This window comes from Morchella sextelata (assembly GCF_020137385.1).
Source record: "Morchella sextelata strain SCLS chromosome Unknown scls_24, whole genome shotgun sequence".
NCBI lineage: Eukaryota > Fungi > Ascomycota > Pezizomycetes > Pezizales > Morchellaceae > Morchella > Morchella sextelata.
This window is the reverse complement of record NW_025408639.1, coordinates 285,764-422,587: the sequence shown is the minus strand read 5'-3', so window position 1 is coordinate 422,587 and position 136,824 is coordinate 285,764. Positions and strand designations below refer to the sequence as shown.

The following is a 136,824-nucleotide window of genomic DNA, read 5'->3' as shown; positions in this document are numbered from 1 at the left end:
TTTGCTAGAGCCGGTGCAGTTACACGCATTTGCTGTCCTGGCTGCAGGGTGCGCAAGAGCTATTCGACTGAAATCTCCTTTTTCAATGGGGCCCTTAGAGCCAGGATCAGATTCTAGATCGAGCCTCCGTATGACACCTGTTAGCAATTAATATCCTTTCGAGCTGAAAGACGAGCTGGTAACATCCAGGCCGTGAGTAGGTAAAGCTGGTCCGTGAATTTTTCTGGGGATTGTAAGCGGCAAAGAGGTCGACTTGAGTTCAGGTGGTTGGTGAGCAGAGTAGGTTGCGACCTTTTACGCTAGTGGAGACATGAGCCAGTGTGGGCATGTATCTTGGCCTGTCTTATTGGGGTAAGGACGGGATGGAGACAATTGTTCTACATTTCACACTGTGCGCACCCGACTACAAGAGATGTGAGTACATGTACGTACTGGTATGTACGAGAAGGTATAAGTACGACAGATGCTATGTAGATTGGTCACCTGCAATCAACCCTGGCACAGATAGTCGATAACACACATGGGGGATCCGGAGCGATCTAGCGGTTACCACTCGCCTCCCGGACACCGTGAGGTTGCGCCTAGGCTCGTACCCATCCCCTACTAGCAGCAAGCTACTCACGAGGTTGCATCAGGTCCTCCTATAGAAGGTCCATATGTAGTTCGATCCAGTGGTGGGGATAATATACATGGTGGCGTCCATCAATGCAACCTTTTGTTCCTTTTATACATGGAAGAAATAAACGTGAGGAGTAATAATAATACCTCGATGGTATCAAATTAATACGGACTCCTAATGCGCCAGATAATCGGAAACACTACATGTACGTACTCCCTGTCCCCAACTTAAGATATAACGAATATCGATCCCCATTCAATTCATGGCCCTTTGGGTTTCATTCCCCTAACCTGTTACTTCAATTTGTGACATTTTAAATAACACTCCATTTCATCGCTGAACCACTACAGTCTTTCGGGCTATTCTACACCGTATGTAGGATATATTTACATTCTAAACCATAGATAACATTAAAGACATTTACTCATGTACGAATGGTAACCGGCCCATTTCAATGTACAAGACTCAAGGCCAAAGTCAAATCCACTGATGACTTCAAGAAAGGGTTTAAACTTTCGTTTTGTGAGGTGGTCCCTAGGTTCAACGCAAAAAAACGAAGACAAGCCGACATTGTACATGACAAGGATCAAGCAAACGGCAAGAACACTGTAAAAGAACAAACCAGAACTTCTATTTTCCCCACTATCTATCAAGTATTATGCACTCACCTTAAAACCAACCGTACATAAAGTCTCCTTGAGCCCACCCATTATACGCTTGATCATCAAACCATGGACGCGTTGCTGGTTCGTTCCTGTCGACAGGGCCGGGTAGAAAGACATTTGTGGGCACTAATGTTTCATCCCTTGAACTTGAGCCCTCCAACATCGCCACAATGGTAGCAACGAAGTTATTCCGCTGGTCTAAAAGAGGTGACCTATTACGACGAATTCGCCTGTTCTTTAGGTCCTCCCGGAGCGAGGTATTCCCCACAAGGGAGTGTACCAAGGCTGTATGGTTAAACCTACACGCGAGGTGTAGGATATTCTTATCCTTGCGCATTTCTTCGTGGCCAATGATCCAAAGAAGGATCTTATACCGCTGGTCTAGGGTAATTTTCGAGCCAGAGCCCCCACGTGCGATTTTCTCACGCACGTAGCGGAGTACAGCCTCATCACAGGCGTTTCGGCCCCAGACATCGCGCGGGATGAAGGGGGAATGGGATGGATAGTTGGTCAATATTTTAACCATATCCAGGCGTCCTTCACGGATTGCTATGTGGAGCGGGGTACGCCCCCGACTGTCTCGATCTCTTGTCCGGGCTCCTACTGCTAAAGCACGCTCTAAAAGCCACATATCACCTCCCATGATGGCATGGTGGAGGATCCCACCCCATTCCTGGGCACGCCCTCCGGCGAAAAGCTTGAGTTCAACAGGGTTCCAGAGAACTTCATTCATATTATTCTCGGGAGAACTGCCCGGGTTTAGAAAAACGCAAAAGTCGTGGGCCGCGTAACTCTCCGCAAGAGGGTTTGTGACCACACAGACGGTTTCAGGTCCCTCCAAGATGACCCTATGCACAAGCTCTCTGTCCTTAGCAAGGGCAGCACGGTATACGTCATTAATCATTTTTACGTTATTCATATCCGGCTCGAACTGTTGGGTTATATGTTAGCTTCCGATCCATAATGCGACAAACTTAAAAGAAGATTTCGAAAAAATTACTCACCTCTACAACACTCGGTCGCCTTTTGTCGGAGCGTTCTACGGTATCGAAGTACCGGCCAGAGCTGTTTACGAGCAACCTTCCATTCCAGCATTCATGGCAGTTACAAGGTGCATTGACAACTTCTTCAGGACCAATTAGGTGGTCTGGTGGCCGCAATGTTCCAGACCCACGAAGGCTACCAATACCATACGTATTTCCATTTCCAATGGGGTTCTTCCCAGCGCTTGGGCTGGTTTCTTCGTGACTTGTCGTTGCGGGAGTGCTATTTCTCAATCTACCGTGTGAACCGCTGATTATTTGCGCGATTGGTAACAATTTAAAGCTACAAGACTTTATTGGATCCAATTTACTTCGCATCATAATAAGCATTGAGCCAGGAAGATAAAGTCATTGTGAGATCAAATACATACAGTTTTAACGCGAAATGCTAATAGAATCAAGTAATAGTGTGATGAGAAGACCTTCCCGTGAGGAAAAAAAAGGCTTCTGCGGACGAAGAAAAAAGAAAAAAAGAACAGAGATTAGTCAAACGGAAAGGCAAAAGAGAGAAACAACAGAACGTATCTCGAGGCTGGTAACCTTCAGGATGATTAGGATTCTTTATAAAGTATGGGCATCTTACGAGGCTTGAAGACCTTACAAACACAGTGCTTCCTGGACAGAAATAGGAAAAACAGATGCCTATTTATATGAAGAAGCTAAAAGATTCAAGCACGCTTTGAGATACTTTTTCTTGGCGGAAAGTATCTCTACAGCTCATGTAGAAGCAGATCTGAAAGAAAGAAACATTCATGGTCAACCATCGATCAAGAGAAAAGTGTGGGCCAGAGAGCTCAGAGATATTGTACGTTTTGAAAATTTTGACAATGCAGTTGGTAAGACAGAAAATCCCCCTGATGAAACCCCTTCACACAGAGACCGGTCTTGACAGAGGCTTCTTGTGTATAGACTGAAGATACTTTCTTCACTCGAGATGATCGGAAAGACTTCGGGAAGGGGTCTTAGAGAAATATGAAAGGTCAATAAACCTGCAGAGAGAAATATCTTTCCTGGAGAGAAATGCTTACGCTGAAAGTTTGACTAGTAACAGGAGATTTTTAACACGAAAGTTGGCTTTGAGACGTTCCTTGTACCAAGAGACGGCTTCTCACGCAAACTAACAAGATCCTGCTTCGCTCGAGGATATGTGTACAGAGGATTTGTTTACAAAGGCACCCTTTCTGTGTCCGAGAACACTCAAAATCAGTAAACCCGCAGAGAGAAAATCTGGTGCCCGAGATAAACTTACGTTCTAAGACTTTTTGATAACTATTCCTCACAAAAATGCCTTGGTGTGCGAGGTCTGTCGTGAAACTTTATTCAAGATCATGGAGCACAGGAGGAAGGTTGATACCAACAGATGGCTTACCTTTGATTGGGCTTTCAATTTCCCAACTCACTTGAGGGAAATGGAAACACGGAATTTAAAGGGGAAATCACGGCGGGTAGAGAAGTAGGTCGGGCGTGGGTTCGAACGTTTCTGTGAGAGGGAGAGTGTTTTGTTAATCGCGGTGCATCGAGACTTTTCAAACGAAATTTCATGAAACGTTTTGTGTGGATCATGGGTTTGTGGGATTGGGCAAGTACGACTAATCAATATTTGTGACGCTGAAACGGAATAGGGCTTGAACTACGATGTGTTCTGCAACTAGTGACACTTTTGTCGTTAAGAGCCTCGACGACATAAGCAACTCTGAGTCTCCCGCCCTTCTACTTCCTATCAGAGAAATATCTGGACATTGAGAAGTACGCTTTTGGCAAATTTTTGATATAGGTCATTTTTTTCAGGAAGATTGTTTTTAAAGCTTCTTTTGGTAGAGAATCCTAGCCTGGAATTACAAATTTAGGAATCGAATTCAGATCTAATATACTGTGTGGTTACGATAAAATATGCGCAGTGTTCTTTCCTCACAAGAAAAAATTCACTCTTGGCCGGTTATTCTCCTCTCTTGGCATACACTCAAATGCTGGAAAACCTAAGGTCTATTCCACCTTCAGAAGACGGAGGGACATTAGATCACAACAAAGTCGAAGAAGAATCACCCAAACGTCCACAAGACGAGAGAAGCTACCAAGACCGCCCACTCTACCCCTCCACCAGTGCCTCTCATCAGCAGTCAACGATCGACAGGCTAATATGCGTCGTGGGTAATGTGCGCTAAGCCGGTGCCATCGAGGAGTGGTGCTGTTTATCTATATTTTAGTGGGAAGCTTAAAACACCGGTGTTATGGTTCCTGTGCACCCATACATATGGACAGGGATAAAGGTCGCGAGTGCGACATGGTGGATCACTCGGGTTATGAGTGTTGCAACCGTGGGGCTGCGCAGCGGATGGGTGCACCATGATACCTCTGGCGCGAGATTGGGAAATGGAGTGTTAGGCTAGAAGGTCCGATTAATGAGAATAGGGGTGTTTTTGGTGGACTAAACGCGGGGTCGGCTGCGCCGCCGGGTTGGGGAAAAAAATTGAGACGTTGATTTTGCGAAGAGTCGGGAGTGAATTGAATGATTGGTGGTTCTCCTTTTTGTCAAAAATGGGCCTAGGACTAGTGGGCGGACTTTTTACACGTGCCGTGAAGGATTTGTCATGAGGGAGGCCGGGTTGGGTTGGGTGAGTGCTTCTTTGCTTGGGAAAGTAATTCTGTGCTCCCTCGCTGGTTTGAAGCGAAAAAAGGTTTTTTATTTCTTCTACTTTTTTTTCTCTTCTTCTACTATCTCTTCTCCCTTTTTTACCTATTTTTATTGCGGTGATCGAAAAGGAATCAAGAAAATTAAAAAGAAATAACTGCGCATGCCCTCCCATCTTCCTGATGATCTTCTTCCAATATCGATCAGGTACCCTTACAAAGTTAGTGCTTCTCACCAGTAAATAAATTGTACCCTCCAGCTGCAGATAAGGGCCAAAAGCCACATCCCTATACTTTCCAAATACTCGAGCAACTACATCATTTTCTCTGGTGATACAAAAAACCACCGGGATCGAGTGATATCTCATGATTTCTCTAAGTCCAGATCTACAACCACAACTACCACCAGCACGCGAGTCTCACCCACTTTCTCATAATACCGACACTCCCCGAAGTAGCAGCAGACCACAGCCATGACCACTAACCACCCCCGACCATGAAGAACACATATATAACACTACCTGCACAGCTCATCTAGGCCGTGCGAGCTGCGCACTCTATGTTACTTCAAAGCTCTAGCTGGACCGGGCGGACTACATTCTGTTGAGCTCCTGGAGGCCCGGGCTGTGCCGTTGCTTCTCATGGGTTACTGATATATTAACTTAAGAATGTCTAGCTGGATAGCTATGACTCTCACAGTTTGGTATTTGGCTAATAAACAGCACTTCACTTCTCACCTCGGGGCGAGGGAATTAGGCTTAATGACAGATTGGCTGACCACATCAATCGAGACCAGCAGAATCCCTCCAGCCCCCGGCCCCTCGCTGGAATAACAGCGGAATACAAGATACGTTAAACTGGGAACGACCTGGCGGATTCAGTTCACTGCCTCTCCCGCCTAGGCCTGTTATCTTATCTAGCAGATGCGGGAGCGCTAGCACTGACAAGTACCCCACTCACACCCGTGGCCAGCGCAGCGCGATAGTGAACTCAGACGTGCCTACTCTAGAGGGGTAAACAGAAAGGGAAGGGGTCATGATATCCATAGCCCTGGAGTGAGGAGGTGATGTTAGCGACGACGGGAGTCATGCTAATTCCAGGTGTGAAGATATTTCTCTTCCTCTTCCATTTGATGAGCGGTGGTGTATCTAGACATGTCCACTCTAAGAGAGATATCCTAAAGAGATTTTGAGGCAGATGGAACGAGCGTCATTCAACCCCCTCCATCAAGGCGCAGGGGTGGTTGTAATAAAAACGGTGCCTTTCTAATTTTGCGCTTGACGATCGCGATCGGCACACGCACAGTTATCAACTGTCTGCCTCTGCAAGATGCAATACTCTCCCAAATTATTATACAGACCCCTCGGGTTCCTGCAGCATGCAATAAGTGGTCAAAGGGTGATAAAGGGGTTTGGAAACTTGAAGCGAGGGGAAAGATGAGCTAATGTTGTTTCTATCTACTGAAAGCATCTTCACGTCGAATTCTCAACGACACTCATCTACCCGGAGATCATGGCCAAGTGATATATTATATCAGATGGGATGAACAGCCGGCCGTGCACAATGCATGTACCTATGGGATCTCCGATAATGATTCAGATTTTTTGTTTCGAGAACCCAAGGAAATGTCTGTGCAGCCGTTGTCTTGGAATTATGATGAGGAGGCCTGGGATAATTAGAGGGGTGAGGTTGAAATTGAGGCTTTGTTTGGCGCTACGTTAGTGGCCGTAGGGCTAGGGATAAGACATCTCTTCTATCGAACGTTCTACTCTACACGACCCCTGTATGGCCAGGCTAGGGTACGGGAATCCGGGGAACTATTCGGCAGCTAGACCAACTAGACGGGTACAGGTATTTATTTTAGACATGTGTCTGCTAGTAATCTCAGATCGTCTAGAGTAGAGTACTCTACCTCCAAAGGACCGAATGTTGTTTGCAGACGTATGTATGTATGTAACTGCAAACAAACTGGATTTACCCAGGTCCTGGGTGTAGCAGGAAGAAGACGAATGGAACGGACACAAGGGGCCAACGTGGTACATGGCAAGGGAATGATGAGAGTATTGGGTTAGTATTCATTTATTCAGTCGGGGATCCACGCGTATAACCGAGCCAGGATCGCCGTCATCTCGGAGCGATGAGAATCCTTCTCTCTCTCGACATTTCCATATCCCCTCTGCCCTATCATCACGGTCGTCGACAAACATCCAATTAACGCCCCCATCCATCTGTTCATCGTTGTCACTATCTTCACCTTTTGAAAACCGTTGTTCAGGGTTAGGGTCGCCGCAGTGATTGATACGTCACGTTCTGTTGAGCCGCAACACCACCACCACTACAAGTCGAAGACCCGATCACGAGTTCGCCGGGTCCACGGGTTCGCGTCTCTCAAACTGCGACCTTCTACTAAGCTCATCCACCAACTATCTACCCCTCTATAATGAGCACAGTACGTCTCTCCGAATCCCTCTCCACCGGAGCAACCCCCAACTGATCACTTCCTGCTAGACAAAAGGGACACTATACCTCCAGCGCCTTGAGCAGGCGCGGTGCAACGGGAACTGGGATGAAATCCCCGAGCTTGCCAGGAAGGTTCAAAAACATGCACCCGGCCGAAAATGTACCTCCACACGCCCCTCCCTCCCTCCTCCGTCCTCTGGGAAATAGAAACTAATTCAGAACGCCAGGTCTTGCCTTGACAGCAGCCACAGAAGCAAAGATCCATCAGCTACTTCCCCCACCATTACCTCATGAGTCGCCGTCAACAATCGTCTCTTATATCGTTTCTTTGGACGCGCTGCAGGATACGCTGCAGCAGGAGCTGGACCGAACTCCGGAGGCGGCGATAAGGTTGCCATCGCCTGCAGGAGGTGGGCCCAGCTCGACAGCCACGGCGGATGACATAGTGGAAGCGAGGGTGACGATTGCCTGGGCCTGTATGTTGAAGGGGGAATGGGAGGATGTGGTTAGGGTTATCCCGGGGGTCCGGGAGGTGTCGGAGGAGTTTGTGGGCGTGGGGAAGGCGAAGGATGGGTACATTGAGATTGCGAGGATAAAGTCGCTGGTTTTACAAGGTGCGTAGAAGAAGTAGTGATTAAATCGATAAGACCAAGATTTTTTTTTACTCTCTGGGCCGTTCATCCTGTGTGCTGGAATGTAATATCTGTCCTGGCTGGACGATCTCGGTGGTTTGTTTTGTGGCTTTGTCGACACCTGGAGATGGTTCAGACAGCAGGTACGGACAGTGATGGCTGGTGGGGGGCTATTTTGGATGTCTTTGTGGTATTGACTTGCTCCCGTAGGAATCGCTCTATCACATACAAACCCCAAAGATCTCTCGATTCCACTACAGCTCTATAAAACCGCAATTCGCCAGGCAGCTACCCTTCCCACAGCGTTACGTGCTTCGCCGTCAACTACAGAGTGGACTGAGCGAGCACTCTCTCATGCTGCACTCACGACATATCGATGCTGGTTGGAAAATAACTCTCCAGACATTCCTTCACCTCCAGCAACTGTTTGTCATATTACCCCACGGAAGCATGAGAAGCCCCGGGGCGAGTGGAAAACGGACTCAGAACAAGCGACACCATCATTGCCACCCACTATGGAGGATGCGGAATCAATACATGCGGCGATCGGGAAGTCACAGGTTGATGAAGCAACTATTTCGGGTGCATTCAAAGCGTTTCACAGATTTGTTTCCGAGCTCCCGCGACAGAAACAACCAACTCTCACATCCCCTAGCCAGGGAAGCGACCCGCTCAAAGATGCAGAAAGACGAGAAGTGTATCGCCATTACTTTCGGTTTCTTTCAGTGTTATTATTACCACCCACCCATCCAGATGCGCCTTATCCCCGAATACCCCCCAACGGCTCCGAAAACGCCTCTACGCTATCCCTAGTTTCTCCTGCTCAACCCGCCGGCACCCCTTCTCAAGTCCGCAATGAGTTGAATTTAGTACAAAATATCTATGAGGCCTACTTATTGAACACACATTCTTTCCCGGCTGCCGACACCTTTCATCAACTCATTGGCGAATTCGTCGATATCGTCTGTGAAAACTGGCGGGTCGCTGGGGGATCGGGTCTGGATGCGGAGGTTGTCAGTGAGTGTCTATACCGTGCCGCCACAAAGACGTTCCATTCACCGCGAATTCTGAGGCACTTGTTCTATGTTCTCACGTCAATGGGAAACTTGGCCGATGCTGTTCTTTCACTCGAAACGTATCTGGATTTGAGCGAAAATGCGGCTGAGAGAATTGCAAAGGGGAAAATTGAGAAGGATATTGATTCTTCTGCTATGGTTCTTACTACTGCGGCCGATGGCATAAGGATGCTCACAAAATACCTTGGTGAAGGTGCAAAGGCGTTGAAAATTGCCGGAAGATGTGAGAAGTGGACGCGCGATTGGAAGGTCAAAGATCCTTTGGTCCTTGGAATTGTGTATCGGGGTATCGGAACTGCGAATGCGGCGTGGGCGCGGCAGACGGTTATGGGTGAGGAGAGGAGCGAGATTCTTTTGTTCGCAAAGAAAGCTTTTGAGAAGAGCTTGAAAAGCGATCCTGAAGATATGGATGCTTATTATGGTATCGCAACGGTTCATGCCGACCTTGGCGATACCACCGCTGCAATAAAAAATTTGCGGAAGGCTTTGAAACGAATCGGAAATACCAGAAGGGAGCGAGGGAGAAAAGCTGCTGTGGGCCATGCCCTTTCAGTTCTGCTCTCTGCGCAGGAAGAGTTCGACGAGGCAGAAAAGATATGTACGAAGGCTTTGGTTCTTCTGTCCCCGTCTGACCCTACCACATTAAGCGTGGACGAGAAAACGCTTGCGCTGGAGCTGCAGATGACAAGAATGGCACTTCTAGAAGCTACTTCAGGACCCTTATCTGCTGTTGGGGGTGCTGAAACTCTATTGACACTTTATAACCGTCTTTTCCCACCACCTCTTGTTCCGCCGTCATCCCAATTCTCCCCGGAGCCTCCATCGACTGCCAAATCAAGCCGTAGACCCTCCACTGCTTCCCGCATCAGCAGAATATTCACCATGAAGCCCGCATATGAGAAGCAGTATTCCATCTCTGCGAATGACCTTTCCACTACACCAGCACCACTTGGATGCATCCCTCCAACACGCCCTGGGACTGGCAGACCAGATTCCAGCACATCGCAGTCCGTTCGGGTCCGCCAGAGATCTACATATCGCGGTGCGCCGCGAATTCGGGTTACGGCAACCGAGCCGATAGAAAGCATACCACCATCGTTGGCGGAGATCCAAGCTGCGGAAAGAAGCCGCAAGGGTAGGAGGTACTCGGTGAGCGGTGGAACCATAAGAAGGTCAAAAAGTGTCAAAAGCACATACTCGGTAGTTGGGACAAGCGTAGAAGATGAGATTCCCCCGTTGCCTAGCAGCACTGATATCTCATCGCCGGCAACACCGACGAGTAGCGGTGGGGACGAAAAGAAGGAGGGTGCGATGTTCAGCGTGCTGAAGAGTAAGCTGCAGAGAGTTCATAGTAATGGCACCTTCTCTCCCAGCGGCAGCTTCACACCCAGCCGTAATGGCACCAGTGGAACTTTCACCGGAAACGGCAGCGGGACGTTCACGCCTAAGACCACAGGAACTGCCACGCCAGTCTCTGTCTATGACGAAAAGCCGCAAAAGAACCTCCCAAACAATCTCCCCCGCTCCGCACTTCCAAACCCCATTGCACCAGTCCCAGTCACAGAAACTCCTACTCCTACTCGTAACATCTCCCGCCCCGTATACCTACCCGAGCCCGTCCTCCAAGAAGCAGCAGAGCGCCGCCGCTCAGAAGACACACTCCGAACTGTCTGGCTCTTCATGGCCGCCCTGTACCGCCGCTGCGGCTGGGTCAGCGACGCCCGGGACGCCGTCGAAGAGGCAGCCCTCATCGATACCCCCGCCTCCAGCGATGCCCCCAAAGAAGGCGGCTTCGGCGCCCGCATCGGCACATGGGGCGGCTGGGGCGAGCTGCAAGGCGAAGGCGCTGTCAACGTGGAGCGGGCTCTACAAGCGCTCGAGAATAAAGACTTATTCAATGCACAGCGCTACTTCGAGGCCGCGTTGGCGGCCGACATAAACTGTCCTGGCGCGATTGTTGGGCTCTCGCAGCTCCTGCTTGGACTCATTCCGAGTGAAGAGGCGCCAGTGGGGAGGAAAGAGACGGTACCGCTGAAGTCGCTGAGGGAGCTGGAGGAGGAGGCGGTCATGAGGGCGGCGAAACAGTCGCGGGCGGTGACGCTGCTGAGGGCGTGTACGGAGAGTCCGAGGGGGTGGGGGTGTTCTGAGGCGTGGTATTGTTTGGCGGAGGCGCTGGAGAGGGAGGGGGATGTGGAGGGGGCGAAGAGGGCGCTGTGGAGGGTGGTGGCGATTGAGGATGGGAGGGGCGTGAGGGATGGGAGGGTGGAGGTGCTGTAAAATAGTGGATTGGGTTTTGGGTTTCGGGTTGGGAGTTTTTAGATGGGTAGTGTTTTTTTTATTTTATTTTTTCTTTACTTCTTTTTTTCTCTACCTCTTTTTTTTCTTCACCTTTTAGTAGTTTCCCTAGTTTTTTTTCTAGTTTTTTTCTTTTTCTTTTGTACTGTAGGTAATTAGTTAGGTAATTTGTAAGGGAATAAATGGGTTAAAAAGGGAGCTGCGCGTGGTGTCTGTACATGTATTTATGTTGCTTTTTTGCTCTTTGTTCGTAAAGGTGTAGATATCGTTTGCATGTTGTGATACAAGTAGAATTTGGAGCCAGCTCTGTCTGCGCGAAGGGCCTATTGCAAAAGTTTTGAGTGTTTGACAACACTTTCTGTGCAGTAGATTGATAATAGGTCGACTGAACTCTATCAATGTTCAGGGTGTTCACGGTATGTGTGAAGAACCCTCTTTTAGGAAATTTTATTTTGACCGGTCTGCGAGAGCCTACCATTGGTCGAATTTTTTTAGAAAGGGACAACTTGGCGACCAAGCAACGCAACCGCCACCACCGCAATTTGACTCTTTTTCACTCCTGATCATTTTGAACCCCCCCAAAAATCCCTTTGAAGACTTCACAGCACTACTCAGATCAAGCAGGGAGCCAGCTCTATCCTGTGGTTATTTCTTTGTATTTTTAGTTAAATATTTAAATTTTTTAAGTGAAGATATGTGAAAGTTCTTCAGACTTCTTTCCAATATACAAATTGTGTGGCTAAGCCCATTGTAACTCTGAAAATCATTGGTCACCTTTGGTTGCCATGCGTGGCGCCCATATAATTTCGATCCAATCAATCGATGTTCTCGGTATTTAAGGTGCACACCTGTTCATTGGAGTCTTGAGTTTTATCTCGCCCGCTAGAGAGCTTACTCCGTTCGGCAAAACTGCGATATGAATATGGCGATGTTGCAACCTGGCAAGGTTACAACTAAATATGTGATTTTTGGGACCTGAATATCGTGGTTACAATTGGCATGTTCGGCTGCAACCACAATCTGGGACGTTGCGGGTGTAATTAGTAGTGGTAGTTCAAATATTTAGGTTGGAGCAAGATATTTTTTATCGTAATATTGGGCAGATAGTAGATTGAGAATGTTGACATTTTGTGGTCGCTAGAACACTACCACTAGGAAAAATATTGCATATTTTCTCAATATCACGATATTCGGCTGAATATCGTGTTGCCGAACGGAGTGTAACAATTACTGACACCCCCAAAAAATTTACCAATAGCCGGGATTGTACTAGCGTCAAAGTATATCCACGGTGGTTCACGGCTCATCACTTGTGTTTAAGCGTGATCGACGTAGATTTCAGCACGTTAACGATGTTAACTACTCACTCTTGAGCCTTTGAATCTCGAGATTTATAGCTCCAAAGGGAAGACGTGGTGGTTTCTTGTTGTTAATGCTTATGTGTTATCATTCCAACAGTGGGTTGAAATATTTGTATATGCCCTGAATAATAATAATCGATTTGGTCCCGGCTGAGTTGATGGTCTAAGGGATAAACATATGTAAAGCACGTAGCTACATAGAGTGAATAGATGTACTCCAGTGTATACCTATCTGAATTACATGTACTTCAAGTAGTTGTCGACGTGTCCTTATCCAAATTGAAGCTTCGTTGTAGGATGCAAACAGACATTTAACTTCCATAAAACACCGGTACAAACTTTATAATTTACATCGTCAGTATCTCACCACCACTGATATTACATCATGTAATCGATCCTTGCAGCAGTTATCTCAGACAAAACAGATGCTTGTGTGTTTTCGCCTTAAGCGCTGTCCAAGCATTGCAATGGCTGGAGAATATTGGGCCTCCAAAGATTGGCGTAAAACAGGCACAAGCCACAATATCAGCCGCAAATGTTTGGCAGCCTCGTATAAAAGCTCAAAGACATAAATGCGGGGAACTTATCTCGCGCACAATAGATGCCTTCCACCTCCACGGAACACCTCTCGGCGGAACATCTAAACATAAGAAGGGAAATATCGTCGTTATTAACTGGTCTCTTTACCTCTTGAATCGTTTTCACTCGCCAACCAACATCTGTTCCGGTGGAGGGAGAAGACCTACCTAGAACAGAACTCTATCCAACCTTCATACCATTTGAGAAATTTTCTTTAACTTGTCGGGGTTATCTCAATTCCTATGTCGTTATGGGTCGCAGACCGGAGGGGCCGTATTAGCAGAAAAGAACTAACCGTATGAGTTTTAATGACATGAAAAGACCCCCCAGCCTTATCAAGCTCACCTAAAGTCTACCAGCTGTCTATGCCTATACCTATGCCTCCGCGCAGCTCCCCAGAGCATCCAAAAGAATTACCATCGCACGAGGTACGTAAGCTTCGTAATGAAAATCTCCGAAATCTAAGCTTACTTAAAGCCTATCAGTCTATATCTCTACCTTTTTTCAGCTTCCCAGAAGAATTAACATCGCACGAGGTAAGCTTCGTAATGGAAATTCCCCAAGCCCAAGCTTACCTAAAGTCTGTCAGTCTTCTCTGCCTTTTTTCAGCTTCCCAGAGAATCTAGAAGAATCATCATCATCGTACGACGTACGTAAGCGCCGCAATGTCAGAAACCCCCGATTCCCACGAAAATCGTCACTTGGTGTCTCCTATCAGGGCGGTCCTCCTGAAGAATTCCATAACTACAAGCTAGAAACATGTTTCCATGAGGACTATGTGGTACACAACACGATTGGTGGAAAATCGACCTGGAAGCGTCTCGGGATTATTGGGGCTGGGGCAAGTGGGGAGATCTGGCTTGAGGAGGAACAGAAATCGGGGGAACTCAGGGCGGTCAAACAACTGCGCCGACGATTAAAATCGGATCATTTCACTCGAGAGCTGCTGGCTTTCGTTGATTTAAGAGAGGTAAGCGTTCTAAAAGAATCGATTTATAGGTATCAGGGTCAACGGGAGGTAATTTCATTATTTAGTATTCCCACTTAGTCGTAAAATTTCTTGGCTGGTACGAAAATAGAGATGATATATTTCTCGCAATGGAATACATTGGGCACGGAAACTTAGCGGAATATATCAGGAGCCAAAGTAAGTCGGTAGAGTTCGAAGTGAAAGAAATCACGAAACAAATCTTGGAAGGGCTGGATGTTCTTCATACGAAAGAAATTTGTCATCGTGATTTGAAGCCTGAGGTGTGTGATCATCTTCCTGCCCTTAATAACCGTATACCTTCTCGGGCTGGTAACACAGACACTGATATAAGGTTTTGACAGAATGTTCTGATGGCTTCTATTCATCCTATTTGGGTCAAGATCGCCGACTTTGGGATATCGAAGCAGACAAAGAACACCTTCCTACGGACTAGGTGCGGAACTGATGGATATCTTGCACCTGAACTCATGGGAATATTTCATGGGCAAAAAACATTCACCCACGCACTTGACATATGGTCATTAGGTTGCATGGTCTACGAAATGTGTACTTCACTCAAGCCGTTTCACCACTTGGAAAGCAGCACTGGGACCGATACATCCCCACACACTGGCTTAGAGAAATCCGGAAAGCAGTCCTTTCTTGACATTACGTCACTTATCGAATATTGTAAAGGAGCTATGGACTTCCCAAGTCAAGCCCTAGAAGAATCCAGAGTAAGTAGAGAAGGTATAACTTTTATCAAAAGTCTTTTAATTGCGGCACCAGAGGACCGGGAAACTGCAGACAGCGCTCTTCAAAGCCCATGGCTGAAGGGGTACGCCGATTATTGGCTTCAGTGCCTGGAAGCCGAATTCTCGAGTCTCGGTGCGAACTTAGACCCAAAGAGGAGGGAAGACCTATTTCTACGGAAAGCCGGTAAAGTTGACATCATGAAACATCTATCAATGTGGGAGTGGGTGTTTCCAGACTTGTTACGGAAAGCCGTAGAGAAGGGACGTAACCTAGCTACCACCATGCTCCTACAATATCCAAGGTGCCGCGAGTTGGTGGGCCCATCAGCCCGTGGAAAGATGTTCCAATCAGCAGCAGAGGCCGGATATCTGGATACAATGAATATACTCGTGCATTACAGGATGAACATTAATGCTCTTATTGACGGCGAAACCGTTTTGGGGTGGTTGTTTAAGTTTAGACACCACGATATGGTTGAGATCCTTTTGAGAAACCAACGCGTAGGAACTCGAGATATATTGCAAGCCGCAGCCGAGGGTGGATATACCGACTCTGTTCTATTCCTATTAGAAAACAATTTCGATGTGAATACACCAGCTGCAGAAAATGGAGGCCGAACAGCACTCCAAGCAGCTGCTGGAGCAGGGAAAATGCATATTGTGAGGATACTAGCGGATAGAGGCGCCGATATAAATGCTGCAGCAGCAGAAGAATATGGTCGGACAGCGCTACAAGCGGCTGCGGAAGGTGGACATGCCGATATCGTCACGCTACTATTGAAAAATGGGGCCGATGCGAATGCGGCACCCGGATCATATAAAGGCCTGACAGCCCTCGAAGCGGCAAACAATAGTAGGAATCGTAAGATTATCAGATTAATTAAAGGTAACTGATTTTTGGTCCCTGAACTCTACGGTATTTCGGTTGTTTCTAACAATGGCGATCAAGAATCTTTGGGTAATGATCATATCACGAGTGAATTCGTCGAATATTCGGCATATTAGGAGATATAAGGCATAATTACAACGGAAAGGCTCCACTCCGTGCGAACGATAGATAGGAACATACCACCTCCTCCTGCTCCCACGTCTCTACACACTTATGCAGTGGCGTCAACACCAAGGGAATCGTATTATGAACTCGTTGAATGGCTTGATGGAAATAATGATAACTGAGGAAGACCGTTTTTCCTTTTCCTTTTTTCCTCCCCCGCCCTCCACCTTTTTTTATATATATTTTTTTCTCCGGATTCTTTACATACTACATCGTACCTATATTTCTGTCCTACTGCTGTCTCCCCAACGTATCTCTCAAGCTGCACGTTGGATACATCTATGTACCTATATGTACATACACTTACTGAGTACATGTAGTAGTAAGTACCTCGGGCTATACATGTAGCTAGTTACAAACACTGAATATCACTCGCAAAGTACTAACTACATACATGTAGTACCACATAATATATGTACATGTAGCTTAGGGTACATTCCGCCAGAGCACAAGTATACAGGGTACATGTATCAAGAACACTCGAACATGCAACAGTATCAATGATCGATTCCTTCCAAACAAAAACAACATACCGTCCCCAATTATGCACTAGAAAAAGATTCTGTAAAGGTACATAAATTAGGAACGGGGGCGGACGCTAGTATCCAAGGCTGTAGTAGTGCATGTGATTTGAAGGACTACAGACACTCAATCGGAATATTACCGTTTTTATATACGAGCATAACTACAAACGTGTGGTAGTTCGAATACCGCCGGCATGAACACCGAAGGAAGGAAGTGAATACACTGACACGATGTTTTCCTCCCCGCTGCCCTATCCCCGAATGGGTTGTAAGGAACGGTTTTCGCTATTATTTTGGCGTTGTTGATGGTGGTACGGGTGGATGGATGGATAGATGGGTTATACTGAATAAATTATACCGAGCTTGGTACTATAGGGCGATGGATTGTCTATCGAACGTACAAACCAAGTGAAGGGGAGTAGTCTTACTTGGATCAATCAATAATACGCATGCAGCTTGGACAGCTACCTGAGCAAACCTCCATTCCAGTGAAAAACCTTTATATCGAAAGTAGCTTCCCTCACGAACCAGACGCAATTGCCGTTTCTTTGTCTTCGCCGATTATATATGCAACCCAAGGGCAGGCTTGAATAAAGAGAGTTACTTTAATTTTTATCATTATGTACCGAGTTATTTTCTTCCCCACAGCTTCGTAAGACTCATCCCATCAGTCCCGCTCCACATAAAACCTCATTCACATCCCAACCAACCCTTAGTAAAGATGAACAAAATTAAGCAAAGAAGATGTCACAAGCAAGCCCACAAACTACAAGACAAACAAGGACGTTGACATCATCTCAATAAACAAAAGTATGACGCCCGAAAAGAAGCTGGGTATGGTATTTTAAGCCTTCTTCATCTGTCTCTTGGCGGCTTTTCTTCCCTCCTTCTCCCGTTCCTTCTCGAGGAACTTCTTCTGGTCCTCAGCACTCATGTTCCTCAGCTTCTCCTCGCGCTCCTTTTTCTTCTCCTCGTCACGCTTCATCATGCGCTCCTCGGCCTTTTCTTCATCAGCGATCTTTTGGAGCTTACGGATCTCCTCGTCACGAACGGACTTGACCTTTCGGAGAACTTCAGGACGGAAGTGGGCGGTGAGAACAAGGTGATCAACGAGACGGATAAAGGCGGATACAAGTGCAGGGATCGCGGCAGCAGACTTTTCAGATGAGGGAAGAGTAAGCTTGAGGGAGATGCGCTTCTTGGGGACGGTTTCTTTGAGTCTATCGATATTGTTAGAATGATAATCTCGAAGTGCAAATTTTAGGAAAACTTACTCCATGGGCTTGTCAACAGGCTGGTCGGTGACGATCAAGTACTCCAAAACATCCTGGCAGTCGATGACGGCATCCTTAAGCTCCTTGAACAAAACAGTGTCGCCAATCTCCTTGCTCTCGCTCATGACCGCAAGCCAGCTCGGAAGGCCTTCCCAATCCTTGGTAGTGGTCAAAGAGAGATCATAACGTTCGTCGCGCCATCTCTTCATGTCACGCTTGTTTACGAGGGCCCAGACGAAGTTGTCAAATTTGCTGTTGTGTCCACCACCCTGCTTGCCAGCATCCTGTCCGTCGAAGGGAGAGATCGTGATGGTAGCACTGTCAGTCGGGTCGGGAACGCTATCGAGGAAGAAGGAAAACAACTGTTCGCCGATCCAGGCAACGGGGTTGTTACGGCGCTGAAGCTTGATGGTGGTGTGCATAAAGGCAATGTTCTGACGTCCGGAAGCGTATGAGATGAACTCGAGCGCATGGTTTTCCTTGATGGCCAACTCGGGGTTGAAATCCTTTGCGACACCCAATTCACCGGTAGGACTGGTGTTGAGCGTGTTCGCCCTTCCGATCTGATTGAATCCAACGTATGCGAACTCTTGTGTCAGGACCGGCGTGATGGAGGAAATAAATTTCTTTGCAATTGCTCGGTTGCGACGGATACCCCAGACATGAGTGCCGATGACGAAGAGCAACAGAATCCCGACGTAGCCTTCAAACTTGAAGTCGCTAAGCTCAGCACGCTCCCACACTGCGTACCAAGGGCCCGTGGACACCGGAAGACCAGTTGGTGAAGATGCAATTGATGATACAGGAGATATCGATGCGGCAGCAACTGGAGAGGGTGTTGCCACAGATGGGGTTGCGAAGTCTGCGAAATCTAATGTGGGGTTAGCTTAAGGCCAGATTGCGATACACGAAACAAAACCCACAGCGAATTGAAGAGTAGAACGACACCTCCCCTCAGATGGAATTGCTGGAGTAAGAAATTTAAACATACCGTCATCAGACGCAACCACAGGAGCCTGATCCTTTTCACCTCCGAAGAGTGAACCAATGAATTCCGCCATGATTAAAAGGTACCAATTGCAATTAAAGCCGATGAAGAACAGAAAAGAGCCTCTATCGAGGAAGAAGAAAGAAGGAGATGAAGGACAGAGGAGAGGGAGAAAAGGAGTTGTCGAATAGAGGTGGAAGATAGAAGAAGGCAGTAGTGGCAGGGATTCTGCCCAGGTAGGTAAACGTCGTTCTAACCAGGAGGTGAGGTCTGTCCTTTCCCCGGGTTCACAGTTTTAACCGGGCGAAATGTTGAGCCGCCAACGCCCCACGTGCAGGGACTGGACAACCGAGTGAGAGTGTGTGTGGCGCAACCCACCCACCTCAACGCTGTGGCCACCACCTCAAATTGCGTGCACCAGAGACATGGTCCATGCATGGATCCAGTTTCAACGACCGCAGATTTCAAAGGTTTTAAACAAAGTGTCTGGGGGCGCACAATGTAGAAACAGTTTGGTCAGAAAATCTACCTACTAACTACACGGGTACCCTGTGACATGCGCAGTGTGACTTGTTGGATTTCTCTCCATCTTTGACTGAACATACAGCTTAAAAAGAAAGAAAAGGACATGGATACTCGAGTTGTTTGAGACCTTATTACGGTTTATATACTCATATGGCTTCTAGATAATACTCAATTTCAATCAATGCTATCATTTCACCAAACACACATCCCAAACCTCGAGTTTCTCAACCCGCTGTCCAGGCCAGACAGCTCAAATAAAGAACCTCAAACTCTCCACTCTCTCAACACCTTATTGCAGTCAATACTCAGACCACATTCATGGACATCTAACCTCAGCAACTAAAGAAACGCACCCATTGAGATCTCATACGAAATATATATCCCATTATCAAGCCATTGCACCTACAACTCACTCACCAAACACAAAAATCAAATATCAAATATCAACCATCTAAACACAAATATCGGATTTAAAACCGCTTCTATTCACCTAAGTACTCACTGCTATACAAAGCGCCCCTCTCTAACAGCCCCCTCCCCCATATTCTTTCCGCCATCTCTCTAGAAAAAGGTCTTCTTTCCCTATACCCGCAATCCCCATCAGCGCCCATTCCCCCCGCAAACAACCCCCAAACCACCACCCCACGAGTAAGGGACAACTTACAGCAACCATCCTCGACATGCCCCACACACTGCCGGTGACGCCGAGGCCCATGATGATGAAGTACGGGGTGAGCAAGTACGGGCTCCTCGGGGTCTACACCACCACCCATCACCACACACCCATTAGCCCACATCCACATCCATCCACACCTCACATCCCACACCTCACACACCCAGACAGACAAAAGGCGAAGATACGAACCTTAACCCACTGGCGCAACCCGTCTTTGCGCTGGAACAGGCGCTGGTAGTACGGCACGCGGTTTTCGCGGTAGAGGAAACTTTTTTTTACCCGCCCGAAAGGTTAGCCGAGTGCTCTGCCCTCCTCTGCACCACAGCAACAAGGGAGGGGGGGGGAGGATACGCACGCCATTGCGAATTATAAGTGTGTATTTGGTGAGCGGAGAGTTGTATGTTGTTGCGATGATGGAAGCGAAGGCGAGTGAGTGGTTTGGTGGGGTGCGGGAATGGTTCGATCAGGAATCGGATGGTTCGGTCGGGTTCTCCTCCCACTCCACATGCCCGGGGGGCGGTGGGCTCGTTGCTGAGTCAGCAGCAGCAGCTAGCTCCATACTAGTAAGTAGCCGTGCGCTTATCAGATCCCACCACTACCACAGAAGACAGACACAGACAGAGAGAGAGAGCTTCCGGCCCGCAGCACCACAGCAAAGATGAGTTTCTACTTCGCCATCGTCGGCACAAAGGACAACCCGCTGTACGAAGCCGAGTTCGGCACGTCCAAGCAAGGCGGTGATGGGGTCGCACGCGTACGTTTCTCCGGTCCCCCCCCCCCTCCCCCCGCGGGCACATTCACCCCCCACGTCCCGAGAGAACAGGAGCGAATGGGATGGTGGAGTGGAAGATGCTAACGGCGGAGTTCACAGTTCCGTGAGGAGCAGCGCCCAATGAACCAGTTCATCGTGCACTCCTCCCTCGACATCATCGAGGAGGTGCAGTGGGCCAGCAGCACAATGTACATGAAGTGCGTCGACCGCTTCAACAACCTGTTTGTGTCGTGCTTCTTGACCGCTGGCAGTACGTCCCCCCCCCCCCCCCCCCCCCCCAGAAAGAGGAGAGGGAAGATAGGGGGCTAATTGGGGATGTGTGCACACACAGATATCAAGTTCCTCCTGCTGCACGACACAAAGGCCGACGACGCCATCCGCCAGTTCTTCACGGACGCGTACGAGCTGTACGCAAAGACGCTCATGAACCCGTTCTACGAGGTGGACATGCGCATCGTGAGCTTGGTCTTTGATGCGCGCATCCGGAATGCGGCGAGGAAGTATCTGTAGGCTGTAGCTAGATGGAGGGCAATTGCTGTGTGTAGGCGTTATGGGAGCTACTACTAGTCCTTTTTTTTTTTTTTATTGGCTTTTGCTTTTGGCTTTGAGCTTGCGCTTTTGGGAATTTAATACAGTGCAATTATATCATATGGCTTTTTTTTCTTGTGCGTGTGCGCGTGTGTAATGATTGCTTTACCGGTTTTTTGGAGGGAGGGGGAGGGGTTGAGGGGGCTTGTAGGTACATAGGTAACTCTAGGTTTGATATCGTGGGCAGCGAGCGGCCCTTGCATGGCATCTTCTGCCTAGAGTGACAGCCATACCTACATGTGTGAAGTGCACCGTACCTGGATACCTACCTGGATACTCTCCAACGTGGGCTCACCAGGTCACAACGTGAAATCCAAAGGGCCCTCCCCTACATCGGTACAGTATCGGAAACCGGTAATGCAGGCTATCGTGGGTGGGGGCATCTCCGCGAATCAAGCCACGGCCGTCACGGCGCCCGTCACGCTACAGTGCCTTGGAATTCGCATACAGGCGGCCGTTCTCGGGGTCCGGAGCCTCAGTTTGTAGGTTTCAGATACTCTGGCGTCCCCCTCCCTCCCTTCCTTCTCGTGGGCGCTACATTGACGTAGGTGGGCAGAACCGAGCAGAGGAGGCGGTGAGCGAGCGTGCCCTCGGTACCGTGGGCGTGGTTGTTTCAAAAATCCCCCCCTCGCTGGGTATGCCGTCATTTCGTTAGAGAGGGGATCCTATCATATCAATTGCGTAGTGCTCGTCAGGTACCCTTCATGCGAGGGGGTCCGAGGGGGTTCGAGGAGGGTCACGATCGAGGACGAACGTGCAGCCAGGGTTGAGAGGCACATGCTGTGTGGTGAATGCCTTTTTTTTTTTTTTTTTTTTTCCATCGTGCGCAGTGGATCAATCATAGCAAGGGAGGGAGAGGGGAGGGGGTTTTCACGAATCACATCCAGCTGTGTATTTTACGAGGAATCGTCTAGAGCAGAGAGTAGAGAAGCTATGTTGTTATGGGCTACAGACAACACCCCCAAGAGCTGGACTGAGCTCTCTCTCCTTCCGGCCACTGTTTGGCCGATACGCCACACCCCCCTGCCAAGTGCCGTGTGCCACCCGTCACCGCAGCAACCATCGACAAACAACGAGGAGCAACAACCACACGTTAACCGCCGCCCGACTGCCAACCTCCTGCATTTGGATCGACTACACCACACTTCACTACGACAACACGGGTGTCTGTCTGCATTCCTCTACCTTACTCACTCACTCACTCACTCACTCACTCACTCACCTACTCGCCCACCCCTCCCTCACCCCCCTAGGCCTCATTCTTCACGATATCACGATAACGAATTCTTTTCACGTACCTAAGACAACTCTCCCTCCCCCTCCCAGCTGCATTCCGCCAATCATGGCACCCGCAGTCTCCACCCTATCCGGTCGTGCCGACGGCTCCCTCGTCCAGCTCCTGGCCCGTATCGACGCCGATATCTCCACTCTCACGGCCCGTGCCCTCTCGGCCTTCAACGAGCTCCTCTCGCACGACAGTCCTCTCTCCGCTCGCTCCGACCTTGCCCCCCGCTCCGAGCTCGAGCCTCGCAACAACAACGGCCCCTATGTCCACCCCAAATCCATGAGCGCCGGCGTCCTCGTCATTTTCTCGCTCCTCGGCGCCTCGATCGGCCTCCTCGTCCTCTGGCTCTTCGTCATGAAAGGCGGCTTCATCTGGAAGCCCACCGACTGGGAGGACTACAAGTCGTCCGTGCTCCGCCGCCCCGGCGAACGTCCCGACGACGCAATCACCGTCTTCTCTGACGGCTCGACGCGCCGCGCCGGCGGCAGCACAGCTGGCGCGCGAACGGTCGTCCTCGGCGAGCTCGACACAACATATACAAAGTCGCACGTCCACAAGACCTTCGGCCCGCGCCCAATGGGCAAGAAGAAGACGTCGGTGTGGGGCACGGGCGAAGGAAGTATCTGGGGGCGCCTGCGCGGTGGTGGCCTGAACGACAACGATACGGTGGTTATGCGCGAGAAGGAGATGCGACAGGTCAGTGGTGGTGGGCGCAGCTTCGTTGATAAGCAGGAGCCTGCGAGGCCGAGGGGCTGGAAGCCGGAGGACTCGGATCTCTCGGGATATCCAGATCTGGGACGCGGTGAGACGACGGTGCGCCATCCGGCAAAGGTGCGGCACTCGAAATCAAGGGCGGCGGCGTCGGCGGCGCCTGCGAGCAGGCCTGGTCGGGTAAAGTCAACAAGGACACAGAAGCCTCCGCCTCAGCCGAGGAGGATCCCATCACCAGAGGAGGAATATACAAGCTCGGATACCGATACGGAGAGTGACACCGAGAGCGAGTCCGACAGCGACGATGACAGCATTGACCAGAGTCAGCTCGGGATGGCGAAGGGAAACAAGACCTATGCTCACCCGCTGCCGATGGAGAACATTCTTGCTGGGAGGTCGCAGGCGCCGATTGAGCGCAATGGAGGTGGCGCAGGCGGGACCTATGGTAGTGGTGTACCGGTTGGCCACTTGGTGCCTGTTGGTCCTAGGGCGCTTGTCCATGGTGGTAGTAGGGAGATGGTAAGAGCTGGTAGGGGATACAGGAAGGGGAGCGAGGGGAGCTTGTCGAGCATGGATAGCATTGGCAGCAGCAGGGTTTAGGCAGCTAGCTGAACGCCTTATGATTAATGAGGGAATGGGTTTCTTTTGTAGGGCGAGATTGATATCCTCTTGTGCTTTTGTTTCTTTCTTTCTTGGGTTTTGTTCTCTATGTGAACATGTCGGCTTGGCATTTATACCTTTTTTTTTTTATATTTTTTCTTTGTGTCTTTCCTTCGGGATCATGGGCAGGCGGGTTTATTTTCTTAGCTGGCAGCGGGGGTCGACACCAAAAAATAAAAATTTAGCATACATGAATGTATGATTCCAAGTGTATTATGTTTTGCGGAAGTGTTGGCACAGTTGGGTTCCAGGATCCTTGCAGGGGTTGCCCGGTTAGCGCGGGACGAGTGAGAAACTGTGAAGAAGGAGCTCTCCAATGACTAAACGCTTACCGGAAAATAAAGAATGGTCTCAAAATAAACCAAAAATCGGATCACCTCAAACAAAATGAGATTACCATGGAGGCCAATGCTTATATGAATCGACTCATGTAATTTGAACCCCTCTTGTAGAACCGAGTTATGTGGCGGCGAGTAATCATAAGCTGTGGGCAAACCCGTTGACGGATCTGGAATACCCTAAGACCACTAGATTGACAACACACAAAACAACCAATAGCGTGCAAACAAACATGGCGCCTAGAGAGAAATCACAGAGTGAAAACCACAGAGTAATAAACCGGCTCAATGAAGTTGTTTTTCCTCGTAGCACTGTGGGTGTGGTCGTACGGCCGTGCACGAGTACTGTACTAGATCAATTGGAGGCATCTAGTACTACGCAGTTGATAATTTAAATGCTGGGTCTGTATCAGATCAGATACAAAACAAAACGGTAGAGGTACAGGAGAGAATTTGGCTGTAAATAGTAGGTCTATCACGCTAGTGATGGATGACAACTGGTCCCTATATATCCCCACGAACACCGTGGTGTCAGATCTCTCGGAGTGGATGCGTCAAGTTGGAAAGCCTGCGCTGATCATGACGTTGGTTTTTTTTAAATAGAAGACATATATATGGAGGCCCAGGACTACCTGGATAGTGACAGTACCTATCTTTATTCATCGAAATACCCTGAAGAAACTAGTCTCTTGTTTTGTTTGATACAGAAAAAAAGAATAACTCTCCTAGGAGTACTAGTTGATTTCACTGACAAGGACATCCTGGTTGTGATTATTGCTGATGCAATCTGCCCGGAGGTAGTGGCCCCGAGCCAATTATCACCCGTCCCGAGCAAAATAAGGCACATACTGCATTACTTTAATTCCATACCATCTTTCTCGCCTTGATTGCCTTGTATGGTGTGTACGGCTCTTCCTGGACGGTTGACTCATGTGAATATGTACCTGCCGGGGCCCTATTAATCGAATTACATCCTGGACAGAATGTGCGGGGTGTATTTTAAAGGTCGCATAAGGCCTTCTAGTGGCATCTGATACGTACATGACCTCTAGTTCTCCATCTGTGTTTGGTAGGCCCAATTCGCCGATCTTTTGGAGTTTAATTGAAAAGATGCATGTATCTCTTTCCTTATCTTAAGGAGATGTATCTAGATCTAGCCTGAGTGCATAAATCATATCATGTGATTGTTAGACTCAGGTAACTGAACTGTACGGTACATGTATGCAGCCCATTTGGCCTGTGCCGATGAACAGCCACCTTATGAACCAGGCGGACCAGTGGGGCCAGATGGGCGGACTCTCCTACCGAATTGTGGGGTAATGCAGGGGCGCGGTTCGCTGCATTTACCGATCATGCAGTTGATGGAACCGATGGAGTGTGGAAAGACATTGTGATGAGCAAAGCTTACTTTTTTAGCCTTGTACGCTCTCAGCGGTAGGTACGGCGTTCGTGTTAGAAACGGAAACAAGGCTGAACATCGGGAAGGCATGTCTTACGTTCCTAACATGCTGTCCTACCCCTCCTCAAAGGTGCAATTCAGCTCACACTGACCTTGATCCTCCAGACAACATCCAATTGGTTTTGAACACAAAGGGACGCGAGATCTTTCATGGTGGATATTTTCACAACTCCGCGGACGACATCCAAGCCCCAGCAATCAAGCCTCCCCTCCTTCTTTCTGATGGAAAGTCTTCCATTTCACCGGGCGGGTGCCAGCAGCGAGTATTCTCATCATACGGATCCCACGTACACGAAATCCGTCCTAGAGTATATGATTGAACACACACCCACATAACAAACGCAATAATCCATCAACATTCTTCGAGCATAGACCCCAGGCCTGTGCTGGAGCTGGATGACCGATGCGCCTGGCAACGGCTAGCACGGCCATTGAACCCGCATCGCATGTGAAATTGGAAGATCTGCTATACGCACATGTGAGTTAACTCTGGGATGACACAGTGAGTACGCTTGGGGGAGGTATTTGCTGGCCTGATGCCCTATGCACTGAATCGCCAACGCTGCAACGGTCTATTCCCCGACAAACAATCATGTTTAAATGGCTTGCGCTATCACAGCTAAAGAATGAGGCTTTGACTTAGGTAATTGGTTCTATCGATACTCCAGGCGAATATATGGTGTTGCACTTCACATGGTATCACTCGCTATCAAAATGTTCGTTATCCTTTCTTCCGCGGCGGGGTACCTGGATCACATAGCTAGGTGATACTTACTACACACCTGTATAACCAATTCTCCACTAACCCACGACTGATTACGTGTAGCTCTACAAACTTGCAATCCAGGTGTCAATGTTACCCCAACGGAAGTTCTTCGCTGGCTCTGCTCGTACCAGGGGAGCGTGCATGCACAAAAACAGGATTCAACTCATATTTTTCTATGATACACTAACTTTTGCTCGATACAGGGGTTAACTACGTACTCGATAGGCACCGTTATAACTGAATAAAAAGCAATTAACGTATTTCAAAACTGAAGGAGTAGCAGAATTAACACCTATAGTTTCAGCACTGCGCATGCATATATCAGCTTGACAACTCATGACTATGTATTCAAAAATTTCTACGCGTCTTATTATTTGGTCCTATGGGTAGTTGTTTATGGTGCATATATTCTGCCGTGTGCAACCCCCCATATCCGTCTCTCCCGAGCGCAGGAACACGAAATTTATACCAGCGCTGACATTTAGTGGGCGCGAACCGTTAAAATTATTTGATAAAACCTATAATATGGAAACACACTGTCCAGAATCCTTCTCCTAGGAGGAATATAGCTACCTATCTCTCTAACAGCATTTCCTTTATCCGGAAATGCACAAAAAATTATTTCGGGCGAAACCGAAACAAATATCTTACCGACAAGTCCTCCTATCAAATGATCTTCTAGCGGATTCACAGGACACAGGTATCTACATGAATTTATTCTACATGGCTATACTCGGCGCTTCCCTCGAAGATTGATACACACTTATAATCTCTTCACTTAAGTCCGATGGCAGTAAACTGAGCGTGTTCTTGGCAACCCGGCACGAGAAGAGAAGCTGGGGCTGACGACTGCGCGTATGAAACATCTGAAGTATCAGCATCTTGACTGCATACTACTTACTTAAGGCCAGTAGAGTACCGGCTCTATGGGCGATAAGCTAATACAGATACGCTCGTATTCTGGGGTGGGTTATGCATGCAAGTCAAGGGGGAGCGATTTTTGAACAGATGCTCTAGATTTACTCAGGCATCAACATCATCATCATCATCATCATCATAGTTCGAGTTATCTGATGGAGACAAGCACGGTGGCAAACAAAATGGGGTTAAATCAAGGTACCTACTCATCCTGCAGGGGTTCACCAAGTGCGGCAGTCAATCTGGCATCATCTACATAGATTATGTAGATGATAGAGTACTAGAGTAGAAGTATTAGTCGTTGCTTTTCATTTTTCGTTGCGAAAAGAAAAAGAAGCAATGTCTGCGCTTAACTATATTCTACATTTGAGTACTCTATGTGTTGGGAATAAGCAAGCTTTCAACCTTTTCAACCTCGGCTCAGCCAGCTCCACTACTTCAGCTCCCAGCTTCGGTACCAGGTGCAAAGAGCTTACTAGGTGCTACCTCCGAACCAGCGGCCTCAAGTATGGTAGCGTAAAAAAGAAAAAAAGAAAGAAAAGAGATCCATACAACGAAGAGATCCATACAACGGGGAGATCAGGTGCTCATTTTCCTGCAAGGGTACCTCTATCCAACGGTAGAGGTTAAAACGTCAAAATGTCGCCGTTGGTGAATTATCGAAATGCTGGACCTCTAGAGGGTGTGTGTGTATGAGCCAACCTATCATGGAAAACACGGGTGCTTGTCGAATCTCTGCACGATTATCGTGCCGGATCCAAGGCAAGAGCCGGTGAAGTGAGTAGTGATGGGGTCGAATTTAGAACAACGCGGCACAGGGATCAGAGGAGCCTCAAAATCGTTGTTCCGTTCTTACTCGCTGTGTTCAAACGTATCAAAAGAGTACCACAGCTGGACGCAGAGGTGGGAGATGCGGCAGAAGAGAGAGGGAGATGGAAAAAAAGATATTGGCCCGAATTGAAAGGATCGCGGAGATTCTTTAATTTACACAAGTTATCGAGTTACCAGCAGCATGTATGTATGATGTGCAACGTGGAAGTGTTTCGTTTAGGCATGTCCGTCCGGGGACCTCTCTGGCTAGGTATCTACGTTGGAGCCTCAATTCTCATGGATATCAATTGAATCGAGATTTTGACCCGCGGCAACTCATTGCCGGCGTCCTGCTTAGACCTCATACGATCAATTCTAGGCAGGTACTCTGGAGCACAGGAGTATATTCACATTTACGGAATTCAGAGAGGCTCATGAAACGTGCATCTTTGGCGAGGAAATTGTCCAAAGCAATGAAAAACCTTTCAGGGTTCACAACATATGCAGTGAAATCAGATTCACAGAAAGGTCACTGGTGCGGCTGGAGCGCATGAAATTTTCCATGACTTGCGGCTCTATAAGAGGAGGTACAATACCAGACTAGGTACTCTAAATATCAGTTCCCTTTTCAATAATATATTTTGGCGCTAGGAGTGGAGTACTGTCGTTCACGGGGTATTGGCGGATACTGGGTGATGGCGGACAGGGCAAAAAAGAGACAGCCAAGCCAACTTTTACCTGCAATTCGCCAATACCCAGTATCCGCCAATACCCCGTGAACGACAGTACCTAGGTAACCCAATCTATCCTCTTAGCGCATCTGGCATTGAGTCAGAAATCCTTGAATGGAGTTTGTCACGCTGCAGGTTGCTGTATTGTCACGCCGGATAGTACCATATCCATCCATGTATGTGCGAATAGACACACACTCTCTCTACGTAAAGTAAATACCTAAACGATGATGAAATTCTATTTTGAAATTAACGGCCTCTCCTCGAACCAGATCCCCAATTCCAAACAAATGGTTCAATTGAATCCGTTTCATTTGTCCACGCCGCACACGAGCAATTAGTTACATAACGTGGATTCTAGCCGATGAAGCAGTGATAAGCAATTCACACCGATCATCCACTCTATCTGGCGTTGAACCCCAGATAGGTACTGATGTCACACACGCTACACTGATGTTTCTTTTTCAGAGTTCAGCCTTGCGCTATCCAATGGTCAAATGGGGACTAGCCTGGACAAGGATATACAACATTGCGTGAGTCACTCTGTCTTTCCTACATGAGCACTTATTTGACCAGAGATCAGATGCATGTGGTACTTTATGTACTGACCTTAATACAGACCAAGTGTCCAAACAAAGGTCCTTGGGACTTCTTGGCTCAGATATGGGGCAAGTATCCTCTCCCTGTGTCTTTATTTTAGCAGCAGAAGAAGGTAGTAATATTATATTACGTTGAGGGGAGTCTGGTGATCGACCCGGTCTATCCAGTAACCCTGCCAAACTCAATCTATTCGCTTTCTTCCAGAAGGATTCCATCATAGGCGATAAGTAAAGCGAGAGGCCTTAAAAATAGGTAGGTGGAGTATGTAATATTATGCTTTTCTGTGGGTTATGTGACTAGCTGTGCATAAGTCGCACTTATCTAAGGTCACAGCAATGTGTGTGGTAGCTAACTATCACAAGGCACCGGAGAATATTTGGCACCCCCCCCCTCCATACTGAGAGGACAGAGCTAGCAATCAGTAGGTATAATAACTTCCGCCTTCCCCCTCCTCCAGACCGTTTTTATTCTCACATCACTATCAACTCAATCAACTTACCAGCTCCTCAGTTCCGAACTATCAATTCGAAAAGAAACACTCAAACGTTCTCATCCTCTCCAAACCAAATCAATAACCAGTAATGCCTGCCACTACTACCTCCTCTCAGCCAATGCCAATTGCCCCAATCAACACCGCCCTCAGAAACCGTTCAGATTCAAACGGAATGGGATCTCCCACATCCCTCATGTCTAGCTTCCCCGGCTCTCCTCTCACAGCGGTCTTCACGGAAAGCTCCCAGATCTCCGGCGAAGAGCCCTCCTCAATGGCCGCCTCAATCGCTCCCCTCCTCACGAGCGAACCGCCAAAGACTACCCGCGCTCATACTCTCCACCACAGTGACCATATCCAGACAATCGAGCCCCGCAGAAGCGCGGAATCCCTAAGGTTCAACGACTTCAGCCGTGGACGTCACAGCAACTTATGGCTCTTCCGCGGTTTGTCGGTGAGAGGAGCATTAAGAAAGATCGTTTCGGTTTCGAAGAATTAAAAAAAAAAGCACCTTTTTTGGTTGCTTTGCGCGAGACGATACGATACGATACGATATGATCACTTGTAACGATAAGACGACGATGCCAACGACCGTTTGACCACGGTTCTACTACATTGCGTGGAGTTTTTTTTTTGCGATTTTTTGGGTTTAATTCCTTTTTACGATTTATTTTTACGATCGCTTTTGGTTTCGAGCTTTCCTTTTAGTTTATTCTCGCGCTAGGGTTTTCCGCTTGAGTTTGAAGATATCTTGTATATAGTATTATTATCACGATATGGGTTATTTAGGGTGTGGAGTTTTTCGTTTTTTACCTCCGTTTTTTCTTTTCTTTTCATCATGTGGCCCCCTGGGAAGGGAAGAGATCACGATGCCTACGCAATTTCTTTTGTCCGTTTATCATCAGGAGATGAGTTTGGGGAAGACCTGGGAGGGTGGGTGGGTGAAGGGTGGAGGGAACGGACTGATAAAGCTTAATTGGCTAGAATCGGGTTAAAGCACAGGGTTAAACTGTAGCTTCTCGCTGGGAATTCAATTAAAACAATTTTTCTTACTGCAAACCACCACTCATCATCAGTTCGTCTGTATGCGTGTCCAAATCCAAGAAGACCTCCCAAAACCCAAGATCCAGCACACAGCACACACACACATACATCCACATCACCCCTCCTCATAATACTCACCCACCATATGGCCATACTTACCCTACATGATGTATTATGCAGCTCCCCTGCGGGCTCTGCATAAATTTACTTAACCTGTGCGCACTTTGTTAACATGTCGATAAAGTACATGTACTTAATGCAATTCGCACCAACAACCACCACGCCGCCTGCATGCCTGCTCCACGATCCATATGGGAGGCCAGACTTCAGTGAGCGAGAAGCGAACGGCTGGTGCGACTCATCCCCACACCCATACTCCAGACCTCTCTGAGAGAGCTATCGTTGCCGGTGCTGAATAGGGTATGCACTGTCTTACAGCTTATCACGAATCGAAGTGCCCACCTGTCCATCCAATCTCTCTCGGAGCTGTTGCGCCGGCCCCTCCGGCTACCAGGTCTTTCTTTTAGTTTATTTTTCCTTTCTTTTATTTTATTTTTCCTTTCTTTCTCCGCTCTCGTCTGGCTGGCTGGCGCAGACGGCTTGATGTGATGCCTGCATGGTCTTGATGCATAGAGTAACGAGCAACTTAATTAAGCTTACGTTGACGCGTTCCTGGGGTGCTTGCTTCCCTTGCAACATGTGCGGTCTTTTAGTCGCGGCGCGGGACTGAGGGGGAACGCCGAGCGCTCGAGCCCGTGTGCAGCGGTGGTGGTGGTTCCTGTTTTTCTTCCGAACTTGGTTCTCGAGCGTTTGACACCGGGTGAAGTTTGCGCGACACGTTGTTTCCAATGTGTGATATCCACTCCATTGAGTGGAGCTATGATTCTCAAGAAAACATTGTTACATATGTTATTCAAGTAGATTCAGAGATCACGCTGCCGTCAATACATTACACGGCGGTTGAAAGCGAAATTTCCCGAAGCTTTTCGCAGAGCTAAATCCACGGAGCTCCTAAACAGAGACCGTAGTAGATAGAGCAGGTGGTGATAGGATCCGGATGTTGACAGAGGTTGCAAGATGCAGGCACATATCATCGACTCAGGAACCACAGCACACTTCTTTCCGCTACCATGAACATACGCGAAGCTATGGGGCACCATACAAAGAAAAAACGGTGTCCTCAAAAGTCGATACACCGACTACCTATGGTGCGAGAAGACTTAGATGAATTGTTTCTCCAAAAGGTGTGGCATCCTCGTGCAAAACAGGGCGCTTGCCCAACGGAATAAAGTTTACGAGTAAAAATCAAAACGTACGAGAATGATGCACATATATATCTGCACCTATTATTTGAGCTTAGAAAGTGGGGTGCAAGGATAATTAGAGTAAGAGTGATGTCCACATACGTAAAGAATATATGTACCTTGGTAATAGGTGCCACGCAACATGCCTACAGGACTCAGTCCGTAGAGTCAAGTGCATAGAGTATTTCAAGTGAGTATTGAAGTATCTTAAAGATATTATTAGTACAATCAGATCAGCAGGTCATCAGTCATCACCACTGTTATCTACCCAAGAGTAAAGATAGAGGGCATGGCAACACCAATCCGCCTAGCAGGAAGACGTTCAAAGAGTGACCGGCCCCGGGTAGGCTTTGCAGGGTTATTTGGTTGGGATACCGAGCTGCGGGGAAAATAAACACGATAGGATGTGCACCTATCAAATTAAAGTAACTTTCATAGGTGTTGTCACGACTGATTACCTAGGTAGCAGTTGCTTCATGCCAACCATTCCTGGAACTGAGTCTTGGAAATATTGCTCAGCTTCGGGATGTTCCTATCCCATTTATTATTTATTAGCTGCCTGCATTAGTTGGTCTAGAGTTTAATAGACGGAAAATCTACATGAACGCGTGGAGATACCTTAAAAGCGACGACTTCAATGTGACGTATCAACTGATCAGCTGAATCTGCAAAGGATTCGAACGTCGGATTTTACCGAGATTCACCATATCTGTAAATTAGTAGGTATCGTACGAAGAAAGATCGAGCTGGTTACCAGTGAGACTGATAGTACCAAGAGGTTAACTGAACTGATCATCTAACTATTTAGTTCACATGGTGTGTTTCACAGGCTGAAGAACATCGCCTATTGATTGTAGCTACCAGAGTGCAACTCGAGCCTGAATTATATTAATAATCAAATTTCAGTTACGATCGATGGCCACGGTCAAGTTGCAGGAAACGTGACTGCACATAATGGCACGGAATAGCACAGTCGTGGGTGAAACTTTACGTCCCTCCCGCATGCATGCGTCAAATCCGATATCTCATGCCGCCGGTCGAAATTGTAAAAGTCTAATGTCGAAATTATGAGTAGCTTCAGATTGATCCGATCTGGCGGAATTATTTTATTGTAGTTATAATTATGAGCCGTTGTTCGTGTCAAAGAGATCACAGTAGCATACTAAAGGTGAGTAATTATGCAAGCCACAATAATTATTTCTACACTTCTACTGACATTAGCCATAGAAAAGAGTCCCATGGTCCAGAGGGTAGAGTACAGGGACATTAGCATCGGCCCAACCAGGTGGGCCGGGACCAATGTCTCTGATTTCGACAAACCTCCGGTTAGTCTTCTTACATAGCGGACACATATGAGGAGAGTAGAGTGCTTGGACCGTAGAGTAAGGAACCAAGTAGGTATATTATCTTTGCATTAGCATGCATATACATATGCCATACCTACTTACATCAAGCCAGAAGATTCGATCTCGCATCTGCTTTCCACCAACCCTTAAGCTTTGAAAGTTGAGTAGGTATGCTCTGAAGTGAGGCGGTCGTTAAAGATTCTTGTCCCAGGTTTTCTGGCTGAGCGGCAGCAGTTGTCAATCAATGGCACTTTTTGACTGGAAATCATATGCGCCTTTAGTTAGTGTCATAACGAGATACAACAATAGTAAAAATGCCTCTATTGGATGTGTTGCACCTTATGTGCATGTGCTACTAAATCTCCCGAACCTAAGAGTGGCCCATCGCCGACAGCCGATGCTTTGCCAATCGGACTTTCCTTTGCACAAAAAGACAGCGTCAGTTATTATTCTACTATAAGGGAAGTTTTAGAAAAAAGAGATGCAGAAGGGGCGTCTCAACATATCAGATACCTCGGATATTGATGTATCGCGCGGCGTCCCGCATCACACACGATCTCTACATGTAGTCATGTGATATCACTCGGTTCAGTTTCTTACAGTTGCAAGACATTTTTCCGATTTTCTCATAGGATAATAGGGAAAACCACCGATCGGTTTAATCAAATAGAATTATCGCATTTATGACCGAGAGATAGAGGAGGTGCCTCGCGTGATAGGTGTGTTGGTTCTCCGACCCCTGTCGAAAGGACTAAGTTCAAACCAGCCAGCAGATCTTGTTTAAACATTTGCTTAAAAAGATTGTGTTGTTCTTAATTAGACTACTACACTGAGTATTGTTTAGCGTAGGTAACAAGCACTGTGTCTGATTCGCCAGCTGCGAGTGGAGGATACTTGTACCATCCTAAAAGTACAACCCCAGCTGGCCAGAATAACTACCGTACCAAATTTTCTAGCTGTCAGTACCAATAAAAATAGAAAATTTGAACAAAGTGGGATTATTAATCTGTATGTAGCCTATCACAAAATTTCTCCCCAACACCAAATAGGCATCTTACAGTACCAAAAAATATGTCAACTTAGCAGGGCTTTAGACAAGATAGATGTCGTTTGCATAAACAGAGGAAATCGAGGTTAAGAATAATGAAAGAATGGCTCCAGTAGTTAAGAGAGATGAAAAAAAAACATGTACTGTCTTTCCGAGGTAACATGTGTCCTGATGGAAATGATAAGTGCAAGTTAATACTATGTATATAGCAGGTCACGTTCATAGCTCTAGATCCAGGCTAGCTAGTTCGACCAGAACACGTAGACCTGGTTCTTCCGAGTAAATTGGGGACACATTGGCGCCAAGGCGAGGCGGTAAAAACATAAGAGCTAGATCGCTGGACTATACCGTATATTAGGCACTACTCGAGTCATGTACGTGGGTGGGGGGGTCACAATCAAACAAAAGTTCCTGGATCGAAAGCTAACAACTGAATATCATCAACTGCAGTACGTATGGTGTAGTCCGCCCCATTTCGGAAGCTATCCAAAACCGTGTCCTTGTAGGAGGGCACGAGTGGCGAAACTCATACCTCTGCTTTATTTTTTTCTGCATGCGGCATGCCTGAGTTATTACTCCTTGTATGTAATTAAATACACGAGTGATTTACTGTGATGTATTTATAATTCTATCATTAACATTACACAATGATTAATATAAATAGAAATCTAGAATCTGGTATTTCAGAAAGCACCTACCAATTGATGAGTATGGCTGAATTACACTGAAGGTGTGACTCGTTGACGTGCTCTTTGACATGCACTAGTGGACATGCATGAGACCGGAGATTCAAGATACAGTACTAAATATGGGATGTAATAGGTACTATATCAAAATGGAATTATATTATGCCGTAGCAGTACCGTAACAATAACGCAGCCTCGCGGTATTCTACCAGATAAGGTATTGGATTCACCCGCATTTTGGCACTGTAGTACTCGAAAGAAAACCTAGCTCAACATCAGCCAGCGGCAGAGAGAACTTCTATTAGATGAAGACTTTTTGCCCAATTAAATGGATCAATGAATCAATCAATACATGAAGTTTTGCGATGGGTCTTGAAACCCTCGAGTGATACTTAATGATGCCGATCATTGTTGTTTCTAACTCATCGATTGTGTGGATGTCGGTCATTCCTATAGGACAGCGAGTAGCGTCTTAGCTCGATCCAGAATTTCAACGCTGACTGCCTTTCTGATTTTGAAACAATGAAAGTACCCTTCAGAAAGTCTATAGATCTAATACCCATGATAAAGCTGAGTCCGTTGATGTGAATTATCGCCACTAAGCTAGATCCGCTTTATCTCAGACATATAGCTCGAGACCTAGAAGCCTGGAATAAGCTAGAGATACTTATTAGTCGGTCGAAACAAACTCAAATTAAGGTAATGTTCCCTCATACTCAGTTTTATAACATCGCTGGAAAGGATCTACCTACGAAACAATGGAATTGTTCAACCTCAGTGCGAGATATATATCATTGACTGAAATAATTTAAATTTCCCTCACTTGATTCATTAAATAAGCCGCCAATGAGCCGATAGCGAGCAATTTCTGCTCATCTAAGGGAATACCTTCAGCGGGACTTCTGGTTTGACGAGTGATATTCTATGAGAATTAGTAATTAGATGTACACTAAACCTTGGCTATCGCTGGAGACAGCCAATAAAACGAAATTTAACTAAGCACGATGCAATACGAGGTCCCATATGGTTTCTCATAACATATAAGTAGCTACTAAGATACTCTCCGGGGACTACTACTCGGGGCTCTTTTCAAAATTCATTCCTATCTTCTAGATCAACCTGTGTCTTCTCGAGCCTATCGATCGGGCGGCTCTATAATTACAGGTTAGGTATAGAACCGACCTCCTGGCCCCATAATCGTAACTTAGACAATCCTAGATTCTCTCTTGGTTCTCACTGTCGTATTTTGTCCCTTTGTCGTGTTAAACCCCATTCATTCATTGGTGAAGGCGCGAGTGTAGGGTTAGGGTTTCGCGAAGTTCTTTACCGAACATATTCTTTTCTATACACCACTAGAAATGTTAGAAAGATACGAACCACATCTTCATCTAAGAATAACTGTACAGGGTCGGTACTTCAAGGCTGGCGGGGAGAAATCTCTCGCCAGTTGAATGTTTTCAGCTGCGAGGTCTTTAGACAAGCCTATGAGTAGGCCTAGGTAAAGTATTGGTACTTTTACTCACCCCCAAAGTACTACAGTCCTGGGGGTAAACGAGCAAAATGTGGTGAATTGACGGGTTGTGCTGCCCTTTTACCGAGATATCGATATCTACACCCTCTACTAGGTCATCTCTATTCCCAGTACTACGGAAAAAAATAAAATCCGCATATTGTATCGTCACTGACGAATAAATCGAGTTTTTGTAGACGCATAGTCACAGATTATCACTCGTACACGTGTACCACTAAGTACCATCTATTGGATATCTGGCTTATCAAGTGATGATGAGATCGTGTTTGAACACATCATGCCGACGCTCTGTCCTGTCTAATACGTGACTATACAAACAGCTGAATACTTGACTTTTTCTCGTCTATCAAACAATAAAGTCACTTCACACGCTCACTCTATTTCAACACTATCCCATGCAAAGGCGTCTAGATCTACTTCTACATACAAGGCATTTCCACAGACATAGAGTTTCTGACGTCACTGTCATTCTCCAATAAGATAAACTCCGTTCCGTTGGTAAGTCTGGAGACTTCTGTCTAAATACAAACGGTAGCGTCTCATGCCCACAGGGGCCTCGAAGATCACCTGATAAGATGTGGGTACGGATGACTTATATGGCTTGGCTAGCTAGCTAACTTTCCAGAGAGAAACAATCAATCACTCGCAGTGTGACTAAACCTGGAGAATGGAGTCTTCGACCAATTTCACTTTGTTTCTGGGTTGGAGAGCTAATGGGAGTAATTATCGTTATATTGGGATCCTGGTAGCTCTGATGTCATCCCGTATTCCCCGTGGGCTGTGGGATGCGTATCAACTTCGCGGCGGTCTCAATGGAATATTTGATCAAGGTATCCTGTACTGATCCGAGGAAATCAAAGGTGGAGTATGGGTTATAATAGTGGTCTGTGCTGATTTGTACTTATGCGTCAAAATCAATAATCACTACACAGGCAGGGCCTTGTCGGCGAATAGATAGAGGAGTCTATGCTGACAGAAACCAAGATATCGCGGTGCAGTTTGCCCTACGTACGTAGCCCCCCTGTTTATCAATAGGATGTTTCCGTGAATGACTGTACCCGTTTTTGTTGCTGCGCGTTTTGTTTATGGCAACCCTGGAGGCTTTTACCTAACATGACACCAAAACAATTATATCGACACTGAATTGTTACCCCCCGGTAATTAATTAAACTACACTTTCATGGCCAAATTAAACCATGAGTCAAAAGACGACCAGATAGTGGCTTTCATGTCGCGTCAGAAATCTTCATGATCACTCGAGTTGAATTCAACTAATAGATCCAGCCTTTAGTAACCTACAAGGCTGAAACCCGAGTGATCCCCCATGTGTGCTCCCACTCCCCCTCTCTCGACGGTCGCAGTTCAAATACTTACCTACCCACTGAAACAGTGTCTGTGTCCGTGTCTTAGACAAGTGCGGGGGGTGCGGTATTAATGGTGCCGGTGGTGATGGACACACACATGCAAATGGGTTTAGGATTAGGATTAGGAAATCATGCACATTCGATCCCTTCCTCTCCTGAGGAATGGTTGTAGTTGATTCTGATAGGATTCCACTCCCACGGCCATTGGAGGGAGGGAAGTTGAGACATTTGATATCACTCGCTTTTTTCTGGACGCAGCTAACAGCTGTGAATACCACCATAGGAGTACAAGGCATTCAGAAACACAATTACCGTGATCGCTGATATTTTGTCGATGGTCTAATCCTCATCAAGAAGGTGTCAATGACTCTCACGATCCATCGCCTCATCGGGTTTACAGATAATCCAACCATGTGTCTCAGCGCGCTCCATTCAGCCCAGACAGACATGTCGACAGACTTATCTCTCCACAGCGAGCAGCTACATACATGCTGTTCCACCACATACACTATCGTCGCACGGTCCAGTCCAGCCCCAGTCCAGTCCAGTTGCCCTGGTTGCATGGCGAATCGAAACAGAAAAAGAAAGAAAAACATGCGCGCGATAGAGACGTATGTACTCGTAACTTCCTAACGTTTTTGAACGCGACTGATATTGCATACCATACAAAAATACGCCAAGACCCTGATTTTGGGTGTGTGCAATAGTGGCCCAGTCCAAAAACGCCAGGAAACTACGAATAGATAAATAGCCATGCAGTGGGTGATTGAGTGTCGTAGGTATGCTTACTTTCAAAACCCCTCTATCTGCTTTTTCACCACACACTTCCTAATCTACTTCCAGCACAGCAGACGCCACCAACACCACTGGTTCTGTGTGTGTCTTCCAGACGTACTAGTACTTCAGCTCGATGAGAACTGTGGCGCGGCGGACGGCGGATGGCGGCGGCGGATTAAGACGCGCGCGCACGACTTCTAAGCCCCCTCCCTCCCTCCATGCTATGTGTAGCCCTGGCCGGTGTGACGATGAAAGTGGGTACACAGAGTAGTCTACATGCTACGCAAATGCCACAGATAAAAACAAAAACTATGAGAAAGAAAAAAGAACTCAAGAGTACAAGTAATATCACAAGGCATACTTTTTGCCTTAAATAAAGATAAAGAAAAAAAATAAAGAAAAGAAAAAAAGGGGGTGATCTTTAAATTCTTTTTCTGGAGCCTGGTCGGTCGGGGATCTGCAGCAAGCAGGGAGGGTCACGCATCGAAACCGCCAGGTTTCATTATGTCGGGTGGTGATGGTGGTTGTGGGGGGATTGATTGTGGTGGTGGTTGTGGTGTTATGGTGGCTGTACACCAACAAGCAGAGGTACAGGATCATCTATAGTATGTAGATTCGAGTCCCAACCAGCTAGCAGAAGATATCCCAGTAGACTCGTAGACTCGTAGACTCTTAACGTAAAGTAATCCATATCCCCAAACCCAACCCTCCCCTCCGCCCATAAAAAAACAAAAAAACAAAAACAAAAACAAACCTGTGATCTCGTCTTTCGGAATATAAATCCGTACCTTGCAGTGACTTCATTAACAGCCCGTCTAGGAATGGTCCTCCCTCTGTCGCATGTGCAAGAAAGAACGCACGCAAGCAAGGCCACTCCTGTGTCCGTGCCCGGCCGGTTATGTGGGGTTCCGGTCGTCGACATGCGCAGGTCTAGGAGTACGACTGATGTAGACGTCATTCTATTGCCCACGCCGGCGGTTTATATTTGGGAGGTGTTGATTTGTGTTTACTCTTTGTCTGGGAACTAGGGGGTTGGTTGAAAGAGTTGATATCTAGTATGGTGGATTTATGTAGGATGTAGGATGTGGGTTAGATACATGTAGATACAGGTAGATGGATGGCGTGCGTGGGTCGGCCCGATCGATGGGGGCGGAGAATGAAGCTTTGTCAAATCGTGGAGAAGATGTTACTTTTTATGTAGGGAGTTTCTGCAGCAGCAGCAGCAGCAGCGGCGGCGGCGGCGGCAGACAAAGATGCACTAGCTACATCTATATCTGCCTATTCTGGAGTATTCAACTTACTTCTCTGGAATGGTAGATACATGTATGTGATACGTGCTTGGCACTGCAGTCAGAAGTAGCCATCTATCTTCCCAGGCCCAGTTCAACTGTCAATCATGTACCACTCGCCGTACCACTGACTGTGCCTCTCTATCTACATACATGTAGAGTATCTATCTACTTCTATCTATCTGCTGCCCACATGTATCTATCTATCTATCTATCTACTCCGCAACCTTGGTTAGACAGTACACAGCGGTCCGGTACATGTAGCCATAGATTGCTGTCACCAGCATATGTAGGGTGAGCTCTAGCTCACACATACAGGTTTACTTCCCCGGTTCTCGTTTCAGTGCTAGCTACATGTAACTACATGTAGGCTAAGATGGAGAGTCTCAAGCACGCATCTAGCCTCTTGATCTCGCTTGAGGGGTAAAAAAAAAAACTTTAAAATCCTGATCGAAACTCAAAATTCAGGATGATCGTGTCGGTAAGTTAGTTGGTGATTGCCCCACTCGCGCGTTTCAAAAAAGTCTAAACTATGATTTCCGGGTTTCGGACTGGAGTGCGTGCGGCGCTGATTGGCTCCCTCCGACGGCCCCTATAGTAGTAGCCTGTATAGTACATACAGTACCGATATCTATCAGGCCTGTCAATCCTGTCTTGTCAGTCTATCAATCAATCAATCGATCAATCAATCAATCATGATCAGTCAGCTAGTCAGCGGCCAGTTAGGCAGTCGCGCAGTCAGTCAGTCAGTCATAAGAAATCAACTCGGCGTAGAGAAGGATTCGCAATCATCGCAACACAAGCAACACAATCCAGGGTAGACCATAAACTTAGTAGCTAGCCTAACCAGAGCAGTAGGTGCTCTAGAAAATCCAAGACCTCCGGCACAGCGACCCCGACCAATCGCACAGCTACCCATAAACCACCATGGCGGGGGCTCACGATAGCAAGCAAGATGAGGGCCAGGGAGCCAATGATCTCGAGCTAAACAAACGAGCGAATCGATTAGTACTCTAAGGGAAGGGCCCAGCCACGATGATGATCACACGTGTCTGAGCCGTATCTAGCAACTGCTAGAGTAAGGGAAGGGCTCTTCCCCACCATTCCAGCGCACCCCGAAGTTCCTTTTTTTTTTTCCTTTTCCCTGCTTGTCATGATTGGGCTTCTTGCACTTGCGGCTCCGCACTAAGGAAAAGTAAGTATAGTAAGTCGAGTCAAGTAAGCGAAGCGAGCCTCGCGAGTGATCCCTTATGAATGCGATAGCTATATCACCATAGCGGTCGTCATATCAGTCAGTTCATGAGAAAGGAGATCGGGTGGTATGTATTCTTGCCCCTCCTAGATCTTCTTTCCTCCGCCCCTTCCAACATAGCTCAGTACTATCGCAGCTAACCTCCTTACCTACTACCCCGCTTCGCCGGTGAAATCGATTTTGCCCTGTCGCACGATATCGACCTGAGAAGGACGGACCAGAACCTGACCACCCTTGTAAAGAAGATAGGCTGCACACAAATAAAGGGTAGAAATAAAAGAAAAGAAAATAAAAAAAATAAAAAAGGGAATAAAATAAACAAAAGGGAAGATCATCCATATGTGGAGAGCGAATCAGAAGCTTTCCCTTTTCCGATGCACCTTTCGGGCTTTGCTTCGGTTTTTATCCACCATGCTTCCCGGTGGCTAAAACGAGAGCTGGCTGTTTGGCTGGCTGCTGGTTGGAGCTTCAGCAACAGCAGCAGCATGAGCAGCAGCACTTCTCTGCCCCAACCCAAACATCGGATTCTCAGCTCCTGCATAACTAACTTATTTCCCACCACCACCCATGACGAGTTGGTTTGTGGGGTAATTATTTATTAGTTCACTCAACCTATATCTCATCGCGGCTGTCGAGAAAACAAAAACAAAAAGAAATGGTGCAACTCAAGACACGGCGCAACCTGTTCGGATCCGAGTAGCCGAATTGGGAGCTATTGCACTTCACTTGACTGGACCCCACATGAACTTCGTCATGTCAGAATGTAGAAGCCTTCTCGAAGCTGTGAGAAAAATCCCATCCTATCTATCATCATCTATCTGGCCTCTAATCTAGGTGAGATCAAGAGGTAAGATGGTTTGTCACAAAACCACCATAAGCCAGGGTGGTGTACAATAGGCGATTGCTACGATTTTCACGATCGTGAACAAGTCCATCGCATAAAGAGACCTGATGTAGGGCATACAGAATACGAGCAATCAACAACAAGTGAAAAGTGAGAAGAAGCAATTCAGGCTTTGTTACCAGTCTCACGATAGTACGGTCTTGAGTCGTTCCGTAAACTTCCTTTATCGTGGGTGTTGAATCATGATATCAAATATAATATTCACAGCAGCTGATAGTAGCAACGTGATTATTGCAGTCGGCCAAATTGACCAACAATGGGCAGGCTGAGGAATTCTGCTATTACGCGTGCCCTGGGCCTGAAGATCAGGGCATGGCCATCAGGGCGCTTGCTGGAAGGATTTGAAATCCGAGATAGTTACGCGTGATCGGCTGGACTATAAGTTAGCTTTTTTTCAAAATCTTGATTTACAATTTTCCTTGAAGCTCAGAGAGATTGTAAGTAGCCATGTAGATGCAAACATATGGACGAGACATACGGAGAACGGGTACTGAATAGTTCCAGGGTCCATTTCCACAGGGAGCTCGAGGGGAGAGAGCTTAGGGGAACATTCCGGGGACTCCGGTGAATAGTAACTTTGCATACCTACATGTGTCCGACGGACTAATCTAAGCCGTCAGACCTGTCGGAGCTTTTTTACATCATGGCGAAGCAGCTAGCTGAGTTTCGGGCTACTGATTTGTTTCGATGCAGTTCATGGTATCCAATCGCTGCTAACCCGCCATGATACGACCCTCGGTAGCCTGCCGAAAGCAGAGGCGGTGGGGCTGACATGCAGCACGTAAAAACTTTGGATGAAAAAAAACTAAAACTCGTATGTAAATCTTGGGTCACCCTAGAGTAGTGAAGCCAGACCAGGGAGGGGTATTATTAGTAGATATCTATGATGTCGATCGAGCTGGGGAAGAGGGAAGTGCTTCCCTAATTCAAGGAGGTGCCGTATGACTTCTTTGGGCTTTTCACATTAGCTTGCGTTTTATCGCCCACAAGTGCCTTGTGAGAGAACGACACCTTCTTGGGCAGGAAAAATCCGGTGGTTTAGAGGAGACAGAAGTTGATCCTTGATTTCGGTTATGTGTGGCGGAGGTTGCTGTGGTGGGCGAACTTTTTCTCTTTATTTTATTTATTGTGATATATCGGATTGCGGAGTACATGAACCCTGACATGAGCCGGAGGAAACGAATAATTGCTACGGAGCATTTTAATTGTTGCGTGGGCGGGAAAACGGTTTCCGCGTGCCCCTTGACGAAATCTAGATCTGCGGAGACAGTTTAAAGAAACTCAATGATTATGACCACGGCCTCGTTTGCTAGGTTTGAAGAGAGGCACATCAATACTATTATTTTGGCGAGGACAGATGAGAGTGAAAAAGACAGATGGTTTACTGGGATCTTGCGGATACGGTGACCCTGTATGCATGGTGGTGTAACAGCTGACTGGTCTTCGGATATGCTAAGTGAAGATCATGCATGAAGAGCCGCCATTACTGACGGACTTCAAACTAACTCGGACAGACTGATTCCATCAAGAATCAGAATCAGTTCGTGCTTTCGATTCTCAGTTCAACCTCAAGATCAAATTTCAAGGCTCGGTATCCCTTGCTGCAGCTGTTATTTGCTAATGGGAAAAGGTAATTGTGATAGTGAACAATAAAGGACAAGGAAGGGTGGATGGATGTGGGATGGATGTACAGAGAGAGGCTGTCAATAACGTAGGCTGGCCTTTACATGCAGTCTGTTTTGATGAGCTACTCTGGGATACGTATATTCATAGGCGATTTTCCGATCCGACTCTGTCCACCACTTTTCACGTCCCCAAAAGGCAAGCCCCTCTCTCTCTCTAGCTATTCTGTATATACATGTACTGCTACATCTAGTCAGCCCAACATCCGTTTCAATTAAGGTGGATTTGTTATCCGTAAGAGGTTATGACGTCGTAGGTTCTCTTTTGTCCACTCACAACCCTCACAAGCACCACCACCACCACCACCACCACCACCACTTCTACCACCACCTCCACCACCAATAATCACATACACGGTGCTCCAATAATGGAGCAAGGTCAGATTCTCCGCCTTCCAGTCTGACGCCTCAATACAAGATGGGACGAAAGGGCTCAAAAAAGAAAGTATAAATAATAAAAGGAGTAAAAAGAGGAAAAAGCGACTTGTGGGAACATGACCATTTTGGCTCTTTTGTACTAACATATCTTGCATGATGTCAAGTATCATCTACATGTGTCAGTCGTGATCTTTATTTTTGCAAATGATGCGGTTCAAGAAGTACTCATTTCACCTGTCTTGGTGAGTGAGGCTGACGCACTTTGTAGGGAGACTGAGCTAACTCTCTATTCAGTATTGAGTTGATGAATTCCCAGATTCATTCCTCTACTCCGGCACGGCGCAAGGCGCGCGTTTGCTGATTTCTAGTGGAGAGCGTACGCACACTCATCATTATTTACGGCAGTGCGGCCACCCGCTGCAATTGCTTGGTAAAGGATCAAATGAAAAATAAATAAAAATAAACATAGACAAGCATGGACCACTAGCTGATTTACAGCTTGAAATATTTGTCAATTATTGCTCGAAAGCTCGACCGGCCAAGCCATTCAATATCCTTGGGAGGGGGTTGTTAGAAAATTCACATCGAAACTGCGCAGGGAACAGATGAACGACTCGATGTTGAAGGGCTGATTGAAGAAATTATATTGGATCATCTTCCCGACCGTCGTGCATTATGCAGATCGGCCCTGATATCCAACAGGCGAGCGAATGGTGCTTCAGCGGGAGTGTTGAGGAGTAACGCGCATAGCGTATCCTAGAGACCCACTACAACGGTTATAGGCTGGGGGTACTCATCCAAAACAGCAGGCCCTCCACATCTAGCCCCAACAGAGTAAAGAGAGACATATTTCGAATGGCATAGAGGTATTTTTTCTCTCACTAATAGTCTGATTCAGTCATAGCGGAGTACGAGTGCGTGCGAAGGCGAGAGAATAGGTATGTAATGAAACAGAAAGAAGAGACGAAGCCATAATACGGCGGCGAACATTTCGATCCCATACACCGCCTTGATTCTATGTGTGTCAACCAGTACCTTTCTTGGGCGGAGGTGCGCGTATTAGGATCATGTTTATTTCTTTTTTGCTGCCTTCCAGTCACAACGAGTCAACCAGTCAGGCAGGTCAGGCGGCGCAGAAGCAAAGAGAAGGCAACCCCCCCATATCCATGTTCACTACATATCCTCGAACATCAACCAGCTCGGACAGGGGAGATAATATAAAGGAGTGATCATCCCTCCCCCCCTACATACCCACGCGATATATTCTGTGAGATCGCCCGGTCGTTTTTTATTTATCTTGTCATTTTCATTCCCCTCTGACCTCTCATTATCTATCCTAGAGTTAGTTCTTGCACTGCAAACGTTGCCTGAACTCCACTGTACTGCTGCATTCATCCCACATTTTTCGGGAATTATTCTCTTATCTCGGCAAATCTACAAGTCAATTTTTAATTTTTTTTATCTTTACCATTGCTCAACGAGAAGTCTGTTTTCCTTCTCAGATCGAACATAAACTTCATAAAATCCCCTTCACCCCGTAATTTTTGTTTCAATATTTTCATATCCCCGTCTCGATCCTCTGCCCCCGTGAGAACCGGGTCATCGAACGCATTGCCAAAAAGCCGATCATTTGACCTAGGCTATACATACATACATACATACTACTGCCATCATCGATCAAGAAGGTCGAAAGACCAGGACATCAACGGGAGGAAGCATATATACCCCGCATCATCACAAGCCTTCTGCAAGGCTTAAAGAATACCGTAATGGGCGGTTTATCATATCGGTCCTCATCTCCTCCGACGCCCTCTATCGCCCCTCAGGTCTTCGAAGAGGAGGATCCTGTACCCCTCCTGTTCCTCGACGACGACCTTAGTGATTTGTCGGCAGGTATAGATTCGTCCTCTCCTCCAGGAAGCCCCGCTTTCAACTCGGATGATAATATGGGCCAATACATGTCGATCACTTCATTCCCGCCCTTAAATATAGGCATGTCCGCCTTTTCGACACGCAAGAAGGCATCACCAAAGACAGCTATGAAATCCTCATCCGCCCTAGCGAAGTCCTCAGGATCTACCAACAGCACTGGTGGCAAGCTCAAGAAGATTGTACGCTTCTTAGAACAAGTCGAGTTTGTGCCCTCTTCGGGCCCGTCTTTCACGCCTCATTATACATATGATGATGAAGAGGACGATGCCGGTTTTCGCCAGTCCAACAAGAAGCAGCGTACACGATCACCTACCAACGACTATGACAACATCCGAGACGATCCAGCCATAAACTCAGGTTTAGGCCGAGCCGGATCTCCAAACAGGTCGCCAAACCGCTCTCCTAATGGCTCATCAAAGCATCTCCCGATGCCCGTGATTGAGGTAGACAACGACTACCTCTCGCCACCACAAGAGTACTATTTTTCGTACTCTCCTCCCTCACCACCACCCTCGTGGCGCATCCCACCCTCAAGCCTTATCGGGAGACAACCACATGTACAGGAGCCACCACGAGTGCGCTCACCACGTCAAGAGGGCGAAGAGATTGATCTGATGGCTCATGGCGACAAGCCGGCGCGAGACAGTGGGATCTACATGGACTACTCGGATGATTCAGACTCGGAACATCACAATGGACAGCTTCTGTCGCCGCCGTCATCGCCGCATCCACCAACTATTCATCCTGTTATTGCGAGGAAGATGTGGCCACATGGAGAGATCAGGTTTGAGGACCAGTGGGGGAGACGATTGGTTCCTGCAGGTCATAAGGATAGCTTCAGGTTTGACCTGTGGCCAGTGGAGGAGGATGTTAATGGAGAAGGTGTCGGTGCGAACGCAAAAGGTGCTTGGGTAGGAAGGTTTAGGGGTATGAGTAGAGATTAGAAGATACGATAAAGAGATGGGTATCATGGTGCTTGTGGTTGTGGTGAAATATTTGGTTCGTTACAAGAGGAGATACCCGGCTGTTGCTTGCTAGCTAGAGCTACTGCTTCTTTTCGACTAGACCATCGATTGGTTGGTTGGTTATTTATCAACTACTTACTATCTCATAAACACAGAAGACGATCTCGGACTAAAGTTGTTCTTTCTTTCTTTCTCTTTTCTATTTTATCTGCGTTTGTCTTTCTGTTGTTGCTGCGTTTGCTTCTATTCTTGTCTATTGTTTTTGATCGCTATCTCTTTTTTTTATTCGCCCGGATTTTTTTACTTTATTTATTTCGATTTTTTGTCTTTGCATGTTTGGTGTTATTTTTCTCTTCCGGTTTTCAAGGTTCGGAGGTACTATTGGGCACGGCTTTAACGACCTGTTATTTTTTTGCGTCGTTTGAACTGTATTATCCGGGTGGTCGGTCAGTTCTGGTGTTATAGGGATTTGGGTATATTTTTCCATCGTTTTCTTGATAAACCAGGTTTTTTTCTCTTTTCTTTTTTTTCTTTCTCTCTCTCTCTCTTTGGCGTCTCACATATCTCTTATCGAACTTTTTTGCCAGATTTCACCTTTCTAGCAAGTTGGCCAAGCTTTTTTCTTCTTCACTTTTCTATGCAGTCGTTTTTCTACGTCTCTCTGGAAATACTTGTTTTTTTGTTACCCACTTGGGAATCCGGATCGAAGTCACAATACTAGCTAGCTATTCACTGGTATTTCGGTGTATATGTGAGGATTGATAATTCTATTGAGTTGCTGAATTGAAAGAAAAGAAAAAATACCTTCCTGCGCACAAAGATAGAGAGAAAGTTCACAAGGCGGAGATGATTTCCGTGTCATCGTGAGTATTTAGAATAACTAATCACATGTGCACGTAAACAAATACCCTTGTAACGTTCTCACACAGTCGCTTACTCGTGATAGGTCGGTCATGACCAGGACAGGACAGCATACCGTCCCGGAGTGCCCTCCTCGATCACTAATGGAAATCGCACATTGCAAGGGCAAAAAGGGTGGGTGAAACATCCAAGAGCCTCAGTAGTCTCCTCGTAGCAGTAGTTACCCGCAAGAAAATTTCTTCTTTCGCCCTTCCCCGCCGCTGATCTGCGCCGCATGATAAAATCACTTCTGAGTTCAAGCCCCGTCTGTGCTAAGCGCACAGTTGGATATTTGAATCTTAACCTTCATCTCTTGGACACCTGGATGTAAATCATGGCGTTGCGAGTGATGTGGCGTGATGGTTGCGCTTGCGGGATCACTATTGGCCTGTGCGTGTGCACTTAGCGGGCTGTAACGGTTTTTCCAAAGGGAAGGAAATAAATAACAAGTATTGCAATATAAACCGGTCGAAGCGAGCCAACAATTGCAAAGGACTTCAGAGATCACAGGAGCACAAAGCTCTACAACCATGTGGGTGGTGTTATAGAAAACAAGATAACGACCACTGCCGCGGAGCGTGCCGTAGTTTAGGGTCTTGCAATATCAGAGGAACCGTTAGAGATAGGGCGAGCAGAGAAAAAAACTGGGAACTTACACTTACCCAACGAGTCATGTCAGCGGATACTTCCGGTCTGCTCATGAGTTCTCGTTCATCTCACGTCGCTAATTGGCTAGTGATACCCAAGGAATGAGTCTCAAGAGTCGCACTCATTTCGCGGCCCCCGGGATCTATAGACTTGTGAAACTACAGGTATGTATCTCGATTGTTTATTGCTAGGTTGTTCCTTTGGTGTGGACTTGCTGATATGTATGTACCCGTAGTTGTGGGCGCTGGGGTGTCGATGTCTTCCCCACAATTTCTGTTTCTTTTTGATTGATAATTAGTAAGGTTTTGGTCAAGGCAACTGCGTTGGTTTTTGTCGTTCCCTGGTCTCGGGCCCACTTACTCACTCAGCCCACCCCTATATTTTGCTAGGCGCCGCGTTCAATTGAGTCTTACAAGTACCAAGAAGCCAGACCTCGATTTATTATCCAGACAACCACCCATCCCCTTCGCTTGGGTTTCCCACGTTTCCCTTTCCGTTTCCTTTTTCTCTCTTCCTATTGCTAATAACCTTGGAACCCCATGGGGAATTGGCGCTAGACGCGGGTAGGGAAAATTAAATAGAAGGACGCTAGTTGATTATCCCATGTAATGCCATGATACGAGCAGCAGCCAGTTAGAATTCAGAACTCCCGACCTGCGGGGGACATGAGTATGACAGTTGCTAAGGCAAGGAAGTAGAACCCGCTAGTAGCCGTCTGTGTTTCTGTCAAACTCTTAATTACAGTGCGTCATGTTATTGAGGGCTTTCTGGTTAATTCCAGCTCTCACTGAAACATCTCTGCGTTGTGCCGAATCTGAGTCTAACTGCGTAGTGCAAGCAAGAGAAGGATCCTGAGCGAAAGAATGGTGAGGTATATATACTACGGCATTTGATAACGGTAAGAAACGACGTTGGGAACGACCAATCATGCACTCGACCAGATTCGGGCTAGCCGGGGGGTTGGATGCGGTATTGATCTTGTTTATCTACGGCGTCTTGGCACGGTTGTCAGCCTATCTTATCCATCTTATCCATAGGGGCATTTGCAGGTGCCAGATCTGCAGAAACCCCTTAGCAACCAATCTTCAGAGACCCTGGAAATTTGCCGTGAAGGCGCTGCATAAATTCGAGTATATGAAGGTCCTCCGAGGTATATCGAGGCTTTATGGCCGCTCTGGGGAATCTCGAGACCCCTCTCTAATTGTCGACAATCATAGGTAGCTAGGTAGATATCGATGCGTAGGTAGAGATACAAAGGTGGCCCTCGTGTAGAGTGCGCCGAATTCGAAATAAGTGGTGTTAACAGCTACCTGTATTTTCAAGTAGGTACATCTGTAACTTTGGCTCGCCTTGAGGCTCATATTCTTTGGGGTGTCAGTTGCTGACCCTTTTCGCCGGGGTCAGAAGCCACGATAAATCGAGATTGGTAATTGGTGAGATTATGATTCAGGTCCATGCTTTGTGGCTGCTAGCCACCTTCTTCAACACACAAAAAATGTCAGCAGCTTAGAGATAGGTGAGGGAGTTGTGACACACCTCTAAGAGGGAGCGAGCAATATGCATAGTAACCTCGTGAAAGTTCGGGTATCATATGCAACTCTATATGGATGGAATACTTGAATACGCTGATGACTTACTTTCCGAACGGTAATTAAGCTACGCCGCGAGAAGCCATAAGGCGCTGGGAGTGTCAACTTTGGAGGACATGATTTTTGCATGGGAGCCACAGTAAATGCTGGCTAGTTGGGTGCTAGCGCCGTTCTGGGTAACAGATATTTCTATACGTTACAGTATGTACATTTGGCTACGTAGAAGCTGATTGGTTAACCGGCCTTTCAAGCACGTTGACATTAATTTGCACACCTACTCTACCCCTCCATCACTTCTCGCTTCCAGAGACGTATTCTTCAAAATTACACTTCCTTCTATTGATCCTTTATTTATTCTCTTATTATCCTAAAGGCAGCAAGATTCATGTATATAATCGATCGATCCCCAATAACTCCAGGGATGCCAGTAAGTACGGTCCGCTGCGGGCAACAAAAAAAACAACCGAAAACAACATCAAGCTCAGTTTGCATGTGCCTTCAATTGATGTTCATCTTAGCTTCGCACTCTACCTTTGGTTGAGGACGCTCAGATGAGTACCTATACGACTACGAAGTTGTTTATCTAATCTTAGGCGGGTGGGTACATATTAGATCTACGCCACTAATCTCAGCAGAATTGTAGTGTATTGTACAATGTTAAATCACCACATAGTCACTTGACTCACGAGATTATTGTCGGATCGGTCGATCTTGAAACGCCTCTTGCCAAACGACCCTCGAAAATTGAATTGGCTATGCAAGTGGAGTACATAATCTCACCTAATGGGAATGACTTGAAAGTGGAAGCTGTAAGAGGACCACGGAGGATCTGCTTTTCCAGTACCGGTTATGGCGAGCCCCGGATCCGCAGTCGATCACTGGTGGAGCAACGGCTTCGGGATGTGAAATTTCGGCGAGCTCGGAGAAAATAGTTGGACTGTTAGAGAGGCTTAACCGCACGGCATCCATTATCGGTACAAAACTACGGCTTCTTCTCTTGTGTGACTTACCTAACTAATCTGATTTGTGCCGTGCGCTGTAGAAGTCGGAGAGTAATTCCGCTGTAAATCATTGGATACAAATATTCAGACGTGTCTAAGGTCCATAAAGAACCCTTCCCTTTGAGTGGTCTATGGTCACGAGATTGATTACTGCAGAGACACGAATGACGGAATACGAAAAATGTGAAAACATGGATTATCCCTCATATTTCGGGCCCATTAAAGTGAAAAACGCAGAGTAATACCTCAGCACCAACCTTAGCAGATACATACATAACCCGAGTTAACCAATAAGACTCTCCTAGGGGAAGTGTGTTCCAACTCCTCAACCGTGTTCAAGGCTGTGGGTTTGCTTTTCCTGCGGAAGAAGGCTGTTTGACTCCTGGGTAATTTTCAAAATCGACCCCAAAGCGCGTAACCAAATACGAACTTAGTTTTGGTAGCTACTTACTTAGTAAAAGACTAGTTGGTCAATCAATACTGCCATCGAATATGAAGCTACCAAAAGTACATATCTATTACAACATACATTGACCCAAACAGTTTTCGTTCAGGCCCAAGACATATAAGAATGCAGATTCATGTAGGTTGATCAAGTGCATTGGACTTTACGCCTATACTGGGGATACTCATCAGCATACTACACAGATCTTGAACTGGAATGGCGCTCTCAAAGAATATTTCCTGTACTATAGATCTATAGAGGGCTTTAATCCCTAGTCTCGGGTTATACAACAGATTCCGTCTGATTTCCCATATATGGCCATGGCATGATGATATCAGCGGGTATTGTGATAGCACAAGTATCAGGTCTGATTTTGACTTTCATGCGTCTCGTTTCCGAACATTTCAAGACAGATATCCGACCAATTATTTTCAGGCTCGAAATAGCGGGGGTGAACCCTAGAAAAAGAAAACGTTCACGATGGATCGGACTGGTTGTGGTTAATATTGCTTATCTGGCGTACCACCTCTAATTTCAGCAATATTATATAGGCCGCAGAGTTCTTGATGTTTGAGGGAGCCCTAAGTGCAAATGATGATTCGTTTCAGGTCAAATCCCCAAGCGCAGTGATGGAACATTCCGCCTGTCAGAGCCCATTTTTCTGTTCTACAGCACATACACGTGGAAACATGCAAATTTTCGGCTGACCTACATACCCATTCAGATTTAAGTCTCTGTCGAAATAAAAAGCTTTATGTGCTGCATTGGTGGAAATCCGTTAAGATTGACCTGCATTGCACTTTTGCGGGGTTTCCCGTAGATTACACGCGTGCAAGCCGCAAAGCGAATTTTTAATAAACTTCACGGGGATCTTGTTTGCGGGTCGCAACAATGGCTTCTGTTAAAGCTCGCGCACCTCTAAACATGGCTAAGAGAGAATCTTCCCGGGCTCTATGGCGTTTTCTCGATAGTCAAGCTAGAGTAGTAGGAGTACGATCTGGTATCGCAGGATCGAATAGGGGTCTGTACATACATGTACTTTTACTTACTACTTATTAACATATTTTTAGCACCACACGGTATGCTGGAGCAACCGTGCGTAGATGTGTTTTTGGGCTTGATTCGAATGCATAACGGCTTGACTCACAGACCCTTTTCGCAGGGCTTTCTTGGTATGACAAATCCCAGTACACTGCCCCTTGTCTGTTTCGAAAATGACGATCCTCACCTGGATTGATGTCACCGGTCCTAAAGTCGGAGTATGTGGTGGTTTGCCCAGAAAGATTTAAGCTTCATATCAATGATCATATGGGTATAAACACCATTATCCATAGTACTGCAAAATCTGCGATGTGAGAAATCTGGCCTCTACTGTTCAAAAGAAGAAAAAAACGTTATCGCATATAATTCAGAGTTCACGATAACACATCATCTTGCGGCCCGCATGGTAAATCGTATGATCATTGATAAGTCTTTTGGGGGATAGGTATCCTACCTATTCTCATCATACAGCAAAATCTATCATAATTCCACCCTCTCGAAATTCAATCCCTACCAAACTTCTAGCATACGCGTTCTGAGGGAATAAAACTTGTGGCTTGCTAACAAATACCTCTCTCTAAATTCCATCCCTCCGATAATTCAAGCAAAATTCGGCCACCGCGGGGGTGGAATTATGATAGGTTTTGCTGTATACCTGTATAGGAAACTGCGTAGCTTTGCGATAATAATGACAATAATGATTCCGATATCGTAAGTAACCTGTTACTTTTGTTCGTGAGTGAGTAGATATTTTTAGTGTTCCCGAGGGAGATCTTCTTGACACGTGATATAAGCATAATCATGGTAAATCACTCGATGTAACTACGGCGAAGTAGCTTTCTAGGTGGCTGATTGATGTGTTTTGTGGCTAACGGTAGGGATAATACGGTTGAGTCGACCTGTTATAGAAACTGCCAGGTCTTGAGCCTAGACAAGGGGTTCTTTCACAATCTCCTATTGAAAGGTTTGGAATATCTTTAGATACATAAATAGTGAAAAATACCTGTATGTTAGGGCGTTGTACAGCCACTCTGCAAAAGTGTTCGTATTCTGATTTCGGAGTGAGGCACTTCTCTATATGTAACCGTGGTGGACCATCAAAAAAACCCCAAGAGAAAGCTTTCCCAGTGACCAATGGAGCCCGGAATCAATGAAGAATAAGATCAATGACCTATCTTCTTTTATATATAGCCACCAACTATATTATATATTTTTCGTTGTTTTGAATCTCTACATCAATAACATCAACATCACGGGTGCGCCACACTGCGCACTAACATTAAAACTAAATCACGAACACTTTTGCTAAGTAGCTGTATATCAATATATATAGAGCGTTAGAGCTCCATCACAAATCAAGCAATGGAATAAACTGTCCTAGGAGTCACAAAAGAACCTAGAAGGTGTGCAGTTGTATACAACTATCACTTCTTGGATCGTAGTAACAAATGTCTGCTTGAGCTGTGGGAAGTCGGCCACGAACACCGGTTTATATTCAGAGCCAGGGTGACTTCATAAGGTCAAGGTAATTGCTGTCCTCAACGAGTTATGGCATAAGTGTCTATAAGATCATGAAGATAGGTGTTCTTAGCACATAGATGTATATATAGGAGCCGAAAGATCCACCCTCTCTTCCCCTACCGCCAATATAATTGCATTCTATCACGCTTACAAGTAGCCTGTTACATGGCCGCTGTTTGGTGATTCGTCTTTAATTCCAAACCCCACTCGACGACACAAGTAATTTAATTGACTGAGAAAATATCCTTCCAATCATCTTCCCCCCCTTTATCCAACTGACAACCAGACTACCGTATGCTCAAGTGTTTGAATTCCGAGACTAGACGCCTTCACGGGGGTAATATAATATGGGACCGGTATGGTGCTTTCCTTGATTGCTACTAGATCAAGGAATCTACGAAATTAGGAAAGTCAAGACAGTCGAAATCTTTATTAGATACAGAGAATCGTATCTATATGCTTTCTTGGGTGATATTCTTCCTATATTTTATCCTCATTTTTGACGTTCTTAGTTGCTCCACCATACCCGGCCAGCGAAGATGTCTATCTAGCACATACATAAGCCATATTAGCAGGGTCACATGCTCACCAGGGTTAGGGTTTCTTACTCAATATCAATATTAACGACCACGATAATATCGGCCTATGCTAGTGAAGCTCCGGACAGGTTTAGAGGGCTAGCTTTTCGGTCGTTAATAGAGCTGAAATCGAGCACTGAAGTGACTTGGGTAAAAAGTGGTTTGTTACGGCCCTTTGATCATGGGACATCACTCACTGGATCAGCTCCATCCAATCCTTGGCGATACCTCTCGATGGGGGGTTGGAAACAAGACTACGCTGTAGAGTTGGAGAACAACCGAGTCGTGTGTTGAGAAGAGAAGCGTTAATTGGGAGTGGGAGAGGTTGGTCGGGTACAGCAGGTGGAAATAAAAGCCGATAGTGACAGACCTAATGGGTGTTGGGTGAGCCAAGGTGCCAGACGTCTGCTGGCCGTCGTCAGTGGTTGTTCGCCCATGAACGTCTTCTCCAACAACTTGCCCTCCATCTCTCTCCGCCACAACATTCAAACATGAACGAACGAACGGCCGCCCAGCTCGCGAGAGAGGTAGCAGAAATTACAAAGGAGATATCACCAATGACGAAGCCAAAAGGCACTAGAAAGTATTTGCTCGCTGCGAAGATCAAGACGCTTATCTGCCACTTCAAGCGGACGTGTTCCACCGTCAATGCCACGGGTTTTCACCACCTCCCAGCGGATATCATCATCAATATCCTCTTCGAGATCGACGACGTCGAAGACCTTCACAGCTTCGTCCTCACCTCCCCCTTCATCAACGGTCTCTTCCTCCGCCACAAGCCCACTCTCCTCACCCGCCATGCCCGCGCCATCCTCACCGACGCCTGGGACGAAGGCACCGAAGTCCTCACCTGGCAGCGACACACCACTGCGAACTTCACAGCCACCCATGACGTCCTCCGTGATCTCCGCTCACCCTTCGTCCTGCAGGATCACGATCTCCGCCAACTCATCATCAACCGCGCATGGTTCGAAAACTGCCGCGCCATCTACCTCATAACACTGGAGCGGTCGGGAGACGAAACGCTACCAACGTTCCGCGAATCCCGCGTCGTGCAGTACTTCTTTGGCAGGACGAGAACAGAGCTATTCCCGCACAGGTTGTTCTACATCACTTGGCTTCTGCAGCTGCGGTTCCAGAATGAGCGGTTGGAGGCCTTTGCGAGCCGCCCTCAGCCAGATGCGAGGGAGGTGGCCGACTGCTTCCTGATGGGAAGGATCATGTTCTGCGCGAGCCCGGGGCTGGCCGGCTTTGTGAATATGCCGACGGCGAGAGAATCGTGGGGACAGATGCTGCGGCGGAACTTGATCACGACGTGGGTTGTGCCGCCGCCGACGCCGACGCCGGGTGTGGCCGGAGGGTTCACGATGCATGTGGACTCGCAGCTGTTTGTGAAGCAGAAGGTGATGTGGCATTTAGTTGCGAGGGTGGCGAGGGAGGTGGGGACTTTTGGCGAGGCTCAGAGGGATGGGTTGTCGGAGATTTTGGAGGATTTTACTAACGATTTTGGTGTCTTGGGGTTGGAGGCGTTGATGCTGAAGTATAGGATTCCGAGCAGCGTGTGGATGGTGAGTGTTAACTCTCGTGGCTTTGGTTCATGTCTGAGATGTCTGAGCCTATGACTAATGGGTCTGTAGCTCTAGTTGGGGTGAATCAAAGCTGGAAATAACGCATCATGGGGCAATCACGTACTGTAACTGGCTAGCTGGGCTTACTTTGTATATTTAACCATAGCTCTGGCTTTAGCTGCACATCAGAATAGAAATTTTGATTGCCATGGCGATACTTTCCCTTTTCAATTAAATATAACGCATTTTCTATTGGGGTTTTTTTGTGTTTTTCTTTCTTTCTTTCTTTTGGTTTGGTTATATCTTGTGTTTGGTTTTTTTGTTTTTATTTTATTGTTTTCTTGTTTTCATACTGAGCTACTGTACTTGGAATATTTTTATAGCCCCCGCGGCCAGGCTGCAAATAAATCGATGGTCAATATGGCCCGTGGAATCATGACGTATCACTCGCTGTTGTTGATTTGTAATAGCGATTGTTTGTAGCTATCCCCCGGAGACTATGACTATAGACTAACAATAATACCAACAGTAATATCAACCAAATAAGAAAATAAAACAAAAACAAAACAGAATAAAGATAAAAACAAAGCAACATAAATTAAAACTAAAACAAGCCAACCGCCTTCGCCCTAATTTCTCAGTACACGCACAATTGATGTGTTTCTTAAATTTCCATCTTCTTTTCTTTTCTTTCTTAATACTCGAGTCCCAACTATATGTTGTTCCTTTCTTTATAATGCAATTTGCTCTTACGTTACCCCCATTGAACCTATTTCTGATGATCTCGCCGGCTCGCTTTAACTTGTTCTTCAGTCTACCCGATGCCGCCATTGGAGAAGTTATCTCCAGATATTCCTGCGTAGTCCTAGTCCGTAATTGTAACAAATGCTTAATTGCAAGAACTTCTTGAATCTCACGCGAGGCTTCTCTGCATATGGAGAGAACAAGGATGATGCTTTCGTCGGTCTATGTTGGGATGTTATTTGTGTATGGTTTATTCTGTATGTTTACTTGTGGGCTGCATATATAGCTAGAATATAGGTAGGGTAGGTATATGGAGTTAGTATATATAGTCAGTAATAAGTAGTAGTTTATATACTTCTTATAGACAGACCTCCTAATATTAGACTTAGTTTAAAGCAAGCTGAGGATTCGTCTTCCGAGACTTCTTTTCTATTCTAATCATAAGCACAATAACCTATTATTGCGGGAGATCTGTCTATCTATCTAGCTCCAATTAACAACATCCAGTCTTTGAAGAAAGCGGTGCTCGGCCATCATCTTCAAAGTACTATCCTTCGTTTTGGCATGTACATTTCCACCAGCCCGCGTCTCCCGGCTCCTCCGGTTTTTGGTTTTGCTACTACTATCGCCCGACCTATCTCACCGCCCGGTCTACCCGCACTATCGCCATACCGCACTTCCAGTAGCAGTAAATATCCCACCACGGGTAGCACTATGAGCTGCTACCGGTACCACTAACTCCCACGGGCCAACTACACGCACTCCATCATGATCGAGGAGTAAACACGCAGTACGTCCATGGCCACCCATTGACGCCGGGGGTCGGCTCATAGCGCTGGAGCAAAGAAGAACCGTAGATAATATGTTCCGCGAGGAACGTTCTGCCCTAGTCAACATCCTCTAAAAATTCTTGCTGGCCAGTCGGCGCGGGTAGTTGTATAAGTACTCTGTCCGTCCCCCCTATCGCCATGACGCTCTGATTAGTTTGGCTCTGGGACGCATACGAAGATTAACTTTCAGAAGCCCGAATACTCCTAGATCTTGTTTAGGGTCCCATCTCCGATAGTCGATACTCAGGTCAGGTGCGGTGAAGTCGGGAGTCCTGCGCGCCAAGAAACATGGGGCAACTTGAAGCGAGTCATGTTCTATCACTCGGTCACTCGGCCGTATATGTTGCGAGAAGACGCAGCGCTGGCTAAGGGACATGTATGTACAATACCGCCAGCTTCTGCTGATAGATGGGGGCTCGGCAAATGATCTGCGCTCGATGGGTTAAGCATCCGCTTAAACAGGCGCACGTTGAGGCTTGTCTGGCATCTGAGGCTTGTTCGGTATCTGGATAGGCGCATGATCGACACTACATGTTTATTAATTCCGGTGTTAGGCATTAGCTAGATCGAGTAGACTGTCAACGGGGCCGGATCGACGGTTTCTTATTTCGGATCAAAGTGCCATTCAATTAATCTATCTTCCCACATTCCTGGGACGCAACTTAGATATCGTTAACGTTTGGAAGAGATCCGCGACTCACATCATGTATTGATTTGATGACTATGACAATAACCCAGCCCATATATACGCGTCAGCGCAGGAAAGAAAAATCTCGGTTGTGCTCGTAACCATAGTGCTTATTTTTCTTTTTCTTTTGCACATTAATAGAGTACTCAGGTAAAGTGCAATCTGCAATTGCTCATGATTACCCCCTTTATCTTAATCAAGCTATTTGGTAGGCTATGGTGCTGCTACGCCAGGGATTAGTTGAATCATGGCCATGGACAATTCTAAAGTCAGGGGATGATGCATGGAAGTTCGTATTCTTCCGCATCTGAGGATCAAGATGGAAGGGGTGGAAGGGTGGAAGGGTTGATGCTCTCTGCCGTTTAAGCTCTGCCAAGCCCCACTAGCACTAAGCGAGTCACGAGCGCTCACTCGCCCCCAATCCAACCAACCAACCAGCCCAATTAACCGTTCTCTCCCTCTAGCGGAGGATCATTAATCCTACAATGAGCACCACAAGCACTCTGCATAGCCGCATTACACCATGATCCAGGGATCCCAGTGGTGCAAACATACGTAGACCCTTTTTTTTTACCCAGCGGGCTCGGCGTCCGAACCGCCGAGCACCGAGCCCTAGCTGACATTCGGGGCCGAGCTTCGGTGCATGGCCCGAATATTACTCGCGTGGCAGATTTTTTTAGGGGTTGGTTTGGTTTGAGAGTACTACGTGGAGCTGGGCTGTGTCGTGCATTTTGCAGGCTAGGTGTGCGGTTTATGCTTAGTTTGGAATATACGAGTGGTACGGATCCCAGGGTGAGTAATTGTCATGGGGGTTGCAGAGAGTGTATAAAGATCTTGGGGTGAGTCCTGTCTCGTGGAATCTAGATATCGAACATTACTGATATATTATTACGCCTTTTCTGGCCTGCCCTGAGTTAGACTATTCGATTCTTTTTCAAGTCCCTGCCTGTCGAGGAGTTTGGGTCCTAACCTTTTTTCGCCTTTTTTATTTTTTTCCTTTAGCATTTTTATACTTATACTTATATTCCCGGCTCTCCACACAATAATGTATTCAGATACGGGCTCCATTATGGAACGAGCCACGGCCACAGCGACCGCTGCAGCTGCCGGAGCCACGGGCGAGGTGGATATCGACTACTGGCGTGATAAGACCCCCAGCACCACTGCCGCGATAGCTTTCGCCGCCCTCTTTGGTATTGGTGCAATTGCCCATACCTACCAATTGTTCCGCTACCGCGCCTGGTACTTTGGCGTCTTCCTCACGGGAGCCTACAGTATGTCCCCGATAACTAGATCCCCCTATCAAAAAGAGTACTATTCTAATATACCCATTTAGTGATGTGTGTCGGCTACATCTTCCGCCTCATCTCCATCAACAACTCTACAAACCTCGGCCCCTACGTTGTCCAACTCCTCTTCATCCTGCTCCCGCCCTCCCTCTACGCCGCCACCATCTACATGATCTACGGGCGCATCGTTCTCCTCGTCAACGCCGCCCACCTCTCCCTCATCCGCCCCACCTGGGTCACCAAAGTCTTCGTCTTGAGCGACTTTTTCGCCTTCGTGATCCAAGCCGGCGGTGGCGCCCTCCTCACGGTCGACGGCAAGGAGGAGGTGGGCAAGAACATCCTCCTCGTCGGCCTCTACGTGCAGCTCGCATCCTTCGCATTCTTCCTCGTCATCTCGTCGATCTTCTATTTCCGTGTCACAAAGGCAGGCGTGGATGCGCAGAAGTATGGCAGGTATCACTGGACGACGATGTTGAAGGTGTTGTACTTTGCGGCGGCGTTCATCATCATGAGATGCGTGTTTAGGCTCATTGAGTATTCGGCGGATAGAACTTCATCCATCCAGAAGAATGAGGTGTGGGCGTATTGTTTGGATGCGGTGCCGATGTTGATGGTGCAGTGTGTGTTTAATGTTGTGCATGGCGGAATGGTGCTCCCGAAGGCGGGCGTCAGGAATAAGGAGAGAGCTTCGGTTGCGGGGGAGAGTCAGTATGAGCTGTCGAACCCCGAGTCGCCGGTGTAGGTTTTGGCTTGATTGTTTTTGAATTGGGGGACTAGTTGGTTTTCATTTGGTTTTGGAGTTTAGTTTTTTTTTTTTAGTTTTTTTTTTTAGTTTTTTCTTTCTTTGTCTTCTGCTTCTCGTCGATCCTTTTGTTTCCTTGCGTAATTTTCGATATTTGGTCAGCTAGTTTCAGTTTCAGATTCGAAGAGGAGTTGTTGATTTTTTGGGGGAGCGTTAATTATTTCAAAAAACCATTTTATGTGAATTGGGAAAATTAGGGTTTGATTGGGTTGGGTTAGATACTACATGGGATCTTAGAAGTATGAACTTTACTTAGACGGCCAAAAAATTATTAATCCGATTATACCATGTTCCCAATGCAATGCGCAGTAATGCAGGCCCCCGTATGTCCAGTCTCCCAATCCAGAACTTTAGAATCTTTTATCATGATCAAGCTTAGCACTTCTCTTTCGAAATTTAAAAGATAACTCGATGCTTCCCAGCAATATGATATCAGGGATAAAACCCTATCGACATTACCAGCACTGATAGATAGCACCCGATACGTACCAACGCACAGATAACAGTCCTTCCATTACTGTTTCCTATATAGTGTCAGCGATTAGTAATTTGTTCCGTGTGGTACCGGCTAGCACAGCCTACCTGATATATCGGACTCCGGACGCCGATGTTTCGACCTTTCGGGATCGCGGGATCCCGGGAGTTGTATCCTATCTCGTGTGTGAGAGTCGGCGTAATTTATGTATATGTAGGGAGGGTGCTGTTTATTGGATAGAGGAGAGGGGGGGCTATAGCTATGGAGTCAAACGCGCCTGCTGCATGCATAGAGGGGCCCGGCGGGTGCGTGTGCGTACGTACGTGTTAGGGCAGTTTTGGTTAGGTGGTTGGAGTGGTTGGATTGTTGGGTTCGAAGATGTATTCATTGGCTTGCAATTTTGATGAGGAATACTGGGGGGGTTGTATAGTGCATGGTGAGATTTTCAGCTGTGTAACCCTGCATACGTTGGTGATACCCCTTCGATCTGGATTGAGGATACCAGCTGATTGGATTATATAATTATGGTTGTATATATATAGGATAAGGCCCACCGTCGCTGAACAACATATGAGCATGATCCGCCTGCGAATCGAAGGGGCACCCTATTATGTGTCCAGTAATAAATCTAAGCAGTAATAGGTAGTTTCCATCGCACCGCACCCTGAGTGAGGGTTGAATCCAATCAAGGGGCTATCCGACTTGAAAGTATGCATGGAAAACCAGAAGCTAACTTATGGAGTTGAATCTGTAGAGCCAGCTATAAGCTTCTGGCTAGCAAGAGAGGTTGTGGACATAAAGGTACGGATGGGAGTAGATATTTGGGGGTTATGAGCTATCTGTTAGTGCTTTATGGGTGTGACTGATATACGTGTCCGTTTAACTAGGTGGCCTTTTGAATAACGAAGGATATGGGTGGCCATGTGGTGCTTTGGTATTTGCTTCATGAATAATCACTCGGTATTTGACTACATGTAGCTACATATACCGGTATACACCCATAAGTGCATATTTACGCTTCCTGTCTCTTCGTTTTAGCTTCTTTATATGCACTTTCTGCAGCACATCAAAAGCTTCAGTACTTTTCAGGAATAACGGACGAACTGACTTAAAATGGGAAGCCGTTCTTTCACTGGTCAATATAATTGAAAGATGTCCTCTGGAGGCGAATATCTCGAGCTCCGGCCCGTTTGTATTCTTTACTCCTCTGCAATTGGTCGACGTGTCATTTTCTCACAGATACGTACGTACTCAATACTAAAACCTTCTACCTCAAATTCTTCTCACCCACACTACCTTATATACAGCTGGCTGTTTGTGCCATATTATATTCACTAGAATAGCTTCCTAGTAGGAATGATAAATTTATATCAAGCTTGGTGATTATTATGCAATGATTTAATAATAGAGCGCCCGTAGGTTTTATTGCTAGCTATATAGACACATGTATATGCTTCCTCTCTAGATCTACTCGGGTACAGGAGAAAGAACCAGAAAATGCAATAGGGTTATTTGTATGGCAGCATTTTTTGGTTCTTATTCCTGTACCCGAGTACATGTAACTAGGGGTGTGCCAACTCGCGACCGCGAGTTGTACGTTGAATTATGGGTATCAAATAAAATTTAATTCTCCCTCTACAATCATGAGGGGCCTTCGGCCCCATCCTCCTCCTCTCGTGAGTGCTCAGTACTTTGATGTGTCGTGCTTACTAAATACCCCTGTCGCTGTCGACCAATCAGACTGCAAGCCCCTTCGAAAAATCGTTAATCCAGTACATAGTAGACTAGGGGTGGGCCACCTCGCGACCGCGAGGTGTTGCAATTTTGGAAAATAGATGCATTGCGATATTATTACAATAATAAAAATAAAATAAAATAAAGATAAAATAAAATAAAAATAAAATAAAATAAAAACAAAAAATAGAAAATAAAAGAAAATACAAATAGAGATAAAGAAAAAAACAAAATTCTAACCCATAACAATAAACTCTTATACCCCTTTGGAACTACCCTAAATTACCCTCCACCGCCCTCAATCCCAATCTAAATCTATGAATAAGTTAGTATATCACAAGCAACGGAAATAGAAATTATATTTACCTTGACGTTTTGGTACCTCCAGTTTTATCTTTCCCTAACCGCAACCCTAACCCAAACCCTCCGTCCGCTACCAAGTATCTATATCAATATCAGTTGTTTGTTTGAGATAGAGATAGAGATGATTATTACCTACCACGTTCCCAGAAATCGCTCAATTACCATACTACTGCGCTTCGACTTGCCGGGCTGTTTGTGATCAGAATGCTATATCAATGTTAACATCATTATCAAAAGTAGATTTGAAGACCGTACCCTCTTTATAACAGCACTTCGGGGTATACGATGTTATCAGTTTGCGGCTGCATCTCTTCCACTTGCAAGACCATCAAGCCGGTCACGTCTGTAACCCTTGATAGTGCTACATATAGCTGCCCGTGAGTAAATGAATCAGACCGCAAGTCAACCCCAACGACATCTAACGATTGACCTTGCGATTTATTCACGGTCATCGCAAAGCAAAGTCGAATAGGTAACTGCCTTCTTATTATGATAAAAGGTAGGTCACCCTCAGCGGAGGATAGCTGGATGCGTGGGATAACCTTTGGCTCACCATCAAACTCACCACCCAGAATCTTAGCTTCGATGCACCGTCTACCAAGTCTTGTCACCGTCATACGGGTTCCATTACAGAGACCCTGCTTTGGATATAGATTACGGAGTAGAATGATTGATGCCCCCACCTTTAGTTTGAGAATAGACGGGGGTAGTCCAGAAGGATTTAGACTCTGCAAGTATTCTGGAGGTAGCAAGTTCGTGTTCTCGTCTGAATTTCCGCTGTCAACTGTATCAGCTGAATAGTAGGTGTGCATTTCACCTTGAATTTCTTGTAGAACTCTATCATTGAACTCAGCGACTATATCATTTCTCATCGCCAGAGTTGCACGCTTTGAAAATGCAGCGTAATTTATAGGTGCCGATTCTATTATGTGCCGTGGAAATACATGCGCACAAAGGTCCTCCAGTGTTCTACAGCTCTGAATGATGGCGGTAAAGTGATTCTACCATACCACTGAGCATTGTGCATCATCCCACCAAGCCAAGCCGCAAACTCCCCATTAAGAACACCATTACGGACACGCATATTTATCTTAAGCTTTAGGATTTTGAAGTGCTGCCATAAAAACGACCGTTGGAGGCAGGCCTGCACTATCTGAGCCCGATTACCGCGCTGCACGACCGGTAAGATTTGTGCAAAATCCCCCCCGAGTACGATTGGAATATTGCCAAACAGGGAATCATCACCAACACCACAAATATCATTCAGAGTGCGATTAACAGCCTCAAAGCAGTACTTATTCTGCATAGGTACCTCATCCCAAATGATCAGAGCGGTTTTTGCTATTAAACCGGCCAAGAGACTGCCCCGTTTTATGTCACAGGTTGAGGTCTCATGGATTGCAATAGGAATTTTAAACCTTGAATGCGATGTCCTGCCTCCAGGGAGCAACTGTGCTGCGATACCTGAAGAAGCAACACAGAGAACAATCTTACCCTGGGAACGGAAATGGTTGCAGATAACATTATAGAGAAATGTTTTTCCAGTACCTGCAGGTCCTTGTATAAAGAATAGAGCTGGTGCAGGTTCCTCAGCATTGTGTGTGATAGTGTTGAAGCACTCGAGCTGATCAGGATTGAGCTGGGGAACTCTCAACTGTAGAATTGCGGCTTCCGCGTCCATGTCATATCGAAGTTCTGATGCAACCATCTCATTCCCACCTGTTCGATTCCAATCCACCGTATATAGGGGCAACCCAAAGTCAGATAGAGTTCTATTGGTGTCGGCAAGAATTTGTGATATCAGGTAAAGGCCATAGTCCAGATATGCATCAGGCAATTCGGGGGGTACAATCAGTCCTGCGTTCCTCTCCAAAGCACGGGGCAAGTCATCACAGATGTTTGTTTTGAATTTATCCCATAATGCCAAAGGGTCAGTCACGTTACCGAAGAGTAAGGCAGTAGCAAAGAGTGTACGGAGGGAATATCCACTTGAGAATAGGCTCGCTTCGGTAAAGCATTGCACCCACTCCTGATCATCCTCAAGCAAACCAAGGGCAATACATGTAGCTTTGAATGTAGGATGCAGTATGCCTTCTACGGTTCTAAGATGCTCAAAAGATCTTGCGCCAGGGATAACAGTTAGTAGCAAACGCATGAAATATTTCTCCCCCATCATAGGGTTGCAATGCCACATACGTCCAATTGCGACACCCTGTTTCCTGGGTGCCCACTTCCGCGATCTAGCGTCATAGGTAAAGTGCACAGGGAAATCTTGATAGAGATACTGTACACCAACCTCGTGCTCTGTATTATACTCAAAATACGCCATCAATGTCGTTCTCGCACTTTTCATCCTCTGTATCAACTCTTCCCGGTCAGCTTCATTACCATAATAGACCGGTTGCTCGCCCAGTAAGTGAACAGCCAAGTGAATAACTGATGGGTACTCTTCATGCATTCCGTATTCGAACAAACGCCATACAGCCTCAGTAGGTCCTATGTAACGCCCTTGGAGGTATCGTTTAATTTCATCTGAATCACTCCCTACCTGGAGTGTTGTTCGATCCGAGCCCTTATATATATACTTGTGTATATACTTTATTGCATGGATTGAACCGCAGACTTCTACGTTAATATGAGCTTTATAACGTTTAGACAAATATGGATTATATGGTACCACCCATCTATTATCCATTGTGTACTGATTATATAACCCCGATCCCCTCAATGTTACTGTCCATGTCCTACCATCATTACGCCTTCTATACAGGGGATAACCATCCTCCTGTACAACTGTCTCAGCTTGATAGGCCTTAGGGTACCGTTTGGAACATGTTGTCGGACCGCCATTTTCTCTAGAAGCCATGCAGGGTGATCGTATATTTGCCTCTCCACATGGACCGTGCACCATGCAGCTTTTGATGATTTCAGTAAGCTCCTATCACGGGGACTATAGGCGATAGACTGTGGTGCCAAGGAATACAACCTAGGTAGTGACGTAGACGTGGACGTAGACGTAAAGGTATACTTTGACTATGGACTATGGGTGGCTCTACCTGGTATGATAAACCGGTTGGAGCCCTATGACGTAGTGCGAACAAAGAATAGTATTCGTGGAATAAAATACAGAGGTTGCGTAAAGAAGAAAGAGAAGAAGGAAAACAGACAAAAGCACAAGACAACGCCCCCTTATATATCCATCCATAATCCAACGATGACTAATACCTTCGCGTAACAGAAACCCAAAGAACATAACAGAAATCCCCATTACAAATCCTAATTCCACTGCACGATACCTCCTTCCCTCATCTCAGTTCATCACCTAGCCGAAATACGTAGCTGCCGTTACAGACCACGCCCCCCTCTAAGGCCTACCTCCTGGTAGGCTTAGGCTTCCCTGGATAACGCTCATGGAATCGTTTAACGATATCAGGTGAATGCTCAAGGTCCGATAGTGGTTGCCAGGAGGCTTCATCATATCCCATATATCGTACCAAATACTCAAATCTTCCTCTTCGTTTCCTCGAATCCAAGATATCCTCGACCTCCCATTCTTCCTCTCCTTCGATCTCAACCGGAGGTGGTGGCAACTGTTGTTGTCCCGGTAAAGGATCATTCGCATCGGGTGACAATAGCGAAACATGAAATACTGGATGAATTTTCATTGACCGGGGAAGTTCCAACTCGTAGGCATAGGGATTGACAATGCGCTTAACGTTATAAGGTCCAATACGTTTCCAGTCGAATTTCTTGGAAGGTCGTTTTGTTAGAATATGACGGGTCGATAGGAAAACTTTATCTCCTAAATGGTATCGAGGAGCTGGGGTCCGATTCCTATTGGCTGATTCTTCCTGTATTCTTTGTGCCCGAAACATCTCATTCCGTAAGAAGTCGATGATATTCTTCATTTCTCGCGCAATGCTATTAGCTTGATCTTCCGCCTTCGTTCTACCATGTTCCAAAGGCCCAAATGTTATCCTAGGATTTCTTCCCGAATTAGCATAAAAGGGGGAAACTTTTGTTGTTTCGGAAATGTGGTTGTTGGTTGCAAATTCAGCCATCGGTAGCCATCGGACCCAATCGTCTTGTTGATAGGAAACATAGCTTCGGAGGTATTGTTCCATTATGGCATTGATTCTTTCTGTCTGTCCATCTGTTTGGGGGTGGAATGCAGTAGAGAACTTTGGCGAGATTTCCAGTCGATCACAAAGAGACCTCCAGAATTCCGCGACGAACTGTGTTCCTCGATCGGATACCATAGTGTCGGGTAATCCATGTAGCTTCCAGACGTTATCAATATATAGCCTTGCTACTTCCTGTGAGTCCGCCTCCTTTGTCGTTGGTATCAGATGCCGCATTTTGGTTAGTCTATCCACCACGACCAAAATCGCATTATACCCATCGCTCTCAGGAAGATCAGTCACAAAGTCCATCGAGACATCTGTCCAGGGTCCATCGGGAATTGGCATGGGGCGAAGTACTCCATAAGGTGCATTGTGTGATGCCTTGCTACGGGTGCACACATTGCAATTCCTAATATACTGATCGACAAACTTCCGCATCTGTGGCCAGTAATATTCTCGACTTAGGAGCTCCAGAGTCTTCGCTCTACCCGGATGTCCTGCAGATGGTTTGTCATGATATTCTTTTAAAAGCCTTAGTCGAAGGTCATCGTCGTCTGGTACATATAGCATGCCTCGATAAATCAGCCGACCGTTGTTATCTTCCATACATTCAGCAAGTGAGATTTTGTTTGAGTGGCGTGTGCCATTCCGAAGCATATTGAGGACCTTGTTTGGGAAACTATCCACTTGGTAAGCTTTTGAAAATAACTCCTCTACAGTGGACGCTCCTTCAGCGGATTCATTTGACAAAGAACCCGCGAACAAACTTAGCTTGGTATCCAAATTTTTTCGCTTCAGAATCACTTGACTCTGATGCGTTAACCGTTCATCCCCCTCTTTAGGTAGGTCACCTGACCTCCTAGTCAATGCATCTGGTTTTGTTCCTTGTTTTCCTGGCCGAAATTGTATAACGAAATCGAAGCGTGAAAGAAATTCGGACCAACGGGCTTGTCGACGATTTAACAATTTTGTTGTCATAAAATACTCAAGATTCCGATGGTCGCTAAGAACTTTAATTGGAAATTGAGCTCCCTCCAGATGATGTCGCCATTCTTCAAAACATCGTATAATTGCTAAAAGTTCTTTGTCATAGATTTCGTAGTTGCATTCTGCGGGAGAGTGTTTCTTAGAAAAGAAAGCAACTGGATGTAGGATTCCTTCGTTGTCACGTTGAGATAGGATTCCTGCTGAAACATAGTCGGATGCATCAGTTTCTATCACAATTTTTCGATCTGGATTAAAATGAGCTAGTATCGGTGCCGTTGTAAACATCTTTTTCAAAGTCTGAAATGCTTCCTCCCTTTCATCCGTCCATTCAAATTTAACATTTTTCTTTGTCAAGGCTGTAAGAGGGGCAACAATTTTCGAATATCCCAAAATAAACCGTCGGTAGAAATTTGCAAATCCTAGGAATACTTGAACATCACGAAGGTTTGTCGGTGTAGTCCATTCCAAAACATCGATAACTTTCTTTGGATCCATTCTATTCCCATTTGGAGTAAGGATTAAACCAAGATATTTTGTTTCCTGAACCATAAATTCACATTTTTCAGGTTTAAGGTGAACATGATTTTCATCAAGTACCTTTAGAACCTTCTGAATATGTTCTTTATGTTCTGATAGGGTCTCGGAATAGATAAGGATATCGTCTAAGTATGCTGTTACGAATTGATCGAGGTAGGGACGTAGAATATCATTGATCCAATGCTGAAATGTGGCAGGGGCATTAGCTAATCCAAACGGCATTACTGTATATTCGAAATGTCCATATCGAGTCCGGAATGCTGTTTTCCATTCATCTCCTTCCGCTATCCTGATTTGATTATATCCCCATCGTAAATCCAACTTAGTGTAGTATTGTGCTCTTGACAACTTAGCCAGGGTTTCTTTCAACAATGGTAATGGATATCGATTTTTGATTGTAATCGCATTTAGGCCTCGATAGTCAACACAAAGTCGAAGGGTTCCATCGCTTTTCTTCACAAACAGTATGGGTGCTCCCGCTGGTGATTCACTGGCTCGAATAAATCCTTTGGGTAAATTTTCATCAAGATATTCTCGTAGTGCTTTTAACTCAATTTGAGATAATCCATATATAGGTCCATATGGTGGTCGTTTGCCTTCCTCTAATACTATCTCGATGTCATGGGATGGTCGATGTGGTGGGAGAATTGAAGCATCATATTCTTTAAACATGTGAAGACGATGGTGAAATTCTTTCGGTACTAATTGTTCGATATCGATAGTGGATTTCTCGGTTGCTGAAACGATGACTGTATGGTGTTCCGGTAAGGGGATTGAGATACCATGAACAATAACTGCAGTTCCACTGAGTGAACAGTGTTGACAACAGCTTCGAGAGTCAAAAACAAGTAGATTTTCTTTTGGTCGAATCGTAACATCATGTCGTCGCATCCAAGGTATCCCCATCACAATCGGATAGTGTCCTAACTTCGTTACAAAACATGGCGCCGTTTCCCGATGACCATGAATGTCTAGCGAGACATCGACAATATGGGTAATTTTTCCTGACTTAATAGGCCTTCCGTCTATAACGTCTACATGGCGAGGTATTTTAAGGGGGGTCATTGTAAGATTGTTGTGGCGTGCAAAGGATTCATCAATAAAAGCATATCCTGATGCTCCGGTATCAATAAGGGCGTAGGTAGGTATAAACGAATTTTTATTCTGTGAAATCGAACAAGTTACTACAAGTTGATTTCCATCCATTTCCTCCTCTGATACCGAAAAACCAGAAATACACATCTTAAAAAAATCCTTAAACGGTCCCTGGGCTAAGCCACTTAGTGCAGGGACAAATCTTTTGCCGACTCATTATCGCTTCCATCGTTTTCTTCCACTGTCAACGCCGCTCCTCTCATCACAGGCCTCCTTGGTTGATTTCCAGTTGCCCTCGCTTGGGGGCAGTTTCTAACCATATGCCCGACACCTCCGCAATAGAAACATCGGCCCTCAGCTAATCGGGCGTTTCTTTCGGCAGGGGTAGGGCGACGACGTCCTCCAGACAGGTCCATGGGTACATCACCTCCAGGACGGAACGAGGGGTGATTCTCAGTGGCAGGTGGGTTGGCAGCAGGGGCAGCAGGACGGGGAGCAGGAACAGGATTTGTTGGTGGAGGACGCAGAGCCGGGGTCGCAGTAGTAGTCCAAGGTTTTTTACTACCTCGCTTAGCTTCCGCCGCCCGTCGTCGGTTATCCAACCGTTGCAAGAGTGTTGCACAACCATCTACCGTTGCAGGAGTCTCATGGTGTATCATTGATTCGTCCAGTTCCCCATTAATTCCTTCCATCAAAGCCTCAATCCGAGAGACTTCATCCATACCCGACTCAGCAGCATACCGTTGAAACTCAGCAAAATAATCGGCAAAGGTTCGAGTGCGTTGTCTGATGTTCCGAAGATTTCTTCTAGCTGTCCGCATTCGATCGGGGTCTCCAAAAGCTGTATCCAGAATCTCATAAAACCGTGTCATAGAAGGTAGGGCAATACCTTCTTCTCCCATGTACTGTAAAAACTGATTGGCAGCAGCACCTTCCAATCTGCTGAACGCGTACGATAACTTAGACTGTAGTGTAGGATAGCGATCGATATTTCCCAGTAACTTAATTTTCATTTGTTGCTTGAATAAGTGTAGTCTTTCTCGATCACGATCCCCCCTAAACACATCGGGATCTGGGAGTTTCTCCGACCGATAGGTGGTACCTGTAACTGGTGGCGCTGGAGGTACAGGTGGAGCGTTGTTTCCAATAGGTTCTTCGTCAGGGGCCACAACCTCAACAGCAGTTTGTTGAGCTCGGGCAGCAGTAAGATCTCGTTCAAATATCCTTCTTGCCCTCTCAGCCTCCGCTTCTATCTCCTGTAAATCCGTTGCATATTGAGTAAGACCATTTTGACACTGTTGAAGAAGCGCATAAGCTTCAGCTCCGACAACATGATCGACCTGTGGATGCGCTTCAAAAAATCTTTGGAGGTTATCGTTGAGTTGTTGATAATCGACATGGGCATGTTCCGACATTGTAGGCTATGGTGTTGTATTGGTTGGCGATAGAGGACGCAACCTACGTATCACGGGGACTATAGGCGATAGACTGTGGTGCCAAGGAATACAACCTAGGTAGTGACGTAGACGTGGACGTAGACGTAAAGGTATACTTTGACTATGGACTATGGGTGGCTCTACCTGGTATGATAAACCGGTTGGAGCCCTATGACGTAGTGCGAACAAAGAATAGTATTCGTGGAATAAAATACAGAGGTTGCGTAAAGAAGAAAGAGAAGAAGGAAAACAGACAAAAGCACAAGACAACGCCCCCTTATATATCCATCCATAATCCAACGATGACTAATACCTTCGCGTAACAGAAACCCAAAGAACATAACAGAAATCCCCATTACAAATCCTAATTCCACTGCACGATACCTCCTTCCCTCATCTCAGTTCATCACCTAGCCGAAATACGTAGCTGCCGTTACAGCTCCCCAGTAGGATCAGTTGCAGGGTCTGGCAACTCTGCACACACAATCTCATCCATTTTCTCCCCGGTCAGAAAACGATCATCGGGATGAAGAAAGACCAGTAGATGCATATGTGGCAGCCCCCTCTTCTGGTATTCTATGGTCCAGACAGAGCCAAGATAGCGACCGAAGATATGTTTACGCTTTATTTCTTGGAGGAGTTGTTGTTGCTTAAGATGAAATACCCTCGCAACCAAGTCTGGCCTATCAACCGCAGTTTGTCCCGGTAGTAACTCCACAGTAATCTCTTCCCACTTCGGATTCTGTAACGGGGACTGTGGGCGTAGGAACTATGAAGCCAAGGAATACAACCGAGGCGAAGACGTGGACGTAGGAGGTTCGTGGACTATGGACTATGGGACCGAGGTATGCTACCAAGGCGGGTACGTGGACTATGGACTATGGGGCCGAAGGGTAGACCTAAGGCAAGAATGGAAACTGTGGACTATGGACTATGGGTGGTTGTACCTGGTCTAGTATACCGGGTAAACCCTATGACGTAGCGCGAACCAAATAGTATTCGTAACTGTAAAGTACAGAGGTTGCATAAAGAGAAAAGAGAAAGAAAGAGAAACAAGAAATCATAAGACAACGCCTCCCTTATATATCCATACCCTATCCCAATGCTGACTCATACCCTCGCGTAACAGAAACAGAAAGAACATAATAGAAACCCGCTATACAAATCCTAACCACACTATATAACCCTTCCTCTTCGTACCCTCACACCTCGCATAACCAAACCACATGGCTGCCGTTATAGACCACTCCCCCCTCTACGGCCTACCTCCTGGTAGGCTTAGGCTTCCGTGGATATCGTTTGTGAAATCATTTGACAATATCGGGCGAATGTTCGACATCCGACAATAGCTGCCACGAAGCTTCGTCATAACCGGCATACTTAACCAAGTATTCAAATCTTCCCCGACGATCCCTGGAATCCAAAATATCCTCAACTTCCCACTCCTCTTGTCCTTCAACTTCGACCGGCAGTGGTGGTAACTGTTATTGTCCTGGTAAAGGATCATTTGCTGCAGACGACAATAAAGAGACATGGAATACGGGATGAATTTTCATAGAACGAGGGAGTTCTAACTCATAGGCGTAAGGATTAACGATCCGTTTCACGACATACGATCCAATGCGTTTCCAATCAAGTTTCTTCGATGGTCGTTTGGTGAGGACATGGCTGGTCGATAAGAAAACTTTATCTCCCACACGATAGTGAGGTGCTGGAGTCCGACGTATATTGGCGGATTCTTCTTGAATCCTTTGCACTCGAAATAATTCATCCTTTAGAAAATCCAATATATCCTTCATCTCCCTTGCAATACCATTGGCCTGATCCTCCGCTGTCGTCCTACCATGTTGCAAAGGACCAAAAGTCATTCTTGGATTCCTCCCTGAGTTGGCGTAAAATGGAGAGATTCTCGTCGTTTCAGAAGCATGGTTATTTGTTGCAAACTCGGCCATTGGCAACCATCGAACCCAGTCGTCCTGTTGATAAGAAACATAACTTCGAAGGTATTGTTCCATCACAGCATTGATCCTTTCCGTCTGTCCATCCGTTTGGGGGTGAAACGCGGTAGAGAACTTTGGCGATATTTCTAGGCGATCACAAAGGGACCTCCAAAACTCCGCAACAAATTGTGTTCCTCGATCGGATACCATAGTTTCCGGTAGCCCATGTAGCTTCCAAACATTATCGATATACAGCCTAGCTACTTCCTTGGAATCCGCCTCCTTAGTCGTTGGTATTAGATGCCGCATTTTCGTTAGCCTATCCACCACGACTAAGATTGCATTATATCCATCGCTTTCGGGAAGATCTGTAACAAAATCCATCGACACATCCGTCCATGGTCCATCAGGTATCGGCATAGGGTGGAGTACTCCATAAGGTGCATTGCGTGGTGCCTTGCTACGGGCACACACATTGCAATTCCTAACGTACTGGTCGACATATTTTCGCATCTGTGGCCAGTAGTACTCTCGATTCAGGAGTTCCAAAGTCTTCGCTCTACCTGGATGGCCTGCCGATGGTTTATCATGATATTCCTTTAGGAGTCTTAGCCAAAGATCGTTGTTATCCGGTACATAGAGTGCGCCACGATAAAGTAGCCGACCGTTATTATCTTCCGTGCATTCGGCAAGCGAGATCTTATTCGAATGACGGACACCGTTCCGAAGCATCACAAGTACTTTGTTCGGAAAACTGTCAACTTGGTAAGCATTTGAAAACAACTCTTCTACAGTGGACATTCCTTCAGCGGATTCATTTGAAAAAGAACCCGCGAACAAACTTAGCTTTAAATCCAAATTTTTTCGCTTCAAAACCACCTGGCTTTGATGCGTCAACCGTTCATCCCCCTCCTTAGGTAGGTCACCTGACCTCCTAGTCTATGCATCCGGCTTTACCCCTTGTTTCCCTGGTCTAAATTGAATAACGAAATCGAAACGTGAAAGAAATTCCGACCAACGGGCTTGTCGACGGTTTAATAGCTTTGTTGACATAAAATATTCGAGGTTCCTATGATCGCTGAGGACTTCGATTGGGAATTGTGCCCCTTCCAAATGATGTCGCCATTCCTCAAAACATCGTACAATTGCCAGGAGTTCTTTGTCATAGATCTCATAGTTACATTCCGCAGGGGAATGTTTCTTAGAGAAGAAAGCGACTGGATGTAGAATTCCTTCGTCGTCACGTTGGGACAGGATTCCAGCAGAAACATAGTCGGATGCATCGGTTTCTACCACGATTTTCCGATCCGGATCAAAGTGCATTAGTATGGGTGCCGTTGTGAACATCTTTTTCAATGTCTGAAATGCCTCCTCCCTCTCATCCGTCCATTCGAATTTAACATTTTTCTTGGTCAAAGCCGTAAGCGGAGCAACAATTTTTGAATATCCTAAAATAAAACGCCGATAGAAATTCGCAAATCCCAGAAATACTTGAACATCATGGAGATTCCTTGGTATAGACCATTCCAAAACATCGACAACTTTCTTCGGATCCATTCTATTCCCATCCGGGGTGAGAATAAGGCCGAGATACTTCGTTTCTTGGACCATAAATTCACATTTCTCAGGCTTAAGGTGAACATGATTCTCATCAAGTACCTTCAAAACCTTTTGAATATGCTCTTTGTGTTCTGCCAGGGTTTCCGAGTAGATAAGAATGTCATCTAGGTATGCTGTCACAAATTGGTCGAGATATGGTCGTAAAATATCATTGATCCAATGTTGGAACGTAGCAGGGGCATTAGCTAATCCAAACGGCATTACAGTATACTCGAAATGTCCATAACGAGTCCTGAACGCCGTCTTCCATTCGTCTCCCTCGGCGACCCTGATTTGGTTATATCCCCAACGTAGGTCCAGCTTGGTATAATATTGCGCTTTTGATAGCTTGGCCAGGGTTTCTTTTAACAATGGTAACGGATAGCGATTCTTAATCGTAATTGCATTAAGGCCTCTATAATCCACACAAAGCCGAAGGGTCCCATCACTTTTCTTTACGAATAGTATGGGTGCTCCCGCTGGCGACTCACTGGCTCGAATGAATCCCTTAGGTAGATTTTCGTCAAGGTATTCTCGTAGTGCTTTCAATTCAATCTGGGATAATCCATATATCGGTCCGTACGGTGGTCGTTTACCTTCCTCCAATACGATCTCAATATCATGTAACGGCCGATGTGGTGGAAGGACTGAAGCATCATATTCTTGGAACATATGGAGACGATGGTGGAACTCTTTTGGTACTAGTTGCTTGACGTCGACGGTGGATTTCTCAACTGCTGAAGCGACAACAGTATGATATTCTGGTAGAGGGATCGATATTCCATGGACAGTGACTGTCGTTCCACTGAGTGAACAGTGTTGACAACAGTTTCGAGAGTCAAAAACAAGTAAATTTTCCTTTGGCCGAATCGTAACATCGTGACGTCGCATCCAAGGTATTCCCATCACAATTGGATAGTGACCCAGTTTCGTTACAAAACATGATGCAGTTTCCCGATGACCATGGATATCCAGCAACACATTGACAATATAGGTAATCTTTCCTGATTCAATAGGCCTCCCATCCATAACATCTACCTGACGAGGTACTTTAAGGCGGATCATTGTAAGATTATTGTGGCGTACAAAAGATTCATCGATAAAAGCATATCCTGATGCTCCAGTATCAATGAGAGCGTAGGTAGGAATAAAAGAGTCAGAATTCTGAGAAACCGAGCAGGTAACGACAAGAGGGTCTTCGGACATCTTGTCCTCAGACACGGCAGCAGCAGAAATAACAGAGACTGGTGGCGGGGCTAGCCCCTTTGGTTTGCCATTTTTTACCAAAGGGGCTGACCTTTTAGCGCCGGCTTTGGAGACACTTGTTCAATTGGCTTTTCTCGCCAATTGCTGATGGTACGGGGATCTTTGGAGCGAGGGGTGAGGTAACGAGACTTAGCGGGGATATGGTGACGTGGGGGTTTGACTGTGGTGGCAGAAGCGGAGACACGGGAACGAAGGTCAGCAATGGTGGCATTGGCTTGGGCCTCCCAGGCCTTTGCAACAGAGGTGATGTGAAGAATCTCATCTTCAACCTCAGTGAGGTTCTCGTCGGCAATGGCAAGACTTTCCTGGTGTAGTGCCAGACGGAACCGAAGCTCTTCTTCTTCAGCCTTCGATTCCTCCAGCTCAATCTTCAAAGCAACGATAACCTCGTCGCGACCTCGGATGATCTCGGTAGAATCTTCCTGGTTATCGCACAAGGTTTGCCAAAAATCGGCAGCCTTTTCGTTGGCTGCTTCTAGTTCTGTGGTGAGGCTGGCAATGACTTCTTCCTGAGCCGTATCGATAACGAGTTCTAGTGGTGCGGGGGTGTCAAGAGGCTTGGTGAGAGCCTCCAAACACTCAGCGATAAGACCATGAGCCTCCGTAAGTTCTTCGCCGAAGTCTATATCGGCTGGGAGGCGACCATAGGTGGTCAGAAATTCTGAAAGACGCTGCAACAGCGTATCCTGATTGGTGTCGGACATAGTCGCGACCAGAGCTAAGCAAGGTAGTGTTGTATCGGTTGGCTGTAGAGGATGCAACCTAAGTGTAACGGGGACTGTGGGCGTAGGAACTATGAAGCCAAGGAATACAACCGAGGCGAAGACGTGGACGTAGGAGGTTCGTGGACTATGGACTATGAGACCGAGGTATGCTACCAAGGCGGGTACGTGGACTATGGACTATGGGGCCGAAGGGTAGACCTAAGGCAAGAATGGAAACTGTGGACTATGGACTATGGGTGGTTGTACCTGGTCTAGTATACCGGGTAAACCCTATGACGTAGCGCGAACCAAATAGTATTCGTAACTGTAAAGTACAGAGGTTGCATAAAGAGAAAAGAGAAAGAAAGAGAAACAAGAAATCATAAGACAACGCCTCCCTTATATATCCATACCCTATCCCAATGCTGACTCATACCCTCGCGTAACAGAAACAGAAAGAACATAATAGAAACCCGCTATACAAATCCTAACCACACTATATAACCCTTCCTCTTCGTACCCTCACACCTCGCATAACCAAACCACATGGCTGCCGTTACAGATTCGCTGTAAAAGTAACAAATAGTGAGGGACGCCCCAAATGACGAACTATAGCCATGGAATCCTGGAACAACTGCAGCATGTACCGGTCTCCACCTGTATAGCTTCGTGGTAGGATGATACGTTTCCCAGTTTGCTCCGGGTTGAAGTCCTCTTGCCGTATATTATCCGCCAGTCCATTATACAGATCAGCCCGAATATTTGCCTGATTCAATCGAAGCCAATTCAATTTATTCTGATCACATACAGCCCAAGCATCAACCAAATACTGCTGAAATAGGCGTTGCGATAGGAACAAAGTCATGGGTTCAGTGGTCCTTGTATGTATTCGATATCTATATGGCATTGGTAATCAAAAAGTCAGCCATATCAAAAAGTATTTCTGCCAAAGGGTATTGTAACATACCGATAAAACTCACGCTGTTGCAACCTCAAATTCTTTCTTCTGTTCAGCTCATCTCGCAATCGCAACCCCCAGTGCCAACCACGTTCTCCGCTAGGGAATAGTAGAACATAATGCAATGGCATATACGCGGCATGGTTAGGATCAATGACACTAAACAGCCTGTTGGCATCTGGATTCCTGTGAGCCAGAACAATATCCCTGAATCCTGCTTCACCGTATTCGTCTGGGATAATCGCAGCAACTTCATTGCTGGTAGGCAAATTGTGTCGACGTTTATCTGCTCCACTCTCCATTACCAACCGTAGCTGAGGGTTGAGTAGTACGCGTACATCACCATTTTCCGGAGACGCATCGTCCAACCGTTCCTTTGCAGTCTTGTATAAAGGAATGAAAGGATTGACAGTATTTAGTTCATTTGTCAACCGTTGTAAGACAGTAAGATCTAGGTTGGGATGCCTTTGTTGTCTCAGCTGGGCTGCGTAGAGTGGGTCATAGAAATACAATTGAGCAAAAGTGGGAGCATCGTTTGCTGCCGCAGTCAACGGCCCTTGAAGATGATACAGCTCGCCATGGATTTGAAAGCATGTAACACCCCTAGCTTGTGCAGAAATGCGTTCATCAGAGTTGTATTTAACAGAAGTGAAGGTTAACGCCGAATTGTACTCCCTTATCCGAGTGCGGAACTGCTTGCCTACAGTATCGGTTGATTCAAGTAAATATTTGAGATAGTCGGGGACTTGTTCTAAGGCCGGCAACTCAACGTCACCTTTCTTACAACAGTTTTCGAATCGTGGTGACCTAATTGAACTGCCATTTACACGCTCATTGATCCAATGCAAAGCATCGCATGAAGGACAAACCACTGTCATTCTTCCGACCTCTAACTCCCTCCAACGGGAACGCGAAGATTGAAATGCTAAAAGCTTTACGATACGCTCCGGACGATTCATCGGCTATTAAAGTATCTTTAGAACCGGGACATGGAAATGTTTGTTAAATAGAGTCAATGACTTGGACTTACCTCTTCATTATCTGCATTTTGAATTCGTCTGACTTCTGCTCTCCGTCGTTCTCGTGCCCGTGATTGTAACTATAAGACAGAAAAGCTTTAGTAACGGGGACAAATCGAGCAAGGATTTCAATACCTACCAAGCATGCTTGGCAAGATTTACGGGGCCGGCCATGTCTATCAAGATCATATTCAGCCCTCGGTTTTTCCCGTTTGCAACTTGTGCATTTAATTGTAGACATGATTTCGAACAAATTCTTATTGTATCTGTGGGTGTGTATGTGTATGCGTAATATTGTAGAGGATTTTGTATGATATATATCAAACAATAATCAGATTTGAACCGAAACCAAGAGTCGGGATTGGGATATACAAATTATCGATTATTGCTGATACGGATAGAGCTGGGTGAGAACTGGGTGAGAACAATATGCGAATATGATCAACCAAAAGTAACAGTAGAACTGTTACAAAAATTTGTGTTTTTTGTCAGAGAGCAGAATATTTAATCAAATATATTTTTTTAGCTTGAGAGGATGGTCTATCATTCAGTAGACTTTTTTGTTGTTGTCACCCAGCTCTCATAGACCCACCGGTGCAAAATAGGAGGGCTCCGGGGGTTTGACGCACCTGGGGTTATTTTCAGGGTCGAAAACGTACTTTTTTTGCTGAGTTTCCGCAACTCCGCAACCGGGCACACAGCACTCGCACCGTACCTCAAAGGTGCAAGCAACGGGCGCGACACCTCAAATTCAGCGCGCGCGCAAGCGAAGCAGGGTAACTGCACCAAATCAAGCAGGGTAACTGCACCAAATCAGGCAGGGTAACTGCACCAAATCAGGCAGGGTAACTGCACCAAATCAGGCAGGGTAACTGCACCAAATCAGGCAGGGTAACTGCACCAAATCAGGCAGGGTAACTGCACCAAATCAGGCAGGGTAACTGCACCAAATCAAGCAGGGTAACTGCTCCAAATCAGGCAGGGTAACTGCAGTGAATTTGATGTGTCGTGCTTACTAAATACCCTGTCGCTCTCGACCAATCAGACTGCAAAAACCTCGGAAAATCATTATTCTAGTACATAGTAGAAGATATTCGGCTAATATTCCGATTAGCCATGAGTAACTAAGGATTCGCCTGCGCCACGCGCCACAACCTAGACAACCAAATCGACCTTCTGTAGTCAGCTGCATGATATGCATGGCTCTGTTAAGATCTCTCACTGCAGGGCGATTCGCCAGATCTTGAATGGAAATTAGGTAATCGCGCGGGGTATTGTATCTCTACTGCGCGCGTGTTTATGTTCGAGTTAATTATTCTAGCTACCATTCCCAACCCAAGCAATATTGAAGTACAGTCCTGTATACTTTCGCGGGTCAATCTAGTCGAGGCTTTAATATATACGATACTGCAACGTCGTTGATCTATGGCAGCCTCGTTCTCGGACTTCAATAACTTCAAGCTGCCGGCCGAGTTCCACACGGACGGCCTTGTGGTACACGGCGAGGCTGCGAGATGGAAGCAAGTGAGAAGGATTGGTAGCGGAGCATATGGAAGCGTGTATCTGCAAAAGAAAGAATGTGAGCAAAAGCTTGATGAGGAGGATGCGTTTATGTCGATTGCCGGTCACGTGAGGGCTGTCAAACGAGTACCTTTGAACTTCTTGCCCAAGGAGGGCCCCTCTCAAGAATTGCTTGCTCTCTTGAGGTTGACAAATGTAAATATATGGTTCTATCTCCAAAGTCTAGTTGCAATGGCATTCTAAAATTCTAAAATTTAAGTAGTATAGTACACACTTCGTCAAGTTTTTGGGTTGGTACGACAATTCGGAGTACATCTTCTACGCTATGGAGTACATCAAGGACGGAGACTTGCATTCTTACATGACCCAAAACCGAGCCGGAGCGATGGAAGATGCAAAAGAGATTACCAGGCAAATATTAGAAGGACTTGTGGTCCTCCAAAAAGAAGGAATTTGTCATCGAGATTTAAAACCTCAGGTTTGACTCCCAAAATAACTGTCCCAGCGATATAATTTCTTTCTAGGAATAAATCTGGTTACGTGAAGGTGTCATGGCATTTAATTCTATTCTAACGAAATACAGAATATTCTGATTGCTTCTCTCGAGCCTATTTGGGTCAAAATCGCCGATTTTGGCGTTGCAAAACAGCTGGAAAACACTATTCCAAAAACAAGTCAGGGCACGGATGGATACCGCGCTCCGGAATTACTCCATTTTCTCCCTAGGGATTTACAACGGAAGAAGCAAATCGGTTATGCTCTAGATATATGGTCACTTGGCGCAATGGTGCACGAGCTCTTGACTTCATACATACCTTTCTTCGATAGCGAGGGATCCGATGACGAGTCTGAAGAATTTTCAGGCGTTATAGTGGGATCGACATCAACATTGAGGCAGAGTTTTAATGTTGACTATGGTGGTCTCTCTCGGTTTTGCCACGGAGAACTTGAGTTTCCGACAAAGCGATTACGGGAATCGGGCGTAAGCCCTGGGGGAATAGCCTTTGTCCAAAGTTTATTAATCCCTAATCCCAAACATCGACCGGAGCCACTGAGTGCGCTACATGGTCCGCTGCTATGTGATTGGATTGGGGGAGTGATAGGAGAGTTTCTAAGCATGGATGTGGATTTGGATCTAAGACATTACCGGGAAGATAGATTTGCAGGAGAGGATGGGGGCACCTGTTTCCTACAGTGTTTACCGACTTCTGAAAGAGTACGAATCGATACTCTACTCCGGAAAGCAGTGTCGATGGGTTACGTATCAGCTACTTCGATGCTCTTAAAAATCCCCAGCGGCGAATCGACAAACCATTTGACCAGTGTCAACTATTCAGGAACCTTTCTTCAATCTATCGAACGTCAACACCCTGATCTAGTGGAGTTCTTCTTCAGAAAGCCCACTTTCGATGACGACATAGAAGGAACCTTCGAGAGAAGAAATTTTTTGAAAGCGGTAGAGAAAATGTATATAGAGAAGTGTAGTAATTGAGCGTGTTATTCCAACTAACTAGAGAAGGGGAAATGCCCCATATTTATACTAAAGAAAGGTAACACAGAACATAGTAAACCATAACCGTATGAGTAATAGAAAGACATGACTAATAAATACCAGAGAAAGAATGAGTCAGAACCCATGACTCATAATGACAAATGAAGATCCTCCAATACTATGAAATGTGCTGAGCGTACTATTTCAAGAAGCGGTGACTCTTGAGGAGGAGAAAAAAGAATTATGGCTAAAAAACTATCGGGATCTGCTGCGGTTTGCCATCACATCCGGTCATATTTCTACGGTCAGGATACTTCTACAAATAAATTTCAGTATCAGCAAACCGTTACAAGACTACGTAAACCAAAGAGGCTTGCTGTTGGCAGTTAAGGGTGGTCATATTGCGATTGTCAAGCTTCTCCTCGAAGCGGGAGTCGACGTTAATGCCAAATCTGCAACCGATCTTTCAACAGCCTTACAGGCGGCAATTGAGCGTGGCCATATGGACATAGTCAAGCTTCTGCATGAAGCTGAAGCCGGCATTAATGCTGGTCAAGTCGAGACCAGACGAGAGACAAAAACGCAGGCGGAGATCATTGAACAGAGATTTGAAGAATTCATAGAGAAAATGGGGGTAGAGTGAAGAGTTGCTTATGAGGAAGAAGTTTTTGATCCCCAAGATCAACAAGAGGAGGTTTTGACACAAGAGGAGATCATAAGGGAGAACGAAAGGAAGAAGCAGAGTAGGCGTATCGATCTTGTCTCCCAGCTTTGGAAAGGGGGCTTCAGAGACAGTTAGCCGAGAAGGAAGAGGAGAGAAGTGCCCACCTCCACCTCTACTAACTATGGAAACGAATCAAAAAATGCATCTTATACCCACGCAAAAGTTTCGTGTGAAATGAATCAACGAAAATGTGTTTATGCCGCGTCCTGGCAACCGCCAGTTCAAATATTGTGAGGTTGCGATCTGCCAATGTAGCAACGCAATATGTCATAATTGCAATCTAGCAGAAATAAGATAGAGAAGGCGTGTTCTGTTGCCAGTGTTCTCGAAACCCCCAATAGTTTCCCGGAACACACTCCAATAAACAGCCTCAATAGATGAATTACAATATTCTATTTAAATTAGATTAGATTTACAGTGCTTGAGGGCTATAAAAATGGCGGTAAAGATGTTGGTGACTTTGGTAGTAAATTTAGTGGGATTAGGCTGGTGAGGATTGTGCAATGCAAGCTTGAATATTTTAGTCTGAGTAGAATATTTTAGATTGTGATATTGGGGCTCTAATAGGATGACAAATATCACATAAACTAGTTGCTCGAACACTACCAACAGAAAGTATCTTACATATTGTGCCAAGCTGGCCGAATATCGTGATATTCGTTGCAATAGGACGCGACCTAACAGATTGTATTTGTTAGCCCGAGAAGAGCGAGAGTTGTCCTCTTCTCATCATCATCATCATCATCAATACAAAAGCAGTTATTCGCTACACTTCGTCCTTTTGCATATGGGATCCGAGCACTCGACCGGGCAAGATGTAGTTTTATTAAGCTTTAAAGTACCACGTTAATTTTGTGCGTTTCGATCCACCCGGGTCTTAGGATGAGGGACGCCTCCTTTTCTCACCTCGTCGCGCTTGCCTCCTATCCGAACGTCTATGCGGGCATAATGGTTCTATGTCTAGGCTTATATATACCTCATGTCGAGAAAGTTTAAGCCGGCCAAGGTAAGTTTACCCTGCAAGGGATTTCTAGGAGAAATATGCACACCACCGTACATGCATATGATGATCTTTCGATGAGTGTCTTGTTCCAATATGGGTGAGCGCCGAGGTTAATTAGACGGCTGTTTTGCGTTTGACAGCCCCCAGCTCCGGCTATAGTTGGAAAAACATTCGAACTCAGTTCAGCTCATGCTCAGCTGCATGCATGTATACTACGAGGACCTATAGACGCCCGTCTTCCACGAAATTTACAGGACCATACCATAACGGAGAAATGCTATTCATTGTCTGGTTCGGGTACTGGTGTGTGCAGGATCTAACCCCAGTACTACATGTACCTACATATATTACCGCAAAATCGGTGTAAGCTTTGCAGCCTAAAATCTGTGGGAGGGCACATATGGAGGAACACCAGAACTAGAAAACCATCGACGATGGTTGCTGGGAAACCTTTATCAGGAGCTGCCTAGGTCCGCTCCGAGGACATGCTCACCAAAGAGTTTAACTATATACTGCTATTTATATATACCCGACACTTTAGAATCCTGCAGCTGAGAACCTGGGGTCATTAGCAGGTATGTACATATTGTAGCTAGCGGATACGAGAAGTTACTATAGTACAAGCGATAAAATATACCTTGCATTTAGAAAGGTTATCGCAAGAACTTTAAGCTAGGACTTCCCCCGGGCCCTTCCCCTTACCTAAAAAATCACTCGGTTTATGGACATCCGGGACATCCTCTTCATGTTTGGGGTGAGCACGTGAGTACTAGTGGGCTGGACATTTACGGACGGTTCTTGATCGACCCTCCGGCCTCTGGCACAATCGGTAATTCTCAGGCAACAAAAATAAAATAGAATACGAATACCCGACGTAGTTCGGGCTCGAGGCGAGCAGCTTTCGATGTTTTGCTGTCGGGTGACATAAGTGCTAGAGTAACCCTAGGTCCGTCCGGTTTGGGTAATGTGTCCACCTATGAGGTAACATCCGAGACATTCGAAACATCCTCAGGTCCTTCCAATATTCCCAAGATCTTTGAACCCGCAAGAACGGCTCCAAAATTCGGATGGATCCCCGGCTTTAAAACCATTCATCCATCCAATCAGTATGTACCTACACCATGTATTCCTCCTGTCAAGCTGAGGTTAAAAGTTCGAGATCCGTGCGCGGACCCATGGCGGCATAGGTACCCCGGTTTGCATGGGCCAGGAAGCTTTTTCACTATATTGCCTGGAACAAGGAACATGGTGCGCCCGTTAACTTTTCAGCTCGGCAATCGATCTTGCAGCTATTGTTTATTTCTGGACGTGTTCGATTATGGGGGCCGAGGGCCGCTATGACAGCGGATGGAGATGGGCAGCTTTGTTTACCCGTGATCGTGATTGATCTGACGCGGGAATATCGGACAGGTATCCATCCATGTCGCCCACCGAACTTGTTGTAAGTTCACTTGTGCTTTTTGAAAACATGCTGAGGTCGTGTGATGGCTAACCACATGTGCGTATTCGATATTCTACTCTACCAGTCTAGAGTAGAGTGGAGTAAAACAAGCATGCTTCGATTCCATATATATGAATTCTCTCAATGGAGGATCCTTCTCGCATCCATGTTGGATCTCTATATACCAACTACTGAAATAACAGGACTCATGAAACGACTATCTAGGGATATATTCTACAACCCTCGAAAGTTGAAACGGGGGTTCCTACCTCGGCAACAAATAAGCAATGCAATTCGCCAGATCGTCAAGCTTCGTGAGCTATGTAAGCAAGGCAAGCTGCATGCATCAGTCCCGAAAAGCAATATATCAACTGTCGCCAGCCAATGGAGTAATGGCCTCCCTGTCACAGCTTCTTCGTCTCTAGGGTAAACACCCTGCCAAGCTTCTATGGTTTGCGCGGCAGGCTGTGCAGAGCTATTAATATACTGACAGATAGAAAGCACAACCTGCCTACCCCAATTTTCAACCCCCACATCTCCCCCAAACTTCAACGGCCATCTTTGCGAGGTCCTGGAAGATATAGAGTCTCTTAAATCCTCCCCACCCCCATCAGGAAAAAAAAAAACCCCTCCTCTATTCCCATGACTATGATCATATCAGCTCCCGCCACAGCCACAGCGGCACCGATCCTCACCCTACCAGATGAACTTCTCCTCGTGCTATCAAGACACTTCGATGTCGCCTCCCTCCACTCACTCACACTCACCAACCGCCGCTTCTCAAAGCTCTTCAACCCCTCCCTAAAAGCAGCCGCGGTCCTCCAAGGCATCAACGGCAATCCCGCACTCACCGTAGCCGCAAAGCACGGATGCCTCGATCTCGCCCGCCTCGCACTTACCAACGGCAATGACGCATCCACAGCAGACGCCCACGGCCAGACGCCCCTCCACTGGGCATCTACAGTCGGCCACGCCCACATCATCCGTCTCCTCCTCGAGCACGGCGCCAAGCCACGGACCCTCAACTCCGCCGGCGCCGGCATCACACCTCTATACTGCGCCGTGAAGAACGGCCACTACGAAGCCGTCGACACGCTCCTCTCCTTCCAGTACGGCGCCCTCGTCACCGGCGCCGGCCGCGACGAACGCGGCGCCACAATCCTCCACTGGGCCGCGCTCCGCAACCCGCACATCATCCAGCGGCTGGTGCAGTGCGCGCGCCTGTACAAGGACGTGGGCTTCGACATCAACATTGTCGACGGCGCCGGCGAGACACCGGTGCATTGGGCAGCAAGGGCGGGGCAGTACCGCACGCTCAGGGCGCTGGTCGGTGCCGGCGCAAAGGTTGATGTTGTGAGCGGTGTGGGCAAGACGCCGCTGCATGTGGTGTTTGAAGGCACGCCGCATGAGAAGACGATCGATGCGCTGCTAAAGGCAGGCGCGGGGATCAATGTGGAGGGACCGGGAAGGGAGACGGCGCTCCACATGGCCGTCAAGTCGGAGGCGTGCTCGGCTAGCGTGGTCATATACATGGTTGAGCATGGGGCGGCGATCGCGGCGCGGACGGACACGGGGGAGACGGCGCTGCATCTGGCGGCCGTGCGCGGGAGCGAGCTGGTGGCGTGGTACCTTATCGATAACAAGGCCGACATCGACGCCATGGACTACCGCCAGAAGACGCCGCTGCACTGCGTGGTTGATGTGGGCCTTGGGTTCTGGCGGAATCCGCTCGTGAATCTGTTGTTGGAGAAGGGCGCGAATGTGAAGCTGGAGGATATGAATGGGGAGACGGTGATTGATGCGGCGATGAGGGCGGACTCGGGGCTGGAGGAGTGGGAGCGTGAGAAGATTAGGGAGGTGTATCCCGGGTGTGTGCCGTATGTGCCGGTGGAGTACAAGGAGCCGGAGGAATTTGTGCAGGCGCAGATGAGGTGAGTTTTTTCTTCTTCTTTGTTTCTTGCCATGGCTCTAGAATTTTGGACTAACGAGTGTGGGGGAACAGGCCGATTGACGAACGTCCATCATCATGGAAAGTGTTTGAGAGAGAGAGCAAGAAGGAGGCTAGATCGAGCCTGGAGAGCGTCAAGAAGCTGTTTAAGGCGACCAGGACTTCGAGGTATCGCATGTCCAGATCTTAGGTGGGGGCTATTATGCGGGGGGGATTAATATCGATATTCATTCATAGCTCGGCGTTTGTTTTTTTGGTTTTTCGTGTATATTATTTAGGAGGTTCATGATCTACTTAGCACATAATCTTAACTTTATTTTTATCCAATTACACTGAGCCCGCGGTGTAGACTAATGATGAGGCGGTAGGCCTGGATGGATATGGAAGCTTTATTAATTGCTAGTTAGGAGGCGATTGCGGGATTGGTGAAGAGATGTATGTTCGTTTTTAGGTGAAGGGGGGGTGGTCAATATTCACCAGCACCGAGATTTGCGCATGGAGGCGGGGGATCGATCTGGTGTACTCAACCATTAATTTGGGGGTCGAATTCAGTACACTTAGCACACCCTAGTACAACTGCCACCGACCATAATGAATCCCATCCCATATATCGGTTATCAAACATCTAAAGCTTCTCGCGAGCCTACACGCTACGGTCAACCGGCTGAGAAAGTCTTGGAACTTGTGTCCCCGACCGCGCGAGTTTCGGCGCGGTTTTTTTTTCATTCTCAAAGGTACGCTTTCCTCGGCGTGCTTAGTAGGGAAGGGAAGGACTGGACCGGGGGGTGATCTGTGGCTCTCATCTCAATTACCTTGTACGTATACGTATACGTAGCTCTCTAGGCTCTGTACCTAAAAACATTGGTTTCGGACCGGGCCCTAGCTAGCTAGCTAGAGATTTTTCAAAACGTCTAGACTGTCTATATGCAAAAAAAAGAAAAAGGAAGAGTACAATTAAGCGCCTGCAAGCAAACTTCACTACAAAAAAAAGGGTTTCTGCGGCGGGTTGAAAGAGACCCTATCACGAAGAAACGAATAGATGCTTGTGACAAACAGCTACCAGAAAAGGGCAGGTAATCGCAAAGAAGGGGAAATGCATCTACTACATGTAGCTATGGGCTATGTGATATAAAGGCTGGATATGGTATCATTTAAACGCCCCATATCGCTATGGTGCGCGTGAGAAGTAAATACACTCATAAATCACCATATACCCACAATGCCCAATTCAAAGCCATACACAACCAACGTCTAGCTACCTAGAGAGAAAACCTTTAAGGACCCAAATCCTAGCGCCATTCTCGGGTCAGTCCAGCTAATGCGCTACGAGCCTAACCGCAATTAATTACTAATCAGTGCCTTGGCATTTTACTGCCAAGCCGGAAATGACTGCGCGCACATATATGTACTCATACTTTGCCCCTGCTAGTCTCAGGTAGCCCTCTCACTCTTTTTCCAAGGAAAATACGGCTCATGTGGTAAGAGGTTAGTTTAGAGAGGATAAAACCCGGAGGCAAACCGGACAAAGCGCTGCGCTGGGCTCACTCTTGACTTGGGTTCGAGCTCGGGGCAGTGACGGTATATATATTGAGTTAGGGTTTTAGTATTTACGTTTATCTTCTTTATCATGATCTGTATATTGGTCTGTGGTCCGACATCGCGTGAATTAAAAGGTCGGAATTTTGTGTGGGGATTTTGGTTACTGCGATTACCTAAAGCTCGAGCATGCTCGCCTCGTTGGCCCCCGTGCTTTGAGCTCTCTCGAGGCGAGGCCTCGATCAAGCGTATAGTAGACCACATGTAACTATGTGCACTATCTCCGAGCCCAGGATGGAATACGAGCCACCATATGTGACACTGATGGCGTCAACACTAGCTAGTAGATCGACCATGCCAACTGCACAACCGCTGAACTCTAGTCCGGTCCGCTAAGAGCTATCTGCTATATAAGAACACCTGTTCCCCCCCCCCCCCCTTTTACATAGTCGAAGCTATACATACTTATCTCCCACGTATATATATATATATATATATACGCACACCAACCAACCAAGCAAAGCAGCAACCATGGCCAAACAGCAGCAAGAAAACACCTCCGGCGTCATACCCCTCGTCACCGAGTACCGGAACCGCGGGCGGGCCGCAAAGGGGCTCGCGGTCTTTCTGGTGGCGAGTATCATGGCCATGCTGGTGTTTAAGCTCGTGCCGTTCCCGTTCCCGCTGGGGTATGAGTTGTAGTGCGGTGCGGTGCGGTGCCGGGATCGATGGGATGCGTGCCTAGCTGCATTCTATCCGTCCGGCCAGCCGGCCCCCAACCAAGGCCACGAAAGCGGCCCGCCGTCATTCTATCCGTCGGCTTCCACCCGGCCGGCATGCCACCAGACATCTGCAACCACCACATGTACATTTAAGCCCACCACCACCACCACCACCACCACAACCACCACCACAACCACAACCACGATCTACTCCTAGCTGCCAAAAACACTATCTCCAAACACCATTACTTCCTACCAACCACAACATGAAAGTCGCCGCCTCCCCGCTCGTCCTCTTCACGCTCGTCACCACACTGCCCCTCATGGCATTCATCCTCATCCTGTCGCTCCTCCCCACGCCCAGGTCCGCCCTCGACGCCACACACAGCGCGTTGCGCCACCGTCTCAGAGCGCGCCTGTCCCTGACCGCCAACGACGAGATGGTGCTGCGGCCGGCGTTTGCGCCGCTGGAGGCGTGGCTGGATGTCAATGGGAGGGGTGAGGGGGGGGAGAGGGTGGTGGTGGAGCCGCTGCTGGGCATGCGGCCGGCGCATGGGAGGGCTTGATTGGGGCTGGTGGGGCTGGAGGTGGTGCGGGGGGGATCGTTCGGGTTTTCTGTTTCCGTATCGACACGGGATCGGGTTCTTATAGGCATGCGCGTGTTTGCTGGGTTATGGAGTTGACAATGGAAGCTTGAATTTCTTGACCATATACGTGCATGAGATGTGACTTGATACGTGTATTGCCGTTTACAGTGAGTCGGCGTGATGTTGTTCCGGGTCAGGAGTAAGAATCAGCTGTTGGAAAGTTATTTGGCGTTACAACTCGGCCGGCTGGTAGATTTATTCCAACCCATCCATGAACGTACCTACCTACCACTTGTAGATATTCCCCTCCCCTGATCATGATGCAGTCATGGCCGGCGTAGCGGCGACCGAGTGGTCCCGCGACATGCGGCGACCCGGCGTGAGTACGAGTTAGTAGCATTCCCATATTCTTCCATTGCAGTTCCATGAACACCTATACCTACGCCAAACAATATCAACATAGCTACATGTATACCCACCCATACCTTCAATAGCCGACCCCCCCATTCAACCACAGCACCACCGCGCACCAAACCTCTTTCCGCGGACTAGTGGTCACGACCAGAACAAAACTACGGGAGAGCTGAAGATACCTCCGGCCCGATTAATTAATCACCTGCGCGGCCCTACGGACACAAAAACCACAATACCCGGCGAGCAATGACTCTCAGCAGCTCAAGGCCTCGAGGCACCTGTATCTGCAGCCTTGTGGCGCACGTACGCTGCTCGGAAGCCATTCTCAACATGGCAGCCAAGCACCGAGTGACGGCCTGTGATGCGAGTGATTGGCTATGAGTGCTGGGTTTCTTGGCATGAGAATATTCGATTCGGTTCTAAAGTGTGTGTTTAATTTGGTAGAATCGATTTTTAGTATTGACAGTAGTGCTCTCTCTGCGCGTATGTATATACAGAATTGTGTGAATTGGAGAATGTTACCTTTTCCTGGACATATTTACATGGTTCACGGGGTTCGATTCGTGACGTTGTGGACTAGAGGGTTCTGCGATCGCTTCACTCGGTGCATGCATGGCGATAGACTCGGCGGTAAAGACAACTGGGAATCAAAGACAGTAAGTAATACATGTAATTCCGCTGCGCCCTCCTCCCCCCAGCTCTATCAATGAGAGCACAATCCTAAGCTCGAGCCATACTCCTGAGATCGAAAATCCCGAGCCTTCGTTCCCATAATCCGAGCCAGCTCGAGCTCTATGTCAGGGGTGTTTCGAACAGGCTCGTACCCAGTACCTTAACAACCCCAACCACCGCAACTACTGACCACAATCGACGGTACATAAATGTAACTACTATAAGCGGTAAAACTGCCCGAAATTGGGCGGTACGTGGAGTTAAGAGAAAAGCGCCAAGAACATTGTGGCTGAATAGTACCCAAGCTGGAAAGTAAATTAGTATCATGGAGGTAGCTGGATTTAGATCCCGTAGGATATGCTAGGCAGTTTGACCGAATGATGGTCTATGAGCGAGTGATCAGTTGTGATACAACTGCACCGGAGCCATCGGAGCCGTAGAGATCGAGTCGACGGTAAACACAACATCTGGAGACAGGAATTCGCACCATGGTCACCACTTGACATTCTGGTCAATGTGCAACATAATATATCGCACTGTGAATATGGGAGCTATTTGGTATTGATTTAATAGTACACGTTCATCAAGCAAGGCTTAAATCTAGAGTATCCGCTGAATATTCGTATCCATAAGATCTAGGATCTGCTTCTAAGTTATGACTTCCCTTGTTACAGACTGTTAGTATCGGCCTCAATAATATTGTCGGGGCCCGAACTTACTTAAGTCATCATCTTATCGTAGAGCTATTTATTGTGAACTGACAAAAGTCCACGTGATTTTGTACAAGTATGGGTCATGAAAAGCTATAACTCCACAAAAGATATAGAGGAGATAGTTGTGTGATTAAGGAGCTGAATATTGATAGAACCTAACTCCGAAGTATGTATGAATCTCGATCGCCGACCCTATGAATTTTTCTGCTAGTTGATTTGCGAGAATCGCGGGGACTTTTGTCAACCAAACATTAATACCATCACAACACAGAGAGTCCCTTCTCATTTCCTTTGATAATCCCTCGGACCCTGGCTAACTCAGTCTGGGCCTCCGCGAGACGGATCTTCGCATTGATGACCGCCAGATCACATTCACGAGCCTTCTCGGCCTCCACAAGACGGACCTTCGCATGGATGATTGCTAGTTCATGCTCACGAGCCTTCTCGAGCTTACGCTCTTCTGAACAGTCCTGGTCTTCTGAATCGAGAGTCGAGCGTTTCTAGATGTTAAGTTAGAAACAATCACAAGTGAAACGCTTGAGTTGAAAGAAGTACTTTGCACCACACAATCATTGAGGTATCGCTACTATAGCTAGGTATTTCGACAGAGGGCGTGGCCGTATTCAAGGTTGTAAGCTTTGACGGTCCTGGTTCAAGATTGGCTGAAGATTTGGTAGGTCTTAAATTATAGGACGTCTCAGTCCTAATAGGCGGGCCCCTACCGCTACCATTACAGTCAACCCTGGTTAAAGTAATTCCTGCCTCAGCTCTATTGCCCTCGGGAAAGTCTCCGTTCGAATTATTCACGAGACCCCCGGGCGATTTAACCACTACCCTATCTTTATCTTGCTTTGTAGAGTCTCCGCCCAACTCTTTCAAGAGTTCCCAAACAGATTGTACCTCAATAAGTTTGTCTAGATGATCACGACGAGTTAGTCAAAGTCTCACGGTAGACAGTGCCATTCAGTAAAACTTACAATCATTTGATCTCATGAGCTGGTCTATACTTTCAGGGTATAAGTTCATAAAATAGATCTTGTTAAGACGCCTGATCTTGGTATAAAAAGCATTGTAGTATCTTGATGCATCGAATTCTCCCTCGTACTTAACATGTTCGGGAAGAGCAATCTCAATAAGATTTATTGTCGCTTCTTTTGGCGTCATAGGGGCAGGCTCGGTGTCATCAGGACGCCTCCAGAGAGAGAGACGGATATCCGGGTTTTGCAGTATCGAGGTAAGGACATGCCGAAGAAGGGAGTAGTCGTCTCTGGTCCAGTATAGCAGTTTTTCGCCCATTCTTGTCTATCAGGGGCAGTGATTTACGGGGAGTAGGTTGAAAGTAATGATGATGATGATGATGATGATGATGAGGAGGAGGAGGAGGAGGAGGAGGAGGAGGAGGATGGTGATGATGAGGAGGAGGATGGTGATGATGAGGAGGAGGATGATGAGGAGGATGATGATGATGATGTCGTGGGGATGGTTGAGACGTCGGCATGCTCTTCGGTTTGGGTTATGTGTTTGGGTTAGTCACCCGCATGACGCACTTCCACCACTCACACAAATGCCTAGTCTCGTACCCATCCCCTACTTAGCAGCAAGCTGCGCGCCAGTAGGGTCTGGAACATTATCTTCCCGACAGCCGCCCGACAGTCACACAGATGCCGATACCCCATACAAAAAGATCTCACCTAAGTCGGAAAGCTATAGCTTTTAGGTCCCATAGGATATGCGAGGCAGTTCGACCGAGTGATGGTCTGTGAGCGAGTGATCAGTTGTGATACACCTGCTCCGGAGCTATCAGAGCCGTGGAGATCAATACATAGGTTCAATTTTTCGTAAACAAATATTCTGGAGACAGAAATTGGTATCTATGGTCATATGACGCAACGTTCAGGCCAATGTGTAATACACTTGAATATAGGAGCCTAAATCTGGTATTGACCTAGTAATACACGCTCATCAACGCCTAAACTATAGCACCCGATGAGGTTACTTTTCATGAGATATAGGATCTACTTATCAGTTGGCTTGATTTTTCAAACTATTAGCATCGGCCTCAATATCGTCGGGAACTAAACTTACTTCAGTCATCATATCGTAGAGCTATTTATTGTGAACTAACAAAGGTTCGCGTAATTTTGTGCAAGTATTATGGGTCATGAAACGACTATAACTCCACAACCACAAAGATATAGAGGAGATAGTTGTGTGGTGAGAGAGCTGAAGATTGATAGAACGTAGCTAGCTCCGGAGGATGTATGAAGCTCGATTGCCGACTAATCTGTGGATTAGTATTTTGAGCAATTTCTGCTGGCTGCTATGCGAAAACCACGAGAACTTTGTCAATCAAATATTAATACCATCACAATACAGAGTCCTTGCTCATTTCTTTTTGATGATCCCCTCGGGCCTTGGCCAACTCGGTCTCGGCCTCCAGCTCATGCTCACGAGCCTTCTCGAGTTTGCGCTCTTCCAAAGCTTGGGCTTCTGAATCTAGAGCTGGACGTTTCTAGATACCAAGTTAGAAATAATCACAAGCGAAACGCTTTGGGTTAGAAGAATTACTTTGTCCTGCACAGCCCTTGAGGCATCGCCCCTAGGTGTCTCGACGGAGGGCGCGGCTACTTTCAAGGTCACAATCTTGCTCGGATTTAGTTCAAGATTGGCTGAAGATCTGGTAGGTCTGAGATTGTAGGACGTCTCAGCCCTAGTGGGTTGGTTCCAACCGCTACCATTAATACCGCCCGCCTTAGGTAAAGTAGCTGCTGCCTTAGCTCTATTCTTCCCGGGAGAGGCTCCGTTCAGATCCTTCACGCGTTCTCCGGGCGGCTTAACCATTGCCCTAGCTCTATCCTTCTCAGCTGGAGAGTCTCTGCTCAGCTGTTTCATGAGTGCCCAAATAGGCTTTACTCGAATAAGTCTGTCTAGATGATCACGACGAGTTAGTCAAAGTGGAACAGTAGACCAGGACCATTCAATAACACTCACAATCATCTGACCTTATGAGGTGGTCTCTACTTTCGGGGTACAAGTTTATATAATAGATCTTATTGAGACGCCTGATCTTGGTAGAAACGCCATTGAAGTACTTCAATGGATTGAATTCGCCCTCGTACTCAACATGGTCGGGAAGAGCAATCCTGATAAGTTTCATTGCCGCTTTTTCCGCCGTCATGGGAGCAGGCTCGGTGTCACCGGGACGACTCCAGAGAGAGAGGCGGATATCCGGGTTTTTCAGTATGGTGGTGAGGACATGCCTGAGAAGGAGTACTTCACGCATTTTTGTCTATCAGGGGAGTGATGTACGGGGAGCGATGTACAGGGAGTAGGTTGGGGATGATGATGATGTCGTGGGGATGGATGTAGTCTCGAGTATCGACTGTTAAGCCGTCGGCCTGCACTTCGGTTTGGGTTATGTGTTTGGGTTAGTCACCCACGTGACGCACTTCCACCACTCACACACAATGATTTGAATTTTTTCTATTCGCGTGCGTTAAGTCCTGAGAAATATTTTGAGGTCAGTGCTACCAGGGGCCCTCAGGACTTAATTAATGCGTGAGTATGGTAAGCAAGATATCTGAATTAAACAGAAGTCGATCACTACCACTTACTTGCCTTACAACCCTGGTGATTAGTCAATGCACTACACACCATACATTCGACTCCCTTTACAAAGGTACTATCTACAAGCATTTTCGCCGGAGTAGGAACTGTTATGGCTTAAACAATATCAGTTTACCAACGCTTAAGATCACTGAAACCCCAAGATGCCCTGTGCACATATCTGATATACTATTTGGTTGACTCAAGGTATGTTGGAACCAATATCTACTGGCTGACTCAAACATATTTGATAGAATATCTACTAACTCCAACATATTTGATAGAATATCTACTTACTGACAAACATATTTGATAGAGAAAAAGAAAACCCCTCAAACCTGGCCAATCAAAACCTTTAAATAACACATTGCATATCGGTATATCTATATACTTATTAGATAAGGGTAATCTGGCCATAAGGGTATGGGTTCAAGACCTTTATGTGTAAAATTAAGGGTAAATGGCTGAGTACTTAAGTGCTATAAGGATCCCCTTGAAAGTTTGGGATATTGTTTTCGGGGTGCATCCTTATAGAAAGGGGAGGTCTATGGTCAAAGTTCACCTATAACTCACAAGTGTCCATTGAGTCATCCATTGTTGGGCCGGAAATCAACCGAATAACCCACCTCGATTGCCCATAAGAGTACTACCCTCTCTATTATAAGGGCCAGTTGCGATCCTACTTTTGGAAGTTTCCGTACCCTTACAGCGAGAGTCGACTGTATACATCGAACAATGAATATGAAAGGCTAAATTTGGTATTGATATAATAATACATGTTCATGCAACACCTAAAACTATAGTATTCTCCGAAGATTCGTATCCATAAGATCTAGGAGCCGCTTCTAATTTATGGCTTCGCTTGCAGACAGTTAGCATCAGCCCTAACAATATTGTTGAGATCCGAACCCCAGCCACCGGAACTATTTACTGTCACAACACAGAGCCCCTACTCATTTCTTTTGGTAATCCCCTCGGATCTTGGCTAGTTTGGTCTCGGCCTCCACGAGACGGATCTTTGCATTGAGCACCGCCAGCTCATGCTCACGAGCTTTCTGGAGCTTGCGTTCTTGCAAGGCATCTAAGTCTTCGACTGAATCTAGAGCTGGGCGTTTCTAGATATCACGTTAGAAACCACGAGTAAAATGCTTTGGGTTGGAAGATGTACTTTGTTCTCCTCGGTCCTTGGGGTAACGCTCATAGGAGTGGCTTCGTTCACGACCGAACTAGTCGCTTCGATGGAGGGTGGGACTGTGTTCGGGGTTACTAGTACCCCCGCTCCTGGTTCAAGAGTGGCTGAAGGTTTAGCAGGCGTTGAATAATCAGACGCCTCAGTCTTAATGGATAAGCTCCCACCGTTACCATCACCGTCAACCCCAGTCAAATCAACCACTGCCTTAACTTTATTCTTCCCGGAGAGCCTTCCCTCAGGTCTCCTGGGCGGTTTAACGTCCACCACGCCGGCCCCATGCCTCCCCGGAGATTCTCCGCCCAGCTGTTCCAAGAGTGCCCAGAAATTCTTTTCCCGAGTAATCCTGTCTTGATCACGATGAGTTAGTCAAAGTAGCGTAGTAGACCAAGGCTATTCAATAATACTTACAATCATTTGATGCTATGAGCTGGTCTCTAATTTCGGGGTATAGGTGTATAAAATAGATCTTATATAGACGCCCGATCTTGGTAGAAACGGCGTGGGCATATGTCTCTGGTATGAACTGATCGCACTGAATATAGCCAGGGAGAGCAATCTCAACAAGTCTTATTATCGCTTTGGTCTTCGTCATCAGTGGAAGTTGGGTTTCATTGGGGCGCCTCCAGATACAAAGATGAATATCTGGATTTTCAAGTATTTTGGTAAGGATGCGGCGGAGAAGGGAGTAGTTGTTTTTATCCCAAGATATCTTTGTTTTGCCCATTTTTGTCTATCAGGGGGTAGTGATGTATGGAGAGTAGGTTGCAAGCGATGATGATGTCGTAGGGATGGATGCTCTTTCCACTTGCTCTTCGGTTTGGGCCATGTGTTTGGACTATCCCATGGTAGGATGAAAAGTTGTCAAACTTGCGACCTGGACCGTGCACCACTTAGTAAGGGAATTATGTTGCTTTTTACGGAACAGAGCCAATCAAGAATTTCCAACAATTACCATACTAGGCTAGTAAAAGCTGAAAAAGGGAGGTCGCAAGTTTGACAAATTTCATCCTACCATGGGATAGTAGTCACCCACGTGATTCAACTCCACCACTCACACATGTACAGCGGTAGGTAATAAGTGATGGAAGGGCTAGGACACAGTGATACCTACTTTAGGTAAAAGCCACCAACATACGTACGGTGTTTGCAGATAACTGTATTTCAGCTGATTATGGCGTTCCATCCCTTATTACCTGTCGCTCATGTACATAACTACATATATGTACATACAAAAAGTTTGTTCTGACCCTGATATCACAATCGAGGCTTCTATATCATATTTCGGGCTACTGTATCGCAAATCAGAGCCTGATATCACATTTCAGAGGCTAACATACGTAATGGAAATTTGTTGCAACGGAGTGTGTTCTAAAACAGGGGTGTAAAAATGGAGGACGTATGGCTCGAGAAGCTATGGTGGGTAGGTGTGTAAACTTCGGCGTTTGCAGCCAATCAATCTATAGAAATTGGGAGATCTACTCACACAATGGTACTAGCGCCTAGCCTAACGGTGGAATTTTCTCTAATTCCCATACAAAAAAGGTTCCTCTGAAGTTGACACACCCACCCCCTATGCCTTCTCGCGCCATAGTACTTCAGATCAGATTTCAAAAGAGGTTTTGCTCAAAACTCGCATTATAATAGAGCAATTAAGTTTGTATGGGAGATCCATTATTTGATAAGAGACAAAACAGGCTCTGTTAGTAAAGCCACACCAGAATATTTTTTTTTGGGGGGGGGGTCAGCATTTGTTTTCAGACGAAGGGATAAGAAGTTTAAGGGGATGGGTACGAGACTAACAAATGCCCCATCCAATTGTAATGTCAACATCCTTGAACCGATACGCTAATAAACAAACGCATCAGGGGACGAAATACAACCTAACCACTATCTTTGGCGTTTTCCTACTTTGATTCTACCCTTGATCCTACTCGATTCATACCCTATACATCTACTATCAAATTCGAGTTTTACCAGTTAAATCTGTAGCATACGCCTCTTCACCTCAGCCCTACCGATTATCCTGTGATCGGTACCTCATTAGTTGATATATATTCTCGCTAAGGTGGAGCCCCAGATTACTGGCTCCTGACCCAATGGGCAAATAGGGTTAATTAGGCCGGAGAGTACTTCAATACTTCAGGTTTAAGCTTTACCATCCCTTCCACACGTGCACTTGATCTTCCAAGGGCTGTTGGCAAATAAGTAATCTGTGGTGCGCTTAGGTACTTTTAGTACGTTGGGTCCATAAAAGGAGTCGATTTTAATTTCTGGTCCATGGGATGAATGTTCCTTCCTTCACGTTTTGAGCACGCGTTACCGTTGATCTCTGTCTTTTTGCATGATAGCTCATGGGAGACTAAGGGCTTCGCCGTGAGTGTGATCATAGCCGGTCTATTTGGGCAGTCATAAGTTTCTTTTCTACGTTTTCCCCCTGAATTGTCAGATATAAGTTGAGTGTGGCTTCCGGCCGCAAACACAGTGAGTAGATGGGAGTATTTGAAAAGTCGAAGTACATTAGTGGGCCGTCGAGTCTATCCGTCGCGTCCTGGGCGATATATTATATGTATTAGTTTCAGATCTAGACAGTGGCAGGGAGACGAAATGTTCTCAAAGGTATTCTTACCTAACTCTAGCTCCGGATCTCGATTCGATCATTAAAAGTAGCTTTGTAGGTTTAACTGATTCAAAAGCTACTATCTAGACGAGTATGCAGACTCTCGATGTTAGTCCCCTTCCAATTTCCGGAGAAATGTCTTGCCTATATATTCTGTGGTGTGCAGAACAATCTAGCCAATAGAAACGCTTTCGATGACGGTGGGCAAGGCTATAATCTTTAGACGTTTAAACACATCATACAGATTAACCCTCACCCACTTTGCCACATTAAAGTTACTACTACATGGATATATCTCAGGGATTTGTGAGGATTTTATTACCCTTGGAACCCTTGCTCTTGCAAAGTGCAAAAGTCCCTGGTCTAGCGACGCTCAATATTACAGGACCCGCGCGCACTGCGCCGTAAGGCTGCAATTTCGAAACCGAGAAACGACGGGACTCCTTGTTTGGGCTTTGGCCAAGGGAACAGTTCTATCTCTCTGCTCATAGTTACTGCCTAGAACATAAGTAAATGATGGTTTCTGTCCAGGTTGAACTTGGAGTTACACTTTTGCACTTCACTAAATGGCTGTACCGGCGATCACAAGTGAGACAAGACACGAAGAAATTCTTGGGAGTTAAAGCACACGCGTACGGTCTTATATATGCGTAAGTGCCATATGTATTCTATCGTCTGTCGCGGTAAATATATGTGTGTTACCTATTATGTTCTGTTCATTACCATCCAGAAACGTGTCTAGTCCAAGTTCAATCCAGGCCAACAAACTTAGCGTCTCCAATGCTGTTGATAGCCACGTCATAGAATCGATCTCACTCTTGCATTTATTGTTGTATCCTTTCTCTCTCGTTACTAGCTGGAAGACATCACTTGGGGGACTAGGGCGTCGGACGCCAGTGAGCCTAGCTCCGGCTAACCAATAGAGCAAACAAGATAAGCCAATCGTAATGCTTTTTGCTCCCTTCACTTCTTCTTCTCGCACCGCGTCAAAAAAATCCAAGAACCTCGAGATTTCGAAACACGCACCCCAACTTATTGGCCAAGAAATTTCGGATTTCCACACATCTTTCTCCCGGCCGATATCTATTCCGGCGCATATGTCAGGGCAAAATCAATTCTGCCGCGCTATTATGTACGTCGCCTCTTTCTAAAACTTGTTCAGCCTTATCATGTAGTCTAATACATATTGCCCCCCAGCCAAGACCAGGCACCGAATTCATGTGGGGTCGGATGTCGGTTTGGTTGGTTATGCAAGGAATCGTGGCGTGGTGCAAGGCATTGAGGCTCTTTAGCGGCACAATGGGTTGGCGCTACGAAACACCTCCCAAATGCGCAATCATGCTTGGCATTGTTGATGACCGGAAGACTCACGGACACATACCTATTCGTAAATTGTGTGCTTACTGTACTTTAATCTGCCCATAGGGCTGGCATTCTAACGTTACTACTTTGTAACTTGTGTGGTGTATTCAAACCCTGGTCATTCTTGGCATCCTACTTTTTTTCTACGTTGGGACTCCCACAGATCAATACCAACCACTCGACATGTCTGTTGGAACAATGCCTCCGTACGAGAATAGGGTTCTAGAGACCAAAATAGTTCTAGAACTACATACATTATATTAACCGTACGGAGATCGAGAGCTACAAACACCTCCAAAGTTAGTAAATACTACTAATGCTTGGTATCTACCTATGCCAAGCCGAGTGATATTTTGTGTTTGGTTGTCCTGGATAGATACTACACAGTAAAACGATCGATATTTGGGTCGTCTAGATCTTCACATCTTGGTCGGTGTTCAGTTTATCCGACCAGCGCTATGAAGACAACAGACAGGTACCGAACTAAAAAGAATAAAAGAACCAGGAATAGTTTAAAGATCTCATCCACTGTTGGCTGTTCTAGAATCCCTGTCAAACAGCGGCGCATGAAAGCCAAGCATTCCGCAGTCAAAAACGGGTAAAACCTCATGTCGCCCCCAATAAATCGCACTGGAATGTTCAGGATATGGTACAAGTCTAAATATAGTATGAATTAACTGTATGTCTCCATACAGAGGTTACATTCTTCGGCGATATCGATATATGAACTGAAATTGCAACTACATGTGTTGCAGTATCTGGGATCCCAGATCAAGCCTCTAAAGGAAAATCACCAAATTGAGCAAATTAAACAAGACTAGTAATATAATCACCCGATAGACCAAAAAAACGCCGGTGAAGTATCAGATGAGAATGCTGGCACCAATTATCGGACCTTGTGATAATTCCCTTGGATGTCCACAATTTTGATCCGGAACTTTCGATACTGAGGCACTGCTGTATTGGGACTTGATGGATTCAACGGACATATTCTGTATGCGGCTTGAAGAGAGATCCGACCCGATATGTGATGATCAACATCCTTAGCAGGGGTTTTAGTCGGTGAACCTAGGAGTAAGAACCTTGAAATCAGCCTCTCGAAGTCATCAACATAGCCACGGGTATTGCTTTCATGATGTAGGTACATGCATGGCACAGATGGGGGCACTAGCTACCAGCCAACCAAGAACACACCAACCTTAATTGAGGGCCGATATAGAGTCACCCCATGAACCAGGACATCAACAAAGTATATAAACCAACGAGTATCTAACATCTCAACCACATCCTTCACCTCCTCATTCTCACTTCACTCAGAGTCCCCGGATATCAATTAATACACACTCAATCCCCATCTTCCCACCAGTAGTGCTCCTCGAACAACACAAACCCAGCAAAAATGATTTCCACCACCGTCTTCACCTACGCCGCCGCCGTGTTCTCTCTCTTCGCCGTGGTGAACGCACAAGTGCAGCCACGAAACTATACAAACTACCAAGAGTTCGTTGACGACCTCCCATCCTGCAACAAGGATTGCATGGAAGTCGACATCGATGCAATCTTGCTCACCTGCGGCGGCACTGACCTCGAGTGCGCTTGCTCACAGACCCTAAGACTCGAGCAGAACGTTGGCACCAACAGAAGCCAAGCCTGCGTCGAAGCATGCCCTGACAGCGAGGATGCCGACATGACAATCATCTCCGGGAACATATTCTTAACCTGTCTCCCATTCATGAGTAAGCAGCACCCCCTCCCCCCTTCTCCCCTCCTCTAGATCCGGGACAAGAGAGGGAATTTTGTACTAATTTTCATCGAATCATAGTTGCGGATCCGGCGGCCTTCAACACAACCACCGAGCAGCTTGTGGAACTGGGCTTGGTCGAGCCCACTAACGGCACGAACTCGAGCTCGTCTACTAGCCCGCCTTACGGCGCCACTCACCCGGCTAATGGCTCTAATGCCTCTACCACTAGTTCTGCGCCAGTGGCCACCCAGACGACCAATGCTGCGGGATCGTTGCTGGCGAGCTCGTTCTTGATTGCGGCAGTTCCGGCGGTGCTTTCGTTCCTTGTTTAAAGAGTCAGGGTTAGTGGTGTGGGTTTATGAGGGGGGGCGGGGGCGGGGGAGTTGTAATACATAGATGAGGACTTTTGGAGGAGGAGGCGGGGTGTTGTAGGAGAGAGGGAGATTCACTCCTTTGGAGTTTCTTATGTTTTAATAATTAAATCTTTTTGGAATTCTTAGAGAAATATTGTTTTCCTCAGTAGTATAGTATGCTAGGCGCTATAATATCAATTCGATTGATTCCGGTAGTTCCGACATTGTATTAATTCGGCTTCGAATGACACGTACGACCAGGAAGTCAATTAGACTTTGCGGAGACCTGGTATCGGCTCCGATATGGCCACGGTCGCATCTATCTCAGCCACTTCGATAAGCTCGGGTGGTGACACATATGTATACTTGGGGGTGCTGGTGCTCGATTTGTAAAGCCCGAGGTTGAGGTAAGGCTGGTTGTGGTGGTTGGTCACCGTGTATTACATTACCAGGGTTAGGGTTCCAAGCGCCTTGGCGGTGACTGCCGTACTATTAGTTCTATTGGAAAAGGTATAAAATGACCCTTTTCAGTATACGTGCACATGATGTAAAATAACATAGTTTAGCTCGACCTCACGCCGCGAGCACAAAGACATTGAAGTAATGAGGGCCTATTCCCAGCCCCCCCACCTTTCCACTCGATCACCCCTAGCCTTCCTCCTCTAGCTAGAGAAATCTTTATTTCAATCCAAAAAGCAAAACAAAAAACAACAAAAGGTACTGCAACGACTTATTTCCCATTGTGCGTTGCTACCCCCACCCCTGGTTTGAACCCAGGACCTTGTGTGTGTCCTGAGTAAACACTCGGTGTCTAGCCCGACGAGCAGTCTAACCACTAGACCACCCGCCCATAGTATTTACTGCGCCGGAAGTGATAATTGAGGTTGGCTGTGTGCCAAGATGAAGCGGAAACCCCTAACCCTTCGATGTCGACGCTCAGCCATCCTGCTCAACCATCCGAATATCATCTTGCACCATGTTTGTTGTAGAGCACATCTACTTACTTAAAACTATATCATTTTTAACATTTTCCCTATCTATAAACGTCCGTTCGAACCTCCATATTCCAGCGAATAAAATCTAGTACTTTTGCGGAGGAGCTATCTAAGCGCTAGTCTAATCGACTCTGGTGCGCGCGGTAATAAGATGAAATATTAGCCCGGACCTTTCCTTCATCTGAGCTTTTTGTCCTCCCTTCACTTGGTTTATCCCTATCATACTGACCCATTCCTCGTAGGACGGTTATGTCCTGAGATTCATGCGCATGCTCAAGCAATAGGCAATCAGCTTTTTAAAACTCGGAGAGCACCGTTCTTCTCGTCTTAAACTGGGCTCCCTCGGGACTCCACGCTTCTCCAGTGTATTCTATCATTATTCTATCCATATATCGTCAGTATATCTGGCTTTACAAACTTGATACAATTGCAGGGATTGCTTAATGGCCATGAACCCATCCTCCGCAGGGGATGTGAGTACACTTACATGAGCGGTTCCTATTCCCACAATATTTTATTTCGCCCCTCATATACATCCCCCCTAGCGACCAGAGGTTATTGAGATATATATATTTGGAGCGCAGAGTGTGCGGGAAATGAAAGCACCTCTTTGAGGAGTGGAAGAAGGAGTCGAGTGGTAAAGTAAGGGGCTCAATAGGCAGGAGAAGGTCGCAGAAACGCCAAATAAGAGTCATTTAGTTCCCGATATGCAATATATGATTAGTCGAGGTCAGTTTTCCATGAGCTAATATCGCGAGCACGTCGATACTGCCAAACCCTTTCAAGCCCGCTGCCTATCCATATAAACAACCGTGGTGAAAGAGACTGGTGCAGGTCCTATCGCCATACCAGTCTGACTAATTAAGAATGTGAACTTTTCTTTTGCTTCGTAGGGAAACAAGATATGATTTACAACTTATATCTTCAATGGTCTAGGGTCCGTAGATCTTATCACCCGATAGCCATAGTTTAACTGGAAAATCTTGCCCCCCAAAGAATTAACCCTCTTTCTTCATACGGATACTAAAAGCCACAGAAAATACGAACAACTGATACGGATTGGTTAGAATTAGCCACAATTTGGCGTGCATAAAGATACAGGCAGCGCAGTAGTAATGTCTTTAGTTACAGTTTACTATTAAAAATATATATCACAGTACATATATGACATGATTTATCACATGGTGTAATTTCTGAGACATCAGACGTTGAGTGGTGGAGTGAATTTCTTAGAGCTGCCAAGATGCTTCGCCGTTGGATGCACAGATTATCACTCGATAACACGTGGATACGTCGTTGATACACGAGGCCCGTGGTTGGCTGTCGGGTGAATCAAGGACACTCGAGTCTTGCATTGCTCCGCGCACCACTTCACCCCTCTCTATGTCCCGCGGCCTGAAAGAACAACAAATAGATGTCTAGATCCTCGACACTCCCTATCACCAGGAATTCTAACTGGTTTATCTCAATTGGATGCCGCCTGTTATCGGGAAAGAGATAATCTTATCGTGGGGTCATTGGCACTCTAATACACACGTTGCTGTTGTGAAGGCGCTCTCTCAGAATGAATCCGGATCCGCCATACGCCGCGGTTTCATTGATCGGTGCCATTTGAACTCACAAAGCTCAATTCTCGCTCTGATAATGATTTCTATCTCTATCTAACACTAGAGACTACCTATCCCAGTATGGTTCGATTTTTAAGACCTCGGCGGAGAGGGGCTACTTTACGAAGGCAACTTAATTGCGTTTGAGAGAGGGGTAATTATATAATGCAGGTATGCTCTGCTTCAACTGCGAGACTGAGCTATATTCCCCTCCGGGTCAGTCTTCATAGGAGCCAAGTCTATATCATCACCAATCCCCGCACCTCCGCAATCCCATTCCGGAAATCTAACTATAGCAATACCACAACCGCACTCCAGGAGGATTCAAAACTGGCCCTGACCAGAACATGTGACGGGCGTCGACTCGTGAGATAATGGTGTAGTTACATACACCTCAAACACCCACACCACAACTAGCCAATGGCGGGCTACAAATCCAGATGAGACGGGGCCACTTCACTTGGTACCCCGCATTTTCTGAAACGCCCCAGTTGGAAACTGAAGTATTGGTGGGTGTCGTTGTAACAATGACACCACTGAAGTAGGGGAAGAGGGGGGGTATACACAGATACATACGTACTGACAAGATAATATATAACCCCCTCTCTTCCTCCCGTCTTTACAGCTCCTTCATCAGCACTCGTTCTCTCACAACACTCACAACGAGCTGTTCGACCTCCTAAATCCTGCTGTGCAGACGATAATATCTAGTTCTACAATAATCTTCTCCTCCTCCTCCTCCGCCTCCTCATCCTCATTATCCTCATTATCCTCGTCCTCTTCGTACCCACCCACGCGGTCCAAAAAACGAGATGTGGTGAATAAATAAACCGCTCTCGACCTGCGCGCCGGACGATGCTATCGAGATAGAAATACAAGGGGATCGCTGAGATGGGTCTTTGCGGGTAGAAACGGTTCGGGGGGTAGTTAGTTGGGTTGGGCGGGGTTTTTTTGGGTTGGTGTTGGTGTTAACACCAACACCAACCCAACAAATTTGGTGTTTGGTGTTTTTGTGAATTAACTTCTTCTTCTTCTTCTTCTTCTTCTTCTTTTTTACCCCATTGATTTGGGTTTTGGGTGGTTTTTTTTCGTCTCTTTCTACTTCTTCGTTTTGAACTTCTTTCTTGCTTTTGACTTTGGGTTGCGTTTGACTGCTGATTTGAGTTGGGTTTTGAGGTTGCTTTCTTCCATTCTTGGTGCGCGCGCTTTTTGGGTTTGACGCTTCTTTGATATGGAGTTTCTAGGCGTTTGGGTTTGATTTGACTTCGACTTTTGGCTTTTGATTTTTGGCTTTGACTTTTTGGTTTTTGGTTTTTGGTTTTTGATTCTTGGTTTTTGGGGATGTGTTGTTTCTGCGATGCGTTTTTTCTCTGGAGGATCTTGGTACTTGGTAGCCTGGTGTTTTTCAATCCGGAGTTCTCTACGCCAGCCCCAACCGACTGATTAGCTTCCACACACCTCGATCTAAGTAGTGTGCTGTGCGGTGCGGGGTGTTAGCGGGGGACTGCGGAGTTGTTGTTGTTAATTCATTTATGGGGATTGCGGGGGTTAGGGTGGTGGGGTATATGCTAGTTGGATAGTTTCTAGTTATAGCGAATATATTGTTTATCCGTCTTTATACAAACTCTGCCAATAGCTTTCTTGCTCTCCGGGGGGACTGCTGGCTACGCGATTTTCTAGTAGGTTGGGTCGCCAAGATCGTTGCGAGTGATACTCTATGATCCGATGCTTGATTGATCGATTGATAATTCATTAATTGTGTGTATGACCCGAAACTTACCTTCTATGCCATAATCACTGTTCCACTCATTTTAACTAGTGCTTACTAGTATGTGCTGCTATTCAACCAATCACTCGAGAGATAATCAATCCCTGGACGGAGATGGCCAATCTTTCGAGTTTTGGCGGTATATACATGACTATTAAACCGCAGTATCGCACGCACCCAGAAAACCATAACTGGGTCAGCCAGACAAGCATATTCCGATACCTCTCGAAAACCACAACTCAAGGGTCCCACAAACCCAAACCACCAAATACCGAGTGATGCTCCATGACCACACATGGCCTCTCTGGAGGTGGCTAGCCCGATTCCAACCCCAGTATTTTCAGACTCCATCACCCTCGGAACATTTTTCTCGAGGTCCGGCCCGGCAATGCACAGAGGAAGTAAACATTTTATGCTACGCTATAGACCTATGCAGTTACCCCTGAATCCTAATGCAGGTACGACACTCCATAGCCGGAATAAAATTTGTAGCAAATATGGCACACAGAAACGAAAACACAATATGGCGCAGCCCTTGAGTTGTTTTTATCCAAAATGAAAGCGAAGACGAAAGAAAAAAGAAAAGAAAACCGGCAAAGAAAGAAAGAAAAAAATTTACCCTGAAACCCCGAATACCCGAACCCCCGAGACGCGAAAAAAAAAAATCCCTAGAAACCCCTCAAGGCCCCCGCAGAGAAGAAGTGGGAAACAGTAAAAAGAAATAATGAAAAGGGAAAATCCTCAATGATATTTACAACCCCTCTGACCACTGTACACTGACCCGCTAGTCAAGACTAAGCCGTCGAGGGCACCCTGACAAAATACTCCGACGCCGGTCGGGGCGGCGAAAGCAACTTCTTCGTCTCATAGACGGTAACGTTTGTGTTCTTCGCGCACGTCTCGATGGCCTGTGTCGCGATCCATGTCTGCCGGACATGTGACTCCATATTCCTTAAGATGGTCCTACCAGGCACAACAATCAGCATCAAAATCACCCGATAAAATCTATTTATAGGTAAACATACTCATGGTCCATCCCCAATGCCAGTTCAAAGATCTCCCTGACTCTTCCAAATCTGCTCAATTCCGCCATCACCCCCCGCTCTTTCAATGGCCACACCAGGCTCTGGAGCATACCGCGTACACCCCCGTAGGCTGGCTCTATACTGCCCCGGAGATCTTCGAGGCTCTTAGCATACTCGCGGAGGGGCTCGTCGATGGTAGAATTGAGTTTTTGGAGTGCAGGGGACTCCTGGATGGAGTCTGTGTATTCCTGAAGCGCGAGGGCGAATTGTTGGAGCAGATAAAGCTCTAATAGCAAGTGCGAGCGAGAGAGAGGCGCACGGAGGACACTAGTAAAGTAGGTGAAGAAGAGGGAGAGAAGTTTAGAGAAGGCGTAGATTATTATCAGCGCTGAGGCTGCAATCGAGAGGACGTCAGTCATGGTTAACGTTTGTGTTGGGTTTATAACGCTATGTGTTTCGGGGAAGTTTGAATTATGTGTGTTGCAACTATCAGGTGGATATGGTCGTTATGAGGACTGAGGGGGGGGTAGAAGAAGTAAGCAGGTACATATGCGTCTTGGGGGGTGGGGAGGCGGGGGGAAGAGGGTGCTCAGCGCAGCCTTGTTAAGGCTCACACAACGCGTGAGTGCGTGAGTGCGTGAGTATCATACAGACGTTTGTGTCTATCGCGATGATGCAAAATGTCGCATTATTCCCCCACGGGCCTTCTGCGCGCTTATGATGCCCCGGGTCCGATTGAACGTTTTCGGGCCCTTCTGTCTCTGCCTTGACTTCGTAGTCACTGACTGGAATATTCGTAGCCAAATAGAATGAGAGGGGAGAAGAAAATTATTAAATTGGAACACCGATCACGAGGGAGTACGTGCCCTTGTTGTTTGTGTCTTTTATTTTAATCTTCTTTTTTTTTTATTTCCTTCTTTTTCGCGCTCCGTTATGTTCTGTTTAAAACATAACTGCTTCTGTTTCTGGAGATGTGGATCCCATCACCCCCGTCATGTTCCCAAGGCGGCGGCTGCCCCCATGTGTGACATGAGCACGCACGGACCTTGCGAACCCAAGAAACTGTATTGTTGCCGCGCAGCCTTCCCAAAGTGTCAACGAAGGGGGCGGGGGGAGAAAACTGATTGGCCAGTGGCCTGCCGTTTTCCTCACTGCCTAACTTTGTTTGGATTGAAGAAAAAACCCCTGAATATCGAGTGATATCTCATGAGCATTGGCAGGCACAGGAACAGGTGGATACATGTATGTATGTATGTATGTATATACCCTGCCTACTAGGTAGGGTGTAACTCAACTCGAGCAATATGTCTGCTCTACATCATTCTCACCCCACCCACAATATCCAGTATTCTCACGTTATTATTCCGAACGTTCGTTCGACCTCATAGGGGGTCAAAGATCCTAGCCGCCCGAGAGCCCGGTAGTAGGATTTTCCTAAGGGAACCGACATCATCGGTAGAGAGCGGGAGTGTGGAGTGCTTTTCTTTCGACCCATGGGGTGGTCCCGCTACAGAAGACACTGCTATCCGTACGGCACGGTGGCCCCCACGAGTCCTGATCTCTGCCGGATGGATCGATGCACAAGAACACATCCATCTTCGGATGAGTAAAGTACCGGGAGAGAAAGAAGGAATCAAAGGCAGCTGGATCATTCAACCCGTTGATTTAACCCGCGGAAGTGATTGAAACAAAAGTAGAGTTGATCCGCTCGTGGATGCTTCCCTCAGCAAACGGTTCATCCATAGGCCAATGGCGAAGCAAATACTGTTTGAAACAGTGAATAGAGGGATGTGATGATGCTATAGAAACAGTGTAGAAGAAACTAGTATGAACGGATGACTCCTTAGATGTCTCAATAGATGAATTCAAATGGAAGATGTGGATTTAGAGGCGGGATGCCGTTGAACCGAAAGGACAGCAGTAGACACTTACTGGCACCCTACTCGCAGCCCTACAGAGTGTCGCGTAGCTACAGGCACGAGACAAGGCAAGACAAGACACGCAACAGTTCCTGCAAATGTCACCAACCAACGTACGGCCCAAGACACAGCCAGCCGGAAAATACCCCATCTGGAAACACAACACTCACGATAGTGCGATAATCTCTTTCTTATAGAAACCCCAATTTCCGTCACTCACCCACTTGTTTATGTTGTTTGTTTGCAGTGTTGTTGGATCCGACTCCCTAATAATTACCACAACGCGACAAGATCTACAACTCGCCCCGTTTCTGTTTTTAGCCTATCTACGACATTAGAGGTGCGAAATCGTCATTTCCACGTTTTTTGACTCCACGCGCTTAACCTATCATCGCGTAGATCTTGACGAGATAGGAAGCTCTACTAATTAAGGTGGTCTCACCTGAAGGTCAACGACTAGCTATCGCGGTATTGCCCATATGTTTCCCCCAACAACACCAGGCTGCTACCATGTTTGTAGGTTGATATTGCACCGATTCTCTTAGCATCCCGTCTGGATAACTAGCTGCGGAGTTCAAATTTGGCATGTTTATTAATTTATACTCGGGAGTCTCATTTCCACGCCCTCTTGTTTTAATACATGATGCGGATTTTTATACATAGGAAATACTCATGCACCTACATAGCTAGTACAGCCGGTGGTTTGGGTTTGGCTAGCTACGCGATAGATCACCGTAGAATTTCCGATGGGTTGGTCAAAGGGAAATGATACTCACTGTTGCTAGAGAAGCGGAGATAATTAGTCGTGTAGGAAATGATCATCTCGTGAAGATATATTGTCCTGACCATGAACGGTAGAGACTTGAACTAATGTTCGCTTCCAACAACGATTTAGAATAGTTGATGATGGTTGATGAGCTGATGCAATCAAAGAAGGCGCAGAAAACTGATCAAAAGTGAAGTACCCATGTCTCTTATCAAGAAACAAACTAAACTCAATGTCGGAATTCCCCCTCAATCAAACATCCAAATCATATCCCAAGCGGCCTAAGTCAAACAAAAAAAAAAAAAAAAAAAAGACTCCTAGAAGTAATTCAAACTATATGGCCCCATGTCTCCTAGCACTCGAGAAAGTTCGACATGGCTTCCTTGCTCCTTATCTCTCTATTTGGAGCTATGGAACTTTGGATCAGTGCTCAACTTGTGTCAAATATCCGGTCTGCATGACGGTCGTGTGTCGTGTATACATGTCGTAGGCGAATGGGACTGGCCAGGTTCGGTGGAAGTAGGGTGTATAATGTGTGTCTAATTCCTGGCTTCCTGGCCGTGAACTAAGGTAAAAAAAAAAAAAGAAAGAGAGAAAGAAAACATGAGGAACGTTTATAAAGTATCTTCCACTATAACTGGGATGCCTTTTTTTTAAAAAGAAAAAAGAAAAAAGAAAAAGAGAATATAAATAATAAACACGACGTAGCGCTCGCTATCAAGTTACTTGAGCAATGATATAAACCTCAATTATATTTCTTTTTGAGTCAAGCAGAGAGGCTGAATGCTGCCTGACTGTCAAGTGAACCACCGACAAGCTTCCCCTCGACTAACCCAAAACGCGGCCCTACTGTACGTGTTTTATAAGCGTCCGGACCGATATCTCTTTTTCGTATATGCCTGCTAGGTCTAATGCTGTCTTTCCTTCATTGTTTGCGGCATTGATATCGACACCATTATCGATAAGTATCTGGATCGTCCTCTCACTGTTGGAGCTGATTGCGCAGTGCAGGACTGTATCTCTGTACCAGTTGACAGATTTTATGTCGGCTCCTATCTCAAGGAGAAATTGTATCAATTCCACGTGACCAAATCTTGCAGCGTAGTGTAAGGGAGAGGATGTATATCCGGCAGTAGGTTGCGCGTGGAATATATTATATCCACTGTCAATAAGCTTCCGCAAAGCTATTCTGTTTCCGAAACTACATGCTAGATGTAGTGAAAGGTCGATATTTGAAAACAGGTACTGGTGGGGCCATAAATCTCTGAATTCAGAGCTGTAGTAATCACTTTTAGGGCCACATAATTCTATGTGGCATTGTATCATCACACCCGCTAACTTTCTATCTTGGACAAGCTTAAGGATGCACTCTGCGGATTGATCTTCGTTACAGTCGTGCAAATGGTCTCGAAAATATACTGCCGCATAAGCTAGGAACGGATTCGACCGATAGACTTCCTTCGCGACGGTCTTATTTATATGTCTATATGACCTACGTCTATAGGGTCGTATTGAATGGACCATGCCGAGTTTATCGAAGCAAAGATAAGTACCACAAACCACAGCGATATTTGGCCCCGTGTCAATGGCGATAGATTTCTCCACAAGGAACTCTTGAACAGTGTAATGCGCAAACCGAACAGTATCTGTATCCTCATCGATAGTGACCAAACCACCACAGACCTCGAGTAAAGTGGGCCTATCGGGTAAATCCAGTTCATCAAGCTCATACCGGCCAGGTTGTACTGAAACGGCTATTTTGATTTCCTCGACCGTCAGAACCCTTCTAGCTTTAAGCAACCACGAGAAAACCCTTAGGGCCAAGTCAATAACATCTTTGTTCTGTCGGTTAATTTCTCGAATGACCCTATCATATGTCGGGTTTAGAGGCTTCATGCCCGTGGTAGAAGTTTCTATCTTGTCGATTGCTGCAATGATTTGATTGGGGGAAGTCTGTTGACATAGGTATTCAATATGAAATCGGACGAGCAGGAACCTGTATTCTGATCAATAAAAGATGATACAGGAGCTCTAATACTGGTACAGATCACTTACATTCCTTCTGCGCATTTGCAAAGTTGGTTTATAATTCTTTCCTTGCATTTGCTCTTCTCGATAAGACGCCGTGCCCTTCGATTTCCGTTGATCTTTTCTTCAATGAATTTCTTGATATCCCCTTCCTGTGCATAAATTTCAATTTTTTCTGCATCAAGGAAACTATCCTTAATATCTTCCGGGTATGGTCTACTGGTGAAAAAAAGTTTTATACCACTCTCCGTTCCCAGGCGCTGAAATAAAGGAAGTAATACTTTTCGTTGATCTTCCTCGTGACATTCATCTAGTGCGTCGAATATGAGGAATATTCGTGGAAATTGTCTTTGAAGCTCTTCGAGAGTCGTGTAAAGATCGTCCAACGTGGGTCTTTTGGTTTTCATGTGAAGATCATCATACAATTCCCCAATTTTCAGGGGGAGATATGGCAGCCGGCAGGCAAGTTGCTTTATGAGGCTTGCAAAAACATTTTCGGGGGTTTGTCGAGTTTGTTCATTGTAATCGAAATATATATATGCAACGGCATAGCTCTCTTTCTGCGAAAGAGCCTCGAGATGGTCTATCACAAAGGAACTAGAACAAATAAATCCAAGTATTGAGCCATAGTCGTATATATTGAGTTTGAAATGCATACCTTATGAATGTTTTCCCAGCCCCCGCTGTATTTCTCAGATCTATTAGTTTGTAATAATCCTGAAGAGATAATTGATGCCTACGTATGCCATAAGCACAAAGCTTATTGGAGTTAGAATCCTGCTTAATCCACCCCTGGAAACCTGGGAGCTGAAGGACCCAGTCACCTGTGTCCTTCTGTCTCTTATTGGTAATTTCCGTATGCCTGTTATCAAATGCATCCGGGTATAGCCATTTCAGAGCCTTCTCGCGCTTCTCTACTAAATTTACAAAAACATCGATTCAGTAGGTATAGGTACAACCATATAAGAGAGATAGTCCTCCTACATAAAAGTCTCTCCTCCCTTATTTCTGAATCTGATTTGATCCTATGCTGGAGACTATGCAGTGTGGCGTTTGTGTCATGAGTGACAGTGTTTGTACTCTGGGTAGTGCTAACAATGATGTTTGCAACATGTTTTGTTTCATAGACCACACGCCTGCTATCCCGAGCAACGTTGTCTGTTCTCTGAACAACATTATCAATAGACCGGATATCCGCTTTAATTGATTTTGCGAGGGCTCTATACCCTTGTTAGCATAATCCCTCATTAAGCGCATATCATATATAAGCGTAATATCCCAGTATTTTGGTCTACATACAATTGATCTACGCTCATTGCAAAGGCGAACGCACTTTTATATCGTTCTATCCTCGCAATATGCTGCAGTGTTTCCGCTTCTTTCAAAGGCCATGTTAGGCTGTCTATCAATCCCTTGAGTCCATCTCTAGTTCCCAATTTTGCCCGAAGCTCCGTGAGATGCTTAGTGCAACTCTCGATAGGCCCACCTGCCTCGTTGAGCTGTTGGATTGCTGAAGTTTGAGTCCCGGATGTTTCTATATGGCTCTGAAGGTTTGTGAGAACCCTAGCGAGTGAGCTGAGCTCATAAACAAGGTCGTTGCAATCCTTCGATGCCCGGGCTACCCCCCCTATGTAGTCGTAACCCATTGCGGTCAGCTTTCCGGTGAACTGTATCAGAGAAAGAATGTTCACGGCGAGCCCAAAAGTTTCGAGTGCCATAGCTAGAAGCGTTCAAAAGCTTGATGGTGAGAGAAATGCTGGGATAGATAGATAAACTTTGGTTGCTAAAGAAAAGATGTTGCCTTCTGTGATGGGGGCGGGGAAGTGAAAGCTCACAGCCTTGTTTCCTCTCCGACCAATTGCAATCTAAGAACTCTGAACTGAAGGTGTAATTATATAATCAACCTTCTGGTCCAGTAAATTAAAGGGAATACCTACTAGTATTCGAGCCACGCCTTCATTAAATAGCCGGATGACATACCGGTTGAAACAGCAATATGATCTTGCACACATACATACTCTGGTTTGGCATTCGCCAGAGATCAGACCCGGATCCTGCTGCATGTATTTTAGTCAGCAGATGTAGGTACATATACTTTTAAACCCTAACCCTGCTATGCAATCAACGAGACCGAAGAGTGATCTTGTAATGTACAGCAATTAACTCCAGCAGACTACAAGAAAAGAACGGGGCAACTAGCAATCTTCAAGAAGAGGTTGGAGCATCGGAAGATACGATTAATTCAAGGGAGGCAATTAAGCCGAAAGGCATAAACTCGAGAAGTTATGCAAATACATACGTAGGTACATGTACTAGTTACAACTACATTACTCCCGTGAGTGCACGCACGTACATGTAATTAACACTACATGTACGATAGATGTAAAGCGTCTCCCTTCATCCTCCATCCTATTATGCCTTGACCTTCTGCTGCTCGAGAACCAATTGAGCGCCCATTTCCTGCAGTACAAACTTCTGAATCTTCCCGCTGGCTGTCTTCGGATACCCATCTACAAAGAATACATACTTCGGCACTAAATCCCCGCCGGATCAGCATCATACCAAGTCATTATATCAGATATTAACGCAAGAGAGCACGAACCTAGATGGTGGGACAGCTTCTCTCTAACCCAGTCCCTCACCTCATCAGGTGTGATATCTTTGGATTCATCTTTCCTGACAAATACAGCAACTACCTCGCCGTACCTCTCGTCTTTCAGACCTACGACTGAGGCTTCAATAACGGAGGGGTGGGAAAGAAGGCAGTTTTCAATCTCCACAGGATGCTGTTCGGATTCCTCGTTAGTGGTGCTAGTAAAATTATGAGGAGATCTAGGAGAAGCCGTACAATATTCTCGCCGCCCCGGATTATGAGGTCCTTTAATCTTCCCGTGATCTAGTGCCGCTACGTTAGGACTATGATGATAAACCACATGATGAGACGACGAGAGACCGCTTACTTTGATGTAACCCTCCTCGTCCATCTCAGCCTCGTCTCCCGTCTAGAGTCAACCTCAAATTAGTTGGCGGCTCGCTGTTAACCAACATTAAAAAAAAAAGCGGGGAGACTTGCGTGCATCCAGACATTCCCCTTCTCATCTTGCATCATCACTTCCGCAGTTCGAACGGGATCATTCCAGTAGCCCTTTTGCACAAGATAACCTGATACTACAAGCTCGCCCTTCTCTCCTATTGGGAGTATCTTATTGCGGTCAGTTGCAGACACTATCTTTGCCCTGTGAGACTTTAGTTATTATCCCCGCTAATAAATGGACGTAGCGATACAAACATACTCAACATGAGGGAGTAGCCGCCCAACACTGTCGACACGCTTGACTAGCGGGTCGTCTGTCGTCGTCATCGCAGAAACCGGTGATGTCTCTGTCATTCTACAGTTCCCTTTAGAAAACCTTCCACATCCCGGCGAAGGGAGCCCCTCACCCATAGCATATTGCTGCGTACCACATCGCCAAATCAGCATGATATCGAGCTGTTCGCTGGAGAGGCGATACATACTCAATTCTGTCAAGTTCAGCGTCGAGTGCAACTTCTTCATCAGCTCTGCTGGAATGCTGCTCCCGGCAGCTATACCGGTTCGGAGATATTGAAATCCTTCGTATGGCACCGCGCCACTCTGCAGAAGCTCCAGTTCCGCTGTAAACATAGTTGGGACACCATAGAGGGCAGTGCACTTCTCTTCTTGGACTGCTTTGAGCGTCAGGAGAGGGTTGAAGGATTCCGATGGGAATACGATTGCCGAGCCTGGATTCGAATTGCTTTAGATGGGCCTATGTGCTGGAGGAGAGTGGGGATTACCATGAGTAGCGGTCGCCATGTAGCCTAAGACACATCCGAAACAGCTGGATCCCATAAGCATCCCTTTCGGGTCTATATGGCGGGTTGTTTACTTACTGGAATAACGGTGGCGGGCAGCACACGATATCCTTATTTGTGAGTAACATACGGTCACCAATACTATTACCATTATTCAGAATCCCAATATGGGTCAAACACGCCGCTTTCGGCATCGAAGTTGTACTTAAGTTCTCACCACATAAGCAAACGCAGTAAAGTAACTAATGGCTTGAAAAACGCACCCGCTAGTGAACTGAATGTTTACTATATCATTCGGGTCTAATCCCTCCTCGCTCAAAGCACCACGACCAGTGCCGTCTTCAAGAGTATTTTGAAACACCTTGAACGCCTTAAACCTCGATGGGTCAATCCGTCCATACGAATTATCAACCATAAGAACATTCTTGAGCGACGGCACAAGCTCCGACTCAATGGATGTCTCCAACGACGGAAAGAGCTGTTGGAACAGCGGTACATTCGACCTCGGCGGTTTCCGGGGGAGATTTGTTTCTAGTGAGATTATCAGGTGCGCGGTATCAAGATGATCCAATGCTGCAACAACCTGGTTGGAATTGAACGACGGGTTTAAAGGAACCTTTTCTACAAAGTTAGAAATACCAATCCAGGGCGCATCATCAATAGCTTTGGTCTGAGCTTCACCAGTATAGCACCAAGCTTGAACACTGCATACGTCGCAATCGCAAACTCGACATTATTTCCCAGCGAGACCGCAACGCGGTCTCCCTTCTTCACGCCAATGCCCGCAAGACCATGCGCAAGCGCCGTCGACTGTGTGTGGAGATCGTCATACGAGAGTCTGATGTTCTGGTGCTTTGATATCACGCTGAACACACAGATAACTCAGCATTTCAAAGGCCAGCATATATACACAGTGGTCAGGAGAGGAGGGCAAACGCTGGCGAATCACCGTATTTAGATGCGACACTGGCGATGTGGCTTCCAATTGTTTGCTGTAATAGCGGGGGCTGTATACGTTTCTATCAGCAATGCTCACTCCAGCGAGCGCTGGGAGCTAGGAGGTTCTCGTACCTCGGATGCACCTCGGTAATGGCTCTGTGTGAGGAGGGTTCTGGAGCTTGAGCTCCGCAGAGCTGTAAGCGGGCGGGCGCGGAGGGACCTGAGGATGTGTGTGGTGAGCTTCATATCTGACGCTGTAGGATTTCGTAGGTAGTGCAGTATATTATAATTCACAAGAAAGGTAATATAGAGGAAGATAGTTATACAGCGATCAATAAATACTTGCACAATTCGCGGACACCAAGAGTGGGGAGATGTGTGCGCGCGCGTACTGACAGAGCAGTGAGAGCAGCCTGAACAGAGAGCTCTACACCCTGGGCGCACTAGGTACTCGGCAAGCTGCCGTGGAGGAGGAGTGGGGTAATCTGGGGTCTTCGGAGATTGCCGTGCGCATGGGCGAGATCTGCGGGTTCGGGTGCAACCAAGGGAGCACCGAGTGATGTGTGGTGATTAAGGTGATTGTCGCGTGCCTTTTGTTCGAATTTTAACTACGTTAATACCTAGGATTCACTCCCGACTGTGTCTTTTGTTGCTTTCTTCTACCCTCAGCTAGTTCAGATGTAGTACATGCCGGCTTACCAACGCCTTTCGGTATCACGAATGCGTATTGCCTACAGCCAGCTATCCAGACCCAGAGTTCACCATATGCCGATATTTGTAAATGCCGACCACATGCACCCTAGACCAAATGACTACGAGAGCTTGAATAGCTACAGTAGCCTTCTAATCCAGAGGTTACGATACCTGTCTGAGCTTCTTCTCATATTGTTGGTGGCTCCGTTAGCTTCCTGATAGATAATGGATCTCCCGCAGAGTTGTATAAACCTATTTTATAGTTGGCAAGGGGGGGGGGGGGGGAGGGTATTGATAGACTGGGACGACGGGAGTGTAGTTCTGTTTTTGGGGCAATACTGCTACTGTACTATACGAGCTCTAAACGGGTGCTCTGGTGCAGTTAGTCGGCTGTTCACTCCCGCCCATCCCCCCGCATCTCTGTTCCGGTATCCACGTACTTCATCCTCGGCGTGGACTGTGATTACTTATGTAGGTCACGTGCGGGACGGCAATGTGGCATAACGGGAGCGCGCGGGAGCCAGCCATCGTATCACGGCGTCCGGCTTATGGGACGGGTTTATGGGCTAATTGGCGGCGCAAAGGGAGTGTAGATATTGCAGTGGAGAGGGCTGAGGTTTGGTGTTCTACTGAGCTGCATGGGGTTGTTAAGTGTAGTACAGTTAGGGCGGACTCGATCGGGCCGGTGTGTGTACTGGCTTTTACTTCCCGGCGAGGGGTTGGGGTTTTGAATAACGTTTGCTGGACGTGTGCCGAGTAAAGCTTATTTGTGAGGGGTGGTTAATGGGAAAGGAGGGTTTTTGGCGCAATGGGGTGCGGGGATTGCGGTCTGGCTTCTACTCATGTATTATACGGAGCTCGGGACGAGGAGGTGAAGAAAAGGTTATTGGACTACATGTAGGAAATATGACCCTTGGGGGGTCTTCGGGACCTACCCCTAACCCTAGTTCGTATTTGTCGTAATAGATGAGGCTACATGGTCTCCTTGTCATTGTTAGGTGGCTTGAATTTTTGTTTATTAGTCTGAGAGGAGCGAGAGTTCTCCTCTTCTCCTCGTCATCAATACAACAGCTATGTACATGCAGTTATTCGCTACACTTTATGCTCTGTTATAGGCTTCAGCAGAGGTCTTAGTCTACCGAACGTACCGAGGGCTGCTTTTTATAGCTTACCTGTCACGAAATTAAGGTACCTCTACTCTTTCTTGCATATATGGCCCCGCTTTTAGGGGGGCGTTGACGCTTAATTAAGCTATAGCTGACAGGAAATGCTGACAGTTTTGTGCGGGCGGCTAGTGCTTGATTTCCTCGGGTTCATCTTGATAATCAATCTCTCGCCGATCACTCATCATCTGTATCTACTGCCAGGTGTTATTATTCCTCCGCGAACAAGTGTCGGCGTTTCTTTCCTAGGATACGGGATTGTAAAAATGAGTGGTAAGCTGCAATTGCAGGTGAAACTCGGTTGCTAATGAGTTTCGGGGGTGTAGGGCTCGATAAATATCAGGGTTAGGGTAATATGATGATAGCACTTTTGAGATAAACAACCAAAACTACCAGGACAAGCAATTACAACCGCGTGTACGACTGCAAAGACTCCCGAGAACTGGGTAATATATGCCGGAGGGAGATACGTAATCAACCCAATTTGTGAGGCGGGCGCTAGCGCTGTAGAGTACCGGCCAGAACTTGATTCAGTCCTAAGAACTGGAATGGAATGGCCACCAAGGCGGGGAGTGGTATTGATTGACAGTAGAGTACAGTCCATACAGTCCAATTGGCCGTCAAAACCTGCCACCACCGGTGTGTTCTGGTTTCAATTCTGTAAAAGGGAGGGTTAGGGCTTTTGTTCACCGGTACCGGTACCAGATGATACGATTATCTGGCTGTCTCGGAACGGCTTCCTCCATGCCGTCAGTGAGGTGAAACAAATCTGGTAAACGACGGTCGACGGTCGACGAGCTGACAGCTATCACATACCTTCTCTCCGGTCGACCTGCCCCAAATTAATCAATCAAGCGCAGGATAGAGATGTAGATAGAGAGCTGAGCAGGAAAAGCAAGCAAAAAAGGGCTTGGATGAGAAACACGGATTGGTAGGTTTCTAGATGTGCGATCGTGTCAGAACGGCGAGGTATCGTATCGTATCGCCTGTCTGTATGCAACAGGGAACAAGCTGTGAGGAAAGTCACCCTGCATCATCATCATCATCATCATAATCACCATCCTGTTTTCCCGTTCCCGTGGTACAGTCTCCCGCGGTTTGCAGGGTTAGGGCTGTGCATGGGGACGGTTGATCGAGTCTAGGCATGATCTAGGCACCCAGTCAGGTCGCAAACTCTATCCACACCACCAACAGGCACCAATCGGCGAAGGTGCCTAATGGGATGTGAGGGATTGAGACGTTCATCTCGCATCGTTTTTTGGCCCTTCACCGGTTGGTTGGCTGGTTGGGGTGCATGATTGAGCGGGGGCGTGGTTGAATGGGGGCATAACGCACGTGAAGAGGGTGTAGTTTTTATTTTTATTTTTATCTTTGCCCTTTTGCTTAGATTTGTAAAGGGCGATATGGAGGTTGATGGGAATGATGGGATTCATACATGTATATAATGATGGGAAAGGGGGGGGGGGACCCTGGGGGATGGAGTTGGGGGGATGGTGGAAAACAAGCTCTTCTAGCGTGTGCTTGTCCCGGCACTAGTGGGCTTGGTATTGCGTTAGCGAGACAAGGGTTTGGGTGACGGAGAGGCCTCCGTGTCCGAGCGCGGAGGAGTGAGTGGAGGAGAGCGAGGAGGGGAGGGGTGGGCGGTGGGGGGAGGGGGGAGGGGGGAGGGGGGAGTGGGAGCGGGGGGGGGGGGAGGGGGGTAGATACTAGAGAGAGAGACACACTCACTCACTCACTCACTCACTCACTCACCTCCATCCTTGCGTGGAGATACACAGACACTCCTACTTACTCTACCTACACAGGAGGGAGGGGGTAGCACACACCCACCCACACTCACACACCCACACCCACACACTCACACACCCACACACTCACACACACCCACTCACCCTCGCCCTCGCCCTCGCACCCATCTCTTGCACTGCATGCACAACCAGGTAAAACACTCCGCCATGCCAGATCAACGCGTTCCCCCGCCAAGGTCACCTGCTACCGCGAATACAGGCCCTCGTAGCAGTGATGATCGCAGTAGCAGCAGCAGCAGTACCGCCCATTCTACTGCCCTCGCGAGTGCTAAGAATACTAATACTAATACTACTACTACATCATCGTGTAATCCTAATTCCAATCCCACATGTAATGACCCGCACTCCCCCTCCTCCTCATCCTCCGCTCCTCCCCCTCCTCGCCTGAGGCTAAGCCCTGTCATCATCATCGTGCTTCCCCTTGCCGTTCTTATTCTATCCGCGCTACTGCCCGTCCTTTGGAGCAGCAGCAGCACGACGACGGCCTTACTAGCTTCGGAACAGTCTGCGCTTAGTGGCAGTTGTATTAGTCGTGGTGGTGGTAATAGCGGGAGACTTGCTTCTTCTTCTTCTCTTTCTCTTTCTTCTCTTTCTCTTTCTTCTCTTTCTTCTCTTTCTTCTTCTTCTTCTCTTCCTTCCCCCCCTTCGTCTACTCCTGCCCCTCCTTCTTCCTCTTCTTCCTCTTCCTCTTCTCTTCCTTCTCTTGCTTCGCTTGACCATTCATTCTATTCTGCTATCCCATCATCATCATCATCATCACCATCATCATCATCATCATCATCTACATCACAATCATCACCACCACCGTCATCTAGCGAGAAGTCCCACATCATTGAACAATACCATATTTTAAACACCAACACCAACACCAATAACAACAACGATTCCCCCCACCACCACCACCGCAACGAATCATCCGCCATGACCTCCACCACCACCTCCGTTATCGTTGCCGCCACGGCCCACGACGACCTCAACCACGTCCCCACCCTCCCGCCCACCACAAACCTCAGCTACCTAGCCGAAGGCGCGGCCAACGTAATCTACCGCCTCTCCTCTCCCCCGGGGGCCCCCCAATACCCCAACCAGCTCCTCCGTCTGCGCAAAGCCCTCCCCAGCGCGCAGCCCAACAAACTAGCCTACGCCCACCTCCTGCACACCTTCCACCCCCTCTTCCCCTCCCACCTCCTCCTCCCCACCTCCCTCATCCGCATCCCGCCGTCCCTCCTCGCCCGCGAAAACATCGCCCTCCACGCCCTCGAGGCAGCCGACAAGCGCCCCGCCAAGCGCGCCGGCCTCTACCTCGAAGAGGTCGACGAGCAGTTCGGCTTCCTCATCACCGACATGTCCCCGCACCCGCTCCCCACACCCCCCTCATCACCATCCCTCTTCGCCCGCGCGCTATCCTACCTCCCCGGCCGCAGGTCAAAGCGGAGCAGCGACCCGGACCTGTCGCTCCCCGCCCACGCACAGCGCACACGGCAGCTCCTCATCGAGTTCAAGCCGAAATGGGTGCTTCAGTCGCGCTCGGCGCCCGACGGCTGGCGCCGCTGCCGTACCTGCGCGCTCCGCCTCTCGAAGCAGCAGAAGCGCGGCTTCTGCCCGCTCGACCTGGCGTCGGGCGACGAGGCGCGCGTGCGCCGCGCGGTGGCCTACATCGTTCCCGCCAAGCAGCCGGCGAACCTTGTGCTGGCGGCGGGCGTGTCGTGGGCGGCCACGCAGGGGGTGATTGCGGACCGCATTGTGCGGTATGTGCTGGAGGGGGATCTGATGGTGGAGCTGAAGAAGCTGCATGCGGAGCTGGACCCGCATGGGCCGGTGGCGGTGCAGGGGATGGGCAGGGAGGTGAGGGAGCGGTTTGTGAGTGCGATGACGGTGAGGGATTTGACGGTGTTTTTGAGGATCGATTTGGATAGGGGGGAGGGGGAGGGGGGCGGTGTGGAGGCGCGGATTGGCGATTTGGATCTGAAGACGGGGGATGCGGGGAAGTGGGCGTATTGGGCGGGCGTGGAGGGGAAGCTGAGGGAGGAGGGGTATTACGGTGGCACGGAGGAGGGCGCGGAGGAGAAGGGGGTGTGGTGTAGGCCGTAGCAGTTAGTTCGCCCGCGGTTATAGTTTTTTTCGGCTTTTATTTGGTTTTTTTTTTATTTGGTTTTGGCGCCATCTTTTTATGCTTATTTTTTTTCCCTCTTTCTTTCTTTCTTTGGTGTGGTCTCTTTTGTGTAGGGCTCTTTCGTGTCTTGGGAGCGGTGCGGTTTCTATGTGATGATAATGATGGAGTTCTCTTTTATTTTGTTTTGTTTTTACTTGTGTCTACTTGTGCTTTTAGCTACGGTGCGGTGATTGGGTGCGGTCGGTGGTGCGGTGCGGTGCGGTGCGGTCGGTTGGTTGGTTGGGCGGTTGGATCGGGTCGGGTCGGGTTGTTCTATTACTACTAGCTATCTGGGGCGGGACGGGTCGATCGGGCGGCTGCTGCTGTTGTTGCTATCTACTTACTATTTACTTTATACTTTCTACTTGTTTACTACTTGTTTGCTAGTGTTCTGTGGAAGGATTGGGCGGGCCGGCAGGAGTGGTTGGGTTGTAAGGCTTGGTTGGTTGGGCGGGCTGGTGGGGAGTGGGGGTGGGTGGTGGGGAGTGGGGAAGAGGGTAATTACGAGTAATGATAATGAGCCCTTGATTTGCTTTGCGGTTCTTTTGTTCTTCTGTTCTGGGATTCTTTGGGGGTTTTTACTGGGCTTCTTCTTGGCTTCTCTTGTGCTTCTCTTGGGGGCTTCTTCTGGGCTTCTCTTGGCCTTCTTGACTTCTGCTGGGCTTCTTGGTGACCGCGTGTCCTGCTGCGTACTGCATAGCTGTCGTTATCTTGACCGTTTAGCTGAGTGAATGCCGTTTAGATGAGTGAATGCCGTCTTGGTAGCTGCGTGGGTTGTCCTGGGCGTATGAATGCGCAAGTGTGTGTGATTGTCTTGGACGAGTGAGATCCGGGGGTGGCTTGGGGGGGCCTGTGTATATATGTAGTGCCGGCCAGGTACTCTAGTTGGAGGGTGGGAAAATGGTATAATTAGATAGCGGAGATAGTGGTAGGGTGGTGCAAGGTAAGGTAAGCTGGTACCTGACTTATGCTTGAGGCGCAGGGGGGGGCCGGGATGGATGGGGATGGGGATGGGGATGGGAGGAGGGCTTGGCTTCGATCTCGTGTGTGTGTGTGTGTGTGTGTGTGTGTGTGTGTGTGTTTTAACATGTGCTGCTGTGCTTCTGGGCTTCTGGGCTTCTACTAGGAATACATGTAGGTACACTGCTACCCCCATCCACACCACCTATCGAATCTGCCCTGCTCCTGCTCCTGCTCCTGTTCCTGTTTACCGAATCTGCCCGGGATCGGAGGTGCCTATATATACTACTGCCGCCAGATGAACCTGCCCTGTAAACAACCGTCGCCGCGCGCCCGTAAGGCAGCCATGTACATGTATATATATAATTATAACGCAGGGAATAGGATGTGAACCCGGTCCTCTGGTGGCGCGCAGTATATCTGGCAGGCAGCCCCGTAGCTATAGTCGATATATATATATGCCAGGCAGCCTTTGGTAATTAATTCTGCTGTAGTTCTAGAGCTCGCAGTAATTGATTGGGTGGGCGGTTGGGTGTGAGCCATAGTGTTTTTTTTGACTCTTGAGGGAGGGATGACTGGTATCAATTGGGGGGGGGGGTGGGGGTTGGGGGGGTGAGGGGTGTATACCCCTGGCCGGTGGGTCCTGCGGGCGGGTGTGGTGTCAAGCTTTTAAGACAGGCTAAGCTTTCTGACATGTGGATGTGGTTAGGGTTAGGGTTAGGGTTCTTGTAAGTAGTTTGCTGATGGGGGGGTGTTTACTAGTGGACAGGTGATATGAAAGTGATAAGATAATGCTTACTTTGCTATCGTGCTGACGGTAACTAAAAATGCCTGATTCGTCTAATAGTTCCAAATAGGACGTTTAAATACAAGTAACTAACATACGGGATTAGGCCGGCATTACAAGAAAGAGTACCGTAGTAATATTACCGTATTCTTGCTGCATTACTAGCGCATTAACGGAAATAACGTAGCGGATCCATACCCTTTAAATTTTTTGGTATAAAAGAATGTGGGGCTACGTGACTGTACAAGAAAAACAACTAAATAGAAAGCTTAAACCCTAACCCAATTGCAATAGCAACTTTACTTAGGCGGGGTGTTTTTTTATTTGCCTAAGGCGGACCCGGGAATTCGGGAATTGGGAATTGGATATGTACGTTAGACAAGAATTCTAGAACTTGGGGATAAGTGTGATAGCTATAGAAGGCCGGTGAGAGTAGCCGGAAATAAATCCTAGCCCCCTGTAAACATAGATGTATTATAATAAACTAATACGTGACATCGCGATCCGCATGTGTACCACCCATAATCGAAGGTCAACGTTAACAGTAGCAGCTACGTAGGTACTCAATCCGTACCCTCTTCCTTAGGCTCGTCCCCAGACCCCCCCCCCCCCCCCCCCCAAACTACTTCCATCTTTCCAGCGGTTGCTACTGCTAAGTAGCAGATGGGTACGAGACTATAACTTCTTCCTCTTTCCGGAAGCGTTACCGGGGGCAAAGGTCTTAGCATCCTCAGCAGCAGCAGCATGTTGGTGTACAGCAGCTACAGCCCTATATGTAATTATCTCTTATCAGTCTTGACATATCACTTGGGGGTACATGGCGGCCGACCGTTTGTGCAGATATACGCTCTCAATTTCGTCGAGAAGGGCAATCATGAGATTGTAACCGAGAGTATTAGGGATAAGATAATGAGCCATCAGGCCTCTGATGTCCCGGAGGCATTGACGGTATGATTCAGTACGATTATCACTCATGTTGATGGACGATTGGTAACGGGTGATGATGGTGGTGGTTTGATGCGTTGGATTGGTAACGTACGGTACGGAATGATGACCGGTGAGGATTGGGAGCGGGTGTTTGGCCAGTGTTTGCTAAATGTAGTGGGACGGGTTTAATTAGGGTCAGGGCTGTATTGGTAGCGGGTGAGGTGTTTGCTAAATGTAGCAGGACGGGTTCAGGGTCAGGGTTGCAATTGATAGAGGGCAATGGGTTGGATTAAGAGTAGTTTTGGTGATGGAGGATATCTAGCGAGCTTATTCTTTGAAATAGGCACTCAGGGGATCAATTCGGCTCCCGGAGTAAGTCAAGTGCCTAACCGTACAGCATATAGCACCGTGTAAGGACACGTGCCAAAAGGCAGGTGTATTTACTGTATCATAGCTATAGACGCACTAAGAGCTAGGGATAACTTAAGTAGAGAGCTCTAGCTAGGTCTCCTTGACATGGATACAATCGTCAATCATATTCATCTATTTTACCTCCTCTTCTCTATTGTTAACATACGTACCGGCTTTAGTGTGGTTATTGTTTTCTTGCTCTGGATCTTGTACAGCTGCTTTATCTAATATCCCGCGGCTGGGGGAAGAAGAGGGAGGTTTCGTGGAGATTTCAAACCTTCCTTCTTCCTATGATGGAATGAGGTGAAGCTGTCCTTCCTATCAATTTAATTTAAGGAGAGCTGTGAGCAAAGCTAAGACCACTTGCTCTCTTGGCACTAACTTTGGATGGGTAGCATTTTTCGAGTGCACCTCCGATCAAATCTAGGGCCAGGCTCAGGAGAGCTATATACTCTTCTGTACATGCCGGCTCTATATAAGAACTAACCCGATATATTCCCAGTGGGGGGTTTCAGTGCTTTCTTAAGACATCTTGGTTCTGTGACATCGAGCTTGTTTGTAGCTCTACATATAAGCTCTGGAGCTGACGGCTTGGCTGCTGGCATGAATGAGCTTTTGTGCCGAAAGCTCTCAGGATTCATGCCTCACTCTGGCTATATTACCATTTCATTGCAAATAGGACTGAGTATCTTCCTCTGGCGGTAATCGCTGGTTCCAGGGCCATAGGTGTCGAACTATTAAATGCTTACTTACACTACCAGTGATACTGCTGCAAATAAGCTTGCCAAGAATCAAGGGGACAACTACCGTGTCCAACCACACGACTTCATCGAACCTCACCGCCCAAAGACTGCACATTGCAAACATGGACCTTCCCTACGAGCTATGCCGCCAGGTAATCTCCTACCTACCCCCGCGGGACCTACTCTCCATGTGCCTAGTACACCCAGCCCACCTCGAAACCGCAAAGCAATAGCTCTACCGCGACGTCTCCGCCCCGCCTTCCCTCGTAGGCCTCCAAAGATTCCTTGAGATCTCGCGCGATCCAGTACTCGCCCCGCTGGTCCGCACATTCAAGTACCCCACTGACGCCGCCGTGGCGATCGTCGACATCAATTGGGATCCCCACGGGCACGTATCCCCGGACAAGCAGGGCCAGCTCTGGGGCGACCGCTGGGGCGGCGGCGATTACACGGAGATCATACTCCGGCAGGAGGCCTCGGCGGAGGAGCTGCAGCTCCTGGTCGACAACAATAGAAAGTGCTCCGAGCAGCGCGCTTTCTTGGTGTCGAAAGAGCACGAGAATATGCTCAGAGAGGCGGTGCGGAACCTGCCTAACCTCGAGGCGCTGAATCTGCAGTTGGGTGTCTTCAAGGTGGATAGACAGTTGGAGATATTGGTGCGGGATGCCCTTGAGACTCGGCCGGGAGAAATAGAAAACTTGCAGGAGACGGCGCCAAAAGTGTTAAAAGCGCTAGCAGGGTCATCGAACCATGCATCCAGGTATACAGGAAGCTCTTTAGTATCCTAGACTACACTAGGACACCAATCAAGACGCTCTATTTGGAGGGTTCGGGGTTCATCCCGCGGTTTGGACACGTTTATCAATTGGACTTCACGCGTCTCCAGCTGGTAATGAGGGACATCACGACCCTCTGCTTCCGCTTCAACCCACCAGTGGAGCCCATCAACTCCCACAGACACCGCAATGCCGAGTCAAAATTCTTTCTTGCCGTCCGGAAGTATTTGTGGCGCCTCGAGCGCATTGAGAAGTTGGCGATCATACACGCCAGCCCAGATCCCTCTACGGAAGCCATACAGCCTCCAAGCTTTAACCTCTCGTTCGAAATCAAGTCACCGCTCTCGGCCATACATACGTTTGACCTGGAGGGCTTGTGCATCTATGATGTGAACCTCCTCAAGCTCTGCGCGCGTTATCACACCACTATGAAGAATTTGTCGATGCGCCGCATCTGTCTGGTCGGTAACTGGAGGAGTGTGGTGAGCGATATGAAGAAGAAGGAGGATGTGAAACTGCGGTTGGAGACGTTTGAGATGTGGAATGTGTGGGAGGCGGGGTCGGCGACGGGGGTGAAAAAGAAGCTTGCGGCCGAAGTGGTAAGGAAGTTGGTGCAATACCTGTTGGGCCCGGAGGACAGTGAGCTGGTGCTGGAGTATTGAATATGGCGTGTGGTAGCTATTTTGGCTGGGGATCTGGCTGTTTGGCCAATCTGTTCCGGGCCGTTGGCGGACATGACGGATTCGCGAATGGACTTGACAAATTCGCAAATGGACTTGAGGTATTCGCGAATGGACTTCTAGGCTCATACATCTGTGGCTGGACCATCTATTCGCGAATGGCCTGGGAATACTGTGGTTTTAGTAGGACAAATAGTTCATCACTCACAACTAATAATAATTTATATCAATCCTGAATGATCTCTACAACCTAAAAAAATAATTAGCATCTTCATGAGCTTTAGCGAGCTTAAGATCTCAATATTAACAATTGACGCCTGATATGTGGTATCCTGTGGTCTCTATCAGCTTCAGTGACCTCTACAACCACTTATTAGGGCCCTATGAGCTCCAGTAGAGTCTTGATTATTCTCGAGTTAATTTAAAGACCCAATTCCATTACCCTTTATCCAGTCCATTCGCCAATGGACCGGACCGGTCCCCGATGTATGGAGCAAGCAGTCCATTGGCGAATCCAGGGTATTTGCGAGTCGCCCGGAACAAATCGCTCTCGAGTAGGCCGGTTTAGCGAAACTCTTTCAGGCCAGATTCTCCTATAGTATAGCAGATACCGCATACGAGTCTGAACTAGATCTCGTAAGATGGGACACGTGCATACTAGGTTACAGTACGAAAAGACGGGGTGAAATCAGTACGGGATTTAGTGAACAATATGGAATTAAACCGGCATTGCAAAAAGAATACCGTAGTAATGCCGTACGTGTTCTATAACGTAGCGAATCCATACCATTTTTTTTTTTTTTTTTTTTGGTATTGTATTCTTGTGTTCCTTGGTTTTGCTGCTGCTCTATGGATTTCTAGATACGTCCTCGGTTTTGATCATGTCAGGTCTAGATCTAGATGCGTAGTACATGTACCTACTACAGTCCTCGGGGCTTTATGTCAGGGCAAGACATGCCAGAGTAGAGATGGATCAACCCGATCCGAAAATCCAATATTATTGCCCACATGTCAAGCCAAAATCTCATAAACGACGTAAGGGCACACATTATGTATGCAAGGCACAGAGAAAGCATTCGCTCGGCCATCCGAACTTATTTTATCCCCTCACCCGGCCATCACTGGTATAGAAAATATGTTGATTCGACGTATATACGTAGCATTCCTATTAATTAATTAATTAGTAGTAAGTAGTGTACTATTGTGCCCATCGATCACGCCCCATCACTCGCTCCCCATCCTGGCTCCGCTTCTACCCAGTCGCTGCCTGTCCCCCGCCCCCACCGCCCCCTGCGTCATGCAATCTTAGACATTTGTCAACCAACCCAACCCGCGCACGGAGCACCACGGGCGCGTGGGCCGATCGCGTTAGGGTGAAGCAAAGGGGATCACGAGGGTTGCAGAGAGAATCAATTGTGGATGCAGAAATGTAGAGAGGTTGCAATTGGTCGGTGCAAGCAGCCAAGCAGGCAGGAAAGAGTTTGGTAATATAGCTACTGAGAAACATAGAAACAAATACATTGACGCAGCAGCAGCAGCAGCAGCAGCAGCAGCAACGCCTCCACGCGTCCGTCTGTCGTGCGGGCATGAAAATAAAGCCAAAGAGCTAGGAATAAAGAAAGCCAATAAATAAATTTCATGAAAAGCACAAGAAAACGAAAAGCCATTAACACCGAGTCCAAACACCACGCCCTCACTCCCCGAATATAACCTAGATCATCAATCCCGCCAGCAACGCCGGGATCAACAACGCCCCACCCAACACCAGTTGTCCGGCCGCGCCTGTCGCAGCCGGCGCGCCAGACGCCGTGCTCGACGGCGACTGTGTCGCTGAGCCCGAGCCCGAGCCCGAGGCGGTGGCAGTCATGGTGCTCATGCTGCCGCCGGTGGAGGATGCGCCTGCGGTCTTGGTGGCCGTTGCGGTGCCGGACATTGAGGAGGATGTGGAGTTGTCTGAGGAGTCTTCTGTAGATCATAAAGCACTTGTTAGTTATCGCGCGCGAAAAAGGAAGGGTATGTAGTTGTGGTGTACGCACCACCATCGAGATATGGCACGCAGCTCGACGCCATGTCCAAGCCAAGCTTCATGAGCGCGTTCTGGTCGTCCTCTGAGCATTTCAGGGAGCATGCCGCCGCATCGTTGCTGACGGTCTCGTTGATCGCGTTAGGGCCATCGACTCCTGTGCATATGCACTGGAGGCTGTTGCTGGAATTGTCGCACAGTGCTTTCACGTTGTCGATGATGACCGAGTTGCACTTCTGGATACAAGTGGGGAGGTCATTGAAGAAGTCGTCGCCGTTAGTATAGGTTGCGGAGGCGGAGGAGGCCACACAGGCAATGAGGGCGAGGTAGAGGGTTGAAGAACGCATTTTGGGAGTATTTCTTTGGGGGTGGAGGTGGGGGTGGGTGAGTTGGTGGTGATTCTTCTTTCTTGTGGACTGCCTGGGGAATTTGCAATAGGGTGAGGAATTGGAAGGGATCGATTGAGTGGCTACACAGCAAGTTTATATACAGACACACGCCGCGTACTCTGCCCCTTCCCCCCTCAAGGAGATAAATATCGTGGTGGTGCCATTGGCATTCCAGCGGCACAGGGGAGGGCGGGGGGGGGGGGAGGGGGGGAGGGGGCTGGTCCAGGTTCAGATCCGGTGGACTTCTCAAGACGCGGCACATTGCGGTGTCCTGGACTAGTAGAGTGAGTGGGTAGAGTACATAAAAGTGCTTCGTGGGTGTGGTCATATGGATCTGTATACTAAATACCTACATATCATATCATATCGCTTGAGACGAGACGAGACGAGACATCCTTCTTCGGCTTTCTCGGCAACTTTTCGTCTGCTCCAGATATCCTAGCTTAGCTACATGTAGCCCGGTGGGCTTTTCCGAGTAACCGGGGCGGGGGAGGGAAGCGAACCTGCATGTTAGATTGCGGGTGTGACCACTCTTTTATTTTTGGTCATGAGGATTACTTAGAGTCTCTAGCTAGAGTATGTGGATTTACAATCCATAATACTCTACTGGCCAGAGAAAGCTGCTACACCAGCGGAATATCTAGTAGGCAATTAATAGAGTTTCTTAAAGTAGAAATGTGGCGTATCTACTGAACCACTCCACAGCCCTGCGGCTCGAACTTGGCAGGGTGCTGCTGATCCTTGTAGAGTACCTGCCTAGCCGCAGCTGTCGAGTTGCATGAAGCTTGACTTCTAGCGAGATTACGTTCTGAGACGGGTAGCCAATATATTAATGCAAGGGGAAAGTCATGCGTAGATTCAATACTCGTAACTTCCTAACGTTTTTGAACGCGACTGATATTGCATACCATACAAAAATACGCCAAGACCCTGATTTTGGGTGTGTGCAATAGTGGCCCAGTCCAAAAACGCCAGGAAACTACGAGTATAAGCATGGTGACTCGAATCTATATCATCAAGTACAATCTGCCAACTATCCTGCAGTACTGTATTTCTCCGGGGGGGGGGGGGGGGGGGGGGGGAATGTTTAATCTTCGACTTACCAAATACCCACAGTACTGTCGTCCGCTCAAACCCTATTCGAAAAAATCATTCAGAGACATGCGTCTCCCAAGATATTTACACACATGTCTCGCAACGGCTGACCTTGCAATGAATGCCAAGTGAATACTACTCAGTGGCGGACAACCTAGGTGCCATGCAAGCTTTTCTGGTGCACAACTGACGTTGTCACGAGTATGTAGTCGCCCTGCTGTGCCGTAAGTCCCTGATGGTATTCTAAAGGGGGATGCATTAGAGGTACACCCCTGTCGCCTTTTTCTGCACCAAATACTTATCAACGGTACCCGACCAAGCAGATATAAAAAAAAAAGAAGAAGATAGCTAGGGATGAAACGCATCGGAATAAATAGAAGAGATATGATGTACGTGGAGTATCTCCTTCGATCCCATTGAGACGGATGTGTCCTCAACTCCTCCTAATACTTCTAGATTCGTGTCCCGTCTCCGTCAAGATCAAGCCTTAAGCTTCAGATACACACACATGTGGCCTGCATCCAGACCTGAACGCTGAGACCTTGACCCCAAAAGCCCCCACCACATCTTGGCATCCGCGAAACATGCTGCCAACATTGGAGTGCTGGGGCCAGCCGTGAATTATTCGGGGAGACAGTACAAAAATATCTTCACGGCAGTGGCAGTCCCCCGAAGCGATTAAAAAAGATTTTTCCATCTGTGTGATTCCATGTAGTTACACACTGTACTACAATCTGATTTTCTAGAACCTTGAGATTCCGAGTATGAGAAACCCTAACCCTGACGAGATACGCCCCCAGCCCCCCGACTGCTACTCCGGGGGGCTTTTTGTTTAATTCATTAATTGCATGCAACCTACTCCGAGGTCCTCCAGCGCGAAAAAAAAAGGGGGGGGGGGGGAAGGGAAAAATGGAAAAAAATCATAGAAGGCAAAATTCATTTATAGCACAAGAACAAGAGTAGACCCAACGCGCGGACCACTCAGATATGTACACATTCTATCGGCCCAACATGCATAGGCCCTGGCCTGGTGCTAGCTGGTGCTTGTGGATGCGCGTCTCTAGATCTATTCTACAATTAAAGACCCTCGCCAACAACCAGCACGCCGAAAGACACAGATCCCTGCGCGCGGAATGTTCTCTGCGCTCCTACTATCTTACGGTTATCGCATCTCTAGGCTTGTCTGGTGCCTGGGGCGTGGTAGCCGAGTGATAATCCATGACGTAAACTCCCGCGCGGGGGGGGTTTCTTGGTGGTGGTTGTTCCCGGAATTAAAGAAGATGCCGTCTTAACAACGCTCATGAAGGGGAAGGCTTAAAAGTGGCGTTAAATCGATAAGTCTGGGGCACAAACATGGAGCCTGTGTCTTTCTTTACATTACTGTGGGTCTACCTGCGCTGCGGCTTTCTACAACCAAGATCTGACTGTATTTGTATTGCCACTTCTACTGCTGCTAATACGTGCGCGTAACCCAACACGAGGTCTTCGGTCTATGCTTAATTGTTACATGTAGCTAAAGGTGTACTACTGATACGACTCCAACATCGGCGAGTCTCGAACGATAGGAGCGATCCCCAGACCTTACCTCCGGGTGGAGCCTGCACACGGACTAACTCCTCTCCCCCATCTTTAGAGAAATGTATGTAGAGAAGTGTAGTAATTGAGCGTGTTATTCCAACTAACTAGAGAGGGGGAATGCCCCATATTTATACCAAAGAAAGGTAACACAAAACATAGTGAATCATAACCGTATAAGTAATAGAAAGACATGACTAATAAATACCCGAGAAAGAATGAGTCAAAACCCGTGACTCATGATGACAAATGAGAATCCTCCAATACTATGAAATGTGCTGAGCGTACTATTTCAAGAATCTTTACAGGACTACTCTCCTAGCCCCTCGCCGGCCCCCGCCCCTCTCTCTTTGTAACAAACTCCGCCCCCGCCCCCCCCCCCCCCCAACATCATCAACACCTACCGTCTTTGCTGTACATCTCTCCGTCCAACTCCCAATCCCCCACGCCGCCCTTCGCTGCATGACCCGTAGGACAGCCCCATTTGGCGCTGGCAGATACTCGGAGAGGCGTTCGGTTCTAGCCTTGGTTGCGCTTTACATGCTGATTAATAGGAGCATGATTTGCAGGACAATACCGACACGGGAGAATGTATAATATATATACTTTGGAAAAGGTCTAAAATGACACAGTTTTCGGTATACGTGGTCTGAAATAACACATGATGCAAAATGACACAGTTAGCTATGATCAAAATAGAAAGTCCGCCCCTTCCTCTAGAAAAATTGAAAACCAAAACAGCCTCCTAATTTATTTTACTGAAATTTTTTAAATAAAAGACAAAAAAGAACAAAAGGTACTGCAACGACTTATTGCCAATTGTGCGTTGCTACCCCCACCCCTGGTTTGAACCCAGGACCTTGTGTGTGTCCTGGGTAAACACTCGGTGTCTAACCCGACGAGCAGTCTAACCACTAGACCACTCGCCCATGGTGGATTCTGCACTGGAGTGATAATTGAGCTTGGCAGTGTGCCAAGATGAAGCAGAACCCCTAACCCTTTTCAGCCATCCATAATATTCGTCTCATATTGCATCATGTGTTGTTTCAGAGCACGTCTCCCGAAAACCGTGTCATTTTAGACCTCTTCCGATAATACTTTCGGGGAGCGTGAGTTTCGTGGCGCCTCTCGGACACCCGGAAACCTATTCCTCCTATTATGAATATATGTAGTACAATCGCACAAGACCAGGACGTAACTAAGCTGTATCGGAAGTATACGGAAGCTTCTTTGATAGATAGTGAAGACGGTGAAGAAACACGACCGGCCACCTATTGAAAGGGCTAGGGTTTCTGGTAGGTTAATTTTCTTTTTAGTGAATATACGTGCTATCTGATGGACCAAAGAGTATTGTTTAACTGGGAAAGGTTTTAAGCACCGGTGAGTCGATCGATGGAATGATAATCCATTGGAGTGTTAGATCGAGTGATGACTCATGATTGAAATCATGATGCACGTCTTTTTTTCTTTTTCTTTAATTTATTACGATACACATCTAGGTACCTGGGTACAAAAAGGTTAAAGAGTTCGAATATAGTTCCCGGTGTATATAGCATAAAATACGGGCACTGGTCAATAATAGGAAGAGGACCTTTGTGAGCGTTAATCCACCCAGCGAAAACCTTGTACTTTGTATGTAATCTTGAGGTGATGGCTCGATGCGGTGCCTAGCCTTCCTGGTAACGTCTTTCGAATTCGGGTGCAGTAAATCTAGGGGGAGGCGTTTTCTTGAGCTTTGGAGTACACATGCGATAAGAGATTGAATTCTGACGGGTACGGGCTCCTCGAGCCAGGTGCTTGTATATCTAGCGAGTGGTGGTACGGACTCATGCTCAGCCGGTGTACAGAGCCGATAAGAGGTGTTTTGAGGCCCTATTGAAAGTATAGAACGCCGCGAAGGTGCACCTCTTGTTAACGGCGCCGGATACGACGTGTATCAAAGCAGGGACGGGTTTGTTATAGCTATAGCTAACTAAGGTCATCTGCTAATGCTGGTATACCTGGGATACAGTGGATACCCGAAGGAAGGAGAGCGTATCTGTAGGATCTCGTATGGTCAAAATGGGGAACTATAGAAATGTCTGAATAGTAGAGCTTGTACTCGCTAGACTGAGTAGTCTTACGGAGAAGTTTGTGGGGCAGGGGGATCTGCGGGTGATGCCCTCCGTTATCACTCAACCCAAATCGGACCTGCTCTGCATTTAATAACAATCTAGCACTCGTATGTGCTGTAAATAATCACCAGTCGGGACAGCTCCTTGTGCTTCCCTCTTTTTCTCGTCGTTACTGCTATTGTTTGAAGGCGGTCTTGTTTCACACCGACTGTTCCGACAACTGTTGTCTTCGTGCTGGTTCTGTGCTGAGCGCGGGGGTTAGCACAGATTTTCAAGTGGCGTTGGCGGCTTACTATGTTTTGCTGTGCCGTTGTAGGAAGAGCTATATTCTGTTAATGGTGGTTTCGGTGTTTGTGTGATAATGG

General features: G+C 47.0%; 33 protein-coding genes across 33 annotated transcripts; 18 read left to right on the top strand and 15 right to left on the bottom strand.

The window, feature by feature from the left end:
- Window positions 1-1,288: 1,288 nt before the first annotated feature.
- On the bottom strand, window positions 1,289-2,679 carry H6S33_007678 (uncharacterized protein; the record flags this gene model as incomplete). Its single annotated transcript, XM_044839348.1, has 3 exons — window positions 1,289-2,215; window positions 2,289-2,577; window positions 2,639-2,679. The coding sequence occupies 3 exons, from the start codon at window positions 2,677-2,679 to the stop codon at window positions 1,289-1,291; spliced, it is 1,257 nt and encodes a 418-aa protein (XP_044688551.1).
- Window positions 2,680-7,395: 4,716 nt separating this feature from the next.
- Window positions 7,396-11,400, top strand: H6S33_007677 (uncharacterized protein; the record flags this gene model as incomplete). The annotated part of the gene is made up of 4 exons (XM_044839347.1): window positions 7,396-7,404; window positions 7,464-7,575; window positions 7,643-8,029; window positions 8,258-11,400. 4 exons carry the CDS (start codon window positions 7,396-7,398, stop codon window positions 11,398-11,400), a joined length of 3,651 nt encoding a protein of 1,216 aa, XP_044688550.1.
- Window positions 11,401-13,600: 2,200 nt separating this feature from the next.
- On the top strand, window positions 13,601-16,088 carry H6S33_007676 (uncharacterized protein; the record flags this gene model as incomplete). Its single annotated transcript, XM_044839345.1, has 7 exons — window positions 13,601-13,654; window positions 13,718-13,786; window positions 13,844-13,894; window positions 13,948-14,328; window positions 14,394-14,609; window positions 14,691-15,969; window positions 16,033-16,088. The coding sequence occupies 7 exons, from the start codon at window positions 13,601-13,603 to the stop codon at window positions 16,086-16,088; spliced, it is 2,106 nt and encodes a 701-aa protein (XP_044688549.1).
- Window positions 16,089-17,505: 1,417 nt separating this feature from the next.
- H6S33_007675 (uncharacterized protein) lies at window positions 17,506-18,996 on the bottom strand (the record flags this gene model as incomplete). Its single annotated transcript, XM_044839344.1, has 3 exons — window positions 17,506-17,881; window positions 17,936-18,806; window positions 18,927-18,996. 3 exons carry the CDS (start codon window positions 18,994-18,996, stop codon window positions 17,506-17,508), a joined length of 1,317 nt encoding a protein of 438 aa, XP_044688548.1.
- Window positions 18,997-20,782: 1,786 nt separating this feature from the next.
- H6S33_007674 (uncharacterized protein) lies at window positions 20,783-21,406 on the top strand (the record flags this gene model as incomplete). Its single annotated transcript, XM_044839343.1, has 3 exons — window positions 20,783-20,878; window positions 20,996-21,146; window positions 21,228-21,406. 3 exons carry the CDS (start codon window positions 20,783-20,785, stop codon window positions 21,404-21,406), a joined length of 426 nt encoding a protein of 141 aa, XP_044688547.1.
- A 1,420-nt stretch (window positions 21,407-22,826) lies between these two features.
- H6S33_007673 (uncharacterized protein) lies at window positions 22,827-24,080 on the top strand (the record flags this gene model as incomplete). The annotated part of the gene is made up of 1 exon (XM_044839342.1): window positions 22,827-24,080. One exon carries the CDS (start codon window positions 22,827-22,829, stop codon window positions 24,078-24,080), a length of 1,254 nt encoding a protein of 417 aa, XP_044688546.1.
- A 6,263-nt stretch (window positions 24,081-30,343) lies between these two features.
- On the top strand, window positions 30,344-30,751 carry H6S33_007672 (uncharacterized protein; the record flags this gene model as incomplete). The annotated part of the gene is made up of 1 exon (XM_044839341.1): window positions 30,344-30,751. The coding sequence occupies one exon, from the start codon at window positions 30,344-30,346 to the stop codon at window positions 30,749-30,751; it is 408 nt and encodes a 135-aa protein (XP_044688545.1).
- A 15,875-nt stretch (window positions 30,752-46,626) lies between these two features.
- H6S33_007671 (uncharacterized protein) lies at window positions 46,627-47,733 on the top strand (the record flags this gene model as incomplete). Its single annotated transcript, XM_044839340.1, has 1 exon — window positions 46,627-47,733. The coding sequence occupies one exon, from the start codon at window positions 46,627-46,629 to the stop codon at window positions 47,731-47,733; it is 1,107 nt and encodes a 368-aa protein (XP_044688544.1).
- A 1,177-nt stretch (window positions 47,734-48,910) lies between these two features.
- On the bottom strand, window positions 48,911-49,328 carry H6S33_007670 (uncharacterized protein; the record flags this gene model as incomplete). Its single annotated transcript, XM_044839339.1, has 2 exons — window positions 48,911-49,249; window positions 49,317-49,328. The coding sequence occupies 2 exons, from the start codon at window positions 49,326-49,328 to the stop codon at window positions 48,911-48,913; spliced, it is 351 nt and encodes a 116-aa protein (XP_044688543.1).
- Window positions 49,329-51,312: 1,984 nt separating this feature from the next.
- H6S33_007669 (uncharacterized protein) lies at window positions 51,313-52,197 on the top strand (the record flags this gene model as incomplete). The annotated part of the gene is made up of 7 exons (XM_044839338.1): window positions 51,313-51,318; window positions 51,410-51,465; window positions 51,527-51,535; window positions 51,693-51,865; window positions 51,934-51,943; window positions 52,002-52,130; window positions 52,188-52,197. The coding sequence occupies 7 exons, from the start codon at window positions 51,313-51,315 to the stop codon at window positions 52,195-52,197; spliced, it is 393 nt and encodes a 130-aa protein (XP_044688542.1).
- Window positions 52,198-55,968: 3,771 nt separating this feature from the next.
- On the top strand, window positions 55,969-57,120 carry H6S33_007668 (uncharacterized protein; the record flags this gene model as incomplete). The annotated part of the gene is made up of 2 exons (XM_044839337.1): window positions 55,969-57,045; window positions 57,115-57,120. The coding sequence occupies 2 exons, from the start codon at window positions 55,969-55,971 to the stop codon at window positions 57,118-57,120; spliced, it is 1,083 nt and encodes a 360-aa protein (XP_044688541.1).
- A 3,232-nt stretch (window positions 57,121-60,352) lies between these two features.
- H6S33_007667 (uncharacterized protein) lies at window positions 60,353-61,338 on the top strand (the record flags this gene model as incomplete). Its single annotated transcript, XM_044839336.1, has 2 exons — window positions 60,353-60,581; window positions 60,644-61,338. 2 exons carry the CDS (start codon window positions 60,353-60,355, stop codon window positions 61,336-61,338), a joined length of 924 nt encoding a protein of 307 aa, XP_044688540.1.
- A 6,003-nt stretch (window positions 61,339-67,341) lies between these two features.
- H6S33_007666 (uncharacterized protein) lies at window positions 67,342-70,824 on the bottom strand (the record flags this gene model as incomplete). Its single annotated transcript, XM_044839334.1, has 1 exon — window positions 67,342-70,824. The coding sequence occupies one exon, from the start codon at window positions 70,822-70,824 to the stop codon at window positions 67,342-67,344; it is 3,483 nt and encodes a 1,160-aa protein (XP_044688539.1).
- Window positions 70,825-70,898: 74 nt separating this feature from the next.
- On the bottom strand, window positions 70,899-72,128 carry H6S33_007665 (uncharacterized protein; the record flags this gene model as incomplete). Its single annotated transcript, XM_044839333.1, has 1 exon — window positions 70,899-72,128. The coding sequence occupies one exon, from the start codon at window positions 72,126-72,128 to the stop codon at window positions 70,899-70,901; it is 1,230 nt and encodes a 409-aa protein (XP_044688538.1).
- Window positions 72,129-73,456: 1,328 nt separating this feature from the next.
- Window positions 73,457-77,658, bottom strand: H6S33_007664 (uncharacterized protein; the record flags this gene model as incomplete). The annotated part of the gene is made up of 4 exons (XM_044839332.1): window positions 73,457-73,630; window positions 73,691-74,968; window positions 75,047-76,932; window positions 76,986-77,658. 4 exons carry the CDS (start codon window positions 77,656-77,658, stop codon window positions 73,457-73,459), a joined length of 4,011 nt encoding a protein of 1,336 aa, XP_044688537.1.
- Window positions 77,659-78,214: 556 nt separating this feature from the next.
- Window positions 78,215-79,876, bottom strand: H6S33_007663 (uncharacterized protein; the record flags this gene model as incomplete). The annotated part of the gene is made up of 4 exons (XM_044839331.1): window positions 78,215-78,554; window positions 78,626-79,578; window positions 79,647-79,715; window positions 79,775-79,876. The coding sequence occupies 4 exons, from the start codon at window positions 79,874-79,876 to the stop codon at window positions 78,215-78,217; spliced, it is 1,464 nt and encodes a 487-aa protein (XP_044688536.1).
- A 1,184-nt stretch (window positions 79,877-81,060) lies between these two features.
- H6S33_007662 (uncharacterized protein) lies at window positions 81,061-81,882 on the top strand (the record flags this gene model as incomplete). Its single annotated transcript, XM_044839330.1, has 4 exons — window positions 81,061-81,351; window positions 81,419-81,634; window positions 81,740-81,772; window positions 81,832-81,882. 4 exons carry the CDS (start codon window positions 81,061-81,063, stop codon window positions 81,880-81,882), a joined length of 591 nt encoding a protein of 196 aa, XP_044688535.1.
- Window positions 81,883-82,680: 798 nt separating this feature from the next.
- Window positions 82,681-83,291, top strand: H6S33_007661 (uncharacterized protein; the record flags this gene model as incomplete). The annotated part of the gene is made up of 3 exons (XM_044839329.1): window positions 82,681-82,706; window positions 82,772-82,782; window positions 82,858-83,291. The coding sequence occupies 3 exons, from the start codon at window positions 82,681-82,683 to the stop codon at window positions 83,289-83,291; spliced, it is 471 nt and encodes a 156-aa protein (XP_044688534.1).
- Window positions 83,292-85,096: 1,805 nt separating this feature from the next.
- On the top strand, window positions 85,097-87,954 carry H6S33_007660 (uncharacterized protein; the record flags this gene model as incomplete). The annotated part of the gene is made up of 10 exons (XM_044839328.1): window positions 85,097-85,129; window positions 85,388-85,481; window positions 85,535-85,570; window positions 85,617-85,623; window positions 85,786-85,816; window positions 85,902-85,984; window positions 86,042-86,242; window positions 86,318-86,401; window positions 86,545-87,747; window positions 87,819-87,954. 10 exons carry the CDS (start codon window positions 85,097-85,099, stop codon window positions 87,952-87,954), a joined length of 1,908 nt encoding a protein of 635 aa, XP_044688533.1.
- Window positions 87,955-89,831: 1,877 nt separating this feature from the next.
- Window positions 89,832-90,002, top strand: H6S33_007659 (uncharacterized protein; the record flags this gene model as incomplete). The annotated part of the gene is made up of 1 exon (XM_044839327.1): window positions 89,832-90,002. The coding sequence occupies one exon, from the start codon at window positions 89,832-89,834 to the stop codon at window positions 90,000-90,002; it is 171 nt and encodes a 56-aa protein (XP_044688532.1).
- A 286-nt stretch (window positions 90,003-90,288) lies between these two features.
- On the top strand, window positions 90,289-90,588 carry H6S33_007658 (uncharacterized protein; the record flags this gene model as incomplete). Its single annotated transcript, XM_044839326.1, has 1 exon — window positions 90,289-90,588. The coding sequence occupies one exon, from the start codon at window positions 90,289-90,291 to the stop codon at window positions 90,586-90,588; it is 300 nt and encodes a 99-aa protein (XP_044688531.1).
- A 2,080-nt stretch (window positions 90,589-92,668) lies between these two features.
- On the bottom strand, window positions 92,669-93,572 carry H6S33_007657 (uncharacterized protein; the record flags this gene model as incomplete). Its single annotated transcript, XM_044839325.1, has 3 exons — window positions 92,669-92,908; window positions 92,964-93,322; window positions 93,386-93,572. The coding sequence occupies 3 exons, from the start codon at window positions 93,570-93,572 to the stop codon at window positions 92,669-92,671; spliced, it is 786 nt and encodes a 261-aa protein (XP_044688530.1).
- A 78-nt stretch (window positions 93,573-93,650) lies between these two features.
- On the top strand, window positions 93,651-94,103 carry H6S33_007656 (uncharacterized protein; the record flags this gene model as incomplete). The annotated part of the gene is made up of 3 exons (XM_044839323.1): window positions 93,651-93,683; window positions 93,741-93,914; window positions 93,981-94,103. The coding sequence occupies 3 exons, from the start codon at window positions 93,651-93,653 to the stop codon at window positions 94,101-94,103; spliced, it is 330 nt and encodes a 109-aa protein (XP_044688529.1).
- Window positions 94,104-94,773: 670 nt separating this feature from the next.
- On the bottom strand, window positions 94,774-95,691 carry H6S33_007655 (uncharacterized protein; the record flags this gene model as incomplete). The annotated part of the gene is made up of 3 exons (XM_044839322.1): window positions 94,774-94,920; window positions 94,977-95,335; window positions 95,400-95,691. 3 exons carry the CDS (start codon window positions 95,689-95,691, stop codon window positions 94,774-94,776), a joined length of 798 nt encoding a protein of 265 aa, XP_044688528.1.
- Window positions 95,692-96,967: 1,276 nt separating this feature from the next.
- On the bottom strand, window positions 96,968-97,930 carry H6S33_007654 (uncharacterized protein; the record flags this gene model as incomplete). The annotated part of the gene is made up of 3 exons (XM_044839321.1): window positions 96,968-97,129; window positions 97,183-97,553; window positions 97,615-97,930. 3 exons carry the CDS (start codon window positions 97,928-97,930, stop codon window positions 96,968-96,970), a joined length of 849 nt encoding a protein of 282 aa, XP_044688527.1.
- Window positions 97,931-102,584: 4,654 nt separating this feature from the next.
- Window positions 102,585-103,261, top strand: H6S33_007653 (uncharacterized protein; the record flags this gene model as incomplete). The annotated part of the gene is made up of 2 exons (XM_044839320.1): window positions 102,585-102,921; window positions 103,008-103,261. The coding sequence occupies 2 exons, from the start codon at window positions 102,585-102,587 to the stop codon at window positions 103,259-103,261; spliced, it is 591 nt and encodes a 196-aa protein (XP_044688526.1).
- Window positions 103,262-108,446: 5,185 nt separating this feature from the next.
- On the bottom strand, window positions 108,447-109,096 carry H6S33_007652 (uncharacterized protein; the record flags this gene model as incomplete). The annotated part of the gene is made up of 2 exons (XM_044839319.1): window positions 108,447-108,615; window positions 108,678-109,096. The coding sequence occupies 2 exons, from the start codon at window positions 109,094-109,096 to the stop codon at window positions 108,447-108,449; spliced, it is 588 nt and encodes a 195-aa protein (XP_044688525.1).
- Window positions 109,097-112,854: 3,758 nt separating this feature from the next.
- Window positions 112,855-115,108, bottom strand: H6S33_007651 (uncharacterized protein; the record flags this gene model as incomplete). The annotated part of the gene is made up of 7 exons (XM_044839318.1): window positions 112,855-112,860; window positions 112,923-113,358; window positions 113,418-113,987; window positions 114,049-114,073; window positions 114,131-114,307; window positions 114,375-114,610; window positions 114,690-115,108. 7 exons carry the CDS (start codon window positions 115,106-115,108, stop codon window positions 112,855-112,857), a joined length of 1,869 nt encoding a protein of 622 aa, XP_044688524.1.
- A 694-nt stretch (window positions 115,109-115,802) lies between these two features.
- Window positions 115,803-118,409, bottom strand: H6S33_007650 (uncharacterized protein; the record flags this gene model as incomplete). The annotated part of the gene is made up of 11 exons (XM_044839317.1): window positions 115,803-115,924; window positions 115,993-116,176; window positions 116,239-116,286; window positions 116,351-116,392; window positions 116,476-116,626; window positions 116,684-117,152; window positions 117,355-117,428; window positions 117,488-117,840; window positions 117,906-118,089; window positions 118,161-118,231; window positions 118,296-118,409. The coding sequence occupies 11 exons, from the start codon at window positions 118,407-118,409 to the stop codon at window positions 115,803-115,805; spliced, it is 1,812 nt and encodes a 603-aa protein (XP_044688523.1).
- Window positions 118,410-122,748: 4,339 nt separating this feature from the next.
- H6S33_007649 (uncharacterized protein) lies at window positions 122,749-123,918 on the top strand (the record flags this gene model as incomplete). The annotated part of the gene is made up of 1 exon (XM_044839316.1): window positions 122,749-123,918. The coding sequence occupies one exon, from the start codon at window positions 122,749-122,751 to the stop codon at window positions 123,916-123,918; it is 1,170 nt and encodes a 389-aa protein (XP_044688522.1).
- Window positions 123,919-126,401: 2,483 nt separating this feature from the next.
- On the bottom strand, window positions 126,402-126,701 carry H6S33_007648 (uncharacterized protein; the record flags this gene model as incomplete). The annotated part of the gene is made up of 2 exons (XM_044839315.1): window positions 126,402-126,495; window positions 126,556-126,701. The coding sequence occupies 2 exons, from the start codon at window positions 126,699-126,701 to the stop codon at window positions 126,402-126,404; spliced, it is 240 nt and encodes a 79-aa protein (XP_044688521.1).
- Window positions 126,702-127,929: 1,228 nt separating this feature from the next.
- Window positions 127,930-129,245, top strand: H6S33_007647 (uncharacterized protein; the record flags this gene model as incomplete). Its single annotated transcript, XM_044839314.1, has 3 exons — window positions 127,930-127,959; window positions 128,041-128,528; window positions 128,588-129,245. 3 exons carry the CDS (start codon window positions 127,930-127,932, stop codon window positions 129,243-129,245), a joined length of 1,176 nt encoding a protein of 391 aa, XP_044688520.1.
- Window positions 129,246-130,974: 1,729 nt separating this feature from the next.
- On the bottom strand, window positions 130,975-131,633 carry H6S33_007646 (uncharacterized protein; the record flags this gene model as incomplete). Its single annotated transcript, XM_044839312.1, has 2 exons — window positions 130,975-131,228; window positions 131,300-131,633. The coding sequence occupies 2 exons, from the start codon at window positions 131,631-131,633 to the stop codon at window positions 130,975-130,977; spliced, it is 588 nt and encodes a 195-aa protein (XP_044688519.1).
- Between the last annotated feature and the right edge of the window lie 5,191 nt (window positions 131,634-136,824).